Genomic DNA, 106295 nt, shown 5'->3' with positions numbered 1-106295 from the left:
AATACAACAGTCCATCCAGAGTTCATGTCAACTTTAGCTTCTCCTTATGACCTTTAGTACTTCACAATACTGTCAGATTACAAGATATGGCACACACTAATAATGGACCAGTTTTTTATAGTCAAGACAAAGTACAGGGACGTAACCAACATACAGCTATACACAGATTATAAGACTTGATACAACTGATGTCTTCTTCTATTTAGTGCACTTTTATTTATAGTCTTTTTTTTTTCTTTTTTTTTTTTGCAAAGTAGTCACCAGCAAAAACCTCTAATTGATTCTATCACACCAAACATTTAATTATAGCAAAAAAACACGACTGTTCTTTCAGTTTGTTAATCCAGCCTAGAAATGTCGTCCGTCCGTCCTCTTCTCCTTCTCCTTTTAAATAAAAAAAAAAAGGTCGAACAGTGTTGAAGAAGCCAAACTCATTTACACAGGGAGTTTGTTGACTTGATAAGAAAGAAGATCTGACAGCTTTTATACCTCAAGTCTGTTAAGTCCTTATTTGTGTCGGTCAAAGTCTGGGTAATTTGTTTTGATTTAATTCGGTTTGAGCGACTGCCACCACCCCATCGTGTGTCCTGGAGCTGGTTCTTTTTTTTTTAACCACATGAAGTGAAGTCTTTAAAATGTTATTTTTTCGTTTGTTGAACTTGAACTTCCACTCTTGGCATCCTTTTCCTCGCATCCAAAAGAAAGGAGAGAACATTTCAGTTCAGTTTGACCAGCTTGAGTAAGATGAAGCGGTGACATACCAACACAGGTAAACTAAAAAATAAAATAATAAAAAAACGTCTTTTTTCAGAGGTCATCCTGCAGAAATAAGCAGTTTAAGACGACTGAGAAGGCTATTATACAGAGGGAGCTTCCATGGTGGACAAGAGGCATCCTGCACAAGGTTGTGTGGCCTCGTCCTCCTCTTCTTCCTCCTCCTCCTCCTCCTCCTCCTCTTCATCTTTGATCTGTTCACACATCAGCTCTGTATCCCAGCCACAAGCCAGGACCAGGAGAGGAAAGCTGGATCCTGAAGTAACATCCACGTCGAGGCAGCGAGACCTGCAGGCAAGAAGAACAATATACAGTAATGTAAAAATCTGCATGATTTTAATGAAGTTTTAGAGTGGTGGTGGATGAGTTAATTTATAGCCCCCGGTTTCTGCAATTCATCTGAATGAACAAGTCTAGTAAATAGCCTGAAACATCTTTGCTTTCCATGTTTTTCTTCTATTCTCTGGAAATTCAAGAGTAGGTGGTGGTGGAAGCCCAGTGGAGTAATCTTTCTCTCCCATGTAAACCACTTATTATACAAATTAACCCAAGCTTTTGAAAACAATCACACTCTCATGCTTTCAAACTGAAACCGTGATTATTTACTTAATATGCTCGCACACACAAAGGCGGAGGGAAAATGTTGACTCTTAGATGTCTCCATGTTCTTCTAATGAGTATAGATACATTTTCATTAACACAGCAGCAGCTAAATTAACACAAATGCATCCAGAAGGGGAAGCAATTATTAATCATTATTATGATTACCGGAGTGATCGTTTTTAATTATTATCTCGGGTATATTGTTTCTCATGAGGGTGTTTTAATAACATGAACAGTTTACATTCCACAAAAAACACATCAACTGGTTTTAAAGGCTGATTCTGGTATTTTTCAAGGATTTAATACATCTCTATGGAGATACATTTGTGTCTTTATTATTCAATCAAAAAAAAAGAAAAGTTGATTTAAACAAAAAAGATATTTTCAATCAATGATAACTCACTTCAATCAAAGAAAAAAGGGGTTCAAACGCATTTTTTTGGGTCTCAAATATTGTTTTTTGCATACAAACACTTTTTTTGTGATTGAAAAGGGTTTTTTTTTTTGATTGAATAATAAAGACACAAATGTATCTCCATACATCTCACCAGGATTTTATTCCAGTGAATGCTTCATAATTATATATATCATCATCAATAGAGCCGCAAAACTAATTGAAAGTATAACTGATTAAACAGTGAGGAATTAAATGATTTTTTTCAATCTTAAATTTACTTGAGGGGGAAATAAAAGGGAAAAACTGGATTTTGATATATTTAAATGGAGTTTTAATGGGCTGAAGAACTCGAATAAAGTGTATGAGTATAATAATAGCTTGATAGCAGTGCTTTGTTTTATTACTTCTGAATTGCACCTTTGTTCAGGATCAGATCAGCAGTTTTTGCTTCAGTTTTACAGTTTAAATTGCAGTTTTTAGTCAAAAATACATAATGTTCAATAAAGGTTTTCAGATAGGCTACTCGAGGGGGGGGATAAAATAAAAGCTTGATGTTAAGAGGTTAAAACTTCAAACTAAAAATTCTGTTGCGGCTTCATTTCATTAACTCCAGTAGCAGCCTTACCTGTGTGTGTGTGTGTGTGTGTGTGTGTGTGTGTGTGTGTGTGTGTGTGTGTGTGTGTGTGATTGCCTTTCTCTTACCAGAAGTTATATGGCGTTATTACCGGGCTCTGTGGAAAGAAAGAAAGACACTAAATCAGCAAGAAGGTTAAAATAACATTCACATTTTTTACCAGTAGGTGGCAGTGTTACATAAAACTAACAGTTATCCAGCTGCAGATTGACCCAACCTGTTTCCTTCCTCCATCCTTCCTTCTTTCCTTCCTTCCTTTCTCCCTTCCTTCTTTCCACAATCCTTTTTTCCTTCCTTCCTTCCTTCCTTCCTTCCTTCCTTCCTTCCTTCCTTCCTTCCTTCCTTCCTTCCTTCCTTCCTTCCTTGACCTAATCCATTCCTATCCAATCCCTCCATTTTTCTTTCCTTCCTTTTCCCCTTCTTTCAGTCCTTCCTTCCTTTGTTCCCTTCGTCCTTATTTCTTCTTCCTTCCTTTTTGACCCAATTGACCCAATCTGTTCCCTCTCTCCGTCTATTGTACCTTCCTTTTTCCCTTCCTTCTTTCCTCCCATCTCTCACTTCGTCCTTCCTTCCTTCCCTTTATCCTTCTTTCCTTCCTTCCCTTCATCCTTCTTTCCTTTTTCCCTTCGTCCTTCCTTCCTTCCCTCTGTCCTTCTTTCCTTCCTTCCTTCCTCCCTTTTTTCCCAATTGACCTCCTTCCATCTGTTCCCTCCCTCCGTCTATTGTACCTTCCTTTTTCCCTTCCTTCTTATCTTTCCTCCCATCTCTCACTTCGTCCTTCCTTCCTTCCCTTCATCCTTCTTTCCTTCTTTCCCTTCGTCCTTCCTGCCTTCCTTCATTCCTTCCTTCCTTCCCTTCATCCTTCTTTCCTTCCTTCCTTCCTTCCTTCCTTCCTTCCTTCCTCCCTTTTTTCCCTTTTTCCTTCCTTCCTTCCTTGACCCAACAGGAGGGTTAAAACACAACTCTGTCATGTGTTTTTTTTTTTTTTTTTGTAGGTGTCATTATCAATTCTCTTGAGTGACAAGATAAGAAAAACATCCCATTTTAACTTGATGAATCCCTCATTTTCTCTCTCTCTCTCTCTCGTATTGCATGTACAGCTGCCTCTTCCTCCTCTTCCTCGGCTCATCATCCCTCCCTCGCTCCCTCGCTCCGGTCTCTCTAGGTTGATAATGGCTCCTTCCTCCTCCCAGTCACTTTGCATATACGAGCTAAGAGGCGACTGTGTCCTGGCTGATAGGGTGGCTGTGATTCATTTAGACAGGCTGGCAGCAAGCTGTGTAAACAGCCATTAGTAATTCATGACTCTGTCCAGCATCCCCGGGCTTCAATTAACCCTTCGCTATTGGTGCATTCTTCCCTTCCTCTTGTCACCCATCTTTCTCTTCTAGCCTTTTCTCTCATTGCATTTTATCGCCGTCCTCCTTCATCTGTATTCTCCCATCCTTCCTGCCTCTTCACTGTTTTAATCATTCTCTTTGGGTCTGAGTGCAAGTTGTCATCTCATCCAATCACAAAAAAAAGGAAGAAAAACAGAAGCGAGCAAAAAGCAGATGAGCAGGTGGTGTATAACTTCCATTTAATGTATGCAAATTAATAACTTGTGCATATGAAATCATGCAAGGAGGAAAAAAAAAAAAAGAAAAGTGAGGGATGTTTTAATTTCAAGCTGCTGGTGGGATGTGTGGTATATTATATGGCAGGAGGAAATCAGATGGCGTCTTTGATGTGTAGTCTCTCATTATTTGTATTGAGTTTTAATGGAAAAGGCAAATTAAGAACAAAAACACATCAGAGAGGTGGAAAATCTTCACAGGATGAGAAGACAGAGCAGACACTCAGGCCTTGTGCTCTGATTGATTTTCATAATAAGTTTCTTGGCATTTGCTTTGTTTCGTTAGCTTTGCATCTCACTTCAGGTGTAATTGTGCTCTGCCTCTATTCATTTTATTTATTTATTTATTTACTGTGTGAGTGCCAAGCTGTCACTGTTAAAGAGTATCCACAAATTATCCCAAATTGTTTCAGAAAAGTAATACATTGACTGATAATTAGATTAGAGAAGGAAAAAAAACAAAGTTTGTGCAGCAGAAATAAGTTTTTTTCTGATTTGCCTTTGTTCATATATAATGAATATACAGGTGCATCTCAATAAACTAGAATATCATGGAAAAGTCAATTTCCAATAGTTCAAGTCAAAAAGCCCCAAGCAAGTATTGAGTGCATATAGATGGACATACTTTTCAGAAGGCCAACATTTCCATATTAAAGGTTCAGTAGGAGTTGTTTTAGAGGCAAATGCAGAGACTGCTTGCTGAAAAACTGCCCCCGACGGTAACGTGCATCAGCGGGTTTTGCATGAATTTGCCTCTAAAACAACTCTGTCTCATAACGTTCTGTTATTATCTCATAGCGTGGTGAATGTGCAGGTCACAACTTGTCCACCAGAGCGTTTTGGAGTTGTTGGATTGTGTATTTGATGAGTTTGATGAGGGAAACCAAGAAATCCCATTAGCCTCCGTAGCGTAGCTCTGAGCAGCTTGCGGCTCTGCTCCGCCGTTGTAAAAATAGCTTGCACCGACAATTAAAGGTAACAAACCTACTCCTAAAACTATAGGGATTGTGGCAATGGGCCAAATTGCCAAAATGTTGAACCATCCCTTTAAAAATGCCTTCTTTTTTTTGATATACTGAATTTTAGGTCTTCATTAAATGTAAGTTATAATCAAATTAAATAAAAAAGAACATGAAATGTTTCATTCGGTGTGTAATGGATCTTATTATAATGTATTAGTTTCACTTTTTTAATTGAATTACTGACATAAATTAACTTTTTTTTTATTGAGATGCACGTGTACTACACTCGGGGGCAGCTATGAAACTATGAAAAACAGCCTTTTTGCAGACAACAGTACAGTGATGATGATGTGTGGGGTCTTACTGTCTCCCAGCAGCTCCTCAGACATCAGACTGTCCTGGCGGTTTCCCAGGACGAAGGCCAGGAACGAGAGGATGAGCGCGTCCATGATGCCCATGATGGCCAGGATGTAGGCCCAGCGCACCGAGCAGGCGCCCAGCGTGTACTTGTCCGTCTGCTCGCCACACATCCGCTTCACCTCGTCGCTGTCCCAGCCGTCTGGGTAGATCATGCAGCCCAGGATCAGACACGTACCTGCATCAGGAGAAAAGAGGGAGGAAAAATATAGGTCAGTGTTTGTAGATGATGGTTTAATGGGCACCGAGGGGAGAAGCCTCCTGCTGGTTTCAGGACACTGTGTACCGCTTTAAACGCAGCAGCGGCATTTATAAAATATGGATAAGATGTGAACAGTACAGTACAAAGTGTAAAAACATCATCATTGTGCTCAGGGGAAGTGTGGGAAGTATGGTATAGTTGAATGTTAAGCAGTTGCTGAAGGGTACAAGCTCAAATAACTCAAATAACTACATTTAAAATGAAAAAAAAGTGATTTGATTCAAAATAAATCCACATATTAAAATAAAGGATGAAAACAAACAATGTAGCCAAACAAGTTTAGGGACTAGAGTGACATTGATTCATTATAAGTCGTGTGTAACGCAATAACAGTGAATAGAAAAACTGAAACAGGCCAGAAAACTACACAACGCTGGAGTGTAGTTAACTAACTAAAAGCCTAAATATTTAGGTAACACTAATGTACAAACACTTTAAATAGTTTGCTAAAAGTATTGTATAAACAGTTTAAATCGTTAGAGAGAAGTAGTGAGCTAAAAGTAATGGTTACTTTAGAGTAATGTAGTATAAACAGATTAAATACTTAACTTATTAGTAATGATTAAAGTTGTTCAAAAGAGTAAGCTAAAACCATCAAAATGGTGAGGTAAAAATAATAATGTATAATCCATTGAAATAGCTAAATTAAATGAATAACAGTTGAAAAAGTTATGATATTGCTGAAAAAAAAAAGCTAACAGAGATCAATTGAAGTAATTAACTAAACATATTGAAGTTGAAGTAGTCAGCGAAAAGTAATTAAGATAATTGTGGAAACAGTTTCCTAACAGTAGCCTAATGAATTTAAGTAATTAGCTATAGACATAATGAATAAACAGTTGAAGTTGAAGTTGTTGGCTAAAAATAATATAAGATACTGTATTGTCATTATGCATGTACAATGAAATTAAGGCTTTAGATAATAAACAGTAGAATTTGTTGGCTAAATAAGGACTTAAATGAAGTTGATAGCTACATAGAAGTAATAAGATTGTTGAGACAGTTGACATCCAAAGGCGCAGAAATAACAGTTCAAACTGATTGAAATTATCCAGATGATTGAAACTTACAGATCTGTATTGTAGTAGTAAGGGTGCAAACTAAATCAAACTTGAATATCAACAGTTCAGTTGTATTAAAACATTATAGGGAATATCTGGGAAACACAAATCTATAAACAGTATTAGAGATTTCACCAAAAAAAAGGAGGATTCAAGCGATTAAAATGAAAATAGGTGAGAGCAAGGTGCAGGAACAGGACAGGAAGGTGAAGAAGAAGGAGGAGGCAGAGAGAGAGAATATGTCACCACATGTCACAGCAGCATGTGGTGAGTCGAGCTGCCTTCATTAGCCGTCTGCTGCACGGCCGACGATGACAGACCGAGCTGTTAGAGAGCAGAGTCATCTCACAGCAGTGGGGAGCTGCTCTCACTCTCACTCGTTCCCGGCAATCAAATCATCCCCGGGTCTCAGAGGTCTGTATTTATTTGTTGACAGTGCAACTCAGTCAAATTGTCAGGGATTTTTTTTTTTTTTTGGGAGAATCAGCACTATTTGAATTGATGTCTTTATGAGGATGAGGATGTTTTTGGAAAGAGAGGATGGACTGGATGTTTGGTTGTTAGGACCTGGGGTCAGGCTCAGATTAAAGGTCACTCCTCTAGTTTGAAACATGATATCAGATATCAGTAACCCTTTAATTGCCAGACCACTAATTACGTAATAATGTCAAGAAATAACGGTCAATTTCATAGTAATGTCATGTTTTTCATGAAGGCATAGAATTACACATGCTTTTTATGCTTTATATTTTTTGGGAAAAGCCAGAATTTTTCTCCACCAACTCCTTGAAATTGACTTCTGGGCAATTTCTACGCAATCAGTTGTTATTTCTTGGTTATGTTTCTCAACATTACTATGAAACTGACCATTATTTCTAGGCTATTTCTGGACATTATGAAGCAATTACTTGTTCTTTCTTATCACATAAGTAGCGACCTGTAAATTAAAGGGTTACCCAGATATCTGGTGTGAGTATTTCTGAATCTGCTGATCTTTTTTTTTTTTAATTATTATTCTTTATCATTGTTTTTTAGTTTGCTCTCTGCATTTTATTGCATTTTATTGGCAATTGACTTTTATATATGAGTTTTATTGATTTATTTCCATCTCATCATGCTACCTCCATTACGTTTGTTAAGATGTGTGAATGATTTTATGTGTGAGCTGTCCTTCGGGGATTAATAAATTCTTCTGTATCTCTATCTGTATTTTCATACACAACAATCTCCACTGTTTTTTCTGTTTGTTTTTACGCAGCATGGAGTCAAAAACAAGAAATCACCCAGCGATCAGGAGCTCTGAGGTCAGAGGAGGAGACGGGCCTGAGCTGACAAGAGACAAGAGACGAGAGACAAGAGGCTCTGGTTCCTCAGGTAACCACCACCACCTGGAAAACATCTCTGGATGCACAACACGTCAAAACCTGGAGGCAGATGGTGCGACAACAGCAGAAGTCACATCGGGTTCCTCTGCTGTCAGCCAAGAACAGAAATCTGAGGCTGGAGTCCAAAAAAATTGCACAGGTGAGGACTTGATCTCCTGGTTTGTTCATGTTGCATCCATTTTGAACATCTCTTTGTGTTGTTTTTTCATGCATTTTGCATCTTTTTGTGGTCATTTAGCATCTATTTTCAACTCTTTTATGTCTCTTTGTCATATTGCAATTCATTGTGGTCAGTTAATGTGACTTTTTACTCACTTTGCATCTGTGTTTGTGTCTATGTCTTACTTTTCTGTGTCTCTTTGTAGTGAATTTACGTCTCTAGCAGTTATTAGATGTAAGTTAAGGTCACATAAATCACATAGTTGTGACGATAGGAGCTACTGTAAGCGCTATGTCATCAAAAGGTCCTCACAAGTGCAGAGTCACCAGTGTGTGTGTGTGTGTATCAGGTTAGTGTACTAATGTGAGCCGCCAGGGACTAAGCAGATGGATAATCTCCGGAAATGTCAGGGACCGATGCCCCTCCCTCCTTTACCCTCCCATTCAGTTTGGCCCATCTCTCCGTCCTCGCCCTCCTGTCTCCTGTCTCCTATACCTCCTCTGTTTTTGTCTTATTCACGAGTTAAATCCTGCTCACAATATCAGCAGCAACAAGCTATACTGTAATAATAACCAGTATTGATGCAAAAGCGCTCTAATCCATATCCTACGCCTACATTTCCCAGGAGGCAATGAGTCTATTGACTTTTCCCTCTGCCTTCCTGAGTTTGGAAATCAATTTTCTCAGAGCAAAAGGAGAAAAAGCAGTTTAAAGCAGCAGACAGCAGCAGTAAATACATTTCTTTATGTTATTTTTAGTAGACAAAACACGCACCGTGTTACTAATAGATTTATCTTTCTAGCTCGCTGCATTTGGTTGCACAGTAGAGACGAAGTTCTCACCTGACATATCACTTTTATTTGTAATCCTTTATTCTTTCATCCATTTTTCTTGTTGTATACTAACTCACACTACTTTCAGGTCATAATTTGAAACCCCAGCTCCTGTGATCTGCAATTTCTACCGTGTCCTCCGCTGTGTACTGGAGTTGATTTCCCCTTATTCATATTAGAGGATTCGGTACAGTGCACACGCGTCTCTCCTGTGTAAACAACCTGCTCAGTGCTCCTGCAGGCTTTTCAGCTGCAATGCTTAATAGAACGAGCCGAACCTCGTGTCATCTCAATGGAAAATCTTAAATATCCAGCAGAGTTTGACTAGAAGAGAAATTCAGGGGATCAAAGAGACACTGGTTTGTCTCATCTGAAATCCTTAAGATGTCCACTTCTGTGCTGAGGTGGTTCAGGCTTCAGTTTTAACAGCAGCTGCAGGTTTAATGTCATAAAAGCAGAAGTGTGGATGTGATTAAAGCCGAATATGCAGCATAAAGATACGTAAAAGAAATATAATCCAATCCCACTGATCTCATTATCATCCTTTCAGCTCTGATCTTCAATATATAAACAGTTTCTGCAAATTGCACTTTTTCCCTGTTGAAAAATGTACTGAAGCTAATCTTTTTTCTTTTCTTTTTTTTTTTTTAGCCGTTGTTTTCTGCAAAGCTGAAAAAGATCAAACAAAAAATCATTTCCATCCCCCCAAAACTGTCTCTAAAGTAGGACTGAGGCCGCATCTTTTATCGTTTGCAAAAATTGTTTTGTTTATAGGCTCGCACAGAAGTGTTGTGTAGCTACAAACAATCCTACAAACGGCAGCACGACGCAGCTACAGTGTGACGTGTAGCAGCAACAACAGCAACAGGGTTAAGCCAATGGGATCAGCTCCTTCATCTCCTGATGAATAAATTCCCCTCATCTCAACATCAGTTCAGTCTGTGCAGAGGGCCGCGCACAATCCCTGCCATAAATAATAAAAGATATTATGAAACCCCTCAGACGGGGAATCATGTCAGCTCATTTTGAGTCTTCAGTGATGAGTGATGCTCGACGAACGCACACAACCCTAAAAGCTGCAGGGTTACGTTCATATCGCCATAAAACTCAGAGTGACTCAGGTTTTTTAACATTCAACACGTCAGACGGTTTGGGTGGAGAGAAAAAACTGAGCTCACAGACTGAGAGAGCGAAGGCTTCATTCATTTAGACCTGGGGTGCGTTAAAGGAATAGTTCACCAAAAAATGAAATTCACTCAGTAACTCACCCTCATGCTGATGAATACTCTGGAGTAGTTTTTTATTCCTCTAAGTGCATCTGGAGACCCGGGAGGGGGGTACATATAGTCCAACGAAATCCTTATATGAGAGTCAATAGTGCTCGACACAAAAAGGTTCATAAAACTACACAAAAACCTTGTAATATTCCTCCTTACTGCTCGTCCGCTGCAATCCAAGTGTCCTGAAGGGATATAGTCCAGAGTTTACTTGAAATGACGTCATTCAGGACATTTTTACAGCCTAAACAGTCCTGTATTGCGCTCCAATGTTCATGCGCCCCAGGCAAATTCAATCTTCTGTTTAGGCTGTAAAAATGTCCTAAATGAAGTTGTTTTGAGTAAACTCTGGACTATATCCCTTCAGGACACTTGGATTGCAGCGGACAAACAGTATGGAGGAATATTACAAGGTTTTTGTGTAGTTTTATGGTCATTTTTGTGTCGGGCACTATTGACTCTCATATATGGATCCGGCCTCCCGGGTCTCCAGATGCACTTTGAGGAATAAAAAACTACTCCAGAGTATTCATCAGCATGAGGGTGAGTCAATAATGACTGAATTTCATTTTTTTGGGTGAACGATTTTGCAGGAGGTTGGTGGTCAATTACTGAGCACTGTTACACCTCGACCTTCCTTGTCTGGAAGCTCGGGAGGTTTTTTTTCTTATATTTATCGTAGCTACATATTTTATTTATTTCTTTGATGGAGTCTGGTTTTTATAGCAGATAGGTAGGCTATATTCTGAATTCCTGGACAGCGGTGGATGAGTTTACTTAGTTTTCATTCATAATTTCATGTCCTGCTGCATCGATAACTAATGAAGTGAAGATGAATTAAAGCTTAAAAGTGTTGAGATGATGAAGCGCAGTGACTTTAAAGAGTAATTTAACCGGATGGAGGACATCTGTAAAAAAGCTGTGTTTCCTTGGTAACAACACCAAGCAATGATGTCACACACACACACACACTGCAGCAAAAAGAAAAATTTGAAGTGATGTTAAGTTTCTCTTTGAGTGATTTTATCTGGTAAATTTGTTTGTCAGTCTGAAGTTTTTCTTTTTTTAAATAGATTTTCCATTTGTTTTGTCATAAAAACATTTCTTAACGAAGTAGCCTAACTGATAACAGTTCTGTCTGTTCATGCTGCATTAAAATGTTTCTCTTTGCCTCATTTAAAACCCTCGGAATTGGCTCTGTGTTTCGAAAAGCTGCTACACAAACACGTTTCTTTAACTTTCCCTGCTCAAAATGCTTGCTTTATTTAGGAAGCTGTGCCAGGCTGCACATTTACACATCTGTGTGTTTAAGCCTGCGTGTGAATGTGAATGTGCTGCTGCCGTCAGACTGTTGGAGGTTTGGATCTCTGGTGTCCCGTGGGTGCTCGGCTCGCTCATCATCATCATCATCATAGTCCTCCTCACTCTGCACATCCACGGCTGCTGCGCTTGAGGGAACTGATTACGCAGATGTTGGAGTGTATAATAATAATATGTAGCTCAGCTGAGCTCCTTATATATGATATCTATGCTGTCATTACACACATCTTATTACTTATTGATACTCAAAGGCAAAAAAGTATCAGGGGAGCCGAGTCACACAGAATAAGTTTCGCTATTAAAAAGTTTTTCAAGCATCTTGAAAAACCCTCTCTCTCCACACGCTTCCTCTCTTCTTGAAGGTTTCCCATCTGACAGCTGTCGGCTTCGACCCCAGGGACGATCAGAAGAGGAGGTGTCATATAATCTACACTCCTGTGTCCTATCTCCACACATGGTACACACACACACACACACACACACACATGCTCATGCACATCAAGCCACTCATTATTATGGTGCATTTCACAGGCCCAGCTGTGGCTGTCTATTTTGTGCGATTCATGTTCCTTTAAACGTCACGCTCATTGACAGAGTGTGAATGCAATGCAGGTGTGTCTCTCGCTCTTTCTCTGTGTGTGTGTGTGTGTGTGTGTGTGTGTGTGTGTGTGTGTGTGGTGGAGGGCAGGCAGGAGACACACCGAGCGAGGCAGAGAGCTCATACTGTATGCACTATGCATCAGCATCAAGGTGGACCATGGCAAATTATATTAATGGGAGTTAATTGGGGCGGAAACTGGCAGATGCAAGAAGGTATGAGGACAAAATACCTCCCCCTCCTCTCTTTCCACCCCCCTGCCCTGATCCCTTCTGCTCCACAGAGGACTGAGCTGTGTGTGTGTGTGTGTGTGTGAGAGTGTGTGTGAGCTGAAAGATAAGGCAGAGAGAGAGGGAGGGAAGGGAGTATTATTTACAACACGGATCCTGCTGCATACCATCCTCATTAACACCTCTTGTATTAGCTCCACTGATTCACGGGGGTTTGTCTGCGCTATCGATCGCTGGCACAGCTGATTAATGGGCCGCTGTGTTGTTGAGCCGCTTCACTTCCAGACCAGTCTCCGTGTTTCGCAGAGTCACGTGTTGCATGATACATAAGATTTGAGAAAACACAGTGTAGCTACGGTCAGTGAGCAAAGAGTAATTGTAGATTAATGTCAGTGTCCAGACAGTTGGAGCCATGATGAAAAAACCTGCAGTATATTATCTAGGATTTTCTTTTTTTCTTTTTTTTATGAACACTGGTATCAGCAACATGCTTCACTCAGCGCTTCATTAAAAAGCCAGGAGATGAAAGCACAGCGGCTCTCACATTAAATAGTAATGGGTCCAAGGCCATGGGGGTGTAAAATAGGTCTGATGATCGACTCGCAATAAAAACCTGTGGCACATAATCACAGGAAACATGTCATCAACCCGTCTCGCTACTGTAATGTCTGAGCAAACAGAAAGCAAAACATACAGTATATGAAGAGACATTTGTAGGCTATATGTGAGGTAATAAGAATATTTATTTATTTATCTAAAATACGTATTTGTGAGGTTGGAAAGCGACGTTTTGTTTCAATAATCAGCTGGCTGTGGTTAGCCTGTCTCTACACTTTCCGATACCGAGTCACTAGCTAAATGTCTTGGCAAATAACCAGCTGTCAGTGCTAATGCTGGTTTATGACAGATAAGACTACACAAATATACACATCATAACATCATAAATGATATATAACTTTATTTCTCGCCGGCTTCATTGAAAACAAAATGCACATGGCTGGGAGGAGGGTTAGCAAAACAGAGGAAAAGAGACCGGACTTGCATAGTTCCTCTTTAAATTTGTAAGTTTCTCACTTTCTTTTAAAGGAGACATATTCTGCCCACTTTCCACAAATTAAAACAGTTCCCAGGTATCTTAAAGACATATCTGTGACATGCTTTGGTCAAAATACCCCAAGGATTTTTTTGCCAATTCTCACATTTTGGGGGCCGGAAGGCAAGACAAACACCCAAATATATGTTAAAGAGCCTTTAAAAGTGATATTTCTATAATATGCCCCCTTTAAGTTTATTTTTGGCGCTTTTTGCCTTTAATTATAGTGTAGTTGAGAGACAGGAGGGGAATGGTATGCATCTTAAAATGTTCTACAGTTTTTCAGAGACACATTAGAAGTTAGTTGAAACTGTATACTTCGCTTGAATTTTACTGGAAAGGTTAATTATGAAATGGTTTGTGGACATTAACAAATGGCTATTTAATCAAAAATATGAGAGCGTTTTTAGCAAATGAACAGTGAACAGTGGCAAAGAGGGAGCTGTCCACTCGCTGTGGTGCTGAAATCTTAACCAGGCTGTTTTTCAGCTGTTTTTCAGCCTCGACAGCTCCCTGTGATTGAGACGCTGACTGAGGTCACTGTGAGCCGCTCAGGCTGAAACAAAAACCATCTGCATCGTGCCCTCGTTCCTTTCCCTCTCTTCACCTCCTTTAACAAACAAAGCCGTTTTGCTATTGTCACTGTGAATGATACAGACAGAGAGAGAGAGAGAGGGGCAGGAAGGGGAGGTGAGGAAGATAAAGCAAAGATGAACTGACAAGACAAGAGTGAAGGGGAGGAAGAGCGAGTATAAAGACAGGAAATGAGAAACAAATAGTGGGAGAGACAGGTGGTTGATGTATGCAGCTCTGGCTTAAAATAACATTAGTGCCTGTGTGTGTAGTGTCTGTCAGGATGTGTAACATGACAGGGAAAACGACAAGGGATGAAGACGCGGGAGAGGATCTGGAAGTCAGATTTCAATAATAGAAGAACGTATGCGTTGTGTACGTGTTGTTGTTTGATTCATGTGCTGTTGTGTTTTTTCAGGTGTGGGCTGAGACGTCGCGGCAGAGCGGAGAGGAGGAGAGAGGGAGAGGGAGCGAACACTGGAGGAATGAGGCAGGAACAAGGGTTACAAGATTTGAATCCCAATGCCGCTCATCTGAGACATGAAGGGAATGAAAGTGGCTGTTTAAAAATGCAGCTCGAGACGGATCACGCTCCTCTCCTTCAGAGAAAGGCGCACAGACACAGAAACCACACTTCAGAGACATAAAGACATAAAGAAGCCTCACGTAAGTATAAAAAAACCAAACAACAACAGCTAATCCATGCTTTATTTTACCTACGAGGACGCCCTGGACCATCTCGTTCAGTTTATCGGAAAGCAAAGTAAAGATTTTTACCCCCCGTGTCAAGCACGAGGTAGTTTGGGGACGGTCCTCCGGAGAAGAGAGTGTGCTATAAAATTGATTGAGGATCAAATTTACAATCTAATCATCTCTGAGCAGAGGGAGGCTCAGACGCTCAGGTCTGTTCTGAAAACTGGCCAAAAAAACACAAGTCCAAGAGTTATTATGTTATTAGTGCTTTATCAACATCAAGAGAGAAAAAAAAAAAACAGCCGACTTTGGCTGAAGGTCGTAAACCAAATGTAATAGAAGAAACTCGGCAGAGGATGATTGACTCACCCACCCACCCTCAGGATTTTGGCTTCACAAAGCATTAACAATTCAAAATGATAACAAGGACAGATTTTAAAGAAAAAGTCTTAGTCCGTCTTTTTCTTATAACTTATAACTCTTTAAAAATGCCAAATTGTAAGAAAAGTGAGATTTTCATCCATTTTTCATTATAAATTCCATAAAAAATTCCACATAAATGCTGTCAAAGTGTCAAAGCTTTATTAAACTGAAGATACTGAGTCTTAAAACAAACCGTAAAGACTTCCTGTAACTTTGTGATGTCACAACAAAGCAGTCATCAAGCCCCGCCCACCTGGACCCAAACATCCAACATTGAAACATTTTGATTTCTCTAGTGTTCTTCAATCTGCTCTATTTTTAATTAAAGCACCCATAAACAATCAGCCAATCAGAGGAGAGACTCAGCACCTCCTCTCTTCTGATTGGCCAACATCGACCTGTTGTTATTATAGCTCCAGAGAGAAGCATAAAAAAAGATAAATAAAGACACCATCCCCTGAACTCTGAAAATTAGAGCATAGTAAAAACAAAAAAAGTAAAATAAGATTATTACCCTACTACACCTGCACACACTCACACACATACACACAATTGCTATTGGATAATTGCTGATTAAAGACGATTAGATGCAAACGAGGCTTCTCCTTCGAGGAAAATATTATAAGTTAATGTAATGACAATGGCTCGAAGCCTGATACTGTTAGACGGTGAGAGAACAAAGCCTGCCTCCAAATCTGATGCTCACAAGTGTGTGTAAGCAAATGAGGATTATTTTAAGACACCTCCAGTGGCCCCTTTGTAAACCCCCCTCAGCAAGGCAGCAGAAACAAAGCTCCTCTTCTTTTCGTGATAATCTGCATAAAAAGTTATTATGATAATCCTCCTGGGCGGTGCGGAGGTGCTGTGTTTCCCCCCTCTGATGCACGAGGCCCCCCGCCGTCTTACAGTACACAGGAGACACATTTTCAGAAGTTGCATCCAAACACTGATGCCGATGCCTCAGATTTCGTTGCCCGTCTCCGTTTGAAGTCGGTCCTAGTTGGAACCGTCTTCTCCTTCTTCTTCCACTTCTGAGTTTTCAAAAGAGCTCCAATCAAAGTTTTTCCTCCTCTGATTTTCTTTGGAGCACAAAACGAAACCTGTTTGGGAGCAAGTAGTCGTTTTCTCTGCAGATTGGGGAGGATTGGATAGGATTAGGGCTGCAACTAACGATTATTTTCATTACCGATTACTCTGTCGATTATGTAAATGATTGATTGATTAGTTGTTTGGTCAATAAACTGTTGAAAAATGTCAATCAGTGTTTCCCAAACCACAAGATGCATCCTCAAATCTCTTGTTTTGTCCACAAACCAAAGATAGACTCAGTTTATCATCATAAAGGAACAAAGGAACCAGAAATATTCACATTTAAGAAGCTGAAATTAGAGAATTTGGGCTTTGTTTGTCTCAAAAAACTACCCAAACCGAGTCCATCGTAGTGGACTTTATTGTCCACAATAGACAATAAAGTCTTTCTATCTATCTATCTATCTATCTATCTATCTATCTATCTATCTATCTATCTATCTATCTATCTATCTATCTATCTATCTATCTATCTATCTATCTATCTATCTGTCTATCTGTCTGTCTGTCTGTCTGTCTATCTATTTGATTATCAAAATAGTTGACGATTAATGGCGATTAACAACGATTCTACTGTCGCTGCTCCAGCTGATTGCGTGGATTCGTACGGATGAGTACAAGTGTGTGGGCTTCAGCAACACCTGAGTTCAGCGTTGTGAATGTGACATAGAAAAGCCCTCTCTTGTTTTCTCCCCCCCCGTCCTCTCCTCTCCATCCCTTCCCCACCATATGTCCCAACCCTCTGGAGCAGTCTGCTGTGTCATATCACCAACATATCCTCACATACGACTGTAATCTGAAGCAGATTTTGTTTCCTGGAACTACAGGAGGACCCCCCCACACCCCCACCCCTTCCTTCCCTTCTCTCTTCTGCTTTGCTTTCCTCCACAAACCTATCAGAGGGGGGGATATAGAGGATGATTTAGAGCAGGTGTTCCCATTAATTAACAGCTCCCACTGCTGAACCTGAGGAGTAAATCTGCCAAACAGGCTGCATCGCTACATCCCAGACTGGAGCAAAAAAAAAAAAAAAAAAAACACGTGTTAAGCCTTGTATGGTCGCTGTCAGTAAATCTAAAATCCCCCCACAGTGATCGTGTTTGTGAAAGCTCAATACTGTCATGGCTCAGCGGCGGGCATGTGAGGTGAGGAGGGAAACAACAGGAGAGAGAGAGATGGGGGAAAAGGCCCATAGAGAGAGAGAGATGACACAGATGGTCAGATTTTTATCCACAACAATCGATTCCAGCGAACGTTTGATTCCTGATAATCCCAGGTAATGTTACATGTGCGATCAGACGCCGCTTCATCTCTCTCTCTATCTCTATCTCTTCTTCTTCCTCTTCTTCGCTCCCTCTGACGTGGTGACAGCGGTTCTTGAAGTGGTAGACAACTTTGGCAGTTCTTCTGAATCTTTAACGGTTGTCCTTATTTTCTCTCCAAAACCATCTTGCCTTTGAAGTCGGGCCGAGGGGATTGCTCCACTCTCGTTTCAGTAACTTCTAATGTGTCTCTGATCTGTGGTGATGGCAGAGAGTACATGTTCCCCTCTTCTTCTTCTTCCTCTTCTTTTTCTTTTTTTTCTTCCTTTCTTTCAAGCCTTCCCTTCCCCTCCTCTTCTCCGACTCCCTCTCTCTTTCTGCAGCACTGCACACTAATGACTGATGATGTGAGGGGAGGAAAAAGAAAAAAAAAAAAAATCAGAGCACTGTCTCTCACTGAGGAAAATCCACCTGGCATGAAAAGAGAAATGTAAGCCGTGTAAGCAGTGGAGGCATGTTGTCCCACCGATGGGTCAGAGAGATCTTGGAGTATACTTCAAGGAACCTCTGGGATGGCGGCGGATCAGAAAGCAGCGAAGGTCGCCCACTAATCAGAACATCAGTGGTTCAATCTCTTGGCTCCTCGCATCTGCCGTTGGGCAAGATACTAAACCCCAAACTGCCCCTGGAACGTGACTTAAAACACTTTGAGAGTTGATAAAACCATCAAACTGAGATATACAAGTGCAGCTCTCATCCAAAAACCCTCCACACTGTCCATTTTGGAGCCGATCAAAAACTTAATTTTAAACTACTAGGGTGATGTTTCTGAAGATGCCAAATGTGTCAGGCGATATATTAGAAAGCTGTGGCATTGAATCATACATGATGAAGTGTTTATACCAGAAAAGTGTGTTAAATGTGTCAGAAATCATTCCCTATTTAAAGGGGAACTGTGCAAGTTTGGTCTCTTTTCCTCTGTGTTGCTAACCCTCCTCTCGGCCATGTGCATTTGTTTTCAACGAAGCTGATGAGAAATCAATCCATGGAGCAGTGGATAATGTTATATATAATATATGATGTTACAATGTGTATATTTTTGTAGTCTCTGTCATAAATAAGAGATTACGAGTTACAGGGCGCGTTTGTGCCGCGGTGCCGCAGAGATGAGAGCTAGGTCACGGGGTCGGAGGCTCTGATCTTGCAAAGTTGGTTTTCAGCCAAGTGACGCTAGGTGGAAAGCAGAGAGCCTCTTGTAACAAGTTACAATTCATTTATTTAACCATCACAATTTTTCCGAAGCTGTTTAATTGAGGTAAAAATCCTGCATAGGTCCTCTTCAATCCTATAGTACATTACACTACAGCTTCGGTTTTATTTGACTGCAATACGATTGTGTTTGTATAAGCAAAAAAAAAAAATGCTGCTGTGTGACTCAAAGTGATTCATAAGTGTTTGAAATCTCAATATAGTGCTCTCCATTAAGTATTTAGTGAGTGAGTGGACATGGGAATGATTTAGGACACAGTCACAGTCGAGTTGTGTTCGAGCTCGAGGCCTCGTTCTAAAGTCTTGGAAACACGTCATGCAGTTAAAAGCTCACGGACCCGGAGAGTAAATGAGCTGTTATCACCTACAGATTCAGATATAAACAACTCATGTTTGTGATGTAAGTTAAACATTCCCTCTTTTTTAGCTCCGTTTTCCTTGTTTTTTTTAATTTTTATTGTTTATAGCAGCTTTACTTTATCTTATTTTAGTTCAGGGGCCACATACTGGCTATTCTCAAGTGGGCTGGACGGACCAGTAAAATAACAGCATTATAACCTTGGAATAACAAGAACTCTAATTTTTGCATTATTAAGATTATTAAGATGTTTACAATAGATTAACTACCCTTTTTACAAATCAAACCTGAAATTTCTTGAGAAAAGTTGCAATTTCAATAATACAATGCATCTTCTGTCCTCTATGTAATTTTCACGTGTGGAAAATTCATCCAGCACATTTGACACCCCCTGCTTTAGGAAGGTGCACTGCATTGGGGAGGATTGGATAGGCTTAGGGCTGCAACTAACGATTATTTTCATTATCGATTACTCTGTCTATTATGTAAATGATTGATTGATTAGTTGTTTGGTCAATAAAATGTTGAAAAATGTCAATCAGTGCTTCCCCAAACCACAAGATGACGTCCTCAAATCTCTTGTTTTGTCCACAAACCAAAGAGAGACTCAGTTTATCATCATAAAGGAACAAAGGAACCAGAAATATTCACATTTAAGAAGCTGAAATCAGAGAATTTGGGCTTTGTTTCTCTCAAAAAACTACCCAAACCGATTATTCGATTATAAAATAACAGCATTATAACCTTGGAATAACAAGAACTCTAATTTTTGCATTATTAAGATTATTAAGATGTTTACAATAGATTAACTACCCTTTTTACAAATCAAACCTGAAATTTCTCGAGAAAAGTTGCAATTTCAATAATACAATGCATCTTCTGTCCTCTATGTAATTTTCACGTGTGGAAAATTCATCCAGCACATTTGACACCCCCTGCTTTAGGAAGGTGCACTGATGTGAGAAGTGAAACCTCCTCTGGTCACTTATTATCATGCAGCTGCAGCTCCTCCGAGCTCCAGCGATGATGCTCTCCTGACCCGAGCGCCTCTGACCTGAAGAAAGCGTCTTCGGGCTTTTTATGGATCAGTCAAACGCTGAATCTATGTATGTTGTCATGGAGACACCTTAAACCTTTGAATCAATTCCCAGAGTGCATCCTCTCCCCGAAAAGACCCCGCTGCTGATCCCCGAGCGGCTTCCTCTTGGTGATCTCTTGGAGTAGCTAGCCTACTATAGGGAGTGATGATAGGATACAGCCAGCAGCAGCGGCAGCAGCAGCAGCAGTGGAAGCATCGGTGGTGGCGAGGCGAGGAGGAGAGGCGTTTCCATGGTAACCGGCAAGCTCGGGAGGGAGCAAGAGCACTAATGGGCGGCTGAGGTGGCTGCGAACATCGCTGAAACAACACACGTCAACTCTCTTGCTCCACACACACCAACACACACACACACACTCAGACCGTGTTCTGTGATCCGTGACCTTCGGAAAAATGGTGTCTGTAAACAAACACACTCGAGAGTATAGAAGCTACTGTTAACCCGCAATCACACACACACACACACATATACACACACATGTCTGAGAAAACACTCAACTCAGAGCCTCCTTTGAGTGCAGTGCAGTGAGGAGTATTGTTCCTGTGCCATTTCCCCGGTGTAATCACAAGTATAAGTCCGCTGGGATGCAAACACTCCCACAACGGCTCTCACTCCTTAACTCCCCCCACTAAAGTTTATCAAATAACAACCCTCGCTGCGCTGCCACACGAGCTCTGCAGCCGTTTGATGTCCTCTTCAAGCCACGATACCCCTCATTTGTATTCTCCTTATGCCACCAGTTTTCACTAAGCTTTCTTTGATTCAATCCCCCCGTCAACATGATTTCCAGTGTTAACATTGTTAGTCGTGTTTTCCACCCCAGCGTGGCGCACCTCCTCATTTGCAGCTCAATACCACTGTTATAATTGTCGATGGATGATCAGTGTAATTAGGCGTTTTCCCTCAGAGGGAAACCAGCAGTGAGCAAGACGTCTTGTGGCTTTCACAAACTGATTTAAATGGATTTCGGTTCAGTCTGTCTCATTCAGTCTTTGTGCGCGAGAGGTAATTTCAGCAGGAAAACATCAGGTAGATGTTTACGACTCGGTAACAACTTGTCGTATCATGTTCTTTCTCTCAACCCAAAGGAAGCACTTCAATTTTTTCCACAGAGTCGTATATTCTCAGGGATGTTTCGTGTCAAGACCGAAGTCGTCGTACATCTTTCTCATCCAGTATGAAGTTATTGATCGATGATGAGAGGAGCGGATTGTGCAAATGAAATGTCCTGCTGAGAAAGCTGTTTGAGGTGGAGTGGATCTAATGGATCTGAGTTTCGTTTCGGAGATTTGGTGGAGGAGGAGGAGGAGGAGGAGGAGGAGGTGTGGTTGCACTTTAGGGCTGCAGAGATGACCAGAACAAGGGATTTGAGGGCCATAAATTGGACATTAGGACGACGGAGACAGTGGGATATAGAGCGATCGAACTCTGAGATGAATAAATGGTTTAGAAAGTAGGTCAAATCCATGTAAAGTGCAAAGTTTGAAGTGTTGGTGAGAATAGCAGAGGGGTGTGGTGAAGTAATATCCAGCGGCACAGAGACAGTCTGATGCTAAATGGTTTAGATACCGTAGTTGTTAACAAATTGAAGTGTTTGTTAATGTATTTGTTAATCTCCCGTGAGCAACTAAAAGTGCTGACTCATGAAGAGTAATGGAGCCTGACAGGGATGATGTAATTTTGTAGGCTAATCTGGATGTTAGCCTCACCGTACTGCGCAAGGCCAGTGAGACTGTTATAGAAGCTTTTTGGATTACTGCAGAAAATAAGCTCTTTGACAAACAAAAGTTTATGATGCACATTTCATTGAATTAACAGCACTTTTATACTTTTTGAAGTCACGCGTTAAAAAAAATGTTAGCCAATGTGAGCTAACATCCTCAACAAAGTTCTCTTTAGCAACTTTTAGCAACCAACTTTTTAAAGAATTTGCTGATGTGATGTATTTTTTATTGCATTGTAAAACATGAAAATGTCCTGACTGAACAAAATCCCAAAGACTCAAAGATTCAAGAACTAGAGATGCTAATATGCTAAGTAGCCTAATGCTAGAGAGGCCACAGTGACTCGGTATCGGAAAGTGTTGAATTAGCCCAATTTGCCTGGGGCTCGCTGGTTAGCATGTTCATTTCAATAGAGGAGAGGAAGCGATAGAAATAGAAGCAAAAAGGCTGCTTTCAAACATTGAAGATGAAATTAAGTTTAGGCTATGCTGATAAGTAGGCTACAACTGTGAATGCAATTGGCTACATCGCAATGGGAAAACTGGCAATATCTGCTTTAAAGACATTTAAATGCTAAAAAAGAGGAGTTAAAATAAAGTTAAGATAAATATATGAATCTAGAATAATTGTGGTATAATAGTCACTTTTCATTCATCACTTATAAGGTCTGCAAAAATGAAAAAGTAGCTTTCTGAGGTCACAACTTCCTGCTGTCATTGGAAACGAGCATTTACAGCTGTTTTTTTTAGACTTGAAAATTGGGCTGTGTGGTGCAACCTTCACTGAAGTGTGTTTGCTATATATCAAGGAGAATCTGAGCATCATTCACCCTCAAACAATGACAGCCAGGTGTCATAACAGTCCTCTCGGAGACTCTGATATATGAAGAGGACCTGGGTCTGTGCGTCAGTCTCCTCTCGACGCCAGCGGACACCAACATCACTCATTAACCCAAAACACTCACACATTGAAATGAACATCAGTCAAATGCACACGGGCGGACGCACAGAGGCTCAGCCGAGGCAGATACTTTCAAATGGGTCACCATGTCCTTGTCCTGCTGCCTCCGCTCAGGAGGAGGAGAATAAATCAAGCGGCTGTCTTCTCCATCCCGGCCCAGTGATCAAGAAGATAAACCCCCGATGGGAAATCTATAAAGCCTGCCCCTCCTCCGGGGCTCACACACATGTGAAAGCTGGCGGCAGGAGGAAGAGACGTGTTGACAACGCTTAGAGAGCGCCGTAAAGGACACAACAGCAGCTACAAAGTCTAATGGATCAAACGCAGGCTTGATATAGCTGCTGTCTACTGGTCATTCATTTGTTTACAAGAACAAAAAAGACGGCTGCAGCTCCAAGCGTAGTTTTATTTTACTTTACTTAATAATAGCGTTAACACACAAAGGACAGTAAAAGACAAAAACAACAACCTGAGGTACTGTTTCCTCCAATGTAATAAAACCCCACAGCCTGTTATTGTTGTATAGTTGTAGGAGAAACCACACTGGCAATTATTCAGTTCAATATACAGCTGTATATTCTGTATATTCTTATCTATATTTGGTGCTTTCATACAAACAGTGTCCAACCCCCCCATCCCACCCCGGTACCTTCTGTGTTTTCAGATGGTGACAGACCACAAGCTTACATCTTGGAAACACCATGCATGTCAGCTTTCAAATTGAGTTTCACAAACTATTTTTCCTGCCAACATCCCAAAAAAAAGAAGGGAGAAAAAAAGCCCACAGCCCACAGACATGCTGGTGAATTTAAATGCAGTGGAGAAAAATAATAATCATTTGAGAGGGATATATATTTTCTGGCGCGTGCTCATGCACAACCATCTCTTGTTGGATGGATTAACCGTATTAACCTGCAGATGTCAAAGAGCCACAGTGACGGAGACACGGAATAATCAACTTCACTCGCTGCAGCTTTTGTGCCGTTGTTAGAAAAACGGCATTTTGATTGACAACACAAGTTTCTGACAAACTGCAAAACTGCAAAAGAACATGGATTGTTTACAACAAGGGGTCAAAGGTCAGAAGCTCTGGGGCTTTATCTTTAATAAAGCTCAGAGTCGGATACATGAGTTTGGTTAAATCGCCATCCAGACAAATCAAACACCATCTGAGAATTAATACACACTTGACCATCCGGCTGGGCATGTCTGGGCCAGTGTGAACAGGAATCTGCAGTTGATTAGTTGCACAAAATACTATGAATGAGGAACAGCAAAGGCATTAAAATACAGAATTTAACGGTAACTCTTTAATTTACAGGCCACTAATTACATGATAATGTCAAGAAATAGTCAAGAAATAGCAAGTATTTGCGTCATAATGTCTAGAAATAGCTTAGAAATAACGGCCAATTTCATAGTAATGTCGAGAAATATAGCCAAGAAGTAACAATTGATTGCGTAGAAATAGCAAGGAAAGGCTAATCTTTTGCCTTTATGACATTACTATGACATTGAGCGTTATTTCTAGGCTATTTCTTGACATTACCATGCAATTACTTGTTATTTCTTGACATTATCACATAATTATCACGTAATTAGCGGCCTGTAAATTAAAGGGTTACCAATTTAACTAATAACAGTTGTAAGCAAACGCCTCTAATTAGTTATCAATGATGCTGTCTTCACTGGTAGTCGAGCCATCGTTGGCGTCTGCACTGTGCAGGCTTTTCAAATGAAACTAAATGTTCAGCAGAGTCTCCAAAATCTCTGTTTTATGTGTTTAAAAACTCCAGTGTGGTGTGTTTTAAAGTTAAAAGGCAGCAGTGTGTGGACGTGGCCTTATGAAGCCGTTATAAATGTTGCTTTATGAGACAGAGTTGACGAGTGGTCTTAAAGAACGTGCATATTATGTGAAGTACTGGAGGAATTACATCATGAGTTCAGAGTCTTGATAGTTTCAGTCGAGGAGCCGTCTTCATTAACTTCATATTAAAATTATTTAAGTGTGTTTAATGGGAGAACAGTTCAAGTCTATATCTAATAACTCTACAGAGAAGTGGCTGCTGTTTGAATCTGGAGTAATTATTCTGCAAAATGTTCCTGAAACAGACTCCGGGTGTCTCGTAGTGTAATTACCTGATGTGCTGTGCTCCATAATGTCTTTTCCTCCAGCATTGTTTAAAAGTGTTCGTATAAACACAACGTCTTCTTGTTAAAACACCACATCCTCTTCTTCTCTTTTTTCAGTAAAACACGGCACCCTGCTCATCAACCCGAGGCCTGAGATTAATTGTGTGAAGTAGTATCCCTCTCGTACTTTCTCTCTTTTTTTCTTTGCCCCCAGGTCCTAATTAAGTGAAATTCAACTTTTTCTTCATCTCGTAATTATGAAGCCAAGGAGAGAGAAGCTCGCTTTGGACTGAGTGTAAATACAAACAGATCGCAAGTTGTTGTTAGTCTCTGTTTGTGTTTTTGTTGCAGTTTTGCTGGTTTGTGTTCATTTTGTTGAATCCTATAGAGTCAGATCAGTTGCTGCTGTTCGTCTGCAGATTAAATGAGGATGTTAAATCTGTCAGATTGATAAGGAAGAGACACGACTAGGGATGTCACGATTACTTGTTTTCACAATTAATCATGGTATTAAACACCAAAAGATGATGTTGGAACCATATTGGCAGATGTGCGCCAAAATAAAGGTATACGTAACATTGAATTGGTAGGAATTTAAATGTTAACTTGTCATTTGTCATAAAAAAAATTAATAAAACTAAACTAAAAACAATTAAAATAAACTTAAACATTTGGTATAAATAACAATTTATGACCTGAATATTTCAAATACTTCACCTGGGGGAATTAATATTATATGACATAATAAATACTTGAAATATTTTGTGTTTTCAATGAGTAGTAATGTAATTGTATTTTGACTGTATTTGATTTTACATATTCATAGTGTTGTGAAATTAATAAATGCATAATAATCGTGATAATCGTAATACCGTGATTATTTCTCAGACAATAATTGTAGGCTACCAAGAAAATGTATAATCGTGACATCTGTAGACACGAGCTGTTGCTGCCTGGCTTTTATTTTGAAAAGACACTACAAGTGGCCACTGCAGGAGGGAGAGACAGTGATTACAAGAGCAGCAGCAGCAGCAGCATTTAATCTGCAAGGTTGTTGGAATCGGCTGCGATGTTCTTCAGTTCGGAGCATCTCGACTGTGAAGTGTGCGCTCGCTCAGACTGAAAGGCCCGAGGGACGGAGAAGCAACAAAGTCATTCAACAGTCCATTTGGCAAACTGTTGGTTCGGGGTCTTGTTCCTCGTGTTCAGCTTGTCACATCCCATCACGACTAGGCGCGCCTCAAAGCCTAGTGCTTGTTTTTTTTGTTTTTTTAGCTCCGGCGGGAAACTTTGCAGAAGTTTCCAGTCGTCTGAGGTTAGGAGGAGGAGCCGCTGATTTGTTGGGTCGACGGCGGCGGCGGCGTGGGAAGGAGACGACGGGCCTATAGGATTAAGTTGGCGACGATTGCAGGCTATGTAGGTCTCTAAGCTCGTATAGGGATGAGCAAGCTGAGCGGCGGTGAGGCTGCACTCCTTATACCGCCCCTCCTCCACCCACAACACCACCACCACCACCACCCGGGTTACACTAATTACATTACTCCTGGGGAGACGGGATAATCAAATCTTAACGAGGCGTGGAAGACTTGAGCGCATTCAACAGCGCCGTTGAACCTTTGTGTCGATTTTCCCAGAAGTCTCTGGAGGATTGACGCAGTGGCATAAATAAAAGCATCAGAAACCCATCAGCATCGTTTCTATGAGACAACACCAGAGAGAGTTAAAGAGAGTGTGTGTGAGATTTGGCAGCGCTGATCGGACTCTGAAGAACGAAGGCTTTCCCACTCACAGATCCTGCGACCTGGTCTGACTGGAAGGATTTTAGCATTAACTTAATAAGATGAATCAATCAGGAAGAGTAGGACGGGAAACACTGATTTTAATTCAGCCAGAGTCAAAAACACTTCCTATAGAGGCCTATAATGAAACATCTTTGATGGCATAGTACAGGGGGTGATTTAAGTTTCCTGACATTAAATAGATCAGATTACGACCCGTTCTACATCAACTGAGACAATTAAACCCTCCATCGTGATCGCCTTTGATATGCAGAACAGACTGATATCCACTGCTCTGAAGAATAATATGGTTCTTGGTGTTATTATTATGGAGCTTCCCACCAGACTTAAAAGGCAGCAGCAAAAAAAACAAGAGAGACACAGCATTTCATTCTCCTCTGGGACAAGCTTATGCTCTTCGAGATTATCACTTTCTCCTGCCGGGGGGATTCGTCACTGATCCCTGGTGCTGTGGGGAGCAGTCGAGCTATTTAGTGACGCTCCCTTTGGGAAACATAATACAGTGGGATAATACAACAGCAGATTGGGAACATTTTCTTTTTTTCGCAGAGAGGAAAATAACAAAATAACGTTCGATACTCCCACTCCGCCACATGCACTCTCCTGTCTTCCATAGACTCTTACACACACACACTGTTGCTTTACATTGTTCAACAGCACAAACACCAAACTCTGAGCTGCCAATCACTCCTCCTCCTGCTTCCCCTCGTGGCGTCGTTCAGGCCTCGCCGTTCTTCTCCAAACCTCCTGCTGTTTGCTCTCCCTCCCGCTGCTCGATAACTACCACCTGATTAGGAGCGTTATTAAGCCCCATGCACTTCAGCACGGCTGAATCCTGCAGAGAGAGACACCCCCACCCCCCAGAAGGAACTTGTTATCTACCCATCATCCCTCTCTCCTCTCTGGCGAGTGGACACTATCCCACCAATTTAAAGGCCAGCGCAAGCTCTGGAAAATGCCAACGTCCTAAAGCGGCAACGCTTCCCCTGTCCCGGCCTCGGCGGAAACACGAGAGAACATGGCAGATCTCATGAAACATGTATGAAGCCTGCTCCAGGGCAACACAGTGAAAATCAAGGCCATAGGCAGCTGGGGAGAGAGGGAGAAAGAGAGAAAGAGAGAGAGAGCTCTGTAGGTTTTGTGTTTCCAATCCTCACACAAGCAAATGCAGAGATTTGACAGTTTTCACAACAGTAATGCTGAAGAATCACCCACAGCAATCTCATATTATCAACCCCCGAATCATCATAATAAACTCACTCCTTTTTTTAAACGAGGTGTAATGTCGAGCTAATGGAGCCTGTAAAGTCGCAACTGTCTCGAAGCTGCGTGCGATAAAAACGCGATTTAGTGGTTTTCATTCATTCTGGGGATTCAAAACAACTAGAAAGCAATCAAGAGAGCACTGCACATAACCTCGCCAACGCCACAAAGCCTGCATCTGGAGCTGAATCAAAGTGTGTGCACCCTGATAGGCAATCACACTGATTAGCTGATAATGACCATCATTTTTGGGGGGGGTAGAGTAGGGTGGGAGTAGCTAAAAGCCGCCTGTGAATATTAAAGCTTCGATTGGGGTGATTTAATTTTTGACGACTGAGTTTCGGACACTTCAATTCATCAGGTTGCTGTAACTGCAATAGGAAATGTCCTTGAACTAAATTCTCTATTTTACATCCAATTAAAAACCCAATTTTAAGCTCCTTACTTGCTTCAATTGAGACAGGCAATGGCCAATTTAATAATGACTCTGTTTTTCTGTTAATTAGCACCAAATTTGGAAACACGGTTCTTTTTTGGAAACTATTAGAAAATGAGGGAATGTGTCCACAAAAAACAACAAAAAGTGTTCACGAGGAGTTATTCCATTTAAATCTTTTAAAATAGTTTTTATTGTGAAAATATTCTAACAAACAATACCAAGGACATGACCTCCTCCTCCTCCTCGGTGGAGTTGGCGAAGTAGCTGCGATTCCTCCGTCTCGCTCAAACTGCTTAAATCAAACTGGCCTTGATTATATTATGATGTGTTTGTGCACATGTTTCAACAACTAGATTTCATTTCTTTGCAGTTTAACCTCAACCAGAGGTGTGCGTATGCATTGTATGGAGTGTAATTACAGCCCCAGGGGCTTTTGGAAGAGGGACGACTTTAGATTTCATTTCCATGTGGTCTAGCTGCATGCCTCCGACAGCCTCCTGTGCTGCTCCCCATCTCACATAATCTCGATCTCTCTGCTCATTCCACGTCCTAACTACCCCGCAATCACAGCTGTCAGTCACAGTTAAGGCTCTAAATACCTCGCGACTCCCCAATCAGACACACCATCCACCCTCGCTTCGCTTTTACGGAGAATGGGCTCCGGCCGCTCCCGCAGCCTCATCTGTCCGTCACTCCTCGGCTAATTTTTACAGACAAACTCATCATCACCTCGGGATGACATGTTATTCGTCAACAAGCTGCGGCGAATAATGTGACCTTCACAATGTCAGCGTGATGGTTTTCTGGTTCTGATTGTATGTTTCTCTCAGTTACTGTTGATTTAGAATGGATTTTATGTCTTTTTGGGATGATTTATCCCATTGTCTTTATGTTTTAGCCACATTTGATGGCTACGGCGATCTAATGGCGGCTTGGTTGACCACTTTAATCCAAGCTGAAGTATCTAAACAATCATTGAACGGACCAAGATGTTCATGGCCTCAAGAAGATAAACCCTGACTCGGTGCCACCTGCAGGTCAGATGTTTCTCTTATCGAGCCATTATGTGCTACTATTAGCATATTAACATTGCCATTGCAATCAAATTAGAATGATTTGAAAGGGAGCGTACCTATTCCCTGTTTTTCCCAAAAAGGATCCCATGTTCCCCGGTCGCAATAGGGGAATGTTCCCGGTCGATGGACTCTCTCTATCCATCTGGCCTGTCTAGCCTCTACCTTTTTACTAAACTTAACCAACTCCTTTCTTCATTGCCTAAACCCAACCAATGGGACACTTCTCACTCAAAGTCACAACTCAACTTGTCACTCAAAAATAGGCAAAAATCTCCACTCCACTGCAGGTATGGGACCAAAAGTTGCATGTTCCCCGTGTCCTTTTGGGGAAAAGAGGGGAACATAGGAACCTTTTTTTAGAAAAAGGGGAACATAGGGATGACCCCATTTGGAACATCATAACATACCCACTAACATTAGCATACTAGCGCTGTCATTGTGAACACATTAGATTAGATTATTTAGGCCTAGATTACTTTTATTTGTCATTAAAAAAAAACATAGGCCTACACCTTGCAGTGAATGTATGAATAAAATGTAGTTTCCGTGGCTATGACACTGATAAAAACAGAGAATAATAAATAACAATTGAGCTATATAGAAAATATACAAATATAGGCTACATAAATACAGGGAAAAGACAGGGAATAGGCCAAGTTCTTACTGCACATCCCCAGTTTGGGGAGCCATGCTAACATGTGAAACTACAGTGCTTGACATTAGCATATTAGCACTAGTACTGTGCTTCTTCTGCACAGCCATGAAGCTGGTAGCTTGGCTGTCGGCCAATGGGCTTATCTGTTTGAGACACTGATCCTAAGGTGTTTTACCCACAAAGGCTAAATCAGCTAATTCCTGAGCCACAATAGGAACAATGATGAAGTGGCCTCATGCTCATGTTATCGTCCTCTGAGCTGTTGTGTTGAGGTTTTACTTCGTGAGTAGCTATTGTCCGTTCTGTCAGATTTGTTGCTGTTGAGTTGTTTAATGGACAATGAGGTTGTGAAACTGATTTGTGTTGCGACAAACAAACAAAACAAACAAACTTCACACGTCGGCCTCTGTCCCTTTAAAATCCTCACCAGCGGAAGGAGGTGATCCACTTTTCTTAATCCTCCGACCGACTCAGATTTTAGTCAGCAGGCGACTCCAGATCCCTCGTCTCCGTGACTTCCAGCTGACTTGGCTGGTTTCTAATTTGGCTGATTCACGCTGCGTCGCCGTCTCTTTTTTATTTATGCCTCCTCGCTTGTTTTTTTATTTTTTGACTCAGTGTTAAATCACAGTCGGTCCAGCCACTGTGACCTCCTCTCTGGGCCTAAAAAAAGACACGTTTCCCTCTGCAGATCAACTTTTACCAGCTGAGCACTTGAAGGGGGTAGAGGAGGGTTTATCCATCCACACGCCTTCAGGTGAACACATCACTCACCCAGTTTGTTCTTTTAATGGCTCCTGTGCTCTGTGTGTGTGTGGTCGGTCATGTTACATCACTGTGCTAAAGCCTCTCAGACTCTTCCGGTCCTTCATTATATCTGTGAGAGGATAAGGACCGGGCTGATGTCATTAGCTCTCGGCTTTAAATCCAGACCATCTCAGCTCACATTACTGAACACTGAGCTGAGATGTCAATGCTGCTTTTTTGGGGAAAAAAAAGAAAAATTATAGATGCTTCAATGCCAGCAGCGTGATTTTTAGCTATATATTTATTTATTTAATATCTATTTTTATAGGAACAAGCACACAGCATGGACTAACGCCACATTATGCAACCTAAATTGCATTAAATGTGCAGTTTTTATATTCAAGTGTGAGATCAGAGACTTCAGCAGCTCTCAAGATCCTTTGACGTTAGATTTATGTAGATTTTCAAACTTAATTTTGCCCAATTACTTCAAGGATTAATCTTTATTGATGTTGAGATTAGTGTCTCAGCTTCAAACCACATCGAGATTGAGCAGTTTCTTTGGTCACATGCTCGTATATACACCGTACACTGACTGAATATCTCTTTCTTCCATCTCCTTCACGTCGGCCGCTCACTTGACATCTTTCTGAAGAGGTGTAAAATTGAAAAACCCAAACAATGTGCCAGGCGTTGGTGTAATAATATCAGTCGGTGAGGTGCTTTATCAGACTGTGTTATCAGGCGGTCAGCTCCAGTATGTCTGTCTGTCTGTCTGTCTGTCTGTCTGTCTGTCGCTCTCACAGCCAGCAAATAACACATTATGGCGCATGCAGGAGAGGAAAGGCCCGTGAGACGGCAGCCGTCCCCCTGTTAGAGAGTCTCTGCTTCCTGTTATTCTGGGGGAGCAGCAACATTTTGGATCAATAAAAACCTCCAGCTACCAAATGGAGCTTTTATTGTGGGCTCCCAATGCCAGCTCCTCGCTCCGGAGGACCACTTAGTCCAGGCAGAGAGCGCCACGAGGTAAAGCCACTTACTGCGCAGGGAGAGGGAGCTGCTGGTCAGACAACCAGGAAATGGGCCGTGCGCTGGAAACACTTTGAGTAACTCACCTCTGATTCTGGGGCTCTCTATGGATTTACACATTTACCCAGGAAAATGGGCAGTTTGTCAATGTGTGTGTGTGTGTGTGTGTGTGTGTGAGAGATCCAGATGGTTCGTCCGAGCTCTGGAGGTTATCCAGGTTATTGAGCACACATGCTCACCTCATCCTGTCTCCATTATCAGACACATCGCTCTAATGAGGCGCACCTTTAAAAGGGTTGTTAACGGCAGATAGATCACAATTACTGCTTTATATATAAATAATAAGCCACTAATAAATAACATTATAAGTTATTAGGGTTGTGAAAAATCCATTTGGATGTTGTTTTATCCTCCTCCAGGCTGCTTTTTTTGTTTCTTTCTCTTTTTTTTTCTTTTAACAAGCTCCATAACTCATCAGAAAAACTAAGAAGTTATAAAGTGAGAGAGCACGAGCGTGACAAATTAAAGACGACAAAAAAACGACGACAACAACAGCAGCAACACAACAACACAAGAAGAGAGTCGTGCCAACACAACCATCCAGAACAGCTTGGCGTAGATTCACAAAGCCTCTGGAGGAATGAAACACAACACAATTCCTCCACAGTATATTACATTTACATGGAGGGGGGGTCGTCTTATTACATATGTCTGTTGTTTTGTGTCATTTGCATATGTGTCTGTTGCTCAGTGTGTAAAAGTGTAATCAGCAAGTACATGCACTGAAGAAAAATGAATGTAAATGGAAAGAAAACTGTGATATTGAGCTTCAAGCTGTGAGGAAATGGGTAATTTTTCATTTTCACTTCAGATATGCAGAATTAAAAACGAATTTAAATCATATTTTTACACTAACGTTTGCTCTTGATCTACTTTTATCTCTTTAGATTTTGAAAAATTAATCAGCTTTTTAGTCTGATTGATCACAACCCCTCACAGTTCCCTGTTTGCTCATAACAGTTTTGTATTTTCAATACAATATACTCAATAAAAGATCAATATATCGATATAATGTTGCCACACAAATAATTGCAAACCTTTGCTGTATTGATTTTTCCCTTACCCCTTGTAATAAAATGGAAGAAAGTACAACATTTCTCCCTGAGGTGTTTTGAAATTGAAGAATAAAACACTTCATCGTTCACCACACTCACAGGAAGCAGCAGAAACGACTGGATCAGCTGTGACAGGTTTTGAAAATCTGACTATTTCTCTTTCTTTCACCTGTCTGTGTTGTAAGAAAAGAAAGAAAGAAAAAACTCTCTAAACAGCTGCTCCCCCGACGTGGTGGGAAAAAAAAAAAACCTGAGGAAACTCATAACGTGTGACTCAGAGGAATAAGACGCAGCTTTTGATCCGTGACACAAAAGAAAACAGAGAATAAACTGCTGCCACTGAGCTTCCTGTCTGAGACGACCTGCACCTCACAGCTGCTATATAGGCCCAACATCTGGACAACCACTCCTGCTCACCTCTGTCTAATCGATGCTCGCTGCGGCGTGACGTCGTTTGGCCGCTGTTTATCTGATGGTCAACTGACCGTTTGGGGACTCAGGATGGATATTTAGCCGCCGTGCATTTTCAGCAGGCAGCTGCGCTCTCCATGAATGTGATCGTTATTGGTTATGACATTTAATTCCCATTTGAGAACGCGCACTGTTTTGCAGCCAAGGCGCCATGGAGGCTCCACAGTCGGGAGATTATTTATACACCACAAATTAGATTTATATCAGGATCCTCGGCTCAAAAATCTGTTTATCAGTCTTCTCCTTCTTCTTCTCAGCTGAGGTGTTGATTGGTGCAATGCTGCTCAGAGGTGAAGTGAAATCTCACCGTTTTTGGTTTGAATTACAGCTGCTTCATCTAAACACCTGCCCCACAGTCAACAACAGTCCAACACTGTCAAGTCAAGGTCATGTGAAAAACACTGCACAGATTGAGAGTGACTATAGACACATTAGTTACAGCAAACAGCAAAAGCCACAAAACCAACCATTAAAGGAGACTTATAATGCCGCTTTTCCGCAAATTCAAATAGTTCCCAGGTGTCTTAAAGACATATCTGTGACATACTTCGGTCAAAATACCCCAAGGATCAAACATCACAGCACTTTTTCAGCCCTGTTCAGAACGGCTGTGTCTGTCCCTTTAAATGCAAATGAGCCACTGCTCGCCACGCCACGCCCCCTGTACCTGTACTGGTACTCACAGGTAGGGGTGGGATTATGCAAATTTGAGAGCTGGTTACATGTCAGACAACTACCACATGGATTTCTTGCAAGAGCTTGCAAATTACAGATTTTTTTGTCAATTCTCACATTTTGGAGGCTGGAAGGCAAGACAAACACCCAAATATATGTTAAAGAGCCAAAGTGATTTTTCCATAATATGTCCCCTTTAAATCACTTATGATCACTGAGTTTTGCCCTCAAATCTCCAACCAAACTGACCCAAGTCGAGTTGCATTGTGGGTAAAGTGTAGGTGCTATGGTTTGGACCAATGACGCAGAAGTGGGTGGAGTACAAAAACAGACCTAATCTCTGACTCTGACTGATTATTAAGTGTAAACGATGGCAGAAAAATAACCGTATGAGCAAATGTCCAAAGTGAAAGATCAGAGGTCAAATTACTGTGACTCATAAGACAAATGAGTGTGAGGTGGACAGCTCATATCACTGACCTTTGTCGAGTTCAAAAAAGAAAAGAAAAAAGTGGTGAAAATGGCTTTGTGGCTAAAGAAACTCTGCGGTTACAGCTGCTAATAGATGAAGGGACGACGTCATCAATGACACATCAGAGAGTTAAGTTAAACTGTTTGGAAAAAAAAGTTTTAAGACCATAACTGATCCAGGATAAGGAGTAAAACCTGAAACTAGAAGAGTTTATTGAATATTACATGTGATGTACTGGAGACGATACATTCTTATTCTAGCTATGAGTGCAATTTGTAGATGTGTAATGAGCATCTGTGTGTTGTGTATTTGTGTGTGTGTGTGTGTGTGTGTGTGCAGATGTCTATCTATAGTCATTGAATGTTTTATTGTGATTATAATGGGAGTTTAAATAAATCCAGATGAGCACAACAAACAAATAAAAATGACACTAAGTGTAATTTCTGTTTAGTTTTTGTAATATTCTGGTTTATTGTTAGAAAACACTGGTTAATGTGTGTGTGTATTTGTGTGTGTGTGTGTGTGGCCTTGTGCCTGCTGTAATAAGAACACATTGTCCATGCAGGTATATAATATTACAATATTCTCCCATGTGGTGAAACAAGTGGGTGAGGTTCAATGCTGCACATACAGAGGAACTCTCTCTTTCTCTCTCTCTCTGTTTCATCCTGGAAATTTGATTAAAATTATAATTAAAGACAGAAACAAGCTGCTCTGTCTCTGCTGCTTTGATTCCTGCTCCTCGTCTCCTTCACACCAGTTCTTACATCATAGTGCGTTTAAAGACACCACAAAGACTCTGTTTGTTCTCATTAACAGTAAAACAGCGACTTGCATTTGACTATTTTCTCGCTCTTATGAAATTAAAGTCGAGCTTAAACCACACACAATCACTGAGGACTTACCTGTTTCCATGAGTTATCAACACTTGGACTTTATCACATTTTGCCTTCAAAATAAACTGATAAAACATGAACGGATTCAAGAAACTGTGCAAACTTAAATGTTTTTTCTTTCGCTCACAGTCTGGTTTTGAGTGCTCAGTGAACCAACCTCATGCAGCTTAAGGTGGAATTGTAAAAAGAAAAGCTTGTACGTTTTCATTAGACCTCTTGGGGCCTCAGCAGCACACAATGTTTTTCTTTCTATTCTTTTCTCTCTTTTTTTTTTTTTACAGTTTCAATTTAAGGTCTCACTTTCCCCAAGGCTGTTGCCACTCCACCTACACTAACACTACACAAGGTTACATAACTGCTTTAGTAAGCAGAGAAATACTCCAAAAGTGGGGGTTTGTGTAATATAAAATACTGCTATGAGAAACATCTGGACAACATCAGCAGTAGTAGTAGTGTATAGTATGATAGTGCCCAGCTGATTTCATTCATCAGTGTGAATCTGTGTCATTTCTCACTGAACTTGTGAACTCATGCACACACCTGTAGTCGCAGCATTCTTACCTGCAGCCAGCTGCATCCAGCCGCAGATCTTGTACACGGTGCCGGTGCTGCAGAAAAAGAAGAGCGCGAAGCAGCCGATGCAGGTGAGCACCAGCACCATGGACATGCCGATGAAGAAGGAGGCGGCCTTGAACGCGCCGGACGGGATGGTGCTGAACTCGGTGAAGCTGCCCTGGCAGGTCAAGTCCCGGGACAGCCCGTTGCCGATGCAGTAGTGGAAGAGACCGAAGTAGCCCGCCTGCGGGGTGTCCACGCCGTCTCCGATCCAGTAGGGCTGGATGAAGCACACCACGTTGACGATGGCGAAGAGGATGGTGAAGATGGCCCACAGGACGCCGATGGCGCGGGAGTTGCGCACGTAGTTGGTCTGGTAGATCTTGGCAGCTTCGGACGCGGGGAGCATGGTGGTGGTGGTGGTGGTGGTGGTGCAGGTGCTGGGGGCCCCGGGGACCATCCTCTGGTCTGTGTGAGGAAGAGGAGGATTGTGGTGGTGATGGTGAGGAGGAGGAGGAGGAGGAGGAGGAGGGGGGGTCTGCTCAGTCCTCAGGATCAATCACTGTTCCCTCACTCAACTAAACATCTGCAGCATCTGGTTCCTCTAAACAGCACAGTCACAGCGTTGGTCTGCACACACAACTTCTCTCTGTATCTCTGTGTATATCTGTCTATCTATCTCTGCCCGGGCTCAGTCACAGCAGCAGCAGCACCACCGCTGCTCTCTCACATCCACCGCTTTGTCTCCGTCCAGTGTTTTCCTCTCTGCTTTTCATTCATCACTCTGCAAGAAAGAAAGAAAAAGAAAAAAGAAAAAGAGGAGAGAACCAGGAGGACCAAACGTGCGCTCCAGCTCCGTGCAGACCAGCTCCTCCAGGCATCATCCGCTCAGCAGCTGCCCGTGGATTTATCCTACATTTGTCCTCATGTTTATTCACCAGCGTCTCTCTACCTGAGTCGTGCCAAAGCCGGAGGCTGTTGTGCTGTGTTGTTATTCCCTCAGACCGGCTCCGCTCTCTGGATCCGTGTGTGCGAGAGTGTGCGAGTGTGTGTGAGAGAGAGAGGGAGAAGGAGGGAGAGATCTCGCTGAAACGGTCCGAGCTCCGTGCTCGACGCGGCGACAGACCGACAACCGCAGCTCAGCTCCTATTGAATCAGAGTTGGAGGAGAGCCGTGGATATCACAGGGCCAGCCCACCTCCCTTAATCCCAGGCTGACGTATGATTACAGCGAGGCGCCAAATCTTAAACAGACACATTGATTTTGAAGAAACACATATCTGATGGCTCTATTTAATGGGCATATCTGCGCTCAGGCTGCTGCACATTAAAGATAGGCTACCCCGAGAAGTTTGCTTTTGGTTATAAAAGAGTCCTCGTAGTCACTATAACAGTCAATATCCTAGGATGCACATGAACCTGCTACAGCGGCTGCAGAAATTAGTAATAATAGGCCTAATAAATACTAATAAAAAGGATGTGCGTATGTTAGTTTATTTATTTCTAATAGCCTACCAGGCCCTTCAGATTTTTTTCCCAAATAGCAACAATATCATATTTTCTATTAAGCAGAAATATTAAGATGTTCTGGGCACAGAAATAGGTACAGAAGCAATCCATATAATTTATCATTAATGGGCTATTTCTGGTTCCAACGATCATCATTTATGTTACTAGAACCCTATTGGTTTGATTATTCACTTTATCAACGGATTAGTTACCAGATGTAAATAATATCACCACTTTAAGGTTCATTCTGCATCCCCTATGGAGGTTTTAATTCAATTTATGCAGTTGTTATTTTACAAGATGTTTTAATACATAAAAAAAGGTGAAAAAATATAAAAAGATAAAATATATAAGTGTATTGTAGAGTCTGGTATCACATAGGACAAAGTTTGAAACAGATCTAGTAGGAAATGCTGTAATGTTTACATTTTTATAAGCTATAATCTTCATGTGAGGCATAAAGAGTTTAAAACTACATTACCCAGAAGTCCGTGGTGAGTTGTGATTGGCTGGTGACCGAACGTCGTCATTTGACGTAATCCGAAGGCGCGCGCGAAAACTGCTGTGAGTTTCCTCGGTTGTGTGAATGTGAATGTTGTTGTGTTTTTCTGACTTTAACTTAGTTTTTCACCCTGTTTTACGTTTGTTACACGTTTTATTTCCAACCATGGCCGTTTCCACAACACTACGGTGTATTCACAGGACATAGTTTGAGTTAATTACACTAGTTTGAGTCACATTTTGACCGCAGTCCGTCGTCGCCTCCTCCTGCTGCCGTTAAACGGTCGCTTAGCTCCCGGTGGTTGTGTTGTTTTTAGCCTCCGTGGAAATCACCGACCTCCTCCCGGTGAGATATTAATAATAAACACATACGGTGACTCGGTGCTGCCATCGGAGGTTACGACAGACTGACAGACAGACGGGATGACGGCGCTGCTGTTGGAGCAGCCGGGATATGAGCAGGAGCAGCTGCGGAGGGTCGGGGAGCTGCTGCCGTGCAGAGAGGTCCAGGCCGGGATGCTGCTGTCTCTGATGGGACAGGTAACTTACGGTCACCTGTAACGTTACAGCTTTTATACATGGGCGTGTCAACTCATTTACGGGTCGTGTGCTTGAAAATTCTGGTAAAAAGGTTGACAAATCAATTATAAAGCTCGTAAATGAACTTTTAGAAGCTATAATGTGACTTAAACAATGTTTTTGTCTGTGATTTTTTACCCAAAATGTCAGAAAAATCTTCTGTGGCATTGCTTTAGACTAGACTGCTATAGACTTTGTTATTAGACCTCATGTGTCAGATTATCATTAATAAATCAATGTGTTTCTGCACATTTGCCTCAAGAGGAACAGTTACACACTAATATTAAACTTTATTTATAAAGCACTTATCAAATGAAAGTGCATAATGCTCAACAGAGAAAATGAGGATAAAAATAAAATCACAGCAGATAAAATTAAACATTAAAATGACAATAAAACCAGCAGGTAAAGAACAGTGGGAAACAGAGGAAATCGATCAATCTAATAGAAATGTTTCAAACTAATCCATTTGTTAGTGACATTAAATTAATAATGCTTTTACTGTCATTATCAACAGCACTGGATTTATTTTGATGATGAAAACATAGTTTGATGTTACTTAACACAGTGGAAGGAGAGACGTTTGTTCCATATATGTTTATGAAATCAATGAAAATAACAATTATGCTGCATAAAAGCTGCTTTGTTTTGTCCCCACAGCCAGAGCAGTGCAGCTACCCTTCAGTCTTCATCTACGGTCATCGGGCGTCAGGGAAAAGTCATGTGATGCACATCTTGTTAAAGGAACTCGAGGTGAGACAAACACGTCCAGTCCACTTCTTCTTTGACGGTGTTCGTATGCTCAGGTTGCAACTTGGGTACAACTTTCTTATTATAATGAGAAATAAATAATTTTACCTTGTCTTCCCTTATCTCCCGTCCTACACTGCAGACAGACAACAAAAGTGTGTAAAGGGATGATGAACCATTAATCAGGCTCGTGTCAGTTGCTGCTTAACACCAGAGTTTCACTTATTCAATTAAACTTTACACAGATGTTGGCGTTTGTGACGTTTATCAGGCCTCTGACTGACTGGTTGCTCAGTCCTTGTCTGAAAAATCGTGATTTGTATTGGAGGAAAGTAAAAGTTCTTGACAACATGATCCTTTTTAAGAAATTTTTATGGTGGCAGCGTGTTTCAGAGAAATCTCCTTCCTGCCTGCACAGAGCAGCTCTCTCTCTGTGCGTAGGCTTATATCTGTCGCCCTGATTTAAAATTCATAGATAGAATACGAGGTGTCGGATTTGGAGGAAAAAACTTAACTATCTTTCTGCAAATCTTTCTGTATGAATTAAATATGAAGAGCAAATCTTTCCAGATCCTCACTGAAGCTTCCCACCCTTTGTACCAAAACTTGAGTTTTTTCTTTCCCGTCGTTTAGACAAGTAGCAGCAAATCTGTCTCAAACGTAGTTTCTTCCTTTTGATTTTTATTGTTATGTTAACTTTTGTTTTTTTTTAAAGATTGTGCTGTTTGTCCTTGCTACAATGTGAGCTCAGTTCTTACAACGTGGATAATTAAGTTTCTAACTTCCTAACAAGGCCTGAAAATAAAGACTTATTTACATTATTTCTTTTCTAGATTAACTGATTGGTCATTTAGTCTTTTAAAAATAATGAAAACAAGAGTAACAACAGTCCAGAACCCAAATATATGACATTTACAAGATGAAGAAAAACAATGAATGAGCTGAAAATTGAAAATGGAGGCGCCATCACAGTGAAAAATGTCTTCAAAATAACAATAAAGCAGCAAATCCTTTAAACCAACAAATGACTGAAACAGTGGATCAAGATAGAACTATCTGCAGCTCTAACTAACTTAGATGTGGCATAAGATTATTTATTTATGTTTAATATTGCAATGTAAGTGAGGATACACAACAAAACAACATGTATGTGATAGGTGATCAACCAAACTACGAACAAACACAGTAAGCGATTAATCATTTAGTCTTTTAAAAACAATGAAAACAAGAGTTACAACAGTCTAAAACCCAAATATATACGAGGTTCAAAATCATTTAAGACAAATAATGGCAAAAAATGTCTTCAAAAATAACAGTAAAGCACCAAATCCTTTCAGTCGAGAGTCGAGTAAACCAGCAAATGACTGAAACAGTGAATCCAGATAGAAATAGCTGCAGCTCTAACTAACTTAGATGTGTTGTAAATTTAACATCACGCTACTTTTTATCGCGTGAGGCCAAATTCCAGCTGAGGAAGAGTTGTGACAGGAACAAATTTGAATCATTTATTGTGATGCGAGTCGACAGGAAAAAGACGAAGATGTGCATTAACCCTGTCATTGTTTCTTTCCCCTCTCTCTCTCTCTGCAGCTGCCTCATGCCACAGTCAGCTGTGTCGAATGTGTTTCCGTGGCGCTGCTGTTTGAACAAGTGCTGCGGTCCTTCTTTGGCTGCGAGGCCGCCGCGCTGCTCCCCCGCAGTCCCTCCCTGTCCGACTTTGTTCGCATCTACAGGCAGCAGCGCTCCCAGTCTCCTGCCAAGCAGACGCGATACATTGTGAGCGCCGTGCACTTTACACTCAACCAGAAAATCTCCCCTCGCCTGGCACACACCAAAAAAAAAAAAGGCTCTAATCCATGGCACGTCAAATTATTTATTCTCTCTGGATGTGCCACTTAAATGTTTGTATGATAATATGATTAGTAGTGATAGCATATGCAAATGGATGCAACAAACAAAGCTCCAGATGCATTAGCCTGGAGAATATAAGTGCGGTTTCCCAGCCAGCGCAGGAGTGGGTTTTAATCTCTTATCCTGGCTTTAGTCTCATTTTCATTTTTAAACTGAGCTTCCTGCAGCAATCACAGTGAAACGCCGAGATAAAAAGCACTCATTCACAACTTCTTCTTGTTTTTGAGTACATACGGATGTTACAAAATGAGCTCAAACGTGCACGTTTATTATCTCGCAGGTAATGGAAAAAGCCGAGCTCCTGAGAGACGCCGATGCCAATCTGCTCCCCGCGCTCCTGCGTCTCCAAGAACTGGTGAGAAAGAAAGTGCAGCTGCCGGCTCTTTGTGTTATCTGTCAGTATCAGCCCGGGCCACTTTACTGTTGTTGTTGTTGCACTGTGTGGAGGATGAAGAGCGACTGGAAGAGCTCCCTTTGTGACGAGTGACCTTGAGCCGAGTGTGTGTGGAGCGCTTTAATAATGCTGTTAGGACAGAAAGAAGGAAGGAAGGATGGATGGATGGATGGATGGGTGGATGGATGGCAGCCACTCGCAGCACTTTAATTAAACACAGCGAGAGTAAAGAGACTGATTATTTGTGTGATTATTTGTGTTTCGTTCCTGTGAAAGCTGACGACTCTCTGGTGGATCGTGAGTGTTAAGAGGAATCTGTCTTTTTTTAATGTCGTGCTGGTGCTGCTGCTTCAGCGCTGCCACCCAGGATGTTGTGGAAGTGATAATTAGGATGCACAATCACATGTCGGGTGATTGATGGCAGGATGATGGAGGGCTGGTGTGTCTCTAATGTATATTCCTAGTAATATATTATTCTGGCCTCTGCAGGAAGGTTAACCGAGAGGCTTTACTGATCATGGCCAGAGCACATTTAATTAAGCTTTCTCCAACTCATGGCTGCACTTGAACTTCTCAGAGATGATGCTGACCCATCATCAAAACACAAAACAATATGTGGAGCGCTTTCTAGTTTATATTTGATATTATTTCATACTCTAGTTCTAGTTTTTGGTATTGATCATGCAATATATTGGTGCATGATCAGAGACATTAACATAGTTCAATGTTTAGGCAAATTGGTCCATTGCCATAATCCCTATAGTCTTAGCAGTAGGTTCGTTACCTTTATTTGTCGGTGCAAGCTATTTTTAGAATGGCGGAGCAGAGCCACGAGCTGCTCAGAGCTACGCTACGGAGGCTAATGGGATTTCTTGGTTTCCCTCATCAAACTCATCAAATACACAATCCAACAACTCCAAAAGTAGCGTGGTGAATGTGCAGGTCACAACTTGTCCACCAGAGCGTTGTGGAGTTGTTGGATTGTGTATTTGATGAGTTTGATGAGGGACAGGGCACCTGTACCGTTCACCTCCATTGTGTTCGCTGAGCAGCTCACGTCTCTGCCCCGCCAATCTCAAAGCAACATGCACCAATCATTAAAGGTAATGAACCTACTGCTATGACTATAATAGGGATTATGGAGATAGGAGAATTTGCCAAAATGTTGAACTATCCCTTTAAGCCTTTTTGAGCCTTTTGAGTTTTTCTACCTCCAGCCTGTCAAATGTGATCATTTGCAGCCTTTTTCTGATTTACGTATTGATACATTTGACAGATTTCATCTTTAACTGTTATGACACAGTTGAAGTTTTGAAGAAAGACATTTTTTGACTTTATGATATCGCACAGTTTGGTCCATCCATGTTGCAGCAGTGTAGCATGTAATTTCCAATGTTTCCGTAGAAGCCCTTTGTGTGTAATTACAGGAAGATCAGCTGTGCGTCATTGGTTCACTGTGAGCTGCTGACATGTTTCTTTTTGTCTGATAAAAGCCCCGTCGCCGATCATATTGTCCTCACAAAGACAAAGACGTCCTTCATATTATAGAGGAGCATGAAAAGCTCAGAGTCTAGGCTGCACCTGTTTGATCACTGCTGTAAAAGTGAATGGGAAATTGGTGTCTGTATTTATTTATTTATCTATTATTGGTAAAATCGCAACTGTCCATGAGAATTTTCTATGTAAAATGAGAAAAACAGTGAATTTTCACAGTTTTAAAGCTGAATTAAAGAGATGTTTGGCCTTTTTTTTGGTTTCTATAAACAATTAACCAGCTGTCAAAATGATTCTGGTTCATTTTCTGTCGATATAATTAACAAATTAGCCAAACAAAAACATAGATTTTTAACACAAACGATGAAATGAATGGTCACTGTCACTCACTGAGGTGAATGTGTGTGTGTCTGTTGTGCAGGTGGAGGACAACGTCACCGTCATCCTGCTCAGTGAAATCTCCTGGGACAAGTTCAGACCGAACACGGGCTGTTTCGAGCCGCTTCTGCTCCACTTCCCCGACTACAGCAAAGGTACCAAGGTCCTCACACACACACACACACACACACATATACAGGCTCATGCTACATCAGCTGGTATCACAAATAACTCGCGCTCTCTGCACAGTCATGACACACACTTGACAGATGCAGCGTGATGAGATGTGAGATTTTGTACCTGTGATTTTGTTCTGGCGCTCCTCGAGGTGGCGGCGGCTGCGGAGGAGGAGGAGGTTTCTGCTTTTTAAAAAACACCACTGTATGAATTCAGCTCTTTAGAAGCAGTGAATCATTGAACTTGATATGTGAGAATCTCCAGCTGGTTTGGGAAAGATGCAACTTATTATAATTTAGTTTGTTTGTTGGTCTGTGATAAAGCTGCTTCTAAATATAGTTTGTGTGTCTGTGTTTGTGTGTTTATTACTCACAGGTGAGCTGCAGCAAATCTTGTCCCAGGACAGACATCCGTCATATTCGGCCGAATTTTACTCCTCATACATCAACATCCTGCTGGGAGTCTTTTACTCCGTCTGTCGGGACTTGAGAGAGCTACGACACCTGGTCAGACACACACACCTTTATAAAGATTTTTCACCGTTTTGATTTTCCTTCAGCCTTGCATCATCGATTTCTCTCCTTTTTTTTTTTTTTGGTCTCCTTTCATACAGGCTTCCCTGAACTTCTCAAAGTTCTGCGAGCCTCTGGCAGAAGGCAGAGGTAATACATAAAGACGACGAGTGTTCATTCATCTGACAGCCGATCAATGTCTGAATATAAATAATATCTTATTTCACCCCCGGTTTCTTTGTGTTCGTCTGAAGAGGGATCCTCCTGTCATGTCGGTCGTCTGAACTCTGCCTACCTCCATTTATTTCTTTAAAGCTGCATTAATTGATTTTTTTTGTAGAAGCAGAACAAGCTCTTGACAGATTATTATCCCGTTAGCTCGGTGCGTTGCCTGGTAACCATCCATCACACAACTGAGTGAGCATCCTCGTCATTCAGCTGTAGAGTTCATGTAGATGAGGATCATCTATTGCATCTACTTAGATGTATGGTTGATTGATATCATCATCACAGCATTTTGATTAACTGATTATTATAAACTTAGTAAAAATAGATCAGTAGTATTGGGCTGCATAAGATTATACAGGTGTACCTATAATAGTGAAAGCTGTGTGTATGTGTATATATAGATATTAATAGACTTGGCTCATTGAAAGTGCTTGAATTTATATATTTTGTGCAACACGATTCCTATATAATAAGAAAGAGTTCATAGACTTATTAATGAAAGTGAAAGAGTCTCAACTATGTTGCATTTACAGACATCAAGTAAAAAGAAGTGATAAAAACAAAACACTTCAGTAACCCTTTAATTTACAGGCCACTAATTATGTGATAATGTCAAGAAATAGCCAAGAAATAATGGCCAATTTCATAGTAATGTCGAGAAATATAGCCAAGAAATAACAAATAATTGCGTCCAGAAATATTGGTCAGTTGAAAAGTTCTGACCTTTCCCAAAAAATTAAAAGCATGAAAAGCATGTGCAATCTTTTGCCTTTGTGAAAAACATGACATTACTATGAAATTGACCGTTATTTCTTGGCTATTTCTTGACATTATCACATAATTAGTGGCCTGTAAATTAAAGGGTTACCGAAGTGTTTTGTTTTTATGACTTCTTTTTACTTGATGTCTGTGCAACACAGTTGAGACTCTTTCACTTTAATAATAAGTCTATGAGATTCTTTAAAGTGCTCTTTCTTATTATATAGAAATCTTAGTGTTATAACAGCAATCAACACTGTTTATTTCTCAAATTATGTCATGCTAGGTCTTTAAATTTGCAGGAATTGGGCCTGGAAAGTCCTTGAATTGGAGTGGGAAACATTGATAAATGAAGCTGAAGTCCAAACACCATTAATCTGCAGCTCTTGACAAAAAATATCTGGACCTTCAGCTGCCAGACTTTCAGGGTTAAGGTTAGGGGGATAGTTGCTAAATTCATCAGTTTACCACTTGGTGCTGAGCAGGTTCTTTCGACAGCCACTTCATCAAAGTTTAGTTTTTTGCTGTAAAAGGCTGAAATCAGGAGTTTGTAGGACGTAGAGATCACGTGACCTGTGGAGTGAACTGATCTGTTGTTGCTGTTTGAACCTGCCTCATCATCACTGTGTCTCTCATTGATATTTGGTTGTTGTCATGTGTTGCAGTGAAAGAAACGGACACACACAAGCTGTGGAGGAACATCGAGCCTCATCTGAAGAAGGCCATGCAGACAGTTTATCTCCGAGAAGTTTCCAGGTTCGTCCGATCAATCGGTCAATTTTTTTTTTTAACTCCGAGGCCGACAATATGTGATCGTTGGGTAACCCTTTAATTTTCAGGCCGTTAATTACCTGATAATGTCAAGAAATAACGGTCAATTTCATAGTAATGTCATGTTTTTCATAAAGGTTTATTACACATGCTTTTCATGCTTTGAATTTATGGTAAAAGTCCAGACTTTTTCTCCACCAAGTCCTTGCAATGGACAGATATTTCTGTATTTCTCGACATTATTATGAAATTGGCTGTTATTTGTAGGCTATTTCTTGACATTGTCACGTAATTAACGGCCTGTAAATTGATCATTGTTGTTGTGTTGTTTCCTCTCCTCCCTCTCAGTCTTCAGTGGGAGCAGATGCAGCAAATGGACGAGAAGGAAACCGGAGCGTTGCGAGGTAACGACACTGGTTCACTGTTTTGCTGCTTCGCTCAGTGACGTAATGCGGTTGCAGAGCAGATGTTCAACTGTAAAACAAGTGACAGGGTGCAGTGACACTGTGGGTTCATGCTGAAACAGTGATATATATATATATATATTTTCCTGTGCAGTAAATGGTCTATCAGCTCATCGCACTGAAAGTAATGCTTTAAAGTCGCTGCTCTGTGTGAAGCCACGCGTGTGTTTTTATTTTTAGACTTTCACACACACGCACGACCCCGTCTGAATGATTTTTCCCTCCTTCCAAAAGGTTTATCTGCTCACACTCATGTCGAACTGCCGTATTACTCCAAGTTCCTGTTGATCGCCGCCTACCTGGCGTCCTACAACCCGGCTCGCGCGGACAAACGCTTCTTCCTCAAGGTTGGGAAAACTGTGTTTATGTGAAGCTGGTTGTTTCTCAGTGTGACACAATGACAGAACAACAGGGGGGGAGAGAGAGATGCAATAAAGAAATCCTCTGGGTTTCTCACTAATTGTTGGTGAATGATTTGGAAAAATTGCATTTTATTTGATTAATGAACTATTTCAAGATGAACATGAGAGCAAATCATCTCATTCCGCACCCCATGGACTCTGGGTTCATCAAAACGCCTCAATAATTCAGTCTTATAAGACTTTAAACCTCCTGTAGTGTCTCCTGATGAGATGATGCTTCTCTGGGTTTTATTTCATTTCTGTTCTTGTACGGATTAATTACTCCTCCGCTATTTGTGTTCATCAGTTATTTAATTAAAAACCTGACTTAATGTCTTTCTGTTTCCTCTCACCAGCATCACGGTAAAATAAGAAAAACAAACTTCCTGAAGAAAAATGAAAAGGTGATTAACTTAACATAACAGCCTTTGTTTTTCTTGGTTTGTTTCACTTCACAACTTGTGTCACATATTATTTAACATGATGTCATTTTCATTTTCCAGACCAGTAACCATCTTCTGGGGCCGAAGCCGTTCCCTCTGGACCGCCTGCTCGCCATTTTCTACAGCGTGGTCGACAGCAGAGTCGCTCCCACCGCCAGTATCTTCTCTCAGGTGAGCTGCTGTCGTCGTCGCATCCAGCTGCACAGTTTACATGACATCTATCTGTTCATGGTGAAGGATGGACTGGAAGAAACAGGACAAAAACCCCACTAAGACCCACTAACGTCAAGTTTATATCGGCAGTGGAAAAGACTTGAACCAGTCCTCACACCTGGTTGTGCAGTAAGACATGAGGATTTATGGCATTCTGATGTAAACACTGATAAAAATCAGATTAACCTACTGATTTTCATCTCTTTGCTGCTGTAACGGCTTTTACGGGCCCTCAGCTCCGGCATTTAGCCTCTGATGAGTTTTCACTTTGATAATTTACATTAAAACAAACTTTTTATATTTTTTATATAGTATTTTCAAACTTTTACATCTCCTGTAGACAAAAACATTCTCAGAAGTACTTTTAAAGAGGAACTATGCAAGTCCGGTCGCTTTCCCTCTGTTCTGCTAACCCTCCTCTCGGCCATGTGCATTTGTTTTTATCATCTACCATGTTACCATGTGTATATTTGTGTAGTTTTATCTGTCATAAACAAGAGATTACGGGTTACGGGGCGCGTTTGTGTTGCGGTGCCACCGAGACGAGAGCTGGGACACCAGGTCGGAGGCTCTGATCTTATAAGGCTGGTTTTCAGCTAAGAGACGCTAGGTGGAAGGCAGAGAGCCTCCATTCTCCATTCTCCCTCTAAACCATGACAGTTACTTTTGTTGTTTAATGAAGGTAAAAATGTAGAATAGTTGAGCTAAAAATCCTGTATAGTTCCTCATTAAATGATATAAATACGATAAATAACATAGTATATTAACATATTAAGTATTAACATAATTAAACCTACTTTATATAGATAATAAGGAAGAACAGACGGTTTTAATTCCTCGTCTTCCACCTCCTTGTGTCTCACAAACAGCTGCAAGAACAGAATCACTTCCATATATCTCCCACCGTACCTGCACACCGCTGAGCTGTGCTGTAAAAAAAAAAGAAAAAAAAGAAACCTCTAACGTTGTCGTAAAACACAGGACAAATTAAAGTTTATAGTGAAGTGATGAACCACTGTGAGCTCTGTAGTGGGAGGATTTCACCCTTCATTTGTTCCTGTAGAGCTTCTTCTCTCTCTCTCTCTCTCTCTCTCTCCGTGAGGCCTTGTGCTTCTGACCGAATATAGAGAATCATTTAATTTCATGCTTTTCCCAGATTTAAGCAAATGAAAGAGAATATGCACGAGCATAATCAGAGGGTTTGAAATTATTATTTCATCTTTGAGGGGGTAGTGGGACTATTTTATGTCCAATCGCGCCTAATGACCCACAGCGTCGCAGATCAGAGACTTTCCTACACACGAAGTCATGAGCTTCGGTTTCCGCGGCCAAATGTCGGTCTATTTACGGCCCCCGAGCATGAAATGGTTTTAGGAAATTGGGCTCAACCCCGTATCCGTGCAGCTCGCAGCTCGTCGTCGTCAGCATCAGCATCATTTAGTGGCTCTGGATCAAAGTGTGTGTGAAAAAGCTGCGTTTAAAGAGGTGGAACACACACACTCAGACACATACGCACACACTCATTCAGTTTCTCCTCTTCCTCGTTCAGATCTCCTCTCTGGTGACCTTACAGCTGCTCACTCAGGTCAGTCACGACGACCAGCTCGACGCCCCCAAGTACAAATGTGCCGTTTCCATGGACTTCATCTGCGCCATATCCAGGTGTGTATAGCAAGCAGATTTAACATTTAAAAGCTAAGTTTGACTCTCTGGAATTAACATGAAACGTAATTACATTTTGAATAGTTGGATTTTTCATTCAAGATGTCTTTAATTCAGTTTTGCCTCGTCAAAAAGAACATTTCAGATTTCCGCAACTACGTTCTTCCTATAGGACAAATGACATCACTTTTGCCATTCATGTGTATGGGGTTTGGCATTACACATATCTACGATTCAGTTGCAGATATCCGCTATGTGAATTACGGATATCTGTAACTGAATTATGACTAGTAGTAACTCCAGTTTGAGATATCTACAATGTCATTTTGACTAGTTAATTTAAGATATCTGAAAAGGGACATGTAGATATCTTTAATTGAGGTGAATTAAAGATATCTTGAACTGGAATTATGACTAGTCAGAATTAAATTGTAGATATCTCAAACTGGAATTACTACTAGTCGTAATTCAGTTACAGATATCCGTACGTCACATAGCAGATATCTGCAACTGAATTGTAGATATCTATAATGACAAACCCAATACACATGACTGGCAAAAGTGACGTAATTTTTCTTATAGGAAGAATGTAGTTGCGGAAATCTTAAATGATCTTTTTGACGAGGCAAAACTGAATTACAGATATCTGCAACACATATCCAGTCTGACTTTTAAATGTTAAAATGGCATGCCATATGTGAGTGTGTCTGTTGTGTTTGTCTCACTAACAATGTCCTGTTTTCTGTGATTGATCCTCCAGGACGGTGAACTTTGATATTGTCAAGTACCTGTATGACTTCCTGTGAGGTAAACGAGCGGAGAGACGACTCAGCTGTGACAGTAAGAGGGCACCACAGGAAAACACTTCAGGACAAAACATAAAAGGGGGAAATTAATCCAATTATGTCACTGCCCCCTTGTGGTTGATCAATGAGCTTCTTCCTGTGGAGTCTCTGTGCCTCAAACCATGTTAAATATCTGCTTTGTATAAAATAAATCTCATATTGATAAGTCGACTTTTCCCTCGTTTTTAATTGATTTAAAGACTCGGTGCTTGATATTTATTCTTTAAAACCACACTTCAGACTTTAGCTGCTTTTTTATTACACCAAAATGTCTTGCTGTATTATATATTAGCCTGAAGTAGAGCGACCCTGACACGGTGCAGGTGAATCATCGTCCTTGCTCAGAGGGAGGATTCGGTTTCCGTGATGTGTTTTGAACCTGTGATACGAGGACACGGACGCCGAGGGATATTTAATTCACTCAGCCTCAGTTTAACCTTTAAACAGTGAACTAAACCAGCGGCTCCACCAAAAACACAACACTGTTCATCGTGACCTCCTTTTAAATCTCTCTATATCAATTTTAGAAAGACTGGAGTGCTTAAAATTACCAGACAAATCAAAAATGATGAGAAATTGATATATTATTCTTATCTTTTCATCTGTGTTTCTGCAAAATTTGAGTATCGCCACAGGGTGATAGTAAAATTTGCAGGAAGTCATCGATCTAGACCCCAATGAAGGTCACATAATGAATATTAGAGGTCAAAACAGTCGAATTTGACGGCGCAAAAACCTTTTTCTGCTCTGTAAAACTTAGTTTATTCAGTTTTTATGTCTTTTGCTCTTTGCTGGAGAAAGATACCAGATAGCTGAACCTCCTCGTGCTTCTAAAAGGATTAAAATGACCTGAAATGATGAAGAACAGTGACCACAGCTCATATAAATATCTCACTTTAGATGTGTGAGGAGTCTTGAGTTGACATTTTATTATTTTAAATGGTCTGACGCCTGGTTGTGAACCACCGCTCGATGTCTAAACTCGACAGTTTCCTCTAACTTTTGAATGGATTAGATCAGTTCCTTCTGTTTTTGTCCCGCGGCCGATTGTTTGTTGTGTCAGCAGCTTGAATACCGGCCCAGAACATTTAAACAGAAACATCACAGAGCTTGTAGATTGTAGTTTGTCTTTTATTGTACAAATAAGCAAAAAAAGCTGAGAAAACAGGTCCTGCAGTCTTCAACAGAAGGCACCAGTCAAACGAAGCCAACACACATAACAAAGGTGTAACCTACATCTGAATTTATACTGAGGAAACACACCACTCAGCCAAAGAAACACCCACACACAGTTGTTACAACAAAAAGAAAAAACCACAAGCCAGTAGTAGTTTGCCTTTTTTTTTTGCCTCCTTTGACACCACTTCAGACATTAAAAATGGTAAAAACATAAAAATAGTAAACATTTTCTTTTGCACATGACTAAATTTCTGCAGAAACTTTCACCTGTTCCTGTATCACAGCCAGTGACTTAATCGAATTAGCGCAGAGTCTCAGCCTCCTCCCGTGAACCCCACAGGCAAGAACGGGTAAATAGAGATTTGAGTAATTTTATGCAAAGGGAGAAATACAGATTTGGGGAAGCATAACTGAGTGCATTTAATTGTACTCCAATATCTCCCTCTTTTTTCTTTTTTTAATCCTAAAGGGGGCATCTGAGGTGTCGCCCCTCCTTTGGGAGAGTTCATCATCATGAACTAAAGGTCTGCAGAGGTTGACTGAGTCGTCCAGGTGTATTTAATTGAACTGGATTCGTTCCTTCAGTCTGTAAATGTCTGTGATGTTGTTGACTGAAGCCTGTCAGACGTTGCTGAGGGTGAGGTGAGGTAGTCGGACGGGACACGGCAGCAGCCTAGACGCTGTGTCTCCGGTTGTGGATCATGGCCACGATGTGGGTGAGGTCCAGACTCTTCATCATCACATCCATGAAGTCGCTGTCGCTGCGAGCGCCGGCCACGAACTCCTCCAAGGAGAGCTCACCTGTAAGAGGACATGAAGGAATTTAAACATGTATAATATGAGTCAGACATGATTTTTTTCTTCTTTTTTTAAAGCATTTTTCAAAACAAAATCCACCTTTTTTCCCTGCAAACCAAGATATTCTCTCTGACTCATCTCACACATAAGAGGCTGTTTGGAAACCTAACCGATCTACTGTGATTCAGACTCTAACAAACAAACAAACTATTTCTGTCTATGTCTTCATTAGCATATATGCAAAGCAGATGGGCAAAAAAAAACTGCAATTGAGAAGCGGATATAACATAAAACTCATCATAAATGAATAAACATAGGAGAGGTTTTTGCACGTTTGAGAAATGACCCTGGAGGTCGTTTTGCGGTCAACCTGTAGTTACGGTCAAAGTGTTGGCGCCCTCTAGTGTCCGAGAGTGAAACAGGAAGTCACATTGATGATATTTTATTTTATTTTATACTAGAGACACAAAAATCTAGATCCAGATGAGTCTACCTTCTTCCAACAGGAAACAATTTCCCCTTTTTAAAAACCACAATGACCTGTCTATAACCTCAACCAGCCTACATCTCCTGTAAACAAACTGATGATGTAAAAACCGAGTTCTCGCTTCCTCCGTGAAGGTCTTTACAGATTAGTGTGTTTCATTGTGTGAAGCAGCCTCCTACAGTAACTCCTCTCTCTGTCTGTCTGTGTGCTTCTTGTTGTTGTTTTTCTAACTCAAACGTCTGAACACTGTCCACCCACCATCGATTTCCCTTTTTAAATCTCTTGTTTTCCTCCACGCGGCGCCTGAACACAAACACAAACACACAGACACACACTCACCATCTCCATTTATATCAATCCTGTCAAACACACTGTTGGTGAAATCCTCTGCGGTCATTTCCTGGTTTTCACTCCCATTGATTGCACGTATGGCCTGAAGGAGGAGGAAAAATGAAAAGAGGGGAATAAAATGAGTCTGCTGCATCCAAGGAACCAAAGACTTGACCACTACCAGGTGTGTGATGTCATGATGTGAGGGGGTTACCTTACCTTTATGATGTTGAGGAGCTCGTGTCGGTCGATGCAGCCGTTTCCGTCCACGTCGTAAAGTTTGAAATACCAGCGCAGCTTGTGCTCCATCTTTCCTCGCATCACCAGACTCAGAGCTGCAACGTACTCCATGAAGTCAATGTAGCCATCCTGCAGAGACAAGTACACTCTTGTCAAAACAAATGTGTTATTATTTATTATTATTATTAATATTATTATTATAAAACCAGATTGATTCATCCTTCAGGTGACAGAGCCCCTCCATCCTCCCTCTGTGTGAACTGAAGCATGATGTCAGGGTGGAGGATTATATCTGCAGGGACAGTCTCTGTCTGTCTGTGTCTGAGCACGAGCAACAATCTTCGTATCAAAGCGTTGTCTCGCAGATAATCTCACAGTTTAAATCATGCATGAAGATTATACAGCACCGCACGCGGCCTTTTTGTGAGCCGAGGCTGCAGACGACTAAATATAGACGTTCAGACAGACATCCTGCCGTGACCCTGTCGCTCACAAGACAAGACGATCTCAATTCAACTATATGACAAGACAAGACGGATCTGGGAGGTCGAGTGGTTGTCATTCAATGATACAGATGTTTTATTTGATTTTTTAATTGGGCCAGCTCTTAAATTGAACCTTCATCACTTCAAACTATCATATCATAGTGGCAGAGTACAGTATATTGCCATATTTTTGATCACCAATCAATAATTGCAATCATAAAAGCAGTTTCCAATGATTTCAGACACTTTTACACTTATCTGATATATCAAAGGCTTTAATATTTGGGCCTTTTTGACTGTTTTAAGACATAATTTTAGACTGTGATGAGTTTTCGTCACTACATTCAGACATTTAGTGAGTTAATCAGATCAAAATTGATCTAATTAATCATTGAAATCCTCCGTAATTGCAGCGTTTAAGAGGTCTGTGTTTACATTTTATTCATACAGCTATTCCTGATAATAATAATAATTACAATTTCATGATTAGCATTAGAATGAGCTGAAAGGGTTAATAATCATCTGTTAAATACTGAAATATCAAATATATCTGTTTCCAGCTTCTCCAGTGAGGATTTGATTTGATCTCATTTCTTTTGAAGACGGTGCCTTGGCTTTGTTTTTGTTTCTGAGATCCATTTGATTAATATTTTTTTAAAGCCACTGGACATTTTTAAACTATTTTCATTACTTCTTCTTTCAGTACTCTAGATAATAAACTGTAGATATATAGCCTAACATTTAAAACTTTAGTGGAAACTTTCCCTTCCAAATACTTGGTCCTTTCATGACCAGGTAGAAACAAAAGTAGTGAATGAGAGGAGGAGGATGAAATATCTCGAAGGAAATATCTTTAAGGAACAAAAATAAAATCCCAGACTAAGAGATAAAACCGTCTTCTTACCTTGTTCATGTCAAACGTGCGGAACATCTGCTCGATGTAGGCGTTGGCCTCCGGGTCCAAACCTCTGAGCCCGAAGAACTGCTTGAACTCGTGCAGGGTGAGTTGACCCGACGGACACTCGGTCATGAACTTCTTGTACCAGAGGTGCATCTCCACGGCCTGCAGGTCGTCCACGGTGCTTCCTGTCGAGTTCCCCATTTCTCTCTCTTTCTCTCTGTAACTGACTGAGTGACTGAGTGACTGACTGAGTGAGTGACACTTGAGTGGAGGTATATGAGTGGATGTGGAGCTCGCCGACCTCTCAGCCCACTGTGGTCTACTGTGAAGCGGAGGGTATCCCTGTTCACAGTCACACAACGATGGGACTTTGAGTTAAGAGCTGCAGCCGGCGGCGAGGGGCCTTTTGTAGCCGTCTGTGTTTGGGGAGGGAGGGGGGGGTTAAGGTGTTCCCTGCTCTCCCCCCCTCCCTCTCTGTGTGTCTTCCCAGGTCTAATCACTGGCTGTAATCCAGGTAAACATGTGCATGATCAGTTTAATCCCCTCCAGCAGTGAAAGGGCAGGTTGTCTCATCCACCTCTGCCCACGTTTTACTCTGAGATGTGCTGACAGACACAATAATAATAGCTACAGCTCTCATCCCCCCCCCCCCCCCCAACTCACATGGAGACACACGACGTCCAACACTGTCAGTCGTGCATCTTAACGGACGGGGAACACCTCGCTCAGCATTTGCACCGGAGCACGAGGAGGGGTCCACGTTTAATGCCCCGAGTGAAGACTGAGCTCAACACAAAACACAGACTCTGCAATTTTCTCCTCTGCACAACTTAATTGTTTTTTTTTTAAAGTTGTCCTCATACAGGCCATTTTAAGGGATAGTTCAACATTTTGGCAATTTCTATCTATCATCATAATCCCTAAGGTCCTAGCAGTAGGTTCATTATCTTTAATTATCGGTGCATGTTGTTGTGAGATCAGCGGGGCAGAGACGTGAGCTGTTCAGTGAACACAATGGAGGTGAACGGTGTACAGGTCCCCTGTCCCTCATCAAATACACAATCCAACAACTCCAAAACGCTCTGGTGGACAAGTTGTGACCTGCACATTCACCACGCTATGAAATAATCATGTATAATTATGTAACATTACGACACATGAAGCAAATACTCGGAACTACTTGCGCTTTTGAAATCACTCTGCCCAGCAGGCATGTCTGAAATGTAGTTCCAGCTGCATTTGCCTTCAAAACAACTCTGTCTCGTAATGTTATTATTTCATAGCGTGGTGAATGTGCAGTTGTGGAGTTGTTGGATTGTGTATTTGTTGAGTTTGATGAGGGACCTGTACCATTCACCTCCATTGTGTTTTCTGAGCAGCTCATGTCTCTGCCCAGTGGATCTCAAAACGACATGCACCAATAATTAAAGGTAATGAACCTACTGCTATGACTGTAGGGATTATGGCAATAGGCGAATTTTCCAAAATGTTGAACTATCCCTTTAAAAATCCTAAATTTACCCACTTGAGCTGCAAACTCTAATAAAAAACTCTGGATTAAGGTTTGAATAAATCTGGATTTTATCTCCCATCAATTGCATTTAATGCACAAAAACAATAATATGGACAAAAGAAACTAAAACCTGTTTCCATGCACCTGAGAACTTTTACTTCACTTTAATGATCAATTCTGTTTTTTGTTCCTGTTTAAAAACACTTATCACATCATTTAATTCAAAATACCTTTATTTGAACATTCAGTGGAGACAAAATAAAGTTCAATTATGACATTATAATTGCACAGTTTGTTTTCTTATGTCTTGTAACTTAGTAACTGAGGAGTGAGTGTGATTATTGATTGTTCAACTGATGTATATGGATCCAAAATTAACCTAGAACAATTTTGTTTCCTTCTTCTGTAAGTATTTGGAGTTCGTTTTTTGTGATTGTTAACATAATTGTTTGGACAAAACAAAGAATCTGAGGATGTCTCTGTCTCTGGAAAACTGTGACGACTAGTTTTCTGGACCAAAAATCATTACAAACAGTTTGGCAAAGTATTTTATTTGGATACACTCTGGAGCCAAGAAGGCTCGACCGACTTATGATTGTTGATTAGTACATTAAATGAAGAAAGATTACAGTTTGTATTAGTAAAAAATAAAAACAAATCATAGGAGAAAGACTTAATCTGATTTGATCTGTTAGTTACGACTCCTGTGTTACAACAACCTTGCGATATACTTCAAAAGCGTTAAGTGCTTGTTTGTTTCATTCAGCATATATAAATGCGGTTAATATTGTCAACAGAGCATCGTTACAACCTGTTAATGAAAAAAAAAACATAATACATAAACATGTTAGTGGTTAAAGTTAATTCTGAATACATTACCAGTTAAAATATACCCATCATACAAAAGTAAAAATAAAAAAAACTTCAATAGTAAATGCAGCTTTTGTGTCACATTAAAGCGATAATTCAGTTTTGATTTTGTGTTTTCTCACATTGACGTTCAGATATTTGTTACCTGTGAAATACATTCAGCAGGAAGTCTTTGTGTTTTCTTCTGACTTTCAAAAAACAAAACATGCAGGAAACAAGAAGGAAAAGTTTCAGACCAACACAGAAAATACCACAAAGCAGCAACTCCACATAGTTTTACTGGTCAAACCAGTACGATGGCTCATCATTCATTCATTCATTCATGTCTGAATTGAAGAGAAACTGGCCAATATTTGCCAAAAAAAAACAAAAAAACAGTAAAACAAATTTTGTATAATCCACAGGACAGATGTAACAAAAACAACATTTGGCCTTTGATCGTATGATGGATTCTTCATGTAGTGTTAATTGAAAACTAGCATCCTACCCCTGCTTTAGTGCATTAATGTAACAGGTTTACACTTTGTTTCCATCATTATTTACATACCAGGTGACACATTTGCATTAACAGTCATATATCAACAGGTATATGAGGAATGAATGGCAGCAACAGGCTTTGACTACCAAATAGCCTGAAATGTGGTTTCCAACATTTTTTTTGGAAGAGCTTTTTCCTGATGATAACAAAAACAGAGAATAACGTACAAATAACAACGGATACAAATATAACACTCATAAGACAACAGTATGTAACAAAGAGCTATGTTTTAAGAGCTTAAAAAAGTAAAAAGCTATAATATTTCAGACTTCTATAAGGCCTCATATGCATTCTTCATTATGCTTCATATTCCGTTTCCCATCCAGCTTCGGTTTCCATTCATATTGGCTTTTTTTTTTGTGTGCCAATAAAACAATGTCAGTCTGGATAAAGTCTCAATAAAAGGTGAAGTCACTGTGGTGCCATGTTGGAGCTCGTACAGATCTCTCTGCCTCCTCCTCCTCCTCCACCTCCACCACCGTTCACGCTTTTCCTCTTCCCCCAGTGCAGGTGCCTGTAGATGGAGTCAAACGCCGACACCGTGTAGCGTGCAAACAGGCCGGTCCACCTCACGGCCTCCACCATCCACTGCACGCTTCGCCCCACGAAGGCCACAAACAGGGTGGTGTAGTGGGCCAGAAGCAGCAGACTCCTCCCCAGCTGCCTGCCACGGTTAATGATCAGGTTCACTCTTTGGTCATGCCCAGCCATCCTTTAAATACTTTCTTTAAAAAAAAAAAAAAAAGTTGTTCCAGATGTTTAAAAGTCAAATTACATGTATTTTTTTATCTCATTTTTCGTTTTTCCTAGTGTGTATATTTTCGCAGATGGACCCTTTAAAGAAGGCGTTGAACGCTTGTTGAATTTGCAGACGGTCCCTTGGATGCTACGCCGACCAATCAGCGCAGAGGAAGTTTTGTTTCCGGGAATGTTTTGGTGATGTGGCTATGCTCCGAAATCCATCCGAGGAAAAATATCACATAAAAACCAGACACGTTTACCTGGGGAAAACGCGCACAGGTGAGTCAGAGCGCCCTGATTTACATATATATAAAAAATATATACACCTGTCAGGGCTGCGCATCACAGCTGTCACACATTGAGCAACGCGAGCGAGCTGCTGCTTAGTTACGACTTATTGGCGTTAGCCGGCTAAGCTAAGCTAACTTTAACTGTATCCTGGAGACTGGAGAGTCAGAGTCACACAGGCAGCAGCACCGTAAATCCTGTTCACGTCACCACCGTTTCTTCTTATTAATCTTTCTTTACCCCCGTGTCTTAAGTTGCAGCAGGCGCTTCCAGCCGCCAGGAAAGTTTCCCGTCCATCTTTTCCCCCTTCGCGTTAGCTAAAGGTTTTTTTTTTTTTGTTAATCTTTGCTGCTGTTCATAAAAAAGAGTGACGCAGCCGCAGTAGCGGAGAGTCCGGCGGGTTCGGAAACACTCGGCTCTGCTCGGGTCGAGGAGCCGAGACCAAGAGGAGGCAAGGGGTCTCTGACAATGTGTTGCTTTGGGCAAAAGGAAAGTAAAAAAAAAAAAAGAAAAAAAGAGAGAGAAAGTATTCCTGTTCCTTTCCTATTTTGTTTGTTAAAAAAAAATCTGCAATTTCAATTCACAACATAAAATAACTTTATAAGACCAGTGCAATTCTACTTTAAAATGCACCATGATGTCAAAATCCTACTTTTGTTGGTCATATTTTTCACCCCCTCTTGTAATTTGTATGACATTTTAATAACTAATTAATTAGCTGCATTTACATTATTCATTTGGCTTTTGAAACTATACAAAAATTGTGTAAAACTCATACAAAATTTTCCCCAAAAAGTCCTAGGCCTACATTTCCTCAAGTGATGATAGGCTATTCATTTCAAATCAAATTAATTTGTATAGCACTTTTCACACAGTAATTGTAACTCGATGTGCTTTACACTATACAAATAAACTTGATTTGATTTGATTTGATGATATTCATTTCCCTTATCATACTACACTACATACTTTATTACTAAACAAAAGAAAATGCACACAACTGAGATCTGGAACTATTCAGCTATTTTTGCTTAATAAATTACTTTAAAGATAAATTAATTATGTCAGATTAATCCAGATTCAGATTTATCCCTGTTTTGGTAATGTAATTGATTAATTGATCATCTAAGCTGCGGTAATTGGTAATGCCATTAAGCAGCTCTCAGATTCATCATGCAAATTATTTTTTCCGAGCATGTTAAGGACTTCTGGTCCAGGCTGGAAGATGCTACCTCTGGGATTGTTTTATCTCCGAGGTCAATTAGGAAATCTCAAACCGATAAAACTGGCATGTAGCTAGGCACTGCTTACATGTAGGGCTGCCACGATTAGTCGACTAGTCACGACTACGTCGACTATTAAAATCGTCGACAACTAATTTAATAGTCGATGCGTCGTTTCTTTTCTTTTTTTTAAACTTTGTTTTTCTCTCAAAACTGCTGGGGCACCTTCCACACACGCACCCACCGCTGCAGCTGCCCACCACACATACACACGTGCACTCACTCACTCAAGGTGAGTTTACAGGTGGTCTGTCTCTTTTCTCTCTCTACCTGTCTTGTCCCTCATCAAGCGGCACCGGTGTAGCCCCCCGCCCCCCCGCCGCCGCCGCCGCCGCCACCGCCGCTCCTCTCTCTCTCTCCCTCTCTCCTCTCTCTCTCTCTGTCATTTTAAATGAGAAGCGCTACTAGCAGCGGTACTAGCAGCGGTACCAGCAGCGGTACCGCCGCTCCATCGTTTTAAATCACGGACTGAAAAACAGCCGTTCCTCATTTAAAAATAAAACCGCGGACTTTGAGAGTCGGTGTTGGAGAACTAGAACGTTACCGCGTCTGGTCACAGCGTCCTGGTCACGTAATGAGCGCTCATCTTAACGAGCAAGTCTTCTCTCCCGGCGTAAATCTACTTTTTCCGGTAGCTTCTCATCACAGTCCACACCTTGCAGAGTTTGAGCTGCACCTCAGTTTCACTTGTTTTCATTTGACAGTTTCACACAGAACTTTCTGGTGGAGTCTTTCTATGTTTCTCCTTCTGTGACAGTAAAAAGGACATTTACATTTTTTCAGACAAGACAATTGTCTTATAAACTATTTGATTTTTTTTTAACAGAACGACTCCTATTATTTACACTGAGCACAAGTTATATTTGATTGATAAGCCTACCAAAACTTTATTATTGTGAACAATTCCTTAGTTTCAGGTGTCCACCTCATTTTATTTAAATGTAGCTATGTTTAATGCCAGAGACAAATGAAGGAAAGACAAAAAACCTTCAAGTATTTATTTTGGTGTTGTTTAGGCCAGTGCCTTATCTTTATTTTACTCAGCTGTTTGCACTTTATGCTACAGTTAAAGCTGCATATTTCATTAAATGTTTAATGAACTATCATCTTAATTGTCTTTATTTTTAGTTAGCATATACCTTAAACACTTCAAGCTGAAAGCTAATGATGGTATATAAGAGCAGCTGCATGCTGGTGCGATAAGCTGTATGTTTTACATTCAATTTACGTCTGATCCGATTAGTCGACTAATCGAAAAAAATAGTCGGTGACTAGTCGACTATCAAAATAATCGTTTGTGGCAGCCCTACTTACATGTAGACAAAACTAAAGTCCATGTCCTTGGGACTCGACTGTGTATATTCGTATATTCACATCTTCATAGGACATGTCATTCAGCATCAGCATCAGGCAGCACTTTGGGCTGTTCTTGTCGAAGACATTGCGAAAGGTCAAGTGTACATATCCTACATCAGACACCATGCATTACGGACGTGAGACAGGTTTAACCGTAGGCTGCATTTATACTGCTATAAATAATTGTGATTTTATGCTTGGGGCTAAAAATATTCTGAGGCTGAACATTGATGGAGGACGCTGGAGAAAGTTGTCAGCTGCAGAAAGGGTTTGAAAAATAGGTCTCGCATGTCCAATATTTTATCCGTAGCTGACACAGGAAGAGGATTTGTGCAGGCAGATGCAGCGAAGGGATGGTTCCTATGTTTATGTGTCAGAAATTTCTCATGTTGTGAGTCTTTGCTGGAGTCTCTAACCTTTTTTTCTTCCTCTCACAGTGCCATCTTTATGTTGAGCCGTCTGGCCACGGTCCTCCAGGAGCTCTCTGGAGAGGAGGGCACAGATGGAGACCCACAGGTTAGAGAGCAGTGCATAAATTATTGTAAATATAATCAACACTTATATGAGGTTTTCCATGTCCAAGTAGCTCAAAATGTCACGTTGGTGAAAATAAACAAGTCCATCAGGAGCTGTGATGAGTAAACAGACCTATGATTGTTTCCTGGTGCAGGGCATGCTGGTGCCTCAGCTCCCGGCCGGCGAGGGCCAGGCTGCTGCCGAGGCCGAGGCACCTGAGGAGGCCATGGAGAGGCTGGCTCACCTGGAACAACTGGTGGTCCAGCTGAAGGAGCTCATCAGAGACAAAGACACCCTGCTGGTCCAAAAGGACACCGAGCTGGCCACCAAAGATGCACAGCTCAAGGTGAATGAATGTCTGTTGTGTGTTGTTGTTTGTGACTAAAAAACTAGTGGTGTTGTGCATTTTCACTGGCCTCACGATCAATTGGATTATGATTCATCAGTCTACGATTCAGTTGGATTCGATTATACGATGTACATTTCGATGCATCACATCCTCAATTTTCTATGTTGCCACACATGGCTTTTTCATTAGTTAAAGCAGAAGTAAGTGATATATTTGTGTTAATATAAGTCTTAAATAGTTATATCTTCCGACAGCAATCACTTCTATAGAGTGTTTGGTCTGAAACACGGGTCTGTCAGTCACTCTGCTCTGCTCTGAGCCGAGGAGAAAACATTTATCGTATCCTACAGTTTTTATCCAATGAGGAGAGAGAACGGCATGCAGGGCTGTGTGTGCAGCCAAGGAACGCCGTGAATGTGGCGATGTAGGGACGAGGACTGTTATGGTGCGTTCAAGGAAACTCGTATTTTTCCGACCGTGAAGTGGTACCAGTTCGATCTGGTACGAGTTCACCGGTCGGAAGTTATGAGTGGCCGTTATAGTGACTTTCACCGGTAAAACAGGTCGGAAAAACACAAGTGGGTTGTCTGGAACGCTACAAAGTCGTAAGTTGTGACTTGAAGCTGTAATTTACGATTTCAAAAGCCTGCCTGGAACGCAGCATTAGCGAAAACGACCGGACCACTTACTTGCTTTAACATAAATAGTCAGATAAATATGATAACAATATCATTTAAATGCATTTCGACAATACAGCAGCTTCCTTAAAGTCTGAACACACAAAGAAAAAGAAAAGGCCTACAGCCTCCTTAAAGGTGCACTTGTTAATTTCTTAAAAACAAAAATCTTGGCATTGTGCTTTAAAATAAAACAAATCATAGTTGTCTCTGTATGTGAACAACATCATCAAGCTTGAATGAACTACTTGAATTTAACAATTGATTATGTGACATAACTGCATTGTTTCAGAATCCTCCGATTAAGAATCTCGATGCATCTTTGAAACGATTATTTTCGGCACCTTTACTAAATACCAGATGATTTGCTCAAAGATCAATTACATAGTTTTGGAAGAAGACTAAGAGACCAAGTATCACATATTGGGTTAGGCGAATGTTTGCTTTGGATTAAGCTACTTTCCATTAGAAAGAGTGACGTATATAAGACAAAAGAAGCAGGATATATTCGAAAAAGTGTGGGGACCTTTCACTGTTTTTGTCAGAAGTATAGATTTATCAGATGATGAAGAGGAGGACTGAATATTACCTGAAGTAAACCTTGCAACAAGATTAATTCGCGTTTAATTATGGGAAGACTATGATGGGCTTTGGATTTTGAATAGAACTGGAGACTGGTTTTGTTTTGTTTTTTTACTTTAATGCTGATATATATGTATGTGGATGAACATGTGTATATTTATAAGGAAAACATTAATAAACATATTGTTTAAAAAAACAAAAAACAATGATTTTTTTTCTTTATTTCCACAGAATGAGAAGGATGAGGCCGATGCTCGATTCACCAAACTCAAGCTGCAGGCCAAGGCTAAAATGGCTTCACTCAACAAACAGATAAACGAGTTGAAAGGCTCAGGAGGCGGCACAGTGAGTTTGAGACACAGTGGGACAAAAATAGTTTGTGTTGTTTTGTAGAAATATATATTTTTTTAAATCTCTCTTTTTGAACGTTTGTCTTATCTGCAGCAGAGTCCAGACACGTCGTTCTCTTCTGCAGCAGAGGAGGAGCTGCAGGACCTGAAGAAGAAGCTGAGCGAGGAGGAGGTCAACAACCGGGAGCTGCAGCAGCGACTGCAGGCCACCGAGCTGCTCCTGCAGGAGAAGGAAGCTGCTCACGCCGAGCAGGTGACGTAGCTGTGTGTGTGGTCACTGTGAAGTTGTCCGAAGACGTCCTGATTGAAGTTTGTGTGGATGATTTGTGTTGTGTGTTTTTTGTTGTGCAGCTGCAGAAGCTTCAGGCTGTGGTCTGTGAGAAGGACGTTCGCTTCCAGGAGCAGATCCAGAAACATGAGGAGGAGCTGATGACGGTCACGGCACAGTCCCAGAACGACGGCGAACTTCAGCAGGTACACAGATCCTGTCAATACACTAGAATAAATGAATAAATAAATAATAATAAATTAGAATATCATGGAAAAATCTATTTCCAGTAGTTCAAGTCAAATAGCCCCAACCAAGTATTGAGTGCATATAAATGGACATATTTTTCAGAAGGCCAACATTTCCATATTAAAAATGTTTTTTTTGTTGCTCTTTTGTAATATTCACATTTTTTTTGATACAGAATTTTGGGTCGTCTTTAAATGTAAGCCAAAATCATTACAATTAAAATAAATTAAATAAAGACTCAAAAGGTAATTCTGTGTGTAATGGATCTATGTAATGTATTAGTTTCACTTTTTGAATTGAATTACTGACATAAATAAACTTCTGCATGATTTATTGAGATGCACCTGTAGATGACTACTTCATAGACAGTTTGATCTGTTCTCTTAGAGTTGACCCATTTAACAACTTTTTAATATTACTTACTTACTTTACTTTATTTGTCATTGTCATAATAACACAGTTGCACATAACAACGAGATATTCTTTAGAGCAGCTAACTCTACTATAACTATTATAGAAAGTGCAAAAAAGTGCAAATTACATTAATGTCCAGAGGAGTATTAAGAAAAAAAACTGCATTTGGTGCATAGTACAGTATTATCCCATACAAACATTACAGCAGCAGAAGTTTATCGTCATTTTCCTGCAGGTCAACAGAGAAAAATCAAGTCAACTTAATTTATATAGCAGGCCAAAGCCACAGGTATGACTCTGAGGGCTCCACTCCCTCGATAAGGACACGAAGCACAAACACAAAAACGTGTCAGTTAATCAAACAGTGGAAGAGTAGACGTCGTCGGCCATATTCAAGTGGTTTGTTTTGTCGTGCGGTCCCAGGCGCTGCACGCGGCCCAGAGGCGCTGTGAGGAGCTGGAGGAGTCGTTGAAGTCTCGCTCGCAGGTGCTGGAAATGCTGCAGCAGGAAGTGACCAGCGCTGATCAGCAGAAACAGGTGAAGATCCTGTTGGACCAGATGCCAGGATTTAGGATCTTTGTACACACTATTTCACTAATGCACTGCTCCCTTGGTATGAACGCCTCATACTGTGTAATGAAAAGAAAACAGTTCAAACAAAACACACCCTCGATGTTTCATCATCATCGTTATGCATTGTTCGGCCGAGCCACACCACACACACACCCACTCATATCCTTCACATCCTCTCTTTCTCTTTCTCTGCCTCTCCCTCCTCCTCCTCTGTGTGTTCAGATCTTGACCGCCCAGTTCCGGCAGATGGAGCAGGAGCTGGCCGAGGCCTCGAAGCTGAGGGAGGAGGAGAGGCAGCGTTGGGCCGAGCAGGCCAGCAGGGCCGAGGAAGAGCTGGCGGCCCTCAGAACGACGCTGCAGGCTCGGGACGGAGAGAGAGCGGAGGCCGAGCGTGTCGGTCAGGAGGCTCTGGAGAAGGAGAAGACTGAAGTCGCCAGGTTGGAGAGAGAACTGGCTCTGAGCAAAGAAGCCGAGCTCACGGCCGTGCAAGCGAGCCGCGACGCTTCAGAGAGAGACGGGGCGGAGATAACTCGGCTTGAAAGCGAACTCGCGGCTCTGAGAGAAGCGGATGTTCACGCCGGGCAGGACACTGCCGCGGAGAGGGAGAGGTCAGAAGTCGATAAGCTGGAAAGAGAGCTGGCTTCGCTGAGAGACGAGCGGGAAGACGCCGAGAGGAAGAGCGAGACCTTGGTGGAAGTTTGGAGACATTTGCGAGCTCTCGCTGCGGATGATGTAGAAGCAGCGGCTGAGAAGGAGGAGGAGGAAGAAGAGCGAGACCCCGCCGACCCCTCTCTGCTCCTTGACACGGTGCAGTCGATTAAGACGCGGCTGACGGCGCTGAAAGACAGACAGACTGAGAGCGCAGAGTTCACCCACACCATGGAAACCCTGCAGGGTAAGAAAGAGCGCTCATCTGCTCGTTTGTCGGATTCACTGAGTCGGCGTCAAAACTTTGAGCTTCTTCTCATCAGTGTTACTTTGTATCGTCTGATTTTCAGAACAACTTGACAGAAAAACCACAGAAGAGAAGGAGGCGTCTGTCAAGATCCAGCAGCTGGAGCAGCAAATTATAACGGTTAGTAATAAGGTCACATCTTGAACCTTATCTTATCTTCTTATTGTCTTTTCTTCCTGCTATTTTATTGCTCTTTGTCCTCACTGTGCAGAGAAAAAAATAATAATTTACAGCGCCACCATCTGGACAGGTGATCTCGTAATTCCTGGCAAGCATATGCTCAGCATTTCCAAATATGTTGAGATGTTATTATTTTATCCCTAGGTGGATAAAACCGAATGAAACATCTGATGCACAAGCATTTGAATTTACAATCAATATGCAAATTAATATGCTGCCCTGCATGCATTTACATTTTGCATTTATTTGCATTCCCCTCATCCAGATACTGTATGTTGTCTAGATACAGGTTGCATATTATTATTATTATTAACACCAGGTGTAGATGAGATCTGGAACACAGTCTACACAGGAGTAAGGTTTGGGCCATTGATGTAAGCAGCTTGTTTCACTTGAGGTATAAACTTCAAAAGGTGCTTCTAAATAAGCCGATGCTCGAAAAGATTTATCGTCTCTGCAACGCTTAAACTTCAAAGTTCCTCCTCGCCTTTGTGCCGAGTTTCTCCTCTGCTGTGTCTCTGTTTATGTGATTAAAAGCATGTTGAAGTGGAAGATGTGGGACTGGAAGCTTAGTATAAGCTGAGGTATAAAAAAAGTAAAAAGTAAAAGCAGCTCTTAACAGTTTCTCTTTAAAGTCGAATATCTATGTCATTTCTACTTCTCCCAATATTTCAAAACCCGATTTCACAGAGTCACCTTGTATTCAGACAGCAGGGCAGTGTGACTGGACGAGGCTCAGGGTTACGACCTGTGTGTCTGGGCAGGAGATCCCGGTCGGTGTCAGACAGGTCAGACGCTGAGTCGCGCAGCAGACGAGGCAGCGCTTGAACTCATAATCTGTGTCCCAGTTCACAGGCTGCGTATGAAGACAGGTTACATCACTCTGGTACAACTTCACTGTCCCATACAGAGTAGGGACAACAGCTCTGACAATGCTGAACATTTATCTCTGTGTATTCAGTCACATTTCAGTTTTGGAAGGATATCTACAGCTGGTTGAACACTTGAACACAAAATCCTTTTATTTATTTCAAGTTTTAATTAATATGTCACATGTGGTGATTATAATATAATAATATGAGGGGGTAAATATCATATTCGTAAAAGTTAATGGAAGAGTTGTAAACCACCCTTTAAAAATGAATTGTAAGATCAGCCCTCCAAATAATTTGTGTTTTTGTATTAGGGTATGTCCTTTGTAGCTAGCCTAGCATTGAAGTATGAATTTGATGATGGATTGCATATTTGACAGACTAAATTGTGTTATTGTACACAACTGCTGGATCACCTGCTTGAGTTTGGAAAGAAAATTTATGACAAACAAAATGAATGCAGCCACCTATCCCAAGATTCATTGCGCGCCAGAAATCAACACAAAAATCGCTCCTTTTTTAAGAAAAAATATGCGTAAATATTTATTTAGCTCAGTTTAACAAACTACCAATACAACTGTTCTGTTTTTGATATGTTTTGTTGTAAAATATTTATTTAAACCTTTATTTTAACTCGTTGGTCACTGAGGTTTCCCTCATTTACAGGGATGACGGGTTTACAAGCAGCAACAGAGCATAAATACAGTTACACTGGAAAAACAATTGCAGGGTGATTCACAAAGGTCAGACACCCTCTACAATTAAAATCAGCAAGAGAGGGAATATCTTCCAGCCCCCCAAAGCATGCTGGAGAATACTCCACGAGTTTGGAGCAATATATTTTTAGTTTTAAATTATGAAAGTTACCGTACGTGTCGTCAAGGTTGCTAAGAGGTCGCCATTAGAAAGAAGACGACCTGATGTCGGTTGTAAAGGGTCGGAGACCGTGACCCCGATGTGGAGTCTGGGACACACAGGCGGGGTGAGGAAGTGAGTCTAATCCCCAGTTCTGACCGACCGTCTGAGCCGACCTTCACCTTCACACTGCAGCCTCTGACCTGCAGCTCATACAGGTTTACTCTGAAAGGGCAGAGTGAGTCCACACAGGCGGCAGTGCACAGCTTTTAATAAAATAAAAACTTGTGTTTCTCTGGTGAATCACAGCAACTTTCAGTCCTTGACGGTTGTATTTCTTTCTTTCAGATGACTGAAAGAGAGGATGAGACTGAACCTTCAGCACAGGATTCAAGTGAAGCTGAAAAAGGTACAAAAATATTCCCAAAATAAACTTATACAGAGTACATGGAACTGAAAAAAACTTGTGTTATCTCACATAAACACAGTAAACACGTTAATGATGCTCCAAAACAAAAATAAAACAGGAAAACACAAGGTGCATATATATCAACAAATAAATCGTATTTGAACTGAAATAATAGATTAGCTGATCAACATTTGCTCAGCAGAAACGCCAAACATGTTTGTGTTCCAGATTGGAGAATTGGAATTGTCTGATTTCTAATGATCTTTGTAAAATGAATAATTTTGGATTTAGACAGATGGCCATAAAAATCAACAAAACAAAACAAAAAAACACGGCACAAGTGGAAGTTTCCAGTATTTTCCGACAATGTATTAAAGACTGGATTCAATAATCCGTCATTAGAGAAAGTGATTGGCTGATTAATCTGTAATTAAAGTTGCAGCTTTGCTTCGGATTAAGCTACTTAGCAGTTTAAGGAGTTAAAATTAGCCCCGCCACTGCCAGCTGCAACATTTTAAGCAACCCGGAAACACTGACACATCAATATTCATAATCTAGTCACGTGATATATATATAATTATTATATTATTCTGTAACGGGCAGATCCATACACTCACCATTTACTTATTTTTGTACTAATGTGAGGTCATTAAAATACAGTAAATTCAAAGATTTAACAATTGTGGGCTTGTTGTTAGGATTATTCAATGATGTAATGGAAGTAAAATGAACATATACTATTTTTTTCCTACTTCACGCTCATCTCAAACTAAACTGTCAGGGACGATATAAATAGCTCTGATTCCAGGAGTGATATTGTCTGCTCGGCTATTGATTTTCTGTGTGACAGACTGAGCTAACAGTATGAACTTTGAACACTAATGTATTCGACTAGCAGGAACACTCCAGTTATTGATGTGTTTGCTCTTCGACTCACATAATATTTCACCGGACTGAACAGATGACTCTGAAAATGTCATTCCTCATAGTTTGGACACATTCTGAGTTTGATTCAGATTTGATACAGATTTGTTAATGCAGTTTTTCTTTTCAATATCTATTTATTTCCAGACATAATAACACATACATATAACCACTGGGACTCAAAACTCCTGACCCAAACCATGCAGAACCCATGTCCATCAAACCACGAACACAAATAAATAAATATAAATAACTAAAGAAAGAAAGGAACTTAAATACACAATAAAATAATAATACAAATACTACATAAGTAAGTAAAATAAAAATAAAAATGGGGGAGAATAAATACAAAACCAACCATACACTGCTCATACTCACAGGCCTATATCTAAAAATAATAGATGCTTCTTTCTTATGTTACAATTAGCTGGGTAGATACCCAATAGAATTTTTTTTGGCTCTAAATGTAATTTTATCTCTAATATTTCCTCAATACACTGTTCCACTTCTTCCCAGAATTTCTTTATTTGAGAATGCTGCCACAAACAATGGAAAACTGTGTCCTTTTCCTTGTCACACTTTATGCAAACATCCAGTATGCCATTATTGAGTTTGTTAAGTTTAACTGGAGTCATATAAGAACGCATTAACCAGTTGTACTGCATTTTAAACGTGTGTTTTTTTCTGCTTAAAGTTGGTTACTTTCTCTTCCACAGCAAACATACTGGCACTGGAGCAGCAGCTATTAGAAAAAGACAACGAGCTGGTTTCCCTGAGAGAAGCCCTCAGATTCGCCAAGGACCAGAGCTCTAGTGAGGTCACATCAAGTGAAACGCACCCTCCTCAGTCTCCAGACCAGGACCAGGATGCCGGTACAGCTGCACACAACACATCTGCAGCTGCTCCCGACTTAATGGACACAACACAAGAAGAGGAGACCACCTTAGTCGCCGAGGACACCTCTGTCCTTTCTATTTCCGCTGATAACGACGAGAGCAGCCCAGAGCTCATCGGGCACCAGTGCGAGTCCCCAGAGGAATCCAAAGGAACCTCCTCGGACGAGATGGTGGCCAGCAGCGACTCGGAGGTGGCCCACAGCAGCTGGACGCTCCTGGAAGCCGTGAATCAAGACGGAGGCCAGGAGTGGCCGCCCGTCCTGCAGGACTTCGGCCAGCTGCAGCTGCAGTCGTGGGAGGCGACGAGCCTGGAGCAGGAAAGCTCCACGGTTCAGGTCGAGTCGTCCTCCGTCATCATCCGAGAGACGGTCCAGGTTCATCTGACCCAGCAGAGCTCGTCCTCGTCCTCCTCCGCTGCTGACACTAATGCGGCCGCCGCCGGTCAGGTGTTCGCTCAGGCCTTAGCCGAGGAGCTGCAGAGGAGATACAGCGAACTCCTGGCCGAGCTGCAGAGGCTCCGGGAAGCGGCCGCAGAGTCGCAGGAGAAAATCAAGAGTCTGGAAGAAGATACGCAGTCGCTTAGCGCTGCTAAAGAGGAGGCAGAGACTCAGGCCAGCAGCTTCTCAGAGGAGCTCAAGTTAGTCCGAGTGGAGCTGGGGGAGGTTTCCCAGCAAAGCAGCTCGGTGGTGGACAAGCACAGAGTGGAGATGCAGCTTCTGGAGGAACAGATCGAGATTTTGAGCGCTGAAAGGAAAACCAAGGAGGAGCAGATCCAGAGTCTTCAGAGTGACATGGAAACAACCCAGCGAGCTCTCTCCGAGCAGGAGGGCCAGGCCAGGATGCTGAGCGCTCAGCTGGAGGACAGGGAGCTCCTCTCCTCTGAGCTTGAGAGGAAGCTGCAAGACATGGAAAACAGCATGATGGAGTATTCCCAGACTTCGGATCTCCACAACGAGTCTCTGTCGAAGAAGGACTCGGAGATCGGGGAGCTGCAGCTGCGTCTCAGCGAGAAAGAGCAAGAGATGGCGGAGCTCAACGACAGCATGTCCGCCAAGCTCCTGCAGGCAGAAGAGGAGAAGTTCCAGATCGACCGCGAAGTCGGAAAACTGAAGGGGCAGATCGTGGAACTGGAGAAAGCGAAAGATGAGAAACAGGAAGCGAGCGGCGAAGACTCAGCCGCTCACGCCGATGACGGCGAACTCGGTAGTTTACGTAAGGAGAAAGGACTGCTGGAAACTCAACTGTTGACCACGAAGAAGAAGCTTCAGGCTGCGCTGGTGCAACGCAAAGAGCTCATGAGGAAGGTTGCTGATTTTGAGGCAGAAGCGAAGAAACGGAAAGAGCAAGATGAGTTGGCGAAGGAGGAGGAACCTCCTGCAAATGTTCAAGATGAAGAAGAAAAAACCAGAGGACACGAGATCCAAGAAATGGAGGCTAAACTCCAGGAGCTGGAGCAAGTTTTGAGATCCAAAGAGGAGACGGTTGAAACTCTGGAGCAGAAAATCAGCCAACAAGATCAAGTCATTGCCGAGACTCTCACCCTGAATAGAAAGCTGAGCGAGGAAGCCGAAAACGCTCAGCAGGCTGCGGACTCTTCTCCCGAAACCACCGTGTTACAATCCCAAGTGGCCTCTCTGGAAGCAGAGTGTGAAACGCTCCAGAGGAAAGTTCAGGAGGCCCAAGAGTCTCGTAAAGAAACCATCCGCAAAGCCAAAGAGAAAGACCGACACCACCGGGAACAGCTGAAGCAGCAGAAGGAGGAGTACGGCGAGCTGATGGAGCGCTTCGAGGCGCAGAGCGGAGAAAGAGAAGATCTTCTCACTAAACTGAAAGAGCTAGAGGAAAAAGCGAGCGCGGAGAGAGAAGAGCCGTCTCATCAAGAACCCGAACCGGTGGCTGTAAGCGAGGAGAAGCAGCCAGCAGCAGCAGCAGCAGCAGCAGGAGACTGGGTCCAGGAGGACTGGGTGGACTTTGTCTCATCTGAGCCCGATTCATCACAACCACAGACCGGCGATGCAGTCCAGCCTCCTGCCGAGTCGTCCGACGTCCACTCTGCACAAACGGAGGAATCGCTGAAAGCTCTGGGAGAGGAGATCCAGACTCTGAAGGAGGCCAACGCAGAGCTGGAGAACCGTCTGCAGGAGACTCAGGCCAGTCTTTCTGCGAAGGAGGCTGAATTACTTGATTTAGGCAAAGAGCTACAGGCGCTAAGAGAGAAGGAAAATCAGATCGATGCTCTCTCGGAGGAAATTAACGACCTTAGAGAAAAGTATAACCAAGCCGAGTCCTACGCCGAAACTCTAAAAGCGGAGATGGCAGCAGCCGCGGATTCCTCAAACTCCATCGTAACTCTTCAGGCCGAGGTCGAAGACTTCAAGCAGTTTCTGGACAACAAGAACCAGGAGGTCCTGGAGCTCAGCCAGCAGCTCGGTGAGCAGAACTCGCTCATAACCTCCATGCAGGATACGGTCTCTCAGAAGGATCAGTTAATCGCGTCTTTGCAGGAGGAGTTAAAGCTTGAGCAGGAAAAAACACAGAGGCTAGAGGTGGAGTCTCCGCTGAAGCAGGAGGAGGAGAAGGACAGCGAGGCGAAGCTGCAGCAGCTTCAGCGAAAGCTTCAGGCCGCTCTGATCTCTCGAAAAGAGGTCCTCAAAGAAAACAAGAGCCAGAAGGAGCAGCTGGCCTCGACCGAGAAGCTCCTCTCCGAACTCCAGCAGAAAATTGCGTCGGCTGAAGACGAGCTGGAGAAGGTACGAGGGGAAAGACTGAAGCTGATCGATGAGGTGGATCGGACGCTGCTGGAGAACCAGAGCCTCGGGTCGTCCTGCGAGAGCCTGAAACTGGCCATGGAGGGCATCGTGAGCGAGAAGGACGCCTGCAAGAGAGAACTGGAGTTCGCGAAAGAAGAGGCGGCGAGGGCGAGCAGAGAGTGGGAGGAAAAGGTGCAAGGCATGAAGGACGAGTACGAGACTCTGCTCAAGTCGTACGAGAACGTGAGCGACGAGGCGGAGCGCGTGCGGCGCGTCCTGGAGGCCGCCAGGCAGGAGAGACAGGAGCTGGCGGCCAGAGTGAGGACGCACGAGGCGGCCAGGCAAGAGGCGGAGAGGCAGGCGGAGGAAGCGCAGAAAGAGGTGGACGGAGTGAAAGACAAGATGAGGAAATTCGCCAAAACGAAGCAGCAGAAGATTCTGGAGTTGGAGGAGGAGAACGAGAGGCTGAGAGAGACGCAGGAGAGAGGAGGAGGGAAACGAGAGGAGAGGAGTCTGAGAGCCGAGGCCGAGCGACTCAAAGCGGAGCTGGAGGCTGCGGCGGCGCAGAGAGACGCTTTAGGGCAGCAGGTCGAAGAGCTGAGGGAACAGTTAACTCAAGCGACTCCACTGAGCTCTACAGCCGTTGTAGAGGAGTTGGTCGTCGCGCAGAAATCTGACACAGTCACGGCCGAAGCAGAGAGTCAACACGAAGACGGCGAGGAAGCCTCAACTCTGAACGACCAGATAGTTGCAGCGTCTGCACCAGAAACAGAATCACAGCCCACAGAGGAGAAAGAAAAGGAAGAAGTACCGACTGAAAGCGCTCAAACTTTACTAGAGGATAAAATAAAAGAGATGGAGGCGGCTGTTAACGCAGAGAGGCGACTGTGGCAGGAGCGAGAGGCTGAACTCAAAGCTGCGCTGGCCTCTCTGGAGCGGGAAGTCCAGGAAAGTAAAGAGAAGCTGGCTTTGGTGTCCTCTCTGGAGCAGTGCGTGCAAGAGGGCAAAGAGAGGGAGAAGAGCCTGATTGAAGAAGGTTCAAAGAGGGAAACTCAGTTCAAAGAGCTGCTCAGAAGCCTCGAGACGGAGAAGGACAACCTGGAGGAGCGTCTGATGAACCAGCTGGCGCAGCTCAACGGCAGCATCGCCGGCTACCAGCAGGAGGCGGCGGACAACCGGGAGCACCTGGCCGAGCTGCAGCGGCGGGCGGAGAGCTTGGAGAGGGAGCGGGCGGAGCTGGAGGCCGAGGCTCAGAGCGCGAGGGACCGGGCGTGCAGGCTGGAGGAGGACACGAGGCAGGCGCAGAGGGAGCGTGCCGAGGCCGAGGCCGAGTCGGGCAAGCAGAGGGAGCTGGAGCAGCAGCTGAAGTCGGCGCAGCGGGTGAGAGAGGGCAGCCAGAGCCGGGCGCGTCAGCTGGAGGAGCTGCTGAGGGAGAAGCAGCTGGAGGTGCGGCAGCTGCAGCGGGACAGCATCCGGTACCAGGAGAGGATCAGCGAGCTGGGGAGGGAGGCCAAGGCGCTGCAGCTAGGCCACGACGCGCTCGGCAGCAAACTGGAGCAATCGCAGCAAGAGACGTCTAAAACCGTAGAGGACCTGAAGAGGAGCGAGGCGGAGCTGGTCGGATGTAAATCTCAACTGGATGAAGCTCAGAAGCAGCTGAGCGAGGCCGTAGCTGAGAAAACGGCACTGGAGCAGAGCGCCGTGCAGAAAGAGGCCGCGATGAGAGCGGAGGCGGAGCAAACGCTGGACTCGGTGAGGTTCAGACTGGGCGCCGAGCTGAAGGAGATGGAGCTGCGGCTGGAGGAGGCGTACAGGGAGCGCGACAGGGAGGAGGAGGCCACGCTGGACGCCAGAGACGTGGCGGAGGGAGCCGAGAGACGGGCGCAGGAGATGCAGGCCCGTCTGGACGAGTCGCTGGCCCGGCTGGCCGCCTTCTCGCGCTGCATGTCCTCGCTGCAGGACGACCGGGACAGAGTGCTGGACGAGGCCCGGCAGTGGGAGACTCGCTTCAACGCCACTCTGCAGGGGAAAGAGGCTGAAGTCCGCGAGGCCGAGACACGAGCCAGAGAGACGGCAGAACAACTTCAGGAAGAAACGGCACTGAAAGAGGAGCTGCAGCTTTCTGTGGACAGGTATAAAAAAAACTTGTCTTTATATTTGTTGTTTTACTTAAATGATCCTTTTTTTAAACTGTAAACTCACATGATCTATTTGTTTGTTTGTTTGTTTTTCCTTTTTAATACTCTTTTTATTGGTTTTTCGATTTGATTTTAGGAGCACAAACATTAGAAAAACAAAACATACAAAAGAAAACATATATACATAACATATATAACACTGTTATGGTAACACTTTATAATAAGTACATATAATAAGTGCATTAGTTAATCATTAATAAATACTGAATTCTTCATTTATAGCATGAAAACTCATTAGTATGTAGCTTATAAATACAGTTAGTGGTTATCAATGATGAGTAAAACATTTTAACTGTGTTTATAAACTACATACTAACGAGTATTCATGTGTTATAAATGATGAATTCAGTATTTAGTAATTAACTTAATACTGTGTACTTATTATAAAGCAGCGATCACTGTTAGTTTGAGGTGGGACTTTTTTTTTGTTTCGTTCGTTTTGTTTTTGTAATGTTTGTGCTCATAAAATTTAAAAACCAATGAAAATAATATGTATGTATGTATATAGAAAAATAAGTAAGTAAACAGATAAATAAAAAAAACTAGGAGTTCAATGGTTCCTCCAAAACCTGTCAGATTTGTGATTAAGGTCATGAGTCAGCTTCTTTAAAGGAATAAGAGCAGAAATCTGTGATATCTATGCATTTTTTTGCCAGACACAAAAGAATTATTAACAGAGATTTGGTGCCGTTTGTTTGTTTTTCAGACTGGAGAAAGCAGACAAAGAGTGGCAGCTGAGACTGAGAGAGGAGGAACAGAAAGTCACCGAGAGTCAAGCCGCCTTGAAGGAGGAGACGAGCAGGCTTCGAGAAACCACGGCTGAGCTGCAGTCGGCGCAGAACGAGGTGCGAGCGCTGACGGAGGAGCTGCAGGGACTCGGCCACAGAGTCCAGGCTCTGGACGAGGCCGTGGCTCGGCTGCAGGGCGAAGTCGACCAGGCCAGGACCGAGCTGAGGGAGAGGGAGGCGGAGGAGGGACGGCTGTGTCTGAGCGTGGAGCAGCTGGAGACGGACCTGAGGTCGTCCAAGGCCTTGACGGAGAGTCTGCAGACGGAGCTGCAGGAGAAGGAGAGAAGAGAAGTGGAGCTGCTGGGGGAGAAGGAGCAAGCTGTTGCTCAGGTAATAACATTTGATAATTTCTAATACATACTAGCTGGGTTTACATGGAGCCAAATATTCCCATTAGATTCGGTTTAGATGTCCAAACCGAATGAAAATGCTTCATATAAACAGCTCAGTCGGACTAAACAGGCCCAAACCGAATGAAATTGAATTCTCATTGGGAATGAATTCAGTCAGAAAGAGGAAAAAGTGTCCATGTAAACCCGCCTACAGCTGCAGTGCAACTCTCACCGGTCATGTCATGTCATGTCTCATTTCCCAGGCTGCGGAGGAGGCCAGGAAAGAAGCCGACAGCCGAGCACAAGAAGCCGAGCAGGAGCTGGAGCAGAGGAGGGGAGAAGTGAGGGATCTGGAAGAAAAACTGCGAAAGGCAGAGGAGGAGAGCAACAACCGAAAAACCAAACTGGACTCGTTCATGAAGGCCATGAGCTCGCTGCAGGACGACAGAGACAGAGTCCTCAGCACGTACAAACAGCTGGAGGAGAAACACCTGCAGGTACTGGACCAGAACGGCTGAAACATGTGTATTACTTTTTTTTAGTGGCTAATAGGACTGGATGTCGCTCCAGATTCACTGAATGGATTTGTTTCGATTCAATCGGTTTGATCTGATTTGATATTGATTCATTTAGAGATAGTGTTAATACCAATTTTGCTTGATTATGAAAGAGATGTGCACAGAACTAATGCTGCAAATTACAGTATACAAAGATGGAATTCACTAACCTGGTGCGTTATTAAAAAAGATATGAATGTTTACATTAGAAATTGACCCCAAAACAGTTTCATTGATTATAAGGAAACAGTGCAATTCTTGAAGTACAGTCGTGGTTTATATTCAAACTACTGCAATCAATGTGCAAGTTTCAGCAACGAATGGACACGACAAAACATAAACAGCAGCGTGAGATCTGTGTTCACGCTGCTCTGTGATCTCGTCTGTTTAGTCTCGCGTGATCCTGCAGATCTTGAGCAAAAATGGTGCATATTAAAAATCCATCTAAGGATTTTATGAATCAATGTCAGATCTTTCAAATAAAGATTGATATGAATCAGGAAATAGATTTTTTTAAACCCAGCCCTAGTGGCTAATACAATATTTGTGTTGTCTCCCATTAGGTGATGATGGAGAAGGATGCTCTGATCCAGGAGGCGGCCGGGGAGAACAACAGCCTGAAGGAGGAGCTGCGCTCTCTGCTGGTCCAGAGAGACGACCTGTACGCCGAAAAGGCCAAGCTGTCAGCTCAGCTTCACGGCTACCGTGACGAACTCAACCAGGTCCTGAGCATGAAGGACTCCCAACACAAACAGCTTCTGGCAGCTCAGAGAGCACAGATCAGCTCTCTGGAGAAGCAGCGCGAGGAGTTGGAGAGTCAATTAAAGAGCGCCAGCACAGTCCGAGTGGAGGAGGTGGAGGAAGTGAGAGTGGAGAGGGAAACTCTCAGTCAGGCAGCGGCGGCGGCTCCACAGGTGAGAGACGCCCCCGGTGCAGAGGTGGAGAAGCTGAGGGAGCAGCTGCAGGCGGCGAGGGAGCAGGTGGAGGCGCTGGAGGAGACTTTATCAAGGGAGAAGCAGGAGCAGCAGGGCCGGAGCAAAGAGCTGGCCGAGCTGCGGTGGGAGGGAGGCGTGATGAGGACCGAGTCCGAGAGCGCCCAGGAGAGGGTGGCGGAGCTGGCCCGAGACCTGCTGGCCGTGGAGCAGAGGCTGCTGGAGGAGAGAGAGGCCGCGGCCCAGCTGAGAGCGGAGAACCAGTCGTTCAACAAGGCCATGGCCTCGCTGCAGGACAGCAGGGAGGAGGCGGTGAACAAGGCCCAGGAGCTGAGCCTGAAGCTGGAGGAGATGAGCAAGGCGGGAGGCCACGTTGCCGCTCCCAGCAGCCCCGCACCCTCCACCGGAGAGGTGTGGGGCCTGAAGAACGCACTGCAGGCTCTTCAGAACGACAGGGAACGGCTGGTGAGTGACGCATCATCATCATCATCATCATCATCAAGCCGATCAGTCAGACTTTATTTATAGAGAACTTTTCATACAAATAAAATTGCTTTACTCCATAAAAGCAAACAAAACAAAACAGAATTAAAACCAAAAGCCACACAACTACACACACACACTTTCTCTCACATATAACACATGCATAAGTACTTGAAAGAAGGCAATTGAAGTGATATCCTACTCAACAATTTGCTGTGAAGAAACACCAGAGAGTGGATAAAACGAAATATAAATAATTAGTGCAAGGACATGATAAACGAAAACCTAAAATTATACAATAAATAGGCTAAAAAGACTAAAGACTAAACGGTTAAAATAGATAAATAAAAGAAAAGGATCTAATCAAAAGCCGGGCTTAAAGGGATAGTTCAATATTTTGGAAAATTGGCCCATTGCCATAATCCCTATAGTTTTAGGAGTAGGTTTTTTACCTTTAATTGTCGTTACAAGATGGAGTTGTTTCCGAAGCAAATGCAGAGACTGCTTGCTGAAAAACTGTCCCCGACGAGAACGTGCATCAGCGGTTTTGCATGAATTTACCTCTAAAACGACTCTGTCTCGTAACGTTGTGTTATTATCTCATAGCGTGGTGAATGTGCAGGTCACAACTTGTCCACCAGAGCGTTGTGGAGTTGTTGGATTGTGTATTTGATGAGTTTGATGAGGGAAACCAAGAAGTCCCATTAACCTCCGTAGCATAGCTCTGAGCAGCTCACTGCTCTGCTCTGCTGTTCTAAAAATAGCTTGCACCGACAATTAAAGATAACGAACTTACTCCTAAAACTATAGGGATTATGGCAATGGGCCAATTTGCCAAAATGTTGAACTATCCCTTAAAAGATTGCGTTATGTCTTAAGTTTGCTTGTAAAAAAAAAAACCACATATCACAACTCTTACAGAAAACATAAACATGATTAATTGTCAGTTTTTATTGATACATCTCGTCCCTCCTCTTCATGCAGCTGGAGCAGCTACAAACACAAACGTCTGAGCTCAAGAGGCAGAAGTCGGAGCTGGCTCGGCTGGGAGCGGGAGAGCTGATTAAAGTCAGCCAGGAGCTGTTTGAGGAGAAGAAGAGGAACGACGACATGCTGGGTGTCATGACGCAGCTGGAGAGTGTGGTGCAAATGAGCAAGCAGGAAACTGAGACACTCAGGTGAGACACACACACAACAAAACAAAATAAGACTTTGATTTATTGCGACTGTGACTCTGAAATTTGTTTTGGTTTCAGGCTGGAGCGAATCGACTGGATGGCTCAAGCCGAGCAGCTGAAGCAGCAGACCCTCACCACGCTCTCAGAGAGAGACCAGCAGCTGCGACAGCTCAGCGCCATGCTGGAGGAGGCTCGCACCCATGAACCCAAACTGCAGCAGGAACACTATCAGAGAGAGGTGGGCCCATAAACATTCACTCGTAGATAGACTACAGTGGTAATGGCAATAGATTTAAATGAGTGGTTTAAAATGGATGTGGGTGGTGAGCAGTTCAAGCAAAGAGATTTCTCGCTTGGGTAGTTGAATGAAGGATTTTAAAAGGCCAGAAAAGGAAAAAAGGACAGAAAAACTTTCCCTTTTATCCATTTTATCCAAATTTACTGCAGCAACTCCTCAGATTTATCTTGAAGAGTCACTACCACAAGAAGTATTAAAGGGGAACTATGCAAGTCTGGTTGCTTTTTTCACTGTTTTGCTAACCCTCCTCCTGGCCATGTGCATTTGTTTACAACAAAGCCGGCGAGAAATCAATCAATAGAGCGGTAGATAACGTTATATATCATATACGATGTTATGACGTGTATATTTGTGTAGTTTAATCTGTCATAAACAAGGCAGAGAGCCTCCATTCTCGCTGTAACAAGTTACATGTCATTTATTAAACCATCACAATTACTCCGAAGCTGTTTAATTAAGGTCAAAATGTAGCATAGTTAAGCTAAAATCCTGCATAGTTTCTCTTTAAAATGGATGTGGGTGGTGAGTAGCTCAAGCAAAGAGATTTCTGCCTTGGATAGTTGAACATGAAGGATTTTAAAAGGCCAGAAAAGGTAAAAAGGACACAAAAACTTTCCCTTTTATCCGTTTGATCCAAATTTACTACAGCGACTCCTCAGATTTATCTAGAAGAGCCCTGACCTCAAGGTTGGAAGCCACTACAACAAGAAGTATTAACGTTTGATCCAGACCTTTTTGTAGCTGCTGGAAGCTTCATAAAAATTATAAAATCAGACAGACAGACAGACATAAAATGAGGATGTTGTGTTTTAATGTGACTCATCGTCTCCCCACAGGGCTCAGAGAAGGTGGACAGTCCGCCCGGAGCCCCACAGGAGCGCAGCAGCCTGCTCGACAGCCACAGCTACGTCGCCGAGGTCAAAGAGTTACAGCGGAGGTACGGTAGAGATGAGATCGAATATCAGCAAAGGTTTGAAACTGGCAGGATGTAGTTTAAAGATGATTTACTATCTTTGCCTTTCCCCTAATCAGGTTAGAGGAGGAGACGCAGCAGAGGGTGGCTGCGGAGGAGCAGCTCATGGCCACACAGGACCGACTCAAACGGTATGAATTACAACACCAGATAGAAGATGATAAAACTTTTATTGAAATCCAAGCTGCTGTAACCGGCGCTTTTATATTAACAAAGGATTTGATGACTATGTGTAAAATGACAAAACCCCACAGTTATCACCGGCTCACAATCGCCCAGCGGTAGTTTTTTTTTTACTGCCATTCAGCCCCTCGTTTTGATTTCTGGTCCAATTTTACTTTTTACTATTTTGGTTCACTTCTGACCCCCCTCCCTCCTCCCCTCCCCTCCTAATCAAAGCTGTTTCCAGGCAGCTGTTTTTAGCAGAAAGCTGTGATGAACCCACTGTACACCGTCTGCCCCGGCACCAAAACAACACACACACTGTTTGTCAACTCACTGGGGAACAAAGTGGAGCGTTTAGCAGCTCTGGAGCCTGATGTTTCCCTCAGGAGTTGATTTGTTTGAGCTAAAAGGAGAGTGAATAATGAATTTATATTCGTCAGCTGGACACAAACACGAGTCCTGATGAGTCCTGATGTTGTTCCTAATGTCTGGTGGTGAATGTGATGATGAGTAACTAACCCTCTAAATCAGTGCTTCTCAAGCTTTTCTACATCAAGGACCCCATAAATTTACACAAATTAGACCACGGACCAAATTGGACAAAATTTTAAAGCAAACACCAGAAATATACAAATATGTGTTCTGAAACTGCAGAACATTACTTTTTTAGTCAATGTAGGTTCAAATTAGGCCTGGCGTGAATTTTTGGAATTTCTCCAAAAAGTTTAAACAATTTTAAACAATTCTAGAAAAATGTGGTAAAAATTTTCAAAAAAGAAAGAAAAAAAAATTATAGAAAAAAAAAGTAAAATATAATAATTATAAATGAAAAGTGGTAAAATAAATTATTTTTTTTAAAAAAAGTTAAACATTTTCTAGAAAAAAGTGGTAAAAATTTCTAAAAAAAAGTAAAATATAATAATTATAAATAAAAAGTGGTGAAAAATTCTTTGGGGACCCCTTTGAATCCTCTCAAGGACCCCTGTGGGTCCCCAGACCCCACTTTGAGAACCATTGCTCTAATCTCCCCCAAAACGATGCAGAGGCCAAATAATGGCAGATTGCAAATATTTTTAAAGATGATTTTGTTTTGTTTAAAAACATTAATTATATAAAAATATGTTTTATTTACACCTTTTCACCATAATTGCAAAAAACAAAAAAAAAAGTGTCTGCCCACTAGTAATACCTCCATGGCCCACAGGTTGGGAACCATTGGTAAACTTGAATATTGTTTAAATAACAGAAAAAACATGAAAAATTAAGCACAACACATAACTGCAAGTGATGATGTGCAGTAGTTCCACCGTCTTCTGCTGCATGTCAGAGTTATTATTGACACTGACTGTTTTTTCTCTGAGTGTATAATGTTGAGACAGAGGATCAGATTTGGTGAAAACTCTGGCGGACAGCGCTGTCACCTGCTCTCTCTCGAGTCTTCCTGCATCTTTAATTCATCTCGTCCCCTTTTTGCGGCTCAGATGAATTGGTTTAATCAAGTGGATCTGACAGCTAACATCTGTTTTTTTTGTTTTTTTACTTCTTATTATCAGTCACAGTCAGGCTTCGTGGCAGTTTGCACAAGACGGAGATCAGTCAGAGACGGCTGTTTTTATCGAGCCGCCGGAAGGAGCCGTCACTCGGGTAAGGCTCCGCTAATGTCCCGTACCAGCTTATTTGTCATCTTTAAAGGAATAGTTCACCAAAAAATGAAATTCACCATGAGATTCACCATGCTGATGAATACTCTGGAGTAGTTTTTTATTCCTCAAAGTGCATCTGGAGACCCGGGAGAGGGTTTCGTAGTCCAACGAAATCCTTAAATGAGAGTCAATAGTGCGATAACCTGACACAAAAACTACACAAAAACTTTGTAATCTTCCTCCATACTTCTCGTCCTGAAGGGATATAGTCCAGAGTTTACTCGAAACGACGTCATTTACAGTAGGACATTTTTACAGCCTCAATAGTCCTGTATTGAATTTGCCTGGGGCACGCTCTCACGTTCACGTGCATGAACATCAGAGCGCAATACAGGACTGTTTAGGCTGTAAAAATGCCCTAAATGACGTTGTTTCGAGTAAACTCTGGACTACATCCATTCAGGACACTTTGATTGCAGCGAACGAGCAGTAAGGAGGAATATTACAAGGTTTTTGTGTAGTTTTATGGACCTTTTTGTGTCTGGTGCTATTGACTCACATATAAGGAACCCCCCTCCCAGGTCTCCAGATGCACTTTGAGGAATAAAAAACTACTCTGGAGTATTCATCAGCATGAGGGTGAGTCAATAATGACTGAATTTCTTTTTTTTTTAAATTAACTATTCCTTTAATATCTCTTAATAACAAAGACTCGTCTAACTGTGGTGTGTCTTCTCTCTGGTGCAGGTCCGGAGAGGCGGCCCCGGCTTGATGCGGATGCTCCGAGTGGCCTTCTGCTCCCGCCAGCGCACCCCTCTGCTGCTCAGCCTCTATCTGCTCACTGTGCACGTCCTGCTGCTGCTGTGTCTGGGCGGATACCTCTGAAACCAGCTCAGCTCCCTCTGGACATCCTGATAGATAAGAGACATTAGAGAGAGAGAGAGAGAGAGAGAGAGAGAGATGGAGATGGAGGGGGAGGAGGGTAAGATAATGGAAATGTGACACAGACCTGACCCAAGCCATCAATATGTTTTATAATGTTAGCTGTGATGAATTAAAGGGTGTGAAGGCTATCGTGCACTTTACAGAACTTAAACTGTTAGCCAAAGTATATGGATTTATGTTCGGAGCCGTTATCATTTAATTTTTATCATTTTGATCTTGTGTGTGACTTTGAGTGTGTGTGTGTCTGTGTGTGAGAGACAAGTGGAAGAGGACATAAGGGACAAACTTAGGCAGAAAAAGGGTAAAAATTATGATTCATACTCAAATGTTTTGGCAGACGGTGCTCTTCATGTGCCTTTAGCATCGGATATAAAAGGGTTACTTTACTGTAAAGTGAAACGTCTTGTGGGAAATGTCCAAGATGAGAGTGTTACTGTGTTACTGAAATCAATACAAAGCTAGGTTTACTGAGCTGAGTCAAGTACAAAGATTGCATATGGGGACATGATAGCCTGCCTCTGTGTTAAAAGCGCGAATCTGAAATGAATAAATTAGCGCTTGATGCTAATCTGAGCAAGGATAAAAAAACAACACTTCACCAGGCCAAGTGGTGGAAAGTACCCAAGTACATTTAATCAAGTACTGGAGGTTGATTTCTATTTTATGATACTTTATACTTCATCTCCGAGGTAAAACACTGTGCTGCTTTTTACTCTGCATAATATAATATATCAATCTAACAGCTACAGCAACAGCTCACATTTACTGACTGAGATTTCAAATGAAAAACAAACCTATAAAAAGACGCTTTTCTGTTGCTTTTGTGATCGTTTTTCAGATTTTCTACTAGACGTTTCCTTGCTAAACTTTGCAGGTGATTTCATGTGAATAAAAAGCAGTCATACGGAGGAAATCTAAAATTTCAACACAGATTTATCTAGTGACTGAGGGCCTGACTGACCCCAAAGCAGACTGAACTAACTGTACTTAAAACCAGCTACAATCATAAAATGCTACTTGTATATCAATGCATCATTGTTAATAACCTAATAATGTCAGATATAATCAGATAATAGTCACATGAGAATGAGTACCTTGGCTTCTTTCCGTATCCATCTGTACTTTTTAAGTAAAAGTAAAAGAGCTGAGTACTTCCTCCACCAATGTCTTTGTGCTAAGCTGACCGACTCTCATCAAAAAGGGGAAAAAGTGCAATTCCCAAAATGTTGGAAACGTTTTTTGTTTTTTTTAAACGATGGCTTGAGGTCCAGGACGAGGTGTTAAAGTCCAGTCTCTTCCTCCTCTGCTCATTTCATGCACAAAAACAGAGCACATTGCAATTTCTGTTCTGACACATTCCCGTTGTGTGTTGTCATGTCGTTGTCTTTTTTTTCTTTCCTTTCCTCCTCCTACAGTATATAAAAATCACAGTACGCACCTGTATTATCTATATGTCGGCTGGATGTGGGTTTTCCTCTCCACGATTCTCCGTCCGCGCTCCTGTTGCACAGATTTAGACTTTACGGTTTGCTGTTTAGGTCGGGGTTTTTTTTCCTTCTTCTTTGGCAGATGAAGTTGCCTTAAGGTGCAATGTAACCACAGTGTGGATTCATTCATTCCAGAGGAGAAAGACTGCTGTTTTAAAATGATATCCATCCCATAATAGACTACTCTGATGTAGCATAATTTATTCTTCCTAAGTTGAAAAGGTTAAATCGTCCACTATCTACACACTCTTGTTATTCACTCTACTCTGTACTCACCTTCTTTCTTAAATTAATGTTCTTCACCTCTTACACACTTGAGCTGTAAATAACTGTTTAAAAAGGGCTGTATAGAAAAATAACATGTAATTAAAGTGTTGGTGGTTTAGATCAGGGACCGAAGCTTTTAATTATCTACTCATTTATGTGTCTACAGAATAAAACAAACAGTGGGAGTTGTTTTTTGTTTTTTTTTAAACCTACATTAGTACCTTTGTTTACTGTTTATTTGGGCTCAGTTAATTTTAATTTCAACCCAGCAAATGAAAACACTGTTTTTCCTTTTATCTGTGAATTAATTAAGAATAAATGGTTTATCATTGATCACAGATTTCTTGTATTTTGTAGTTTTTAATGACATACTGCAACACTTTAAAATGCACTAAAACACTAGAAAGCTTCTCTGTACGGGAAAACGAATCATTGAAAATCATCTCAAACAACTCAAAGCTTTGTATATAAGATATATCTGAGTCTAAGTGAAATCGCTATAATAAATTTGAGGTTTTCACTCAGATTTGCAACAATACCAGCTTTTAGCACAGAATTAATCAACGTTTATATTGTGACCTGCTGCCATTCAATGTTAATAGTGAGCATGAAAGTGAAAATAGTAAATGACTACACAGAGTTGCAGGTTCAACAAAATTGAGCTTCAGATGCAGGTTTTCGTGCAGGATGTGAAATCTTCTGAAGGGAAATGATCCAAATGAAATAGTTGTCCACACGTGCCTGAACCTACATAAATCAGTTTTTATTGACATAATTTAGTTAGCTGTTATTTGCCAAGGTAATGTGACAGATTGAGCCAAAACTGTTTAAAATGCTTTAATTACGAAAACTAAGATGATTATTATGAGTCTGATAGATGATCTGTCCCAGATTTTTACTGTTACTGGATGTAGTTTTAAAGTTGTGTGAGGTGAGTCTGCCCTCTGGTGTTACAACTACACGACTACACTGCTGGCTAAATCACAGTCTGTGTGGCTTTATTTCAGTTTTTATTAATCTCAGTAGGCCTATATATTAATTTAAATAAAGTCTAGCGTGTCTATTTAGCTATTTATCTGCAGTTTAGCTCCAAGCAAATTCATCTAGCTAATGTTTCACCTGCACCTTATGCACCTGTGCTGAACTTAAAAAAAATAAAAAAAATAATTTTTTGTCTTTTTTAAATATGGCTCATAATTTATTGTTGTGGAGATTAAAATAAGATTTAATTGTAATTGTTTTTTTGTTTTGTTTTTTGGTCAGCCGTTTAAGAAGAATTTATTTACCCAGAATTCATTGTGCCACAGTTCTGGTTAAGGTCAAAAACAGCTGAACGTCTCTGTTATGAATCAGCATCAGATTAATTATCACGTTTATTTGAAGTCAAACGGTTGTATAGTTAAAGCTATGAGTCAAAGTCCGACATTGTGAAACCTGAACTAAAAATAACAGCCCATAATGGTCACTGTAGCTAAGTCAGGTGGTGAACAGGTTGCACAAGCTCCTCCATAGTAGCCTATATCGTAAAACTGGGATGGCAACACTTGGATTTCTGACAGCGCTTGAATGCAACATTACAAAAACTTTTAATATTTCAGTAGTGGCAAATGTAAGCGCAACAGATGTTCATACCATCTTTTATTATCTATTTTTATAATGGACCTGAGTCTATAATAAAAGTTATCAATGGATCGATCTATACTAGGCCACTAGGCGCGCTCACGTAGAGCTAGACGCTCGTTCACGCGTGGCCCCTCAGCCTGTGTCAGCCCTGTGTGAACCTGCGGAGCTCTGTGTCAGCGACCTGAACACGGATATTACTGCGCCTACGAGTCCAAGGTAACGTTATTCTTTCTCTTTAAACGAACTAACGACCCGTTTGTTCATGTTGTATCATGTGTGTAGCCTATTTATTTTGTTGCTTTGTCAGTTTATCTTTGAGGAAGTAGGTGAGACAGTCTTAAACTATTGTCTTGTGAACCGTTAGATCAAGTTTTACCACAATAACACAAAGCTGTAGACCTGACACACTTCCTCTAAACTGCTAAAACAATATACTTGGACTTCTAACACAGTTTTTCTACTTTAATGTGCACCTGCACTGGGATGTCCAGTATTAAAATGTTTTTCCACTACCTTTTTTTAGCATGGCAACCTATTGAATATGGTACAAAAAGGAAATATAAGTGACATATGTTCAGATACCTATTGTTTCCAGAGGATTTTAAGATGTAAAATAAAAGATAATGTTCTGTAATTACCCTTAATGCTTTGTTATGCAGTTGTTGCATATGTGTTGTTTTTTATTTTATAACAAGAGGACCTACAGTACTGTATGTTTCATTATGGGGAAATGCATTCTCATGAAAATATCTTAACTTCCTTTTTGGGACTTAAGGAAGTGGTGGTCAGAGCGCTGTGGCCGTACATTAGTTATTTTAGTCACCACCACAATGAGTATAGTCTATGACAGCTCTGAATGTGTGAAGATTTAAACCCACCAATGCACTGTTATGCACTGTTGAATGTCAACTTGAGTGTTTGTAACGTTTTCTTTTCTTTTTCTACACCCAGATGTGGAAGTCAGTGGTGGGCCACAATGTGAGCATGAAGGTGGCTGCGGAGGGGGACGACTGGGAGACGGACCCCGACTTTGAGGTACAAAAGGAAGAAAATGTTAAAAAGAAATCGGTGCAGAAACGCCTCCGTCTCTTCTCTTGTGTCATCCTCACTCTGCTCGTTCCCCTTTTGTTTTTCAGAATGACGTCTCAGAGCAGGAGCAGCGATGGGGGGCCAAGACTATCGAGGGCTCGGGGCGTAAGGAGCACATCAGGTGAGAAGATGCACACCTGCTTTTTTGTTTGTTTTTTCTGCAGGTAAATGGTTGTTTAAAAGGTTTAGAAGGTGGAGATGAGAGGAGAAGATGGGTGCTGTGGAGGAAGAGGAAGAGGAAGTGAGAGCAGAGCGCAGGCTGTGAGGCAGCTAGCGTCTCCTAATATGGGTAATATATGATGATGACACCGACAGTGACATTTAAACCACTGCTGACATGGAGAGACCAAAGATTCAGACACTAGTGATAAGTGTAAGAATAAGATATTAATCTATATAAGCGGTTTTAACTTATGACTAATGCTTCATACACTGGTTGTAATACATTAGAAAGAAGAACTTTTCGTAACCTTTCTTTATATTGTACACCAAATAATACAATATAATTAAATAATGAGTATTTGCTGTAATACTAACGAGTAGTTTAAGGTTTCCAGGCACAAGTATGACCGTTACCGTGCACAGCTTCTTCACTGTCAGTGTGTTTGACCTCTGTGTGACCTCTCTCTCCCTCGCTGCCAGTGTTGCAGAGCTCAGAAACACGGTGGCTGTGGAGCACGAGCAGGTGAAGAAGAAAGAGCACGTTCCCAAAGCGTCCTACGGATATGGAGGGAAGTTTGGAGTGGAGAAGGACCGAATGGACAAGGTTTGATCAAATATAACTGTTTGATATCGTTTTTGTCCTTGATTTTTAGCAAACACTGCTGATATAAACCACTTCCTGTTTGTCTCTCCTCCGTCCAGGTGGCCATGGGTAACGACTACGTGGCAGAGGTCGAGAAGCACTCCTCCCAGAAAGACGCGGCGCGAGGGTTTGGTGGGAAATACGGCGTCCAGAAAGACCGTGTAGATAAGGTCAGAAGATGAATGGACTCTCACTTAGTCCTGCACGTATTATTCATCTATTTAGAAATGTTGTTACCTGCTCAATCAAAAACAAATACATATAGAGGTGGCCTTTACTTAAAGGGATAGTTCAACATTTTGGCAGATTGGCCCATTGCCATAATCCCTATAGTCATCATAGCAGTAGGTTCGTTACCTTTAATTGTCGGTGCAAGCTATTTTTAGAACGGCAGAGCAGAGCCACGAGCTGCTCAGAGCTACACTACGGAGGCTAATGGGATTTCTTGGTTTCCCTCATCAAACTCATCAAATACACAATCCAACAACTCCAAAACGCTCTGGTGGACAAGTTGCGACCTGCACATTCACCACGTTATGAGATAATAACATAACATTACTAGAGACAGAGTTGTTTTAGAGGCAAATACAGAGACTGCTTGCCAAAAACTGCGGGGAGAGCAGAATTTACCTCTAAAACAACTCTGTCTCGTAATGTTCATAGCGTGGTGAATGTGCAACTTGTCCACCAGAGAGTTGTTGGATTGTGCATTTGATGAGTTTGATGAGGGAAACCAAGAAATCCTACTCCTAAAACTATAGAGATTATGGCAATGGACCAGTTTGCCAAAATGTTGAACTATCCCTTTAATATGGACTAAAACTAAAGAACAACCTTTTCCTTTAAAATCAAGTTCTGTTCCATTTGTTTGTCTAAATGTTTAAATGCAATATTATGTGTGATTATCTCTGGTGGTTATTAACTGCAGTGTGTGTGTGTTGTGTGTGCAGTCTGCCATGGGCTACGATTACAAAGAGGAAGTAAAGCAACATGCGTCACAGAAAGGTCGGTCACCTGTCTGATTTCTTATTATTTATTGCACCGACACACCAAAGCAAATTCATCATCATATGTGGAAAACCGACACTGCAATAAACCATATTGTGATCCTGACTTTCCCTGACAACCCTTCATTGTTACAGATTACGCCAAGGGCTTTGGAGGAAAGTACGGAGTGGAGAAGGACAAAGTGGACAAGGCCGCTTTGGGGTACGACTATAAAAGTCAAACAGAGAAGCACCAGTCACAAAAAGGTGAGTTTAAGCTGCATCATTTGTAACTTTTGACACAGTTTGTTTGAAATGCGATTTAATTATTTAGCATTTGCACCTTTTTTTTTTTTTTTTTTTTAACTAGACTATGCGAAGGGATTCGGAGGTAAATACGGGGTGGAGACGGAGAAAGTGGACAAAGCTGCTTTGGGATACGACTATAAAGCAGAAACTGAGAAGCATCAGTCACAGAAAGGTGAGTTTAAGTTGTAGCATTTGTTGGTTTTGAGACATTAGTTTTTTATTTTTCATATTTTTTTCACTCTGAACTCTTGTCTTGTCATGTTTACCAGATTATTCGAAGGGATTTGGAGGGAAGTTTGGTGTCGAGAAGGAGAAAGTGGATAAAGCGGCGCTGGGCTACGACTACAAGTCTGAGACGGAGAAACATGAGTCACAAAAAGGTGAGACAACACCCACACATGTATAATACTGCACGTAATAATATAACACTCAAGTGGAAGTGAATTAATCTCTCTATTTATTGTTCTGTTTAGATTATTCGGCAGGTTTTGGTGGTCGCTACGGAGTACAGAAAGATCGCATGGATAAGGTCAGTATCAGGCTGGTTTCATGAGCATTTGTGTTGCATTAATTAATGTTTTTATCTTTATTTAAAGAGGAAAATGACTTTTTTTTTTTTAAATGTGGAATAATCTTTATTTTATTGAAGTATGGTTAAATATTCTAAGTAGGATACCACCATTGTTTATGCAGCTTAGCAGAGGTTTCGGTGGTTAACCCAGCTGTGGTGATACAGACGTACATACATTTTCCTACTTAGCCAAAACTACGGTGGCCCTGAGAGCTCAGTGCGATGCAGCTGAAGAAAAAACATGCAGAGACAAAAACATGCTGCAAATTCAGAAAACAAAAAACAACTTTTAAAGAAAAAGGTGATAAAGCTGCAGGGACAAATTTGTTATTCAATGATTTTAATTTCAGAGCATTAAACAACAACTCCACTGTGTGAATTTGCAGCACATGTGTTTTTTTTTTTCATGTGTTTTCTCAAGTTGCAGTGTGTTGACCTCTCAGGGCCACCGTACAAATAGTCCATATATGTAAATTCAGTCTAGTGTATGTGGGACAATTATTATCTGACAGTTTGAGCTGTCACTGTGGAGCAGATTCATGATTTATAATGACTAATCTCTTGTGTTTATTGTTCACTTTATCTGCCATGTGGCTTATCGACTCATTAACAAATCATTTCAGCACTAATCAGGATTGAAACACTGGAAACAGTGAAAGATAATTGCCTCTTTTGACTTTTCTAATTGATTCATCTTCCTCTAGAGCGCAGCTGGCTTCTCAGATATGGACTCCCCCACATCTGCTTATGAAAAGACACAACCACTGGAGGCCTGTACGTTCATCCTCCTTCCCCTCTCCGTAATCATCCGCCATTAAATACACAAAGTGCTGCATTGTGTTCTCTGTTCAGATGACTGGAGACAGAACTGAGGTCACTGCCGATGCACTGTGCTCATGTTCATGTTCATGTTCATGTTCACGTCTGTTTTCTGCAGCAAGTGCAGGTGCAGGGAAACTGAAGGCGCGATTCGAGAACATGGCCAAGGCGTCAGACGAGGAGAACAGGAAGAAAGCAGATGAAGAGAGAGCGAGGAGACAGGCCAGAGAGAAGAGAGAGAGAGAGGAGGCCAAACGCAGACAGGAGGTGACGGCGCGCACTGTAAAAAATAAAATAAAATAAGATAAAAATAACACGGGAAAATGTAACAAATGGTCGATGTTCATGTTTGTGATGTTGTGTTCTGTGTTTCCTGCAGGAAGAGAGCAGAAGGGAGGAGGAGGAGGAGTCTCGTCCTCCACCTGTTCCAGATGTGGCTCCAGAGTACGACAATGACATGCCACCTCCACAGTTACCCCACCGCAGGCCAGAGGTAGACGAAACACCAGAGCCAGAACCAGAACCTGAACCTGAACCTGAACCTGAACCTGAACCAGAGGTGAGACGCATCAGTTCGACCAAATGATGTTAGAAACTTGATAAATGATCTAAATGTGTTATTGTCATCAAATGTCGTGAAATAAACTGATATACACCAATCAATCAGTTTATGAATTTGAACAATATAAATACAAGTGAATTACATAAAGGCAAGGCAAATGTATTTGTAAAGCACAATTCATACACCAGAGGCAATTCAAAGTGATTTACAGAGGCAGAGAAATACATTAAAATAAAGAACAAAAAATATATATTTGAAAGAAATAAGACATTGATAGCAAGTACAATGATTAAAATCATTAAAATGATGTATTGAATTTAGTTAAAAGCTGTAGCAAATAATACGATTTCAACCCTAATTTAAATGAATTGACAGTTTGTGCAGACCTCAGGTGTGCAGGGAGATTGTTCCACAGATGAGGAGCATATAATAACTGAATAAGTATCAATATCAAGTAGTTTTTGTTCATATTTAAAGGGATAGTTCACATTTTGGCAAATTGGCCCATTGCCATAATCCGTATAGTTTTAGGAGTAGGTTCGTTACCTTAAATTGTCGGTGCAAGCTATTTTTAGAGCGACGGAGCAGAGCCGCGAGCTGCTCAGAGCTACGCTACGTCGGAGGCTAATGGGATTTCTTGGTTTCCCTCATCAAACTCATCAAATACACAATCCAACAACTCCAAAACGCTCTGGTGGACAAGTTGTGACCTGCACATTCTCCACGCTATGAGATAGTAACGGAACGTTACGAGAGAAAATGTTGAACTATCCCTTTAAAAAGCAACATGATTCGTAGCTGTTTAACAAACTGGAGCTAAAAGTCTTTTTAGTTAATCTCTGCACTCATGAAACTGATGTTGGTGTCTGTAGGTGGAACCAGAGTACGATGAGCCGCCGGCTTTGCCCCCGCGCTCTGAAGATTTCGAGGATCAAGACTGCCCACCGCTGCCTCACAGGTCGACCTTGGTGGACGACGGTGAAGGGGATGGTGAAGGGGAGTACGAAGACCTGAGTGAAGCTCCTCCTCCTCCAGCGACAGGTCTGAGTCCGAGTCTGCTGCAGTTACACATCAGTTTAGTTTTCTCAAAACTATAGCACTTGTTCATTTCTGTGTATTTCTTTTTTACGCACGCAGACGACTATGAAGACCTGACATGTGGCCAGAAGGCGACAGCACTTTACGACTATCAGGGAGGCAAGGACACCACTTCTTCTTATCACATTTAATAGTCGTCTCTTCACACTTGTGAGGACAGACCTCATGGTTTCTCTCTTTTCCACAGAGGCGGATGATGAAATTTCCTTCAACCCCGGAGACGAGATCACCAACATAGAGATGATCGACGAAGGCTGGTGGAAGGGATACTGTCACGGACGCACCGGTCTGTTCCCGGCCGCTTACGTCACGCTGCAGTGAGCGACGCTGCACGAGCTTCACTCCCTAAAGTCTGTATTTATGCAGCAGATCACAGCAAACCTGCCCCCCTTTCACTTTATTTTTTACTGTAATAATCTTGTTTTTCTCAAGTAATATGACCAACAAATATGAATCATGGGCGTGTACATCTCATATATCAAGACTCAATAAAACTTTCTACAGGCTTCTCTGTATTGTTTTATGGCAACATCTGTTTCGTCATCGATTTACAGTAGCATTAGAGCTGATTTCATTTATTATATATCACTGGAATTGTATTCAATCATGATTGTATGATAAAACAAAGTGTCATTAAAAACTGAAAGAACAAAGGAAGTTACTGTTTTAGAAATGAGCATGTTTTTTTGTTTTATCTACATCACATTTCAGTCAATAGTGATTTGCACATACGCACTATCCTAGTATATGTGGCAAAATCTGACAAATAATGTGTATTAATCTAGAGTCTGACAACAGAGAAAATGAGCAATGAGTAGATAAAATGCAACAACCTAAATTTCCCTCAAAATGAACCCAAGTCCCTGTAATAATCATAATTACCTGATGTTAAATGGTGTAAAACAAAATAACTACTGAAACCATGGCCATGGATTTGTAGATAGTTTTATATGAGAAAGATTTAAATCCATCACCTACATAGTTACGACATATTCAGACAAGATAAAGGCAGACACATTTTGCATTAGTCTTATTTTTCTCTAAACGTTAAGGTGGAGCTGCTGTTCCATAAGAACAAACACGTTCCTTCTCCGGTGAATTACTTTACAACAAGAGGCTCTGTGGCACAACCAGGAATCTTGTAATCCACTGAAGTGAATGAGCTCCTATAACAGGAAGTGACATGATGTAACACGTGTTAATCAATACATGTATTGATTCTCCCGTGCATCAGAAGTCTGTAAAAAAAAGCGAAGCCAACGTCTTTCGATCTCCTCTGGTGGGTTCACCAGGCGATGCCCTTCTTCTTGCCCTTGCCCGCTTTCTTCGTTGTCCTCTTGCCTTTCAGTTTCTTGGCCTGTCGCTGGCTCATCCACGCAGGATACTGTCCGTTTTCATCCAACTGTGTTTTCTTGTTGCGCTTGCTGTCCATGTCCATCCTCCCCTCTGTAATAAGGAGTGCAAAGATCGATTAATTAAGAGCTTTTGGCTTCCACTGATGTGTAATAATCATGCTTTTACTGTGCAGTCACTCACCGTCTCCCTCCTCTTCACCCATAGTAACGTCTGTCTGCTTCTTGATCTTGTCGGCCGGCACCACGGTGGCGATTTCCTGCACGTCGGTCATGACAGCTTCTCCTTTCTTGTCCAGATTCAGAGCTTGTTTCAGACGAGCCAGCTCCTTGGGGGCGTTTTTCTTCCTCTTCTCTGCGCGCATCTTCCGCTTCCACTTGCTCCTCAGGCTTTTGGCCATTTTTAAAGGATGTTCTGAAAACAGTAACATGTCATAACAATTAAACTCTCTGTGCACAGTAGAGATGATGGTAAATGCATGATGGACATTACACATGCAGCTATCTAGGCTCAATAAAAATGAAATTCTCATATGATAGTCAATATGACAGTTCACTTGATCCCAACAACAACTCTCAATCACTTTGTTTTTGATGATAACACACACAGAAAAATAGATCCACATGTCATTTGATTATTTACAGGAATAGTCCCTGTTATTGATTATTTAAGCAGGTTAACAGCAATGTTTTGGTTAGATTTAAATAAGATTTGTCCACAAAGTTTCCCTCTTTCTTGCATCATGTAGCGTAGTTTAGTAATTTGATCTGAACGAAGTCACGTCACCTGCTCACAGTGAAAATTACACGAGACAAGAGATAGGACGTAACAGTCCACATATCAACTTAAAACATAACATTAACTTTATAAACTGTCACCAGTTCGTTATAATTAAAGTATGCGACGTTATATTATTAAGCTAAACCCACGTCAATTGGTATTAAAGCCCATGTGTAGCTAACATTACATTAGCATGTTAGCAGTTAGCTATCAAGATGCTACAGAGGAACATTTAGTAGCACGACACAATTTATAGCTAACGTTGCTAACTCGACGAGCTAACTAGTGTTTTCTCTGCTTTATAACGTAAAGAATAAATGTTACTTACGTTACAAACACGTAGTTTCAGCGAGGGTTTTTAAACTTCCACACACACGGCGGTGCACACGTGTTTACAAGACGAGGAGGAGAGCGAGAAAAAAACGTAATGACGTGTTGTGGAACGTATAAGCTGCAACGTGATTGGCTACTTCGAGCGAGCTGAAGAGCGCGTCGTCTGATTGGCTGGCGGCGTCAAACCCAGGAAGATGGAGGGATCTAGAGTTGTAAACAAAAAGTTTGAAGAGCAGCGTGAGGTAGAAGTTGAGCTTCTTCACGGGGTTATTCGCCTCGCAGGTTTAAATTAAAGAGTTTAACGCCGAGTAGCATCTATTGAGGTTATAAAAAGCCACTTGTGTTAGTTGTTTTTCTCTTAAATTAGTCGGTTGCCAGGCTGCTAGCAGCTCAGTCACCATGCTGGACGCGGCTGCAGAGCAGATGATGGTTCACAGAGATTTCCAGGCAGCTCTGGACTCATGCGACAGAGGTCTGCAGAGCCTGAACAGCATGGACCCGGAGGACAGCAGGTGAGAGTGGGAAGCCTGTGGACCGTGGACCTGCTGCTGCCTCGGTGTTTGTTTGTGTGACCGTGGGTCTCTCTTATCTGTGTGGTTTTGTGTCCTCAGGTGCGCGGAGCTGAAAGCTGGTTTCTGCATCATTGGGATTCAGTCCCTGGCTGAGATGAACCAGTGGCACAGCGTCCTCTCCTGGGTCCTGCAGCAGTACGAGCACCCGGAGAAGATCCCAGCAAAGATCCTGCAGATGTGGTGAGTGGAGCAAAACAAGTGCAGTAGTAGACCACCAATCTACCAGTTAAACAGGAAACTATGCATATAGTTCAATTGAGTTATTAAGTGCAAACTATCAAACATGCTTAAAAGAGGCATGTCATAGTTATTGTAAATTATTTTTGAAAGTTTTTTAATTGACCCAAAGATGATAGGTCGTAAATTGTTGTAAAAGTATGCATTTGTATAGATAAACAGACTTATATTAAACTTATATTAACATAAATTTAAGGGTGTAAAAACTAAATATATGTATATATACATTTAGGAACAACTAAAAGAAAAAAACTAATAAATGCATGCAGGTATATGAATTTTTGGTTAAATAAACAAAATGAAAATGTACTTTTAGATAAAATGGTTAAATTGAATTTCTTTAGATTTTGGACATCTGAACAGACAAGACAAACACATCCAGTCAGTAATTTGTTACTAATTTCTGATGTGTTTCCTATAAACAATTGATTGATGCTGTGAGAAAATAGTCAAAAGGTGAGTAGATTGAAAAATAATAATTAAAAAACGTAGTTATTTTCCAATTAGGGACAATACTTGAAAAGACAACAACCAGCACATAGTGTCAGAAAATAGTGAAAATGGTCACTATTATATTTATAAAAGCTCAAAGTGATGTCTTCAGTTTTCACAGTTCATCCAAACAGTCCAAAACTCAAATAGTTTGCATTGACTATTATACTGTATATGACAAGAAAGCCAAACCAGTCTTCACTTTTTAAGATTATTAGTTCATTATTTGATTCACACTGACTGGACTCAAACTAAAGTTGATCTCATCTCCCTCTGTCTCTCGTGTTGGCAGCATACTTCTCCACTCTAAGGTGGGCGAGCCGGCTGTGATGCAGGAGGCCGCCAGTCTGTGGCTACACAGCTCGTCCAACAGCAGAGCGCCGGGCTTCGGGACGGTCGCAGAGCTCTACCTGCTGCACGTCCTGGTTCCTCTGGGACTCACGGAGGAGGCTCGGGAGTTGGTCGTCGGCGAGGTCGGAAGCAGCGCGTTCACCGAGGAGCAGAGACAGACGGCGCTGGATGTCGTAGCAGAAAAAGAGCAACAGAGTCGAGAACCGCCTCAAAGTCCTGACTGCAGCTCAAACTCAAATACAGTGTCAAATAAAGGTCACAAATCTTAACTCAACTCTGATTAGGTGCATTTTACTGAATCACACTAATACGAATCATCAGTGCAGACAGTCTCTCTGACTGTGTTTGTGTTCTGCAGGTGCTGTGATGAGCAAACTCGAAGCCATACTCGGCTTTTTACACAGGAAACTGAGGCTATCCAGCTCCAGCTCCTCCAGTCTCCAGAGACTCTTCCTGGCAGCGGTGTTGCTCTACATGCTCCTCGTCCGAATGGATCCAGGTTGGAGAAAATGCTCTTTCTGTCTTTTTTTCATTGTTGAAGCATGAAACACCTGATTAGTTATAAATTGGTGCATTTTTTTCCCCCACGTGTTCTCCTCCTGCAGCTCTCCCGTCTTCATTCATGTGGATTTCCAAACTCCTGCAGCTGCTCAAACAGATGTGGAGCTCCATGTTTGGATCGTACTCTCATGCTCTCGCTCACAGCAAAGGACTGTAAAACACAGAGAGTCACTTTTAAACTTTTCCAAGACAATAATGGTTTTACCTTCTTTCCCAGGTGTGATCTTATGAAAACCATGAGTTATATACGGTATATGTAATCAACAAACTAAAACATTCCCAGCAGTATTTACTCATTTTTAAACTCTAGACCGCAGACTTTTGATGACATTAAGATGACTAAGCTCTTCCCATAAATTGAACTCAGGTTCTCACTGACACATGCTGAATGTATCAGGATCAGATTTTCCATCCATGAGGCAAAATCCACTTCATCATCGTGATTACTTTACTGAACCAGGACAGTAATTAACTGAGGCAGCAGCAGCAGCATCTACGTAACATACAGTAAAACACAGTCACAGTTAGGTATGAACAAAACACATGTTGATGTGATGGAGGTAAAAAAAATAATGGCTGTTGATACACCACTACAAGAATAGGACAAATATATGCAATAAATATATGTACAGTCTATTTTGATTTTATCTTTCATGGCTTGTTAGAGTTATTCAAGCTGACATAACTGTAGTAAACAACTGGCAAATGTGAAATAAATAATGAAAATCAAGAAGCTCTTCGTTGATATTAGATGGTGTTTGTATTAAACCAAGTTATTGTGCAGACAAAATCTATGTATAGACCATGGATCTATTATAAGAATAAAAGTTCTTATTATAGATCCATGGTATAAGGTCACATAGGTAATACTTATTAGATAATGTGCAAATATCGCGAGAAAACTCGAAATTTCCGTCCCACTGTAATATCCCAATTGAAAATCCTTTATAAATAAGTCTTTATGGCAGTGACATTTGAAATGATTAAATGGCTCATAATATAATAATAAATCCGGGTGTTGTCGCAGTTTGTTTAGCGTCATCAGTTATGTTTTATTTGTTCACATCCTGCAAGTGCGTTGCAGCGTTTTAAGTTTCGATTCCGGCGAAGGAGGAGGCGGAGGAGGAGACCGAGTCAAAACGAAAGTGATCCCGCCGAGCTGCAGCTGGTGTGTCGGTGATGTTTACACGGAAACAGATCGAAACCTTTAACTCCTGCTCTCCCAACAAACCACAGCCCGGGACGTTTCTGAAGCTGAGAGAAGTCAAGTCATGAGTCGCTTCTTCTCAAGGTTACTCTCTTTACCCACGGAGACAGAGCTCTACTGCAGTAAGTGAGGCAGCAATGTGACCGATGATGATGATGATGATTGTTGATGTTGAATATGATCTGAAAGTTACAGCCTGTTACCTGGGCAGGACAGTGCACTGTGCAGTAAACTGCTGTTGTGCAATAGATGTAACTTCACTACTTGTTTTTGACTTTGTGTGACAGTTTGCTTTAGAAGTAGACTATTTCTTAAACACAGTAGTAAACATAACTTCTATCCAGTCCAACATAATAACACTACAAGCCTAAAGTTTTAAAATGAGACAGTTTCCTTATATGAATATGTATCTCTATATGTTATTAACTATTGCAGGACTTATGTTTTGTGTTGCGAATGATATCCATCTTTAGATATAATTTCACACATCAAAAATAAATTATTTTATTAATTTTGTTTCCTGACTCTCCTCAGAGAAATGCCCAGAGTGTTTAAAGCAACAACAAAAACAAACCAAACATGTGACCTGTGGTTTCAGTCCCATTCTTCAGGACATTTCCGTGTCTTAATATTTCTCTGAACAGAACTGTTTAACTCAATAAAACCAGTTATTCCAGCAAAATTAAGCAAAAATACTGACAATGTATGGATGTGCAGTAGACCAGGTCAGGTAGCCCTCTGTAATGAGCCAAATGAGTTTCCTGCTCTTATACAAATGAATCATTTGGTTATTTTTGATAAACGTGTATGATGTAGGATGTGTTCTTTGCGAATAGGGGAGATGTCACTGTTCATTTTTATTTTCTTGCACATTCAAAGCCTCTCTGTAATCCTAAACCTCTCTGTGGGCACCTCATTATGGTATACCCACCCACTGATAACACAGGCTGGGTTCAAGGTATCAGAAACATGTTATTTATCCTTTCCAATGCTCTGTCTCAGGAATGAGAGGCCTCAGCAACTACCACCTGTCCTGCTGTGTCAACTCTTTGCTGCAGACCCTCTCTGCCACCTGGGAAGTAGCAGACGTGCTGGAAAGGTAGGACAACGATGCACATTCACTTTAATAGATTCCAGGCTTATGAGGTAGTGAAAACATCAAGACTAATGGTGTTTGTTAATGACACAGGTGGGATACAACGGGTTCGAGAAGAGATCATAACATCCCTCTGGAGTTGAAGAAAGTTCTTGCAGCCATGAGGAGCAACCATCAGCAGTCAGCTCCCCATCGAGACTTCCTCCACTGCCTGGACAGACACCGTCTGCGACGTAAGAAGAACCACAGATTCATTTAGACAACGTCTCAATACTGGTCTGATTTATTCATTATGATGAGATTTGTTTTTCCCAGTGAATGTGCAGCATGACGCTGATGAGGTGTTCGTCTCCATCCTGGACCTCACGTTTCGGCAAATGAACGATCAAACCCTGGTTGGTCTATAATCCTCAGTATTTTTTATTTTTCCACTTGTTAGTTGTCAACTATATATTTTTCTTCCTCTTCCAGGCTGATGAAATCAAGAACCTGTACAAGATCGACGTGGAGACGCACCTGCAGTGTTTGAAGTGCAACCATCGCCAGACCGACAGCAGCTACCTGCTCAGTCTGCCCCTGCATATAGAGGAGAGGGACAACTCTCTGGTGCAGTTCCCCTTGTGTGGAGGGTTTTAAACATTAGCTGAGAAGATTGATACCACTGTTATGTCTGTACATGAAGTATGCTGTTTACAGTAGCAGTTCAGAATGAAGACAAGTCAAGATATGCTAACCATACATTTTTATGCTAACCTGCTACTTACAGACATGAACGTGTTCTCAAAACTCTCAAGTGGAAAGAAAATGGACATATTTCCCAAAATATAACATGATTAGTTTAAACTTTATAAGATTTTAACATTTATGTATTTCTATCATGAATCTTTTACAGAAAAGCTGCATCTCCTCGTTCTTCGTGGAGCAGGAGCTCAGTGGTATTAATTGCTGCTTTTGTGAACAATGTGAAGTCAAGACTCCGTCTAAACAGGTGAGGTTTGGTTTTTAATGCTGCACAAAAATATATTAACCAACGCTGTCATCAATTTTCATTTCCTCATGTTTCTTTCAGGGTGTCACACTCGTCTCCTTGCCTCCTATCTTGTGTGTGCACCTGAAACGCTTTCGCAATCGCCGTGGTTTCACCGAAAAACTTGATTGCCGCGTCACGTTTCCAGAAAGCTTTGACTTCTCTGAGACTGTTCAAGAGGGATTCTCTCCAGATTTTGTCCAGGTACCTGTATTTACTATCCAGTATCTTGATATTGTATTTTTTGACATCTAATAGTCTATTTTCTCTTAATCCAGACTGGGTGCAAGTACACTCTGTATGCAGTGGTCGTGCACTCTGGTTCTGCAACGTTTGGTCACTACACTGCCTACGTTCACGACCAGGTGAACCAGCAATGGTATTACGCAGATGACAGCCATGTAAAGCAGGTTTGTCCAATAAGACTAAAATCTCACTGAAGTGCAGTGTATTTCTTTCTTTGTAAAATAGCCTGACATTTTTTGCTGCACTTAAAACTGAAATGTAGCTTTTATTCTTACATGTCTGACAATTTTCTGCGTTAATCTAACTGTTTTTATGTCGATTTATATATGTGATTTATTACGTCTTATTCACAGGCCTCCTGGCGCGAGGTGGAGCGTACGTATGGCGGAAACCACAGGTAAATTACACATCCCATTAATTTACGTGTTTGCTTTGACATTTTCTGATAAGAAGGTAATGGACTCACCTCAGAGAAACCGTTCCACATGTTTTTAAAAGAACCTTTTTTCTTGCTGAAAGAAAACAAAAAAGATACCACTCACAAGCAACTAGCCTGGCTCTGTCCTAAACAAAATCTGCCCAACAGCACCTCTTGAGCTCATGGTATATCTCAAAAAAAGATACATTCTTACACTTGAAGTTTTATATATAGGTTAAACTAAAAACAGTCTTTTAATGAAGCCATATGAGCTGAACTAGTTAAGATGAGAAATTCTTCCACCTTCCCAGTTTAATTTGACCGTGGTGCACCTCAGGGCGCCATTTTGGTTCACCTGTCATTTTTACAACAGCATACTCCTCAAAAAAGCATATATGTCAAAGAATTTCTGTAAAAAGACTACAGAAGCAATGCAAAAAGTAATGAAAACAAAAACATGTGACTCTCATTTAAAGCTGCTTAAACCGGCCTCCAGCTGCCTTTTTAGAGTCAAATTAATGGTTTTTTATTGATAACAGTTCAAGCCTTAAATACTTGACTTCCACTGACATCACTAAGCTTTTATTTTCCCACTTACAGAAACAGTCTTAGATCTTAAGACAAAGACTTATTGTTTGTTCCCTCACTGAGGATCAAAGACTCAAGGTGTTTTTTCACAGTGAGGATTTTCAGACATTTTAACTTTTAAACAGAGGAAATCCGTCTCATCTGTCTTGTTGTCTTGTCTCTCAACAACAAACGTGTCTTGTTTCTATTCATATTTTCTCTTTTTATTGCTGGTTTTTTACAAATGTGTGTCTTTTCTTCTTTTCCTATCCCAACCTCGAAAGGCAAAACTTAGTTTGGTGCATTTTTGTTTTATTTTTACAGCTGCACAGCATACATGTTAATGTACAGAAGAAATCCAGTGGAGGAGGGACAACAACCTCCAATGGAGGAGGGACAACAACCTGAATTATCTGGCTGAGTGTCCAGATGAACTGATATGGGGATAAGGTGCAATTCTGAATCAAAAAGCAAACCATAGGAATTAAAAAAACACTTGCCTTAAAACTTTTATGACATTTTTGATTTTCTTGTTTATTATGGGGAATGATTTTATATTTAATGTTTTCCTGACCTCAGAGAGCTCATAGAGGAATATACACAGCACCAGCAAAGCAATTTCAACCCAACAACAGTAGGTGGCGTTCGAGACTCAAACACAGAGGGGTTTTCCACTGAGAGACCACACACAATGTGAACGGTCTCAGTGATACTGGGGGGTTGGTTTGAGGAGAATGCTTAGCTTAGATATTCACTGTTTGGGGGGAAATACCTGCAATAGGACTCAGTGTTGATTTTCCTGACACTGCTGTATAATAAATGAGTCACTCATGAAGAACAATGAAGTCATTTTTTCTCATTTGAGCTGCCAAAAACATCATCAACAACATAAAAAAAAAATGCCTTTCATCATCTGAGTCTGATTTTGTGTTTTTCATTTTGTCAACACAGACCTTTTACTGTACCTGGTGGTGTTACAGCTGTTATATCAGAACACATGCACTCGTGCTCTGCATATATTTGTTTTTTTTTAGAAATGCATTGAGCAGGAGACCCATGTCATTATGAAAGGAGGTTAAACGTTGCAGTTGCAGCCGCAAGTGCTGAAGTGCTCGGTATAGGCTGTCAGCAGAGCCTCTAAAGTTCCCACTCGCCCAGCCAAGAGTCGGGGGACCGTGTGAAATGGTGCCTATGTGCTGCAGAGCTCTGACAGAATGGAACATGCCTGCACAGTGCCACAGGCAGCGGGCCTCATGCTCACTCGCTCGCTGCCATGTAGCATAGGCGCTGACTTTCGTATATAGGGGGGTATCGCCCTCCCACAGTCAGACCAAAGACCAGGGCCAGATATAAGCACAGGGTGTCTAGACTTGAGTCATGGATATGGTTAGCTGCCTGTCTTACATTGTTGGTGCAGCTAAGTCAGTCTAGACTCACTAGTCATCTTGATAAACAGTACATGGATAGATTTTCACATTATTGTTACTATCTATTTCTAGTTTTTGGAAGTACTCAGCTATAGTAAATATTTTAATATGAATGCATCAACTTATTGTGGGTTATAAAAGAGGTGTCCCCTAGTGATAATCAAAGAGTATTAGCATCCTATTCAGCTCTCTGTGTCCATTTAAACCTTTAAACTTCATCTTTCAGTTCCTTGTTTTGTTTTTCTGGTGCATAGATTTATTGTTTTGGTTCACTCTCACTGCTTTCATAGCTTTAAGATGTTTCAATCCCATCATAATGCTACATGCCCATCAGACTAAACCTACAAACTTTGTAGTTAAGTCAACATTGGACTTACAGTATATTGACCGGGTAGCTAGAACTATTCAAAATGAATGCGAATATTGATCAGTTAAATATGTAAATAGGCAAGTGTTCGAAGTATTAGCATCAAAATATCTTAATACATAAAAGCCCCTTTGAGCGTATTATTATATATCATAATGGAGCAGCCCTAGTGATGCAATAATGTAAAAGAAAAGTGGAGCTTGTCTAATCATTTTATATAGCTACTGCTAGGGAATTAAAGCTACTAAATACATCGCATATTATTTGTTGATTATCTAAACCTGGAAACCAACTATTAACTTAAGCCATCAAGTACATATTGGAGTAAATAATGCAAAATATCTTACTGAAATCGTAAAAGCAGAAAATGGCAACCTGAAGTAAACAATCTCAGTATTGTGCATGGTACAGTAAATATGCTTTGTGCATCCCCAATAATGAGACTAATGGACCTGATGGTGAACAAAACAAAAAGGAACTGAAATTTAAGAAGATGAAGAAGCATCAGGATCTGATATTGAATATGATAACACCACTCTCGACAGACTGGTTTTTGTTTTTGTAGAGTTTTATTAATAATTCATGCCGTAGACGTTAGATGAGCATCTGTCCAGCAGCACCACCCTGACATTGACCGCATCAGACACAATACAACAATACAGTCGTGTGACACAGGCAACACGCCCTGAGGCCACATGTCCTGTGTGAAGTCCGACTGGACGTCTTGGTTTTCTTTTCAAGCACTGCGCACGTCACACACGCATGAGCTCCATTGTCTCTGAGGTTGAGCTCTGGCCCCTGGAAGTGGTTTCACAGAGTCACTTTATGGCAGATCGTAATCTCTGCAATTTAGTTGTATAGCGCTTTATCATGGTCAGGTGTTAGCCGGCCAGGTAAGGATGCCTTATGTTATATTGTTTTATATGATTTCTTCCTGCAGTGATAGTCGACCTAATAAATCAGTAAAACGGCATTTGAAGTAGATATGCGGTGTAAACACGGCCTTACTGGGTCACATAGGCCACAGCAGCAGGGTTGATATTCCCCAAGCTTTTCAGTGTGGCAACACTTAAACTGTTTTCTTTGGAGAACATCTCAAGGTTCATTAATGCTTTTTAGTCATTGTTGATGTGTGTTTACCAGTTACTAGGTGAGCACACCACTGTGATGCGTCGAGGAGAAAATGGAATTTGGCTATTTGAGAACCACTCTTAAATTTTCCCTTTTTTGTGTGGAGGGTTTCACAAGCAAAATGCCTCTGCCTCTGACTTGACTTTTTTTTTTTATGCAGCACACAGCAGCAAACCAGTATTCAGCCCTCTGTCTGTCTGATGATCATCACCAACTTCACACAACAGGCTGCAGAGAGTAGTAAGGAAGTGTGCGTTGAACTGTGAACTATCCGGCAGCCTCTGTGATAGATACAAAGGTTGTAGTTATAAACGTGTTGTTTTTTTATGCCTTTGTAGCCATGCAAATGCTTTGAGAGTAGCAGTCTGTTAGTTTCTCTTTGATCCACACTGAGAAATCTCTGCAGCTTGCATGACTTTCCAGTTGCCACAATGTTGTAGGCCTAGATTCATGGTCACCAGAGGATGAATCTGGACTTTGATGACTTTTTATTCTTCTATGGTCACCTTTGTTGACTTTAGGTGAAATATCTCAGCAACATTTATGCTCTATTATCAATTTGATAATAGACAGATAATTTGAGATATTTGGTATGCTCTTAATCTCAGAAATGTGCTATGCTAAACATGAGCATGTTGGCACACAAATTAGGAGTAATGCAGCATCACAGAAAGTAGACGATTGGCTTTAGCAGGAGTTTACTACAGTTGATTTATTTAAGAATGACAAAGTTGTTAGTTCATCAATTTATAGGCCAACGAAAACTGTGAAAGTGAAAAATCTATTGGTAAATTTAGCTTTAGTGTTACA

The 106295-nt window shown here is 41.6% G+C and overlaps 8 protein-coding genes across 12 annotated transcripts; 5 read left to right on the top strand and 3 right to left on the bottom strand.

The window, feature by feature from the left end:
• Positions 1–2432: 2432 nt before the first annotated feature.
• On the bottom strand, positions 2433–36869 carry lhfpl3 (LHFPL tetraspan subfamily member 3). Its single transcript, XM_085769478.1, has 3 exons — positions 36401–36869; positions 5350–5580; positions 2433–2505 (listed from the first exon to the last, which is right to left on the bottom strand). Exons 1-3 carry the CDS (start codon positions 36852–36854, stop codon positions 2483–2485), a joined length of 708 nt encoding a protein of 235 aa, XP_085625604.1. The 5' UTR covers positions 36855–36869; the 3' UTR covers positions 2433–2482.
• A 1580-nt stretch (positions 36870–38449) lies between these two features.
• On the top strand, positions 38450–50550 carry orc5 (origin recognition complex, subunit 5). Its single transcript, XM_085769459.1, has 15 exons — positions 38450–38466; positions 38800–38943; positions 39643–39735; positions 41323–41508; positions 41924–41998; positions 43953–44064; positions 44462–44592; positions 44700–44748; positions 46251–46341; positions 46705–46760; positions 47055–47167; positions 47578–47625; positions 47725–47835; positions 49427–49539; positions 50300–50550. The coding sequence occupies exons 2-15, from the start codon at positions 38827–38829 to the stop codon at positions 50343–50345; spliced, it is 1341 nt and encodes a 446-aa protein (XP_085625585.1). The 5' UTR covers positions 38450–38466; positions 38800–38826; the 3' UTR covers positions 50346–50550.
• Positions 50551–51496: 946 nt separating this feature from the next.
• Positions 51497–55068, bottom strand: guca1aa (guanylate cyclase activator 1Aa). The gene is made up of 4 exons (XM_085769432.1): positions 54808–55068; positions 53398–53547; positions 53188–53281; positions 51497–52364 (listed from the first exon to the last, which is right to left on the bottom strand). Exons 1-4 carry the CDS (start codon positions 55003–55005, stop codon positions 52237–52239), a joined length of 570 nt encoding a protein of 189 aa, XP_085625558.1. The 5' UTR covers positions 55006–55068; the 3' UTR covers positions 51497–52236.
• A 3552-nt stretch (positions 55069–58620) lies between these two features.
• Positions 58621–85798, top strand: golgb1 (golgin B1). Of its 2 annotated transcripts, none has more exons than XM_085769842.1 (20): positions 58621–58745; positions 61831–61909; positions 62064–62255; positions 63749–63862; positions 63965–64120; positions 64219–64341; positions 65222–65335; positions 65594–66266; positions 66370–66446; positions 68582–68642; positions 70283–75344; positions 76117–76528; positions 76794–77027; positions 77651–78484; positions 79487–79680; positions 79759–79918; positions 80815–80915; positions 81011–81082; positions 82670–82760; positions 83507–85798. In XM_085769842.1, the coding sequence occupies exons 2-20, from the start codon at positions 61841–61843 to the stop codon at positions 83642–83644; spliced, it is 8877 nt and encodes a 2958-aa protein (XP_085625968.1). In that variant the 5' UTR covers positions 58621–58745; positions 61831–61840; the 3' UTR covers positions 83645–85798. The 2 variants fall into 2 exon arrangements, with proteins under 2 accessions (XP_085625968.1, XP_085625966.1); XM_085769840.1 differs by having other exon boundaries at positions 63962–64120.
• A 1361-nt stretch (positions 85799–87159) lies between these two features.
• On the top strand, positions 87160–93932 carry hcls1 (hematopoietic cell-specific Lyn substrate 1). Of its 4 annotated transcripts, none has more exons than XM_085768678.1 (16): positions 87160–87297; positions 88033–88116; positions 88218–88291; positions 88813–88936; positions 89035–89145; positions 89926–89980; positions 90118–90228; positions 90332–90442; positions 90540–90650; positions 90744–90799; positions 91546–91615; positions 91779–91927; positions 92040–92219; positions 93107–93263; positions 93360–93419; positions 93508–93932. In XM_085768678.1, the coding sequence occupies exons 2-16, from the start codon at positions 88033–88035 to the stop codon at positions 93639–93641; spliced, it is 1587 nt and encodes a 528-aa protein (XP_085624804.1). In that variant the 5' UTR covers positions 87160–87297; the 3' UTR covers positions 93642–93932. The 4 variants fall into 4 exon arrangements, with proteins under 4 accessions (XP_085624804.1, XP_085624803.1, XP_085624802.1 ...); XM_085768677.1 differs by having other exon boundaries at positions 93095–93263; XM_085768676.1 differs by having other exon boundaries at positions 93095–93269; positions 93508–93794.
• A 317-nt stretch (positions 93933–94249) lies between these two features.
• Positions 94250–95883, bottom strand: llph (LLP homolog, long-term synaptic facilitation factor). The gene is made up of 3 exons (XM_085768681.1): positions 95782–95883; positions 94857–95087; positions 94250–94766 (listed from the first exon to the last, which is right to left on the bottom strand). The coding sequence occupies exons 2-3, from the start codon at positions 95071–95073 to the stop codon at positions 94606–94608; spliced, it is 378 nt and encodes a 125-aa protein (XP_085624807.1). The 5' UTR covers positions 95074–95087; positions 95782–95883; the 3' UTR covers positions 94250–94605.
• Positions 95884–95968: 85 nt separating this feature from the next.
• pex26 (peroxisomal biogenesis factor 26) lies at positions 95969–98351 on the top strand. Its single transcript, XM_085768680.1, has 5 exons — positions 95969–96298; positions 96398–96538; positions 97380–97693; positions 97797–97937; positions 98044–98351. The coding sequence occupies exons 1-5, from the start codon at positions 96186–96188 to the stop codon at positions 98154–98156; spliced, it is 822 nt and encodes a 273-aa protein (XP_085624806.1). The 5' UTR covers positions 95969–96185; the 3' UTR covers positions 98157–98351.
• Positions 98352–99047: 696 nt separating this feature from the next.
• LOC146962443 (ubl carboxyl-terminal hydrolase 18-like) lies at positions 99048–103435 on the top strand. Its single transcript, XM_085768810.1, has 10 exons — positions 99048–99328; positions 100209–100305; positions 100396–100535; positions 100618–100697; positions 100774–100908; positions 101195–101290; positions 101372–101533; positions 101608–101739; positions 101929–101972; positions 102885–103435. The coding sequence occupies exons 1-10, from the start codon at positions 99271–99273 to the stop codon at positions 102979–102981; spliced, it is 1041 nt and encodes a 346-aa protein (XP_085624936.1). The 5' UTR covers positions 99048–99270; the 3' UTR covers positions 102982–103435.
• The last annotated feature ends 2860 nt before the right edge of the window (positions 103436–106295 follow it).

Source organism: Trachurus japonicus, chromosome 23 (genome assembly GCF_045865225.1).
Source record: "Trachurus japonicus isolate A0001 chromosome 23, Traja_1.0".
NCBI lineage: Eukaryota > Metazoa > Chordata > Actinopteri > Carangiformes > Carangidae > Trachurus > Trachurus japonicus.
This window is presented reverse-complemented; position numbering and strand designations above follow the sequence as displayed.

Excerpts from the sequence above, each read along its gene's own strand:
- LOC146962443 (XM_085768810.1), top strand. The coding sequence starts at position 99,271 with ATGAGTCGCTTCTTCTCAAGGTTACTCTCTTTACCCACGGAGACAGAG. Across the intron at positions 101,291-101,371 it reads TCAAGACTCCGTCTAAACAG|GGTGTCACACTCGTCTCCTT; the intron begins GTGAGGTTTGGT and ends TGTTTCTTTCAG. Across the intron at positions 101,973-102,884 it reads ACGTATGGCGGAAACCACAG|CTGCACAGCATACATGTTAA; the intron begins GTAAATTACACA and ends TTATTTTTACAG.
- llph (XM_085768681.1), bottom strand. The coding sequence starts at position 95,073 with ATGGCCAAAAGCCTGAGGAGCAAGTGGAAGCGGAAGATGCGCGCAGAG. Across the intron at positions 94,767-94,856 it reads GGGTGAAGAGGAGGGAGACG|AGGGGAGGATGGACATGGAC; the intron begins GTGAGTGACTGC and ends TCCTTATTACAG.
- orc5 (XM_085769459.1), top strand. The coding sequence starts at position 38,827 with ATGACGGCGCTGCTGTTGGAGCAGCCGGGATATGAGCAGGAGCAGCTG. Across the intron at positions 41,999-43,952 it reads TCCTGCGTCTCCAAGAACTG|GTGGAGGACAACGTCACCGT; the intron begins GTGAGAAAGAAA and ends TCTGTTGTGCAG. Across the intron at positions 47,168-47,577 it reads ACAAACGCTTCTTCCTCAAG|CATCACGGTAAAATAAGAAA; the intron begins GTTGGGAAAACT and ends TCCTCTCACCAG.
- lhfpl3 (XM_085769478.1), bottom strand. The coding sequence starts at position 36,854 with ATGGTCCCCGGGGCCCCCAGCACCTGCACCACCACCACCACCACCACC. Across the intron at positions 5,581-36,400 it reads CTGGATGCAGCTGGCTGCAG|GTACGTGTCTGATCCTGGGC; the intron begins GTAAGAATGCTG and ends CTCCTGATGCAG. Across the intron at positions 2,506-5,349 it reads TGAGGAGCTGCTGGGAGACA|AGCCCGGTAATAACGCCATA; the intron begins GTAAGACCCCAC and ends TTCTTTCCACAG.
- hcls1 (XM_085768676.1), top strand. The coding sequence starts at position 88,033 with ATGTGGAAGTCAGTGGTGGGCCACAATGTGAGCATGAAGGTGGCTGCG. Across the intron at positions 90,651-90,743 it reads GAAACATGAGTCACAAAAAG|ATTATTCGGCAGGTTTTGGT; the intron begins GTGAGACAACAC and ends TGTTCTGTTTAG. Across the intron at positions 93,420-93,507 it reads ACTTTACGACTATCAGGGAG|AGGCGGATGATGAAATTTCC; the intron begins GCAAGGACACCA and ends TCTTTTCCACAG.
- pex26 (XM_085768680.1), top strand. The coding sequence starts at position 96,186 with ATGCTGGACGCGGCTGCAGAGCAGATGATGGTTCACAGAGATTTCCAG. Across the intron at positions 96,299-96,397 it reads ATGGACCCGGAGGACAGCAG|GTGCGCGGAGCTGAAAGCTG; the intron begins GTGAGAGTGGGA and ends TTGTGTCCTCAG. Across the intron at positions 97,694-97,796 it reads AAATACAGTGTCAAATAAAG|GTGCTGTGATGAGCAAACTC; the intron begins GTCACAAATCTT and ends TGTGTTCTGCAG.
- golgb1 (XM_085769840.1), top strand. The coding sequence starts at position 61,841 with ATGTTGAGCCGTCTGGCCACGGTCCTCCAGGAGCTCTCTGGAGAGGAG. Across the intron at positions 64,342-65,221 it reads ACGACGGCGAACTTCAGCAG|GCGCTGCACGCGGCCCAGAG; the intron begins GTACACAGATCC and ends GTGCGGTCCCAG. Across the intron at positions 68,643-70,282 it reads TTCAAGTGAAGCTGAAAAAG|CAAACATACTGGCACTGGAG; the intron begins GTACAAAAATAT and ends TCTCTTCCACAG.
- guca1aa (XM_085769432.1), bottom strand. The coding sequence starts at position 55,005 with ATGGGGAACTCGACAGGAAGCACCGTGGACGACCTGCAGGCCGTGGAG. Across the intron at positions 53,548-54,807 it reads GCACGTTTGACATGAACAAG|GATGGCTACATTGACTTCAT; the intron begins GTAAGAAGACGG and ends TTGTCTCTGCAG. Across the intron at positions 52,365-53,187 it reads GATTGATATAAATGGAGATG|GTGAGCTCTCCTTGGAGGAG; the intron begins GTGAGTGTGTGT and ends GTCCTCTTACAG.